Source organism: Martes martes (assembly GCF_963455335.1).
Source record: "Martes martes genome assembly, chromosome: 2".
NCBI classification, from domain to species: domain Eukaryota; kingdom Metazoa; phylum Chordata; class Mammalia; order Carnivora; family Mustelidae; genus Martes; species Martes martes.
This window is the reverse complement of record NC_137889.1, coordinates 162,765,291-162,909,469: the sequence shown is the minus strand read 5'-3', so window position 1 is coordinate 162,909,469 and position 144,179 is coordinate 162,765,291.

The following is a 144,179-nucleotide window of genomic DNA, read 5'->3' as shown; positions in this document are numbered from 1 at the left end:
AATGTTTTATCTAACTCTACACAAACCCTAATATAGCTACCTTAAAGCCTTTAATCCTGTACCCAATAAGGGACACTAAATGAACAAAGTTCACCAACTCTCTGTTGAAAATATGTATTATTTCAGTTTCTAAGTGTTTCTCTTTGTATGACATGAATCTTAAAGTAAGCGTTAAGGTCTAGTTGAGAGAAGTACTGAATTTCACCTCAAGAACCTCTTTCTTTAATTAATTCCTTGTTACTCAGTGCCTTTTATTGTTTCCAAAAACTATCAATACTACGAACTTTCTTTTATTTCTAACATTACTTGGTTGTGTGTGTGTGTGTGTGTGTATTCATGTATAAAATCCATTCATCACTAAATTGCAACTTGTTTAAAGGCAAGAGTCAAATATTTCTTTTTCAGTCACTTGACACTTATTTTAGTAGTATTGATTCCGTAATTTTTATAAAACAGTTTTGAAATAATGAAGTCATAAAATAAACAATGATTTTTTAAATTTAATTTCATATTGAAATTTTAATAAAAAGCCTAATCATTGAGATATTTATGATCTTCATGAAGGAACTCAATACCAACATATAATTGCCATCAATTGTAACTACAAACTATGTCCATAATCCTTCGATAATACTTACCTCAAAAGGAAATTGAGCTGTGCTGAACATGCACTATTTTATGTAATCACCAGAGCAACCTGATAAGGCAGGTATAATTAAACAATTATAACTATCATTTTAAAGGAAACTGAAGCTTTCAACATCAGAGATAGGAATCCAGGAGAGCACCAAGATATACTTGAATCAAGAGGCCAAATTCTTCACCCAAGGGCTGTACAGACTGTGTAAACATGCACACACACACACACACACACGCGCGCGCACACACACATTTTACACTAAAAGCATATAAGGAAAATTAAAATTAAAAGTTAAATGCAGGTAATGAAGATAAATATGCATTGATGAGGATATTTTTCACTTTTCTCACTTTTTTAAAAAGATTTTATTTATTTATTTGACAGACAGAGGTCACAAGTAGGCAGAGAGGCAGGCAGAGAGAGGAGGAAGCAGGCTCCCTGCTGAGCAGGAGCCTGATGCGGGCCTCGATACCAGGATCCTGAGACCATGACCTGAGCCGAAGGCAGAGGCTGAACCCACTGAGCCACACAGGCGCCCCACTTTTCTCATTTTTAAGCTAGATAAAAAAAGGGGAAATCTGGAAAGATTTTCTTGAAATCTAATTACAAATTGATAGGAAAATAAAGGAGAAATGAGAAGTGGTGAATGGAAATAAGCAAGCAAAGGCAGATATTTCAAGCAAATTTATCAGTTTAGGTCCTTGTGTCACCAACAACATTGGTATTCCACCACAACTTGGAGAAATAGACACTAACAGAGAGTTATATTTCAAATTGTGAATGTTGATAAATATTGTAGCCCTATTCTGCAGCTTCCTCCACCCCCAGGTAGGTATTTCCACAATCCTCAATGGCAATAATACCCATGGGAGGAAACAGATACCAAAGAAGGTACTGAAACTCACAGGAGTTGGGAACTGATTTATCTCTCTCCTTTCACCGGCCCCCGATATTGTCACTATCTTCATTTAACGTGCCAGAATTTGATTACCTGTTATGATGATTTTACCAATGTGTCAGTGATAACTTACAAGTTATCTCTATTAAAATAGAACAAATGTGAAATGAATTGGTAGTAAGATTTAAGTGCTAAACATGTTCCAGTTGCTGGCTCTAACAGTGATTGTGTAAGTCTCCTGCTTGGTAATTTTAAACGTATTATATATAACTTAGCAAACAAGGGAACACTGGCATTAGTATACTTGAATTTATTTTCTATTTTTATTTGAAATTTTTCAAACATTTCTATGCAAAGCAAGATCTTTTTTTTTTTTTTTTAAAGATGCAGAACAGGTTAAGCTCTGTTACAGCGAAAGTAAAAAAAAAAAAGAAAGAAAGAAAGAAAGAAAAGAAAAAGAAAAAGAAACGAAACTAGGCACCACTGTAAGGCTGTAAGATGTTGAATCTTCCATCGTTGGGCTCAGAGGCAAGTGTGATTACAAGTGACAAAGGGGATTATCAGTATGAGCTGAGTTTCTCAGAACTTTAATTAGCTCACAGATTGCTCAGTTGTTTCCTATTCTATTAGGTAGCAATAAGACACAATAGGAGATGTGCAGCATGCCTCTGGTGCAGTTGTAAAGCAGAAGTCAGAAAAGGTTACTGTTTCTTACCAGAATCACATTAATGATTCCAGAATCCACCATTTAGAGTGTCTCCTTGTTATCATTATACAAATAGCAAAAATAAACTGATGGATTTATTTGTAGTTCTAATGTAATATTTGGAATGACTGATAGCCAATTATAAAGTTTGAACTGTTTATCTTGAGTTCTAATCTCAGTTCCTACTTAGCAAAATTCCTTATTGTGTCCACTCTAGTTAAAAAGTACATGCTAGATAAAAAATATTCTCAGAGAGCAAGTCTTGTTATCACCATGGCCATCAAGAATAATTCTTCATCTCTCTGATCAATCTCATTTGACCAGATAAATCCCTGACTGAACAGAAGAAAATCAAGATGAAGTGAAGATTAACAGAGTCTTCTTAAGTTTGATAGCCACGTGAATAGAAAATTCAAAAGAAAATGGACAATTAGATGACCTATAAAACTATTCAAATAAAATTACTATGGAGACCTAAGGAGAAAGAATGTAATGATCTAATCCGGATCCTCTCCAGGAAACTGGGTTTAGCTTCACTAATCCCAATACAAATTGTCACTGTATTTTCAAAATCATGCAATTTGCCTCTTGTGAAGGGCAGATATCAACATTAACACACTTCTTTGATAGCCTAATAGTACAATTACTTTGCTTTCCTGACTTTGCTTAATGGTTCTGAATAACTTCATTTCAGTTAAAAAATGCAAAGCAAAATAACTCTTTCTTCTATAATAAAGTAACAATTTTATAGCATTTGGAGAGTCTTGGAGTGTGTCTTTACAAATTCTACAGTGAAGAGATAGACTGACTTCAGTTTACAGCATCACCATAATAAGAATTATTACTTTTCTGTAAAAAGAAGATAATTTTTAAAGAAGATCCTTCAATCTTCAATTTTTAGAGAAGACTTTTAAAAATTTTTATTAAGTTTAAAAATTTAGGAATAACATATTATAATCACGTTTTAAATTAAAGAATACAGACTCCCATATGTATTACTGTTAAAAGTAAAGCTTATTTCGTATCACGCTAACATTTAGTTATAATGATAATGTAAATATTTGTAGGTTATAAGACATTCTTTGGGATAATTAAGACATATTTTTTGGAAACAAACCATAAAAATAACAATTTGGAGTTATCCTAGGTTTAGTCAAAAAGATTGATGTTGCTGGAGCTGAGTAAAATTATCAAAATCCATGACCCATAGGGCTTATGTTCTTGGAACTCTGATTCTTGCTCCATTATCTTGTCTTTTCCCTTATCATCAAAAAGATGTTTGTAGTGTCCTTTCCTGGCCCCAATTCTATTCTGAATGTCCACATTTGTCAGAAAGTGTTTTGACGAAAGTATTCCTATTGGTGATTGTATCACTAATCTGTCTCAAGAGTCTATAAGGAACAATAAATAATATTGAGAGAAATGACTATGAGTTGCATTTAAAAATGGATCTGGTATTTTCGACACCTTGGAGATACAGGTGAGATCTGGGCAAAATTAATGGCATGGTGATTTTGGATAATGTTTCTGAGATCCATAATGACTCTCAATTAGAAAATAAAAAAAAAAAATTCAGATGAGGATTTTAATGACATTGTAAAGAAGGATTCCAGAATATGAGAAAATTTTCCTGTGGAATCCAAATTAATTCTATATTGGGTAGGGGGTAATTGTGCATTTCCTGGAGAAAGACATTGTATTACACAGCACCCGATCTTCAGGGAAGCCCAGGAACCAGACAACTTGCCTGGGACTATGGTCCCATATTGGTTCTCATGGAAGCCTGAAGCTCTCCCTGAATTTTACTACAGTTCTTTGGAGCTATATCTCTGAGACTTGGACAAGAAGGTTCTCTGTAATTTTGGGTGAAATAGGAAAAATCCTTGGCTACTAGAAGGCTTAATTTGTGACCACCTGAAGGAGGCAGATTCTGTAACAAGTTAAGCTAAAGTAAATGTAATTTCTCAGTGTCCAAAATTACCAATTTGGTTTTTTTTGTTTATTTAATGAACATAAAAATGACCATCATAAGGAAATTTCATAAGTACTTTATAAATATAAACTCACTTAATAAGGAACACAAGGAATAAAGATTTTAAGTAAAGTAGCAAAGGACACACCTGCAATGAATGGCAAAGCTGGGAAACCCAGATAATCCAACTTTGAAATGAGTCTTTAATTTTCTATGCTATGCTGTCTCTATTCTGAGCAGATAAAGAACTCCAATAAATATACACATATTTTAAATTTCATCATCTAATAAGTAAATCCAGAATAAAAAACAAAACTCTACCTATTTCTCTGACTCAAAATAATGCATTTAAAGCTCATCTTAAAGTACATGTAATTCCTCATAATAGCAATTAATTATAATGGTAAATATTTACTAATCTCTCATGGTATAGCAAGTACATTGAAAATCATTATATATCAATTATTTCATTTAATAAAACAAAGCCAGAAGGTTAAAAGAATCTATTTTCACCCATTTTACAAATGAAATTTTGTTCTAGTTATAATTATGGTTACAACACTCATATTTCTTCCAATATTAAACAGAAAGTACTCTATAAGAACGGAGAACACTCTTACAAGAACAGTGTTATATACATGTGTATCACCATTAGTTTTACAATGTTGTAATTAATTTTTTACTACTAATAATAAAATTTTTAAATTTATCTAGTGATTTGATATTAACAATATAAGTTAGAACAGAAATAGCTTTATTCCTCTAATAATCTCTAACTTTTTTATTTGCATTCTGATGTGCTTTTCTGAATGGAAGAAAAGTAATAGAGGAACAACTAGAATGCAAAAGTTGCATATATTTATATATCAGATCAGAGAAATATTTGCTGATGGACACACACACACACACACAAACCTGCATAAAATCATATAGACATCTTTCCTACTCCTTTACTTGAGATGTTAATACCTATGGAGGGCATTGTATAATTATTTACTCCAGCCGAGTTTCTCTGGTATTTATGCATGTATCACCTACCTGGGACTTTTATCAATTCTCAATAAACTTTAGTATACTTAATTAGGTTGAATGTCAAGTTGTAATAAAACAAAATCTATAATTAAATATCCAGAAACTTACCGTATATCAATATGATTTCATTTAAATATTTATAAATATATATTACATGTATAGATGATATAATTATAATTTAAATAATTATGATACATAATTATAATTTCTAAAAAAAATCTTAACGGTCTCATTTTTTAAAAGATTTATTTATTTATTTATTTGAGAGAAAGAGCACACAAGCAAGGGGAGTGAAAGCCAGAAGAAGAGGGAGAATCAGGCTCCATGAGTGGAGAGCCCAACATGGGGCTCAATGCCAGGACCCTGGAATCATGACCTGAGCAGAAGACAGACGCTTAACCAACTGAGCCACCAGGAGCCCCAATGGTCAACTTTTTTTAATGTGCTTTGATAGGCTCTGGGATTGTGCTCACATTACTCGTATTCTAATTGAGAAGATAGGTTTCTATTTCAAGACAGTGTGAAAAATAGAACAGAAAGAAATCAATAAACAGAGTTAACCCAACAATAAGAATGATTAGTTGGAGAGATCACAACAATGAGATTGGGGTGAATTTTCATGTGTAAACAGTAATTTCATGTGTAGATAGAAACTATAATAACAATAGTAAACAGATTTTATGATTTCTTATATTTTACAATGAAAGTAATATTACATCATGGTTTTTACTAACTTTTCCTGTAGGTCATTAAGTTTTTGGATAATCTTTAAAAAGCTAAGAAATACTCCCCGAGAAATTCCACAAATACCCATGAATTTGAAGTTATGCAATCATGTTATGGACAGGCTGATGCCCATGCAGGATACCCTCCCCTATGCTGGAGTTCTGGGCATATAAAGTGGGTGGTGGGAGGAGAGTAAATGAAATAGAAAACAGTAGGGTTTTCTTGATTTTCATACATCTTGATCCCTCGTTCTCCCCAAAGAACTTAATAAAATTTATTAAATAAAACTTCATACTCAGATTATTCTCTTTTCTACCACAGTTTAGCTGCCTCTAAAAGTTTATTTCCCAAAAATTTCAACTCAATTTATGTTGCTTCTCTGCATGAAGACCTGTACGAGCTCCATAATGACTCTGGAATTAAATCTAAACTTAAGAACATGGTGTAGGAACTATTTACAACCTGATTCTTACATCATTTTCTGCTCTTTCCAACTAGCCTGTGTTATGGTCACATTAATCTTTTTTTTGTTTTGTTTTTTTTTTTGTTTTTTTTTTGTTTTTTTTTTTCCAATTTTTTATTTATTTTCAGCGTAACAGTATTCATTGTTTTTTCACCACACCCAGTGCTCCATGCAATCTGTGCCCTCCCTAATACCCACCACCTGGTTCCCCCACCCTCCCACCCCGCCCCTTCAAAACCCTCAGGTTGTTTTTCAGAGTCCATAGTCTCTCATGGTTCACCTCCCCTTCCAATTTCCCTCAACTCCCTTCTCCTCTCCATCTACCCTTGTCCTCTATATTATTTGTTATGCTCCACCAATAAGTGAAACCATATGATACTTGACTTTCTCTGTTTGACTTATTTCACTCAGCATGCTCTTGGATGGGAAGAATAAACATCGTTAAAATGTCTATACTGCCCAGAGCAATCTATACTTTTAATGCCATTCCAATCAAAATTCCACCAGTATTTTTCAAAGAGCTGGAGCAAATAATACTAAAATTTGTATGGAATCAGAAGAGACCCCGAATTGCTAAGGAAATGTTGAAAAATAAAAATAAAACTGGTGGCATCACGTTACCTGATTTCAAGCTTTACTACAAAGCTGTGATCACCAAGACAGCATGGTACTGGCATAAAAACAGACACATGGACCAGTGGAACAGAGTAGAGAGCCCAGATATGGACCCTCAACTCTATGGTCAAATAATCTTTGACAAAACAGGAAAAAATATCCAGTGGAAAAAAGACAGTCTCTTCAATAAATGGTGCTGGGAAAACTGGACAGCTATATGTAGAAGAATGAAACTTGACCATTCTCTTACACCGTACACAAAGATAAACTCGAAATGGATAAAAGACCTCAACGTGAGACAGGAATCCATCAGAATCCTCGAGGAGAACATAGGGAGTAACCTCTTTGATATCAGCCACAGCAACTTCTTTCAAGATATGTCTCCAAAGGCGAAGGAAACAAAGGCAAAGATGAACTTCTGGGACTTCATCAAGATAAAAAGCTTCTGCACAGCAAAAGAAACAGTCATCAAAACAAAGAGGCAACCCACGGAATGGGAGAAGATATTTGCAAATGACAGTACAGATAAAAGGTTGATATCCAGGATCTATAAAGAACTCCTCAAACTCAACACACACAAAACAGATAATCATATTAAAAAATGGGCAGAAGATATGAACAGACACTTCTCCAAGGAAGACATACAAATGGCTACCAGACACATGAAAAAATGTTCATCATCACTAGCCATCAGGGAGATTCAAATCAAAACCACATTGAGATACCACCTTACACCAGTTAGAATGGCCAAAATTAGCAAGACAGGAAACAACGTGTGTTGGAGAGGATGTGGAGAAAGGGGAACCCTCTTACACTGTTGGTGGGAATGCAAACTGGTGCAGCCACTTTGGAGAACAGTGTGGAGATTCCTCAGGAAATTAAAAATAGATCTTCCCTATGACCCTGCAATTGCACTGCTGGGTATTTACCCCAAAGATACAGATGTAGTGAAAAGAAGGGCCATCTGTACCCCAATGTTTATAGCAGCAATGGCCACGGTCGCCAAACTGTGGAAAGAACCAAGATGCCCTTCAACGGATGAATGGATAAGGAAGATGTGGTCCATATACACTATGGAGTATTATGCCTCCATCAGAAAGGACGAATACCCAACTTTTGTAGCAACATGGACAGGACTGGAAGAGATTATGGTCACATTAATCTTGAAATTCCTCCACATATGTGCCTTATCTTCTAATGCTTAATCCTATGGTTAAATTCACGCTTTTTCAAATGATGGTGGTCACTATGCCTAGAATGTTCTTTCTTCCTTCCTTCCTTCCTTCCTTCATACCTGAAATGTTCTGATCACCTTCTTTTTTTTTTTTTTTTCATAACTTTAGTAATATATTTTAAGGACCAACTCAAAAGTTGCATTTAACACCTTTTCTATTGTCCCACGGTCCCTTTGTGTTCTTTTTTTTTTGTTCTTTCTTTGTTGTTCCTTTTAAAAATTTCTGTTTTGGAGCACCTGGGTGGCTCAGTTGGTTGAGTGAACCATTCTTGGTTTCAGCTCAGGTCATGATCTCAGGATCATGGGATTGAACCCCACGTCAGGCTCTGCCCTGAGTGTCAAGTCTCCTTGACCCTCTCTCCTTCAAGTCTCTCCTTCACCCTCTGCCCCAACCCCCTCAGATAAATAAATAAATCTTAAAACAAATAAATACAATAAAATTTGTTTTGGGTATTTCAATTGGCCTACCTTCAAGATCATCAATTCTTTCTCTGGTCTTACTTACAGTATCTACTGCTGCATCCATGAAGGCATTCTTCATGTTTCTTACAATGGTTTTGTCTTCTAGCATTTCCTTTTGACTCTCAGAATTTTTCTCTGCTTACCCATCTCTTACATCTTCCATTTGAGACCTTAACATAGTAACTGTAGTTATTTGACAACCCCTGTCTGATAATCTCAGTATCTGCATCATATGCGAGTCTGGCATGGATCACTACTTAGTCCCTTCTGACTGCATCATCCAGTACTCCTTACTTTCCATACACACAAATTCTTCCTTAATAGAATGTGTTGCTCTTCTTGTTTATTGATATAAGATGTGCCTTTTTACGTAATATGGTAACAGGCAATGACTACCCAAGTGAGAACAAGGAGCAGCTTCTTATTCTGAGCTTGCAGGGGAGTTAGTTCCCATTGCTTCCATTTGGCAGACTCAGAGGCAGGCAGGAGTGTGAAATCTTCATGACGAAAAAGAAAATGTTTCAACTGAGTTCTGGTTGGAGGTTGTTGGAATGGGGAAAATGGAGACGGATAATACCAGAGACATCCTATGTGATTAGTTTGAAGAACACACCTGAATCTCCCTGTTCGGTCCTGGACTGGAAGTAAGGGCAAAAATGAGGGAAGCTGGCAGTTGTTGGCCAAGTCCTGACCATCTGAGGTCAATTGTTACAGAAGTTTTAGTTTTGCTTCCTGAGCTGGTTGCTGCAAAGTTTATAGGTCAGAGTTCCATTTATACAAATGTTCTAGTCTCTGTCCATTTGTATATTTGGTCTTTCAATGAACATCACCCACTTCTTGAGAGCAAGGTTTTATTATTTCCTAGTGACTAGTTCATAATCAGAACAGGGTTTATACATATCCAATATGAATTAGTATGCATTTATTAATAAATTAATACTTAACTTTATTGTCACAATAACTTTGAAAGGTTGCCAAGATTAATACTAATATCTCAACTTGTTTTAGGTCAAAAAATAGGGATCCAGAAAATTATGTTTTGTATTAAATTATGTGGGTTATAAATGCTAAAACAGAACTATAAGCAAATTTTTTTGATTCATATTGAACACTGTTTTCTTTTTCATATGTTATCTTTAATTTTTATCCCTGGAACATTCACCTCACAGTTATTGCATAGCTACTAGCTGCCAGTCCCTGTGCTGTATTATTTATTTTCATTATTTAACTTAATGTCTTAAAATCTTTGTGATGTTTATATTTAAATATTTTATATATAAATCAAAGACCTTTTAATTTCACCAGATATTATATCAGTTTTAATTATAAAAAGTATTTGAGTATTCACATTTAAATATTTTAAGTATTAATACAAAGCACTATTATATATTATTCTTTTTTTTTTTTTTTTTTTTAGATTTTATTTATTTATTTGTCAGAGAGAGAGAGTGAGCGAGCACAGGAAGACACAGTGGCAGAGGGAGAAGCAGGCTCCCTGCGGAGCAAGGAGCCCAATGCGGAACTCGATCCCAGGACGCCGGGATCATGACCTGAGCCGAAAGCAGCCGCTTAACCAACTGAGCCACCCAGGCGTCCCTATTATATATTATTCTTGAACTCATTCTTTTCCAGTCTACTTTTTATTTAGACTTTTATTATGGGAAATGCTACATATTGCATAGTGAAATTCCATAAAGTAATCTACTTCTAATCTGAAACATATCTTTCTTTTTCATTTTTGTTTTTGGGTGTTTGTTTGTTTGTTTATTTTTTCTTTTTTTATTATATGTATATCATGCCTTCTCCTCCTCCATTTTCATTTCTTCCTGTCCTTATTTATCTTCCCAAATACATCTTTCCGGATTCCTCCACTGATGCAAAGATGTGATAGGTTAAGAAAACCTTTTAAGGGGCGCCTGGGTGGCTCAGTGGGTTAAAGCCTCTGCCTTCGGCTCAGGTCATGATCTCAGGGTCCTGGGATCGAGCCCCACGTCGGGCTCTCTGCTCAGCAGGGAACCTGCTTCCTCCTCTCTCTCTCCCTCTCTCTCTGCCTGCCTGCATATCTGTGATCTCTGTCTGTCAAATAAATAAATAAAATCTTTAAAAAAAAAAAAAAAAAAGAAAACCTTTTAAGCATGATAAACTTAAAAGGAACATTTACAACAATCACACACACAACACACACTAGTTAAGACCACATGGACTTTACTATTAGCTCCTTAGTCTCCACTGTTCACTCCATGCTTTATTAAAATGGGACTGATGTAAGGTTGTTGAGCATATTTATTTATCTGTAGTATAGCCATGACTTAAAACACTGCAAGGGCTTCTCTTTTATTAACTGAGTTTGTAGAAGATGTCCCAGGAGAGAAGAGATTGTAATACTAAGAGCAAATACAGACCAACAAATTCTCATATCGATTGATTTATTTTTCAGATCTGTAAAAATCACCCATTCTGTGGAGCCCGAGGGGCAAGCAAGTGATATAAAACTCAAACATTTTGAGCCAAAACAAATAAAAACCAGCCTTGCAGCTCCATTTCATTCAAAAAGCTTCCTTTATGAATTAGAGAAAGCTGATCTAGAAGAAAGCTTGTGTTCTACTCCCAGAGGTTAAATGACATTAAATTTCAACAAATAGAAGAAACGACAAGGCCTGAGGACTGTCCTTGATCAAATACCCAATATCCATTCCATTTATTGTAAATGGGTAAATTCTGGTTAATCCTAGATGGATTGAAAGCAGAAGAAATGTGAATATGCAGTTCATGATGAAAAAAACTGCTCCTGTAGGCACACTCAGGAAACACAAAAGGTATATTTTTTTTTTCAGTAGGCTCAATATTAGTTATGGGAAGGCAGACAAATATGCATGTGGATAAGCAACAGATAGAATATCTGAGAACACCTGTTTTCTTTTCAAAAGGTTGAAACTTTGAGGATAACAAATTCTCATATCAATTTGGGGGATTTTGAGGGAATATTTGTCCCTAGATAATCACAAAACCCAACAGTGATTGAGTCTACTACTCCTGGCAGAAGAATCTAATTGCTTTTCCTCAGTCTGCCCTCCTTTCAGATTGAAGATGAGGAAGGTGTGACGCTTGCGATTTTTTTTTTTTAAGATTTTATTTATTTGGCAGAGAGAGAGAGACCACGCATTGGCAGAGAGGCAGGCAGAGGGAGAGGGGGAAGCAGGTTCCCCACTGAGCAGAGACCCCAGTTTGGGGCCTGATACCAGGACGCTGAGATCATGACCTGAGCCAAAGGCAGAGGCTTAACCCACTGAGCCACCCAGGCACCTCAGTGACACTTGGAATCTTAATGGCATATCTTCTGGCTGCAAAAACAAACAAACAACAACCACAACAAAAACCCCAAAAGTTTAGTTCATAAAAATCAAAAAACAGATACAAAAAGTACAAGAGAGATTCAAAAGTTGAAATAACAAGACTGTAAAACTATATAATAATGGCAACAATATGAAGTCTTTAAAACTATTAATAGGTGCCAAACATTATTCTGGGCATTTTTTTTAAAGATTTTATTTATTTATTTGACAGAGATCACAAGTAGGCAGAGAGAGAGAGAGAGGAGAGAGCCGGCTCCCTGCTGAGCAGAAAGCACGATGCAGGGCTCGATGTAGAGCTCGATGCAGGGGTCGATCCCAGGACTCTGGGATCATGACCTGAGCCAAAGGCAGAGGCTTTAACCCACTGAGCCACCCATGCACCCTTATCCTGAGCATTTTAAATGAAGTATCATTATTCTTCCCATTTATAGATGAAGAAATTGAGGCTTCAAATTACTGAGGCTCATACATGTCATGCTATAATGATTAGAGACCAAGAATGAGCCATATTAAAGAGAGAGATGAGGTTCTAGAATAAGGCAATTTTTTAATAAAAGACAGAGGAAAGTGAGATAAAACTGCAGCCAATCTGGAAACAGATTGTATGAACTTAAAATGTTGTTAGCTACTAGATAGAAAATGAGAACAAAAAAATATATTGTTCAATACTTTTTTTTTTTTTTTTAACTGACATTGCTTTGCATACATCACTATTTGAAAATAAGATCAGGGTCATGGTTGAAGAAGTCCATTTCATTTGTATGAGTTTCTTAAAAATATAAAAACAATTACACGAGCACATGGGAGTCAGAACACCTGCCCTTTTTATTTTCATGGAAAATGACAATAAAATATCTTTGCTAATTTAGTCTAATAGTAGACTGGTCCCAAACTCAGCAGACATTATAAATTTCTTTTTATCCAGTGTGAAATGGTTCCAAGTACTTGTTATATATAGTACTTGTTATATATACTTGAAGCCAAGGAGACTAGATAAAGATGTCATGTAAATTTTCAAATAATCATTTCTAAGGAATATTTGAAAAGATAGTGCTTTATTATTTCTGTTCCAGATCTAGTTTAGACACTTATTTGCTCTTTGAATGTGAACAAGATATGTGATCTGTTGGAGACTTACTTTCTTTAGTAGTAAAATGAAGATGAGAATGCTTCCTATTATATGAGGATGGTGTTAGTATTTAGTGATATTAAGCAAGTTAAAACTCTTACATATTTTAAAGAATAGATGTACAGTAGTCATCATTATCATATTGAAAATCCTCAGTGGTTTTATGAACCAGCCTTCAATAGTTTCTGGAAGACTCTAAAAATCAATGTCATCATTTAAAGAAAGAAGATAGAAAAAAGGAAAACACATAAAAAAAGAAAAACCTGTTGTATATTCCTATTTAGCCAAAAATTCTATACATTAAGAAAACAAAAACAAAACAAACAAACAAAAAACAATAATCTGCTTTGTCAGAACTGAAAGACAGTTGGTCGCATGCAGGTTTTTCAAGATGATACAGTTGGGAAATCCTCGTAAAGTGTGCTGCACCATGAGTCAAAAATTATTTCTGGAGAACAAAACTGACAAAATAAAGTGGGTGGAAATTTATAAAGAGAAAGAGTGAAGTAAGAAATTGGTAAATATAAGGTAAATATTGACTCAATATTTACATAGAAGAAAGAGATGCAGAAAGTTCATCCAAAGTCTCCTTGTAATGATTATTGCTTTAATTCTGAAAAACACTTTATTGTATAAAAGTCTGTAACTGGGATGAATTTGAAATATTAGCCAGCTTGTTCTCTGGAGCTAAAATCCAATTTTTGCTCAAGGTCTAGTCTTCTATTCAGTCACTGGTGAATAAAGGAGCAGAACATTTCAGTTACAAAGAAGCAAGCATCCTTCTCCACCTCATAGATTTTTTAGTTAACATTTGATGCTCAATGATTATGCTTTGTAGAAGAGTTAGCTGGAAGTTGAAAAGTTATTGAAAAAGTTAAGTCCCCCCCCACCGCCCCGGCAACTGTAATCAGCCAGGAAAAAAATTAAAATGTTGATTTAGAATTAGAGCAAAAGTCGATGTTGATATTAAATTAGTGTTTTCAAGATGAGTGAATATTTTTTGGCTAAAACGTGAGCAATGAAATTATGTTGACCTTCATTGAGAAGAAATATTGAGTCCAAACTCTCTAAATGTTAACTTTTGAACCAAATTAGTGTTTGGAATGATTATAATAATTTGATGTTTCTGCTAATAGTTTTTGTATAACAGCAGCATATTTGACCTTTTTAAAATGTCAGAAATAATATTTAATATTAATATGCTGTTCAGCCACTTTAAACACTCAGGTAATATTTAATTTTAAAAATAATAATCTTGATATTTGTGCTCAAAATGTCATCATATATTGCTTGAAGGATGATTCAATATCTCTCTAAAATTGATGAATTCAAATATTTCTTCCACAAAATAGTTCAGGAATTGGAATGGATGAAAGTAATTTATTTTACAGAAATCAAGTAGACTTTATTCAACATAACATGAAGTCCAGTGAAACCTAGTTACATTAAGGCCATTTTCATTGTGGGACTAGCAGTTTAGAGAGTGAATTAGATTAGGAATAAAAGTCTATGTCTTCATGTTGGCATCAGAGCACCTAAGTAAAAATTGCAGGGAAACACTGTAACAATGAAACTTAGGAGAACACTATTAGGCTGAAGTGTCATCATTTTGTCTTTGTATAAACATTATATTTTCTGAGCTCAGATTTCTTAGGTTAGAGTCTCTTCTTTTACTAGTTATTACTGAAAACTGAAATTGTCCACTTATACCTGGAATGGATTAGAATATTTCCCACGGGTCCTCCTTGAATTTTTAAATTCATTCATTCATTCAATCATTTACTATGTGAATTCTTATAAGATTAAGGCAATATTCTTACAATATTAAGATAAGGTTTTCATGAGTCTTAAGAGCTAACACTTTTTTTTAAAGATTTTATTTATTTGAGAGAGAGAAAGGGTTGGCATGAGATGAGGGGAGGGTCAGAGGGAGAAGCAGACTCCCTGCTGAGCAGGGACCGAAATGTGGGATGCAATCCCTGGGTTCCAGGATCATGACCTGACCCGAAGGCTGATGCTCAACCAAGCTGCTCAGGCACCCCAAAAGTTAACAGTTTTCTTAGCAATTTTCTATATACATAAAGCAGTGTTAACTATACTCACTATGTTGTACATTTTATTCCTAATATTTATGCATCTTGTAACTGGAAGTGTGTACCTTTTATTTCACACAGTAACAATGCCTTCAAGTTCCATCCATGTTGTCACAGATGGTAGGATTTCCTCATTCTTTGTGACTAAATAATAGTCCATATATACAGATAGTTTGACTTATATTATTTTGACTTTGTGATGGAGTGAAAATAACATACATCCAATAGAAACCATACTTCAAATTTTGAACTGTGATCTTTTTTCTCTGGCTAGTGATGTAAGGTATAATTCTCTCAACAATCTTTCATAATGCTGAACAGTAGCAGTCAACCACCATGACTACAAAAGTAAACAACCAATACACTTAAAAGCCATTCTGTTCACTTTCATGAAGCAGTCTGCACATGAGGTATTCAAGACTTTATTATAAAATAAGCTTTTATTTTCAATGATTTGCCCAGCTGCAGGCTGATGTAAGTGTTTTGGGTACATTTAAGGTAGGTTAGGCTAAGCTATGATATCTGGTAGGTTAGACATATTAAATGAATTTTCTACTAATGGTATTTTTAACTTAGCATGTGTTTAGCAGGACATAACCCCATTGTAAGTTGAGGAAAATCTATATCTGCATATACCACTTTATGCATTTACCCATCAAAGGACATTCAGGTTGTTGCGATGTCCTATTTATAGTAAATAATGCTACTATGAACATGCAAGTGCAGATATCTTTTCCACTTACTATTTTCATTACCTATGGATATATTTCTAGAAGTGAAATTGCTGGATCGTATGGTAGTTCTTTTTTTAATTTTTTGAGGATCCTTCAGACTGTTTTCCATAGTGGCTACACCAAATTTCAACCCCACCAATAGTGCACAAAGTTTTTCTTTTCTCCACATCCACACCAGCGTTTGTTATCTCATCTTTTTGATGATGTCTATTCTAATAGGCATAAGATGATATCTCATTGAGATTTTAACTTGCATTTCCCTAATAACTAGTAATAGTGAACATCTTTGTAAGTACCTATTGGTCTTTAGTGTGTCTTCTTTGAAGAAATGCCTATTCAGGTTCTTTGCACCCTTTTTTAATTGTCTTCTTCTTCTTCTTCTTCTTCTTCTTCTTCTTCTTCTTCTCATTATTATTATTATTTGCTATTGACTTGTATGAGTTCTCTACATCTCTATATGTTTTGGATATCAACTCCTTATCAGATATATGATTTGTAACTTTTGCCCATTTTATAGATTGGCCTTTTACTTTACTGATGGTTTATTTTGCTATTCTTTCTGTAGCTATTTCTTTGCTATTTTATTTATATTCGCTATAAATAAAAAATCCCACTTTTTAAATACAATTTTGTTGCTTGTGCTTTAGATGTCATATCCAAAAAAAAAAAAAAATTACCAAGACCCATGTCAAGAAGCTTTATTTCTATGTTTTCTATGCATTTCATGGAACCAAGTGTTACATTTAAGTCTTTAGTTCATTTATTTATTTTTTGTGAATGATGTCAGATATAGGTTCAGTTTCATTCTTGTATAAGCATGTATACAATTATTGCAGCATCATTTATTAAAGGGTCTGTCTTTCCTCTACTGAGTATTCTTGGCTCCCTTGTCAAATATTAGTTGACGATATATGCTTGGGTTTATTTTGAAGATTCCCCTGCAATCCTTATGGTGCAAGATCAGAGTATGGGCTTCCTCGAAATGACCCACAATGCTGAGGGAGTTTGGTTGTCCCTCTTGGCTTATCTTTCCCAATTAGAGAAGCCAGAGGTTCAGGGGAGACCCTTCTGTGTGAAACTGCATTGGCCTCAGGGGAAGGGCAATGCAATCAACATGTAGCCACTTCTCTTCCCTCCTAATGCTATCTGTCTTGGTTTCTGAGGTGCTTGATGGGGATGAGAATGGTGCTTCAGCTTCATCTCCATGTTCAACGATTCTCTCAATAGTGTCTTGTCCCTGAATAGATGTTGGTTGTTCTTGTGGGAGAAAGCCAAGTCAGGAACCAACAATGTCACTATTTTGGTGATGTCATTTCCTGATCTTATTTGAAGATAACTTTAAGTGTCAAGCACTTTACATGACCAGACATAAACAGCATTTTTAAGCAAAAGCTACAGAAAAGCAGCATACCTATCTAAGATGTACAATTAAATGAAATAAGGTAATTTGTTAAGATGTGGGAAACAAATACTCGCTTCAGCAGCACATGTACTAAAATTGGATATGGGGAAGAAGAGGATGGGATCAAATGCAATGTCTGTATTTGAGACAGACATGGGAGAATGTTGAAACTGTCCATAGAGAAAAGTAAAACGGGAGATATTTGAAACATGATGGAGCAGTGAGGAGAAATATATTTATTTATATATGTATAATTTTAGTCATTTAAGGGGAAGAAATCAGTAGGCACTTGGATATGAAGTTTAAATCTAAAGAGAGACAACTATGTTAGAAATACATATCATTAGTTTAACCATGATAATTAAGACATAGCAAGTGTTGAGTCTACCAAGGAAATTATGTAGGATGAGATAAGAATCCAATAATAGATTATGAAAAACACCCTTATTTAAATAACAGCTAGAATAAAAAGACACAAAAAGGCTGAAGAGCAGACCTAGGGGTAGGGGGGGAAAAATAAGACTTTGTACCACAGAACAGAAGGAAGAGAGTATTACAGAAAAATACAAGGTCGTGCAAGAGAGTCAGATGTTCCTGTAGGTTAAACAATGTAAGATGAAACAGAATTTGGATTTAACCACACAGAAATCATGGATGTCCTGTATGAGAGCTCTTTGAATAGAATGATATTGGTAGTAGTCATATTGAATTTGGCTGAAGAATAAAAAGGAGATGACAAACTGGCAATGATTGGTGGTAGACAACCTTCTCTGAGTGTTAAAATAGGCCAGGGGTCATGTTAAGTAGAATGAGAAACAGAAGGGGAGTTAGAGGTTTGGTTGTATGTATGTATGTATGTATGTATGTATTTTTAAAGATTTTATTTATTTATTTGACAGAGAGAGAGCGAGAGAGCGAGCACATAAGTAGGGATAGCAGCAGGCAGAGGGAGCAGCAGACTCTCCACTGAGCAGGGAGCCCAGTGTGAGGTTTGATCACAGGACCTTGGGATCATGACCTGAGCCAAAGGCAGTTGATTAACCAACTGAGCCACCCAGGTGCCCCTGTTTGTATTTATTTTTATCTTGCATAAAAAGATAGTCTTAAACATATTTAAATGAAGAGATGAAGAGAAAAGTAGTGAGGCATGGAAGACAGAATAAATGGGTTTGACAATTTCTAGAAGAGAGGATTCAGAGCCCTGGTAAAATTATTTATCTTCAGTAGTATGGGGAGTATATATTTTCTCCAAATAGAAGAGGAGGAAAAAGATGTGCACACATGCTTTTCTATTTCTGGGTAAGGAGAGAGTAAGTTGAGAGATTATTTTTCAGATATTTTCTATTTTCTTTGTGAAGTAGAAGGCAAGGCCATTGGCTTAGATTGAGTGGACATGTTTGGATTGAAGTGAAATTGATTTAAAATAATGAATAGGAAATATAAAAGAATGTCCAGGCTGTGCTGAGGACTTAGGTAACAGGAGGACATGTATACACATTGGGCCAAGTCTGCATGAGTTGAGATTTTCTCTAGCAGTAGTCAGATTCCTGGGTATTAATGCAAAGAATGCAGATAGTCCAGTTGTGCTAGAGTTGTGGTTATATTGGACAGGACAGAAGGCCAGCAGGACAGGAGACTCAGTTATGTTGGAAATTGGTGGATCAAGGAGCCTAATGCTGTCAAGGAATAAAAGAGTGATGGGAAGTATAAACCTAGAGAGATTAAAGACCAAAGACTAAATATAGTACAATCTCATTACAGATGTAATTAGACCTATTGAGAGAGATATTTAAAAATATAAGAGATGCAGGTAGCTAGAGTAGGTTATTTTTGCTTGAGATTTTTAGAGATACATTTGTATGTAGATTCAATGGTAGAGATACCATGTGTGTAGATTCAGAATAGTTTATTCAGAATTTTATCTGCACAATGGAACTGAAGATTAGAAGTAGAAATTCAAGAAATGTTCAAAAGATGTTTGTGATTTGCCTGTAACGGAACTGGATTTGGAGTCAAGACTTGGATTTTAATCCAATATTTGTCACTTTCCACCTGTAAGTTTATGCATGTTAGAACTGTCATTAATAAGATACTTACAAAATCATGGCAAGGTGTTCACGAGAAGCAGCAAGTAAGGTTTACAAACATAAAGAAGCATAGGAAATAGAGTTTTGAAGGATGATTCTAAATTTATAAAGAAAGCAGTAGTAACTCAGGTGTTTTGGGAATTGTAAGCAATTAAAATAGATTGAGAAGCAATCAAAATAGTTTGAGAAGCAATCTACCTGTTTACTTTAAGCTCTATATATGTTTTTGTTAATCATTGTTTTTCTGAATTTCTTTGGTTTCACTTATGTTTTTCCTTCTGATTATGGGTGCTATTTTTCTTCGTTCCCTGGGGAAGACATCAGCTTCCATGCAGAGAAGGGATTGAAAGACTGGCATTTTATTTATTTATATTTTAAGACATTAAATACTTAGGGCAGTTTTAAAATCATAGCACAATTGAGTGTAATGAACAAGGATTTCCCGTATATCCCCTGACCCAAACATGTATAGTCCTCCTATTGTCACCATCCCCTACTGGAGTCTACATTTTCTGTGATTGATTAATCTACTTGTTACATCACAATAACCAAAAATCTATAGTTTACATTAGAATTCACTCTTTCCTTTGTACATTATATGAGTTTGAACAAATGTATAAAAGACATGTCTCTATCATATAGTGGCATTTTATTTTTCATTTTAAGTAATTTTGAGCTTTGAAAGTTTAAAAAAAATCACTCAGAGTGTTGCCTAGTTTTGAGGAATGCAGCTATTAACAATGACCACTTTCATTGGAACACATAAATCATACACCTCATCTATGACAAATAAAATGTTCAAGGTGAAGGAAATGAAGAATAGTTCAAACCTAAAGTGTCTTTGCAACATCCCTTTATCAATATTAGAATAGTCATATCTAATGTTCAATGTTCATGCTAGTATAGGAATAGTTAAAATTAAAAGAATCAAGCTTTTTTTCCTCCACTTACTGAAAATGCATTTTTATTACTCACAAAAATTTGAGAAATTAATATTTTTCATAGTGTTTTGCATTCTCTTGATGGTTATAAATAGATGTTTTCAGTCAGGGTTAACAATGTAATGAAAAAAAAATTACCCATAACTCCCCTGAAATATGTTGTATTATCTGTATAGCTAATTTGGTGCAAAAATAGCCCATCATGGATAGCATTCTAGGTTTCATTTGGGAAACCATTGGAAGTATCTTTTTTTTTTTTTTTATTTGACAGAGAGAGTTCACAAGTAGGCAGAGAAGCAGGCAGAGAGAGTGAGAGGGAAGCAGACTCCCCGCTGAGCAGAGAGCCCGATGCGGGACTCGATCCCAGGACCCTGAGATCATGACCTGAGCCAAAGGCAGTGGCTTAAACCACTGAGCTACCCAGGCGCCCCATTGGAAGTATCTTGTATCACCTTGCATCCTTTTGAAACATTTTAGTTAGCTGTGGGATATGTTTTAAACTTTATAAATGCAAAGTGATTATCAACAGTGCACAAACACAATCCCAGTATATTCTAAAAGTCATGCAACTTTTTTATTACATAAATACATAAAAATCATAGGTTTTCACTTATAATTATTGCCAATGAAAATGGATTTGTTCTGTCACATAACTAGAGATTTCACTCAATTTATTTTCATCAAAAAGATTTAAAAAGACAGATGACAGTGAACATTAGGGGGCAAATTGCATAAAATTATTAGATGTGAACTGTCAGAAAAGGTAGAGTGCAAATTCAGAGAGACCTATGTATTTAGCCTAACAAGCCTGGGGCAAGAAGACTTCTGTCCAAACTTGAAAAGGCACACTGGGAAGATAACACTCACAATGAAATTTACTGACAGCAAAGGTTGTATATAAACTTTATAATGCAAACAACTTCCCAAAAGCTAAATTTCATTAAATGGCTTGCTATTTGAAAAATTGGAAGACTGAACCCAAAGGATGGCCAGATATGAATTTGTTTTATTCTGTCAGTAAACACTTAGTAGCATGTTATAGAATGTATTATTATATTTACAGAATGTTGTCTACCCTTGAGACTATCAATTCCATCTGAGTAAAGATGTATCTTCTTCTGAGGTCTTATTTCATATCTTCTTTGCGTCATCGTACCTGAGTTCCCTGGGACTTGATCCAGTGCCAGGCGGCCTCCAACCAACTTCACTTGCATACAACTTGATGGTGATGCTCTTTGTCCATGTTATATTCCTCTCATGCACTTCGCCAGATCTTCCCTATTGCTACATTTCCAAAATGGTTGGTTGCCTGCAAATGTGGAATTATATGGGGTAGTATAATGAAGCGAAGTGGTGGTGGTGAAACGAGGGGAGGAAGTATAAGATGCAAAAGATAGAAGAGATCTTCCTCTGTAATGCAACAGGAAAGTACTGAGAAACAGCTGTTGGGATTGTTTTCAGATGCTTCATACAACATGGGAAGCATCTTCACATAGGTCCTCTTACTTCTCTAGAGGTCCTTACTTCTGTTTTCTGATATTACATTCTTTTTTTAAATTTATTTTTATTAACATATAATACATTATTTGCCCCAGGGGTATAGGTCTGTGTATCATCAGTCTTACACATTTCACAGCACTGTGAAATTACTTTTTTAAAAAGACTTGACATTTCTTCAGTTTCTGCCCTCTGGAAAATGAGGCTAAAATATTTAATGATGTCTAAAGCCTAGAAAACTGCAAGGAGTGTACTAGGCACTCAATAAACATTTGTTGAGTGACAGAATAAGATCCTGAATTGTACTACAGTGGGCATTGCTACTGTGACTTACTTAGCATCCATTTCAATATCTTCTGGTGCATTCCAGAGGCCCCAAGCAAAAATATTCCTTGCAGGCTATCAGGTAAAAAAAAAACAAAAACAAAAACAAACAAACTTTGAGGGAGCTGCCCTCATACACAGTTAGTGAAGAATGAATTAGTCCACACCAATTAATCAATATACATCTTGACATACAGAAATAGCTATTTTCTCTTAGCACTTATAATCCCTGGATATAATATATTATTGTTATATTTGTTATGAAGATCTGTGATCAGTTGATCATGACTTGGTGAAAGCTCAGAGGATGACTAGTATTTTTATAGTATGTTTTAATAAAGGCATGTATTTTTTTAAACACAATGTTATTGCACACTTAATGGACTACTGTATGGGATAAAAATGAACTGGGAAACCAGAAACAAAAAATCATTTGCCTTACTTTATTGCAGTATTTGCTTCCTTGTGGTGGTCTGGAAAGGATCTCACAATATCTCTGAGGTATGCCTGTATTTTTTTTTGCACTATCTTAATTGTTAGTTTTCTGTATCTGTCTAGCCATCTGTGTAATTTATCATATATTTAATATGTTTTGTACAAACACAATACAGAAGTATTTTCAGGATTTTGCAGATTATTTGCAAACAAAAATTAAAAAGAAGTAATACATTTAAATAGAAATTTAATGGGGTGTCTGGATATCTCAGTGTGTTGAGTGTCAGACTCAGCCTCTGCTCAGGTCATGATCTCATGGGTTGTGAGATCAAGTCCTGGGTCAGTCTTCCCACTCAGTGAAGAGTCTCTGCCTACTTGTGATTCTGTCTGTCAAATAAATAAATAAAAATGTTTTAATTTATTTTTTATTTTTTTAAATACATTCTTTTTTTAAAAAAAGATTTTATTTATTTATTTGACAGAGAGAGATCACAAGTAGGCAGAGAGGCAAGCAGAGAGAGAGAGAGGAGGAAGCAGGCTCCCTACCGAGCAGAAAGCCAGATGCAGGACTCGATCTCAGGACCCTGAGATCATGACCCGAGTTGAAGGCAGAGGCTTAACCCACTGAGCCACCCAGGCGCCCCTAAAATCTTTTTTTTTAAAAAAGGGAAATCTTTAAGTAAAATCTGAATCAGAAAATAGGACTTGTAAAGTATGATAAAATAAATTGTACTTTAAAATAAGTGAACATGGGCTTGGAATCAGGTGAAAGGGTTTGAAATGTATCTTTGCCAATTTGTAAGTCTGTGTGCTCTATGAGGTTACACCTACCTCAAAGAATAGTTAGTGCTATAATAAGTAAATGAATGTAAATTATTATCTTGTTAATCTGTTTTTGGTTTGTGGCCATTAAAACTGTGGTTACATTATTGAAATCACGCTTTGGTGCTGTTCTATACTGTTAAAGAATATCTCCATCTATAACCAATTTGATGTATATTTTTCCTATATTTTCTTATCTGTAGCTATGATAATTCAGCTATTCCAAAAATTATTTTAGAATTTTAAATCCATTCCCTCTTTCCTTTTACAGTTTATTGTAAGACTCAGGAATATTGCTCATGTTACATAGCATGATCTTGATAATACTAGTACTATTGAAACAACATGAAAGTTTCTTATCTAGTTTTATCAAGTTGTTTGCTTGCTCAGTAGCCAAAGAGGAAACTATCAATTGCCTCCATGAAATGTACTATATATGGGATACCAAAAAGATATTTTATCGTCCTCTACTTCTCTACTTGGTTTCTCAGTAAATAGGTAAACAATTACTTCTCATGCCATTTTTTTCTATGTATTTCTTTGAAGATCTCTGATTTGGAAATTATATTTTTTTTCAAGATTTTATTTATTTATTTGAAAGAGAGAGAGAGACACACAGAGTGAGAGAGCAGGTCAGAGGGAGAAGCAGACTTCCCATGGAGCTGGGAGCTTGATGTGGAACTTGATCCTAGGACTCCAGGATCACAACCTGAACAGAAGGCAGTCGCTTAACCAACTGAGCCACCCAGACACCCCTGGAAATTGTATTCGGTGCAGAAAACGTGGCTTGTGAATGATGTATAAGACAATAGCCATTTGTGAATTAATCAAGAGATACCAAAAATCAGTAGAAATGTATGTTAATATTCAGGAAATAGGCTTATAAAGACAGGCAATCAGTGGCTTCTCAATTTAGGGTGAAAAAATATGTTAGGTGCTAAAAATATTTGAATCTATAAATAAACAAACAAATAAATGGAAATAAATGTTTGAAAGATATAAATAATGTCCTCATACTTGTAGAAACATATTCTCCTCATTTGTTTTGAAAAGCTTTAGTTTAACTCTAATCTATGGAGGGTTTTTTATGCTGCTTAATATAAAAGTGGAATAAGAATCGTAGCTTTCCATGTTCTCTGCATTAAATTTAGGTAGATTTTTGCATTATTAACTACAGATAAAAAGATGTTTCATTGCAAGGAATGGCCCCATAAGCAAGCAGTTTTCACCCAAGAGTAGTTTATGGAAATGGAAGGACAACTTAGAGCCACCAATAAAATGACATTATTATTTTAAAACAAGGAAATATAAGAGGAGAAAGGAAAAAAATAAAAAACACAACAAAAGAAAAAGAAAGAGAGGGAAGGAGAGAGAGAGACACTAGGAATCTAACATGAAATTAGGAATCAAACAGACAAAATTAAATATTGAATATTAGAAGGTATTTTATGTTACTCTAGTAAAAATAAAGCATAATAATTATAATTTAATATAAATAATCTAAGCAGAATTATGATGGAAGACTATATCTTTCTGATTTATTCATTTTTTCAAAGATACCAGATTTTCTTAAGGAAAACACCCTTATCAAATACTAAAAAGATAAATTCCCAATTAATTATCAAAAAGAGACAAGCATTATATTTCAACTGAATATTTCCACTCATAAATTCAATTTTAAGGTGGAAAGTCACTTAACAGAACATAACGTAGTTCATTATGGAGAAATGCTATTTAATTATAGTGATTCAGTATCTAGAAAAAAGGAAGATTTTCCTTAGAGAAAAGGGATGTATAATGAGTTATCTGAACAATCATTTTGGGTCTATCAGGATGAGAGTTTCAGATGGTCCACAGGATTAATAAAACTTTGAACAAATTGAGTAATTTGGTGAAAATGAATACATTAGTCTATTTTCTGTACTGCCGAGGCATTTTTAATAACTTTATCATTAAATATAACACATTGCATTGTCGCTGTTCTATTCACAGCCTTATCTCCTATTAGATTTCAAGGGCAGAGACAATATCCTTTGGCCTATCCTAATTTTACACCAGATATGATTCTGAAATCTGAATATGTATGCCTCTTTGCTGGGGCCCCTGTCTAGTAAAAGCCACACCAGGCAGCTTTTTCTGCAGTGGTCAGTTGAAACCAGAAATCATTTCTTTTGTTACCCAAGATCTGGGAGTTATGCAGGAAGCATGGCCATGAGTCACCACATGAATTAAAACCTCTACTTACCCTTTTTCTGCCCAGACTCATTCAAATTAGTCTCTAATCCTCACCCTATTACCATCTAGCTTTTTATCACCCAAAAGAGGGTCCCGTTTCAAGAATCTTTGCCTGAAATTCTAGTCTCTTAGTAACTTTGAAATATACAAATGTTCTCACCACAAAATAAATAAATAAATAAATAAATAAAAATAAATAAAATAAAAAATAAAACCAAAAACCCATAGTGGAAATGTTAGCTGATACTACTGGGGTAATGATGTTGCAACATATAAATATACAAGCCACTTTAAACTTACACAGTATCACGATTTAACATGTTGTCAATTATGTCTCAAAGACAAATAGGCAAAAAAAAAAAAAAAAAAGTCTTTCCTTGATGCTGATGTTCTTTTCTGGTTTAGAACACTGTTACCACCACAACCTTCTCATCATATTTATATCTTGGGAAGCCCTATATGAATGCTGTTCTTTGAAATTTTATTTTAGTCTGCGAGCCTTTCCTTTTGGGGACAACTAACTAGTTGTTTCTCTGATTATCTCTCCAACATGTTCCTGACTTAGTTATTTTACTTCCGTAAATGCCTTGGCATGGTGTAAGTAATACCAGTATTTGTGAATAAATGAGTTAAAATAGTAAATGAATAGTCAACTTTACTAACATAAATCAAAGATTTACAGCTTATATCTACTCTTGATTTCTCAAAAAGGCATCCTCCAGGAAATCAATAGAGTTTATACCCTCAGTTCCTCTACTAGAATATAATATTAATTTCAACCATGTAAATGAAAATTAGTTATAGTAAAAACACACAAAGCATGCCAAATATGAGATTTTGCAAATTCTGCAGAGAAGTGAGAAAAAGTATAGAATTAAAAAGTTACAAAGATTTTATTTATTTATTTATTTATTTATTGGAGAGAGAGAGAAGGAAATAGCAACAGAGAGCACGAGTGAGCACAAGCTGGGAGGAGAGGGAGAAGCAAGCTCCCTGCTCAGTGGGAGAGTTCAGGCTCCCTGACAGTATGACTTTGTTCTTGATCCTAGGACCCTCACATCATGACCTGAGCTGAAGGCAGATGCTTCACTGACTGAGACACCCAGGCATCCCAAAAATTGTAAAATTTACTCAAAATATTTATAAGTGCAAAATACCCTTTCTGAAATCAGTGATTATGATGCAGTTGACAACAGTTTAAAAAAATAATATCTCCGCACAATGTTTTACATATTATCATGATAACAGGTTGTGATGAAGGACACCAAACTCTGGGTGGAGAGTATCCTGTCATCTGACCTTGATATAATGGCATATAATAAAAGTTCCTAATGGGTGCTTTTACCTACCTCCCCAGCTACCATTGCACCACCACAGATCCCAAATATCACTGGTTCCCCCCAATAGTTTGGTCACCTATTGAAGGGATGTCAGGTTTGAGTGACAAAGACCACTTTGAAACTCATGTAATTAGTGAGTAAAAATTAGTGGGTAAAAATGAAAGCATTGTATGAGATAATAGCTAATATAATGATCTAAGAATGGACATTGAAGGCAAAACCATAGCAGTCAATGTAGAGACTATGTGAGAGATATTAGAAGGCATATTTGATGTGATGTAGTGGCAAGCTGTGTGTAGAGAATAAGACAGAAATAACATCGGCTGTCTCCTTGATTCTGACCTGGTCAACTTGATGGCAGTGATACCATATACAGTATGATTACTATTATGAAAGATATTATATGCTTTCTAATTCATAAAAGCACAATCTTTTTTCTTTTTTTAATTTAAAGATTTATTTAGTTATTTTGGAGAGAGAGAGGTGGGGGGGGTGCAGAGGGACAGGAAGAGAGAGAGAAGCAGATCCCTCCTGCTGAGCGCAGAGCCCAACCCAGGATCAATCTCAGGACACTGAGATCGTGACCAGAGCTGAAATCAAGACAGGAGCTCAACCAACTGAGTCACCCAGGCTTCCCTATAAAAATACAATCTTTGGGGCGCCTGGATGGCTCAGTGGGTTAAAGCCTCTGCCCTCAGCTCAGGTCATGATCTCAGAGTCCTGGGATCGAGCCCCGCATCAGGCTCTCTGCTCAGCAGTGAGCCTGCTTCCTCCTCCTCTCTCTCTCTCTGCCTGCCTCTCTGCCTACTTGTGATCTCTATCTGTCAAATAAATAAATAAAATCTTTAAAAAAAATACGATCTTTCTGACCTTATTTTTTTTTTAATTTAAGATTTTATATATCCATTTGTTTGAGACGGGGGGGGGGGTATGGTGCAGGGAGAGGAGCAAGGGGAAGGGAGAAGGACAAGTTATTTGGTTCTAAGCACAAAGACTGACTGGGGGCTGGATCTCAGGACCCCGAGATAATGAGCCAACCCAAGAGTGGAGGCTCAATTGATTGAGTCACCCAAGTGCCCCATGACCTTGCTTCTTTTAAGAGTCCATTTTAGGATTAAAGATGATGGTGGATTACTGAGTTTATGGGTTCATATACTTATGTTAACTGAAAAAAATTAGTATTTAATTTAAATCAGCCAATTGCCTTATTTGAACAAAAGATTGCCTTATTTAGACCCTTGGCATAGGTGGCAATATACAGCATTTGTTTAGAAATGCTATTGTTCTCTAACTGTAGTTCTGTTTTTCAAGTCCTTATTCTGTTTCACTGATCTATTTATTTATCTTGAAGTCAGCACTACATTGTACTGATTCCTGTTGCTTTGAATGAGTCTTAAAATCAGGTAGTCTAAGTAGTCCTCAAACTGTGTTCTCTTTCTCAAAGGTGCTTAAGCTATTCTAGGTCCTTGGCCATTTCCATATACATTTTAGAATCAGTTCATAAATTTCTACAAAAAAAAAATCTATTGAAATTTTGATTAGGTCTATAGGTCAATTTGTAAAGAACTAATATCTCCGCAATATCTAGTCTTCTCTGAAATGGCTTGTAGATTTTATATTTTATAGGTATATAATATCAACGTAACATTATCTCTCTTGTTATCCTAGTTACCTGACTGGAGTTAATATTTGTCAAATTTATGCACGGTAGTTACTATTTTTCACTTTTTCAACCTATACTCTTTGGAAGTCCCTGTGCACAGCTCACACTTGAAGTGTAGGGACTTATTATCCCCTTTTTAATGGCTTAGTATCTACATAAAATATTTGTATTTTTTTCACACAGGAGATTTGTCTTTCCTGTCATATTTGTTTGTCTATTCAATTATTTATTTATATTACTACAGATCTATGGACATTTATGTTTTGAGTTATAATCCAACATTACTTGCTTTATTTATCTGTTCAGACTGTTCCAGCTTTGGCCATTGGGCATTATTTCAGTTGGCTTCTGTGTCCCTTTTGCATATATACATCATTGGGAGATCTTCTTTTAAATTTTTTAGGAACTTAAAAATTTTCGGAACACAAGAGGTTCCAGGCTTATCTTATATAGTCTTTGTCTCAACACAAGATTTAGCCATTCCTCTAAGTATTCCAGGTTTCTTTGATTGGTGAGTAGACTCAAAAGCAAGATCTGGGCACTGGAGAAATTCATTGCTCCTGGGATGTCATAGCTACTAGTCTCACTGAGCTGATAGAGCAAAGCAATACATGCGTATATACTAACCTATTAATATTTGCATGCCTATAAATATTTGTACATGTAATATATGTATATAAATGCATATTAAGTATGTATATTTAGTTACATATGTTTATACTAATGTTGCCACCTCTATTATCACTTGGTTCATTGTTGCTTTCTCCCTTGGCTTATCTCTTCCAGTTTGAATGCAAAAAGCCTGGCTCCCAGGTCTTTCCCGTCCACTTATCTAATTGTTCAGTTCTCATAATATCCTAATATGGTTTCAGAATTGTTAACTTGTGTCCACATGGGAAACAACTATCAACGATTATAGATGTTAGGCACAAATCCCTTTGCTCTTAATTTCAAATATCCCTTTCCTTTCCAAATTTTCTTAGGTCAGTACTTTTTCCTTCAGGGATGATTCCTCAGTCTTCTTTTTTCCCTCTTCAATTTGCTTATGTCATTTCCTTCTGTATGCTTTAAAATCTGAGGTTTTTTTTTTTTTTTTTTACTGTCTCTAGTTTTTTTCTTGTCAGAATATCCTATACATAGACTCATATACTTTGTAACTTATTAGAATAATATCTTAGTAACAGAGTAACATTCCATTACATGAAAGTAATACCACCTATTTAAGCATTCACTTTTTTTTTATTTTTTTAAAGGCTTTTTTTTTTTTAAGATTTTATTTATTTATTTGGCAGACAGAGAATACAAGTAGGCAGAGAGGCAGGCAGAGAGAGAGGAGGAAGCAGGCTCCCTGCTGAGAAGAGAGCCCGATGCGGGGCTCGATCCCAGGATGCTGAGATCATGACCTGAGCCGAAGGCAGAGGCTTTAACCCACTGAGCCACCCAGGCGCCCCTTAAGCATTCACTTTTTGAAAGATATTCTATTGCTTCTAATTTTTGGCAATGGTGAATCAGGTACTATAGTAAACTTATAATACTTATAATGCTTATACATATTCTTATATAGACATTAAATCCTATTGGATAAAGGCCCTCACCATTATCATCTCATTTGACCTTAATTAACTTTTTAAAGACTTTATACCCAAATCTATACATAAAGATCTATCCTTCCATCCAAGTAATAACCAGGCCCAGCCCTGCTTAGCTTCAGAGATTGGATGAGATCAAGTGTGTTCAGGGTGGTATGGCTGTAGACAAAGACCTATCCTAAGATATTGGGGGTTTGGCTTCAACATATGAACTTGGTGAGGGAGTCACATTAAAATTTATTATACTGTCTATAACAAGTATTATTTGAGCTGGTATTAGGATTCTTGAGGATATTTCGGAATTCACAAAGTTCTTTCCAATCCATTTTTTTAAAAGATTTTATTTGTTCATTTGACAGAGATAGGTCACAAGTAGGCAGGCAGAGAGAGAGGGGGAAGCAGGCACCCTGCTGAGCAAAGAGTCCAATGTGGGGCTCGATCCCAGGACCCTGGGATCATGACCTGAGCTGAAGGCAGAGGCTTTAACCCACTGAGCCACCCAGGTGCCCCTCCAATCCATTTTTTAAAATTTTTTCTTTGTGTTTCATCCTAGGCTATTAAAAAACTTTAGTGAGGGGAATAGCATTTACTATTAAAATAGCTCTTTTATTGTTAAGTGTTTTATTCTGAGATTTCTAATTATTTTTCAGATTATAAGAGTCATGAAACCTGACCTGAGGAAAAACCATAAAGAGAAACCCAGGAGATCAACTCTGCCTGGAATTGCCATTGTCTATCTTGATTTATCCTGTATGTCTGTAACACACACCAGATAACTAAGGCATTAGATTTTATTATTTCATTCCTCTTATCTTTCTGTACATTAGCCACCATGAGTTGCTCTGAGGTCATAGCAATATAGCTTTCCTGGTAGTCTAAAAACTTCTGCTTTTGCTTAAACCAAACAAACAAAAACAACCCCAATTAAAAAAAAAAAAAACTGAGAGTTATTAACAAACAATGAAAATCCTCTTTCACATGCTGTTGTTGAGCAATGGAATAGAATATTTGATAAATTGACTATATTTTGTTATTATACACAAAACCCGGATATTGGCTAAAAGGATATTTCTTAGAGGCAAGCATTCTTCCTTTAATACCACACCATAAAGGATTTTGAAGAGAATTATAGTATATTGCTAATCAACTATATGATCTAAAACTTTCCTATAATAACATCATCAGTGCTAATATCTTACCTAATACTTAGATATACTTATTTGTGGAATTTTTAAAATATCTTATTGCCAGGAGAAGAACAACCTTTGTGGGGGTTTTTGTCGCTGTTTACTTTTATTTTTTAAATTTCATAACCAGAATTAATTTCCTGGCGAAGAAGAGGGCTTATACTGTAGAACTGCTTTGTCCACCTTGGGTCCTGAGTAGGAAAAAGAATTGACCCATTGATATTTGATTTGTGTTAGTTTTTCTAGGGCATTCTGACAATCATTCACACCAACTGTCAGAGTGGGTTCTGATTTGGGGCTAGGAAAATGTACTTACTGTGGCTTCTTAAGACATAGCTTGAATATTTGAGACTTAAAAGGAAATCAAAGGATGGAAAAGCATTTTAAATTCACACCCACATGGTGAGCAAGGAGTCTAGGTCAAAAAGAGTAACACCCAGCATGTATAAAATGTATTAATATTATGAAGTCCCCTGATCAACAATAACAACAACATATATTTCAACAACAACAACAACAACAACAACATATATTTCAAAGAGAAGTGCAAAGTGGCGATCATAAATTAAAATGCAGTCTTTAAAGATTCAAACAAATCGGTAACACGAACCAGGTGAATCTGTTAATAGACATTATGGCTTCTTTTACATGTCTGTGGTTTGGCAGTAATACTATAGGCCAAATGAGGCAAATCCTAAGACGTAGAGAAACATTGTTTTATTTATTTTTACTCTTTTAAACATTTTATTTATTTACTTGGAGGGAAAGAGAGTGCCCACGAAAAAAAGCATGCAAGCCTGGGGGATGGGCAGTGGGAGAGGGAGAAACAGACCCTGGCTGAGCAGGGAGCCCAACATGGGACTCCATTCCAGGGCCCTGAGGTCATGACCCAAGCTAAAGGCAGAGGCGTAAATGACTGAGCCATACAGGTGCCCAACATTGTTTTAGCTCAAAATCCCTAAACTCGACTCTTCACGTTATGAGTATGGTGTCCAAAGAGAAGCGATACATGGAATTAAAACATCCACAAGAGTAACTCCTCCGGCAGGAAGAAGAAGCTGCAGATGGAGACGGGGGTGAGCAGGGCACGAGTACGCATGGGGATCCACTGACTGTCCATAGGGCGGCCCAAGAGCTCCTCCACACGCTGTGCCACATCCATTGTGTCATCCAGATCAAAGTATCCGCCGTTGTCAAGAACAGGGTCAGGGTTCTGGGGTTACATGTTATAATGAGCCTGGGGGCATACCACTGGGGAGGGGGCCTGGTCCATGCAGGTGGTGCTGGCCCGGGAAGAGTCTGCAGACGCACTCACAAACTCAGGGACCACTTACTTAATCTGTGGCTTCCCGTATCCACTCACCGCTTTAGCAGTGGCAGGCTTCCATGGAACTGGTGTGTAGTACCGAGAGTACACTTCACCTTTTGGCCAATCAGGAAACACGTTGGTGAGGTAATTCAGGTCCCCCAAGCCATCGGCCAGTGACCAGATGGGGAAGTTTCTGGTGGTAAAAGGCATTAGGTTCCAAAACTTCCTTTCCTGAGAATCAAACTTCAAAGCAATGGCGATGCCGCCAATTTCAGAGTCGCTGAATCTCAGCAGGAAGGTCACATCAGGCTTGTTAATGAGTAGGTCATAGTCCTGTTGCTTGTTCATGAAATCCAGAATAGCCTCATCATTCCAGTGAGGCTTGAGATGTTTTTTGTTTTGTGTTTTTTTGTTTGTTTGTTTGTTTGTTTTACATTTCCACCACACCATATCCACCAAAAAAGGGAAGGGAAAAAAAAAAAAAAAAGAAAGAAAGAGAGAGAGCTAGAGAGAAAGAGAAACTGTATTTGCATAATTTAGCAATATATTCAGATTTCTATAATAGTGGGAAGAGTAACTTAGTATTACATCATAAAATATTTGGTTACATATTTTGCTCACTCCAGATTCAGTGTTGAACTTGAAGGAGTGTGGGTAGAGAATTGGGGAAGGTTGGGGAAGGTAGACTTTGGCAGATAGGAAGCTGAAAGAAGAAATAATAAGGATTCTCAGAATTTCCCAGTTTATCATTGGATATGCCACTTTTTGGAGTTTCCCAACTTGAATCCTAATATTTTCTTGTAGAAAACCCTTCAGATGTCTCTTGAGCAAAGCAAATATTACAGTGATAGGGGTTTAGTTCAAATAGACTTTGATGTGATAACATCTATCTTTCATGAGGGAAGTAAAGATATTTTTCTAAAGAGAATGCTGTTCATACTGTTTGGAAGAGAAGTTTTATCAATGGGACCAGGAGAATGGGGAAAACAACAGATTACCGAATGATTTTTCATTCATAGATCTTCTGCTCCTGGTTTGGTTTTCACAGTGGTTCAATTACAGGGACATGGGGTGCAAATGTTTCAAAGGGAAGTGTGGCCGTCAGACCACACACTGTTCAAAGGACTTCCATGAGTGGCTCAGAGATGCTTTTAACAGTTTTTATCATAGGACTTGAGACTACAAGAAGATTTCAGAAATCCCAGTGAAGTTACACTGGTATTCACAAGTTAGGAGCAAGGTATGCCAGAGGGAGTCTTTGAATGTACAACAGATCTTCTCCAGCTCGATGAGCCTCTGATGAAATTCAACCATGACTGTGACAAATAAACATTGTCACAAATAGTCTCTTTCATATCTTCTTCCATTGTGATTGCAACCTGCAGAGTGTGGGCATTCCTATCTCTTCTTAAATTACTCAGATTACCTAATTTCTGCCCTCTTTGCTTGTAGACCCTTGACAATTCATTTTCTACAGGGTACCTTGAATGACTATTAAAAAAGAAAATTAGATCATGTAACTCTACAGTGAGAAATATTTTAATTCTTCCCATTGAGTTAAAAATAAATGCTTACTTCACAAAATGGCATAGGTAATAGGCGGAGAGCCCTTGATGGAAGGAAGTGCATGGACTCTACACCAGCCACAAGGTAGATTTCATGATCGATCTTTACTAGTCTCAGAATTTCTTTTTCTTGGCCACATGACTAAGTTCTGATCAGTACAATATACAAGAAGGTGTTTTGTCTTTGAAAAATTTTTTAAAATATTTTCTTTATTTCAGACAGTAAGCAGGAGGGAGAGGGAGAGAAAATTTGAAGCAGACCCCACACTGAACACAAACCCTGATGTAGGGCCCAGTCTTACTACTGTGAGCACATGACTTGAGCCAAATCCAAAAGTTGGGCATTCAACCAACTGAGCCACCCAGGTGCCCCAAGGAGGTGTTCTGAATGGAACTTTGTCTACACACACGTACATGCACACCCTTCTTTGAAAAAGGGAAAGTCCTTCACCTTTCTGCTCCTTACAAGTGACCAAAGTGCAGCAGCCATCTTCTTCACGATAGAGAGAAAGGCCAACTTGCCAAAAGATAGAACACAAAAATGGAAGAACATGGGTTATTAATGACACTGTTGAGCTGCTTAGCCAATGTTCAATATATTTTCTCTGAATACATTTAAAAATTGTTTATCTGACAATGGTACTCTTCATTGTATTTTCTGTGACGTCCAAGTTAACTTATTTCAAAATGCCATTTATCTACTGGTGTTATTATGGGGATAAAATAAGTTATTTCATTCACTGCTTTCCATGAGACATCAAGCTCAATCACACATTATTACTTAAAAATTTGTGGAATGGAAGTAAATGAATGATACAGATTTAATCACAGATGTTATACTACTTTATGGTTCTATCTTATTTTTAATTAGCCACTACTTCTTACAAATCAGACTATTCCAATTCTCCAGAGGTTATTCCACAAAGAATGTCAAAGACTTTAGGTCTTTCCATGGTTTCTTCATTTCTATCCCTGAAGAATATTATTGGTTCTTGCATGCAGTTATAACTTACTAATAAAAGAACTATTTTGAAGATAGGTCACCATCAGGGGGACACATTTTAGTATATCACATAATTATTAACTTCAGTATTTATATGAATACACAACAAGAAGCATCAACCATTTTTCAACTCATAGTTGATGATTAATTACATCATGTAAGTGCCATGTTTAGATGTATTGTGCCAAATGGTCCTAAGACTTAAATTAAGTAATATTGGAGGATACCATAGTCCAGTGAACATAATCATACATCAATTAATAATGATATATTATTCCCAATTGAAAACTTTCACAATTACTTCTGCAATCATGTTCTCATGCTTTCAGTTTCTGTCTTTTGCTTAGAGATTCTCTACATGCTCATCTGTGAATTTAGGAAAGCAAACTTATGTGCTTCCTTCTTTAGCTCCCTATTACTACAGTTTCCAGATTTTGTTTTGCCATCTGTATCAATATACTTACTAAGTGATGATGCATGCATTTTCTTTCCCTCACATACTTTTTCTGAAGAAAATGCATTACAAAACAGCCAGATTATCACATGTGAGCATTTTCCCTAATAAATTATTAAAAGATGGGATCATACAATGCTTATAGGAATTCTAAACATCTCCCTAAATCTATTTTTATTTTAAAAAAATTACACTACTTATACTTTGTGCATCCTCAGTGAAGGAGAATATTTTGTAATGACAAGAACAAAGTAAAATGACAGATATTAAGTTAACACTAAGCAGAAGTGGATATAAATGTCACCTGAAATAAAGTTCTTTCAGATTCAGTTTCAAATTTTGCCTTTTGATTCTGGATTATTTCTGCCTACTCCATTATCATCATTTTCTCCCTTGACATACTGTGACATTGTATTTGTATCATATTATCACCTTTCAGTTTCATTTGTACTTCCTTTGGTTTTTCAAATACCATGTTATGATTGATATAAATAACTAGGTCCTAATTTATCTGCTACTTTCATTATCTCATTCATCATTAGTTATAAATGTCCAGTAAAAACAGTTGCATTGGGGTGCCTGGGTGGCTCGTTGGTTAAGCAACTGCCTTTGGCTCAGGTCATGATCCCGGAGTCCCAGAATTGAGTCCTGCATTGGGCTCCCAGCTCCACAGGGAGTCTGCTTCTCCCTCTGTCCTTCTCTCCTTTCAAGTCCTCTCTCTCTCTCTTTCTCCCAAATAAATAATAAAATCTTTGCAATTTTTTAAAATTGCATTGAGTTATGCGTTTTGCAAATTAATAATGACTGTATTATTTTATTCTTCTTATATTTTCTACTATTTCCCCCTTCCAATGTTGTAAAGAATTTTCTGTTTAAAGCAGTTAGAAACAGTGACTTTTTCTGTTAGCTATTCAGACAGAGAGACATAAAATGCTTTTTCATGTCCTTGCTGGAATTTGAGATTGAGATTCATTTCAGAGATACTTTTTATTTCTCTGTATCACAGGTATGCTTTTAATTTGGGTGAGGTTCTATTTCTCTTAATGTAGAAAAAATAAAGATACCCTAAAAATTATAATTCTTTTAAAAATCTATGGATATAAGAAAGATATTTCAACAAAGTATTTTATTTGCTGGATCAAAAACTTGAAATTACTGAATACCTAAAGAAAAGAGATTGATTCAATGAATTACTTAAAATTTATATAAAATAGTCATTTAATATGATTTTTTGGAAAAACAATAGCTTAAAATTTGTATTCCATTAATTGGAATTAATTGTATTCCATTAATTATTAAGTAAAAAATAGTGACACAAAGAGAATGTCATGGACAGTCATATTTTTCCAGAAATATGTATGTAGATATGCATAAGAATAGAAGAAGAAGATGAGAATTATATGTAGTAAAATGTCAACATTGGTGAACTGACTGAGAGTTATTTGATGTTTTTCTATTCATTTTCCTCTTTCACTGAATTTTCTAAACTTTTTTGCAATAAACATAAATAGTTTTTATAATAGGACAACAGAAAAGAAAAACTTGATTGTCAAATATCTGAGAGGTCAAAATGAAACAATGCAGAAACAATTCCACTGAGATGCAATTGTTGACTACATATGCAGGTTGACCATTGACTCTGTTTCCTAAAAAGGCAGATTTATATTGTGTTTTAACTAATAACCCCTGTGTTTGTCTTCAGGCTTATGTTTTTGTAATATCCTATTAGGCAACATAATTTTGAACTATGCTTTTTGGGGAACACAGATTGAAGGAAGATAATTTTTTAGCACTGAGAAAATATTTGATAAATCCAAGGCTTTTCTGTTTTTACTGTGAATAGAAAATTTTGTTCAATGTACCAATGCTGAATTAAAATTCACCTCAGGCTGCTTCAGTCTATGGCTGCAATTTGATGCAGTTGTATGGGACTCTTCTTATTGATTTATCTTGCTTGAAGCTGCTAAAAACTATAGGTTGCCAAGTGTTTGGGGAGAAATCATATTGGAGAGGTGGAGTCTTAGTTCAGAGGGTAAAAAGCAGTTTTGACTAGTGATTTTTGTTTCTTTTTTTTTTTTTTTTTTTCTGAAAGCAAACATTGTAAAATCTGTTAATGGATGTCATCTGTTGATGGAAGTGATAGAAGTAGTCATTTTGTGTTTTTTTAGTAGGTTTCGGTAGTGATTTTTTTTTTAACTTCAATTTTCATCAGTTTCTTTTCAAAATCTCAGCTATCCGGGTTGATGTTAGCTGTTCATTTCTTCTTACCAGCAGTGGAGCAGAATAGGTCTAACAATGATTGGGCTGGTTTCCAACAATATTAGAAATATTTCTAGAAACAGAAATATGTGTGTATACATATACATATGTGTATATATATACATATTTCAATTAATTAGACAAAGTATTATAATTTGTCTAATTTGTCTATATTATTAACACACTGTACTATAACATATTATGACTGATATGTACTTTATATCTATATATAGTGGTTGTGTGAATTTTCCAGTAATGAGAAAATAATGTGCACTTTATTTCCAGAATGGATGGATATACAAGAATTTTCGATATAAAGGACATATCAGGGATAATCTATTTTATTACAGTATGTCAATAATATAGACAAAGTAGGCAAATTAAAATATAATGTCTGTAATTGAAATTTCATTTATTACACTTTGGCTATGGCAGGGTTACTGTGGTAAATGCACTTGTGTTAATCCTTATGGCAATTCTGTGGTTAATTTTCCATATTCACTTCTGTGTGACTATGGAAGCCATACAATAGTAATAACCACCATAGCACTGTGTTTCAGTAAATAAAATTCACTTCTATAATTATCTTTAGTTTAAAAATGGCATTAGTACAACATTGTGTGTATTTTATATTACTGTGATTCTTCTAATTTCTAAAAGATTTTATTTATTTGAGAGAGAAAGAAAGTGAATGAGATAGAGAGAAAGAGCACAAGCCTAGGGGAGAGGCAGAGGGAGTGGGAGCAGCAGATGCCCTGCTGACCAGGGAGTCTGATGTGGAGCTCCATCCCAGGACCCCAGGATCCTGACCTGATTCACCCAGGTTACCCTGAGATTCTTCTAATTAATTGTATAATTAAACATGCTTTTTTACATCAGCAGTTGTTTTAAAGTGACAACTTGTGAAGCGACTTTTGTCAAGGATTCTGTAATGGTCATATTCTAAGTAAAATCCAAATAATTCAACAATTCCAATGCAGACGCTGAATAAAAATATCCAGATTTTCTTTCCCAGTCTGTCCTTTTCTCCTACGTCTTCGGCCTTCATCAAATTACAAAATAGTTTGCATACACAAAATATTCCGTGTACACTAAATTATGCACTATTCTTAAATGTGGAGTGGAGAGTGAATTGAGAAAATACACTGAGTATAAAATGTAACATTTTATTGTTTACTCTTCACCTCTGATATAATGGAAAGAGGAGTCAAAGATGATAAAAGTCCACTTTGCTCCTCATAAAACATGATGGATGCATTTATCACTAATATTTCAAGACTGGATGAGATACGATCTTGCTCAAAGGTTTAGTGACAGCAGAAATGTTGACATGGCTGCCATGCCATGAGACAGATTTATATTAATTTGGTGTACTATACATGAGTGTTTACTGAGGGGTAAGTCAGACTGGGTAATTAAAACTTTATTCTGTGTAAAAGTTTAAAAAAAAATGAGAATCACTCCTCTACTTTTATGTTATTTCCTGACAGTGTGCAGATAACTTCAGACACCAGCTCGAAGTGCCGGAAGAATATATATATATTTTTTTTTCAGTGCAACCCAAGAGAAAGATAAAAATTTGCTTTGAATGTGACATTTATATGCCAGTCCTTGATTTGGATATGCAGAGGTAGCAAGACATGTTAGCTGAAAGTAGCAATCCAGCATATTTCTAAACATGATGTCCCATTTATGTTCAAAATGATGTGGATGGAATCAATTAGGAGAAACAAGTGAGTTCCAAGACATACTTTTAAAAAGCTGCAGAGTTGCTTAGTAACCTGATGTTATACTTCATTTCCCAACAGAGCTGTAAGGCTGTCAGAGTTGGTAATGGAGCACTCAGAAATGAATCAAGTCTCGTGTGCTCTGACAAGAACATACCCATATTAAATATGTTAGACCCTCACTGTCAGAAGTTGAACATACGTGGTCAGTAAAACATGTAGCATGACAGGTATCAGGGAATATGACTTCAAGCTGTGCTTTGACATAAAAACCTTGTTTATTTTCTTTACATGCACTGTGTTGCCATAAATGAACGTGCCGTGTTATCTACCATTACTTTGGAGAAACGTTCATTCAAGTGTATCATCTCGCCGTGCCAGTTGTCCTTCAATGGATCTTCTCTGGCAGAACTTACTGCCATCTCTACCTTGTATGTTTTGCATTTTAGGATTTCACACATGAAGTCACAAGCTATGTTCCTTTTCCTCCACCTTGTCCAGGCAGCCAGTCAGCCGCTCATATAAATTATATTCTTACAGAGAAATTGTACTTAAGGAACACTTCAAATAATTTTAATATCTTCTGCAGACAAAACCAGACCAATGAACATAAATCAAACTGTAAATTTAATATTACTTTTAAAAAATTATTTATGGTTATTAAAATGGTGAACTTAGGGCCTAGAACAGCCTGTATGTTTTTGCTTTAATTTTATAAACTCTTAATCTTTTATTACAATTTGCTAAGATAGAAAAAATGTTGACAAAAATGCCAGAGCAACTTTCCTGATTGCTGTTGGGATTTGCATGTTCAGAGGCAATGAAGAAAAAGGAAGGTAGAGATGCATTAACTGACGACCTTTATTAGTAAGAACTCAAATGACAGGTCTTGATTTTCAAGTTAAAGATCTAAGGAGAAGAAAATCCCCTATTATATCCTCCTCAGAGTTATTTGACACATAATCATTAAATTATTAATTCTTGTATCATCTTTGTGAGATATATTGGGAGCAATCATTATTCTCATTTTTATAAGTAGGAGATTTTACAAATTTCTGGTTAATTGGCAGGCATGTGGATGTGAATCTTAGGAAAATCATAAAGAATTACATATAATATTTTCTTGGAATATTTTATAAATAGAGCCTATCATCAATTATCTGGTAATAACCATGAATACATTTAGTAAAAAAATAATAATACAACTTTATTCATTCATGTTCAACACCCTACACTGTGCTTGGGCCCATTTCCAACAGTTCTCAAACTTAGATTTTAAGATTAGAAATGTATCAGTGATCTAGCTTAGTAGCACCTGGATGGATCAGTCAGTAAAGGATCCGCCTTCAGCTCAGGGCATGATCCCAGGGCCCTGGATGGAGCCCCTCATCGGGCTTCCCGCTTAGCAAGGGGTCTGCTTCTCCTTCTCCCTCTGCCTGCTGTTCCCTCTACTTGTGGTCTCTCTCTCTATCTCTCAAATAAATAAATAAAATCTTTAAAAAAAAATCTAGCTTAAATCGGGACACTTGGAATGAGCATTTAAGGACATTCCTCCTACAGGTATCCTTTTAAAAAAGGAAGATAGAAAAAAATCTAGAAATCAAGAGAAAATCACTAATCCCAGTTTTCTCTAGAAAACTGATTTGATTCACATTATGATCATCTATGAAAACAAAGAAAAAGCACTCTTAAAATCAACAGATGTAAAATAACGCTTGACAATGTTGGCGATCAAAAAATACAAAGCTATTGAAGCATTAATTGCCACACCAAAGAGTTAAGGTCATTGCAGCCCAACAGTCTAGAAATTATCAATTCTGACATCATTACAGTCTCATTCTTTTTTTTTTTTTTTAAGATTTATTCATTTATTTGACAGAGAGAGAGAATAAGCAAGAAGAGAGGCAGGCAGAGAGAGAGGGAGAAGCAGATACAACATTGAGCAGGGAGCCCAACGAGGGGCTTAATCCCAAAACCCCTGGATAGTGACCTGAGCTGAAGACAGATGCTTACCTGATTGGGCCACCCAGGTGCCCCCATTATGGTCTCATTCTAACTATGATGGCCGGAATGAGCAGAAACCCCTCCATTGGTTGGTCTTACAAGGAAACACAAAAAAGAAAATACCCTTTATCTATCTTCAAATATATAATAAGTGCTCTGTCATGAAATATGTATACATGATTTTTTGAGTCATGAGGTAAAGTATTGAACTACTTCCTTATAGCTAGACTTTAAAAATGAATATTTTTAGAATTAATTGTTAAGTTTGAGGATCAGTCAGCTGTTACACAACTGCTGAAAGAAAACAAACTGATAATCTGTTGTCCTCTCCAGTTTACAGATTGACTTGGTCTCAGCCCAATAAAATAAGAGGCACATACAGACACTATTTTATTTATTTCCTCAAGAAATCCAGTCATATTAGCCTTTTTATGATTTTTTTTTTTCTGATAGATGTTAGATTATTTAATCCCACAATCATAGCACATGAATTTCCCTTTCTGGCAGATAATTTTTTTTTCTCCAATTTTTCCATGCATTTCCTCCCCTGATTATTCCGCCATGAGCTGAAAGATCTATAAGGGATTCCAGTAGAGTTGGAATGTGTTCTGGCCTGCATTGGCATGTAGATATCATGAGACATTTTCATAAAAGTAGTATCTGTTGCATTTGTAGTGTATCGTATATTATAACCATTATATCAATTATTTTCAACTTCATATATGGTATACAGAGTGGGGGTTTTTAAATTCCACTTTACAAAAGCAAGGTCCAATCGCTTCATGAATTTAGCTAACATTCCCCCTCCTTTTTTTTTAAATTGAAACTTTTTAAAATTAACATACAATGTATTATTTGTTTCAAGGGTACAAGACTGTGAATCATAAGTCTTACACAATTCACAGCATTCGCCATAGCACAAACCCTCCCCAATGTCCATCACCCAGCTACCCCATCCCTCCCACAACATTTCTAAGGCCTCAGAGCTAGTAACCATGGAGGCAGAATTGTTGTTCTTACCTGTCTGACAGTAAATGTGCATGTTTGTTTCCTTGTTATCAGGTTCCCCTCTGGGGGAAAAAATAGAAGGAAAAGGGCATTGCTAGTAAATGGGAAGGTGTTTCCTCAGTCTGAGTCATTCTAATGAAAGAATAAAGTTAGGGTATTTTCATCATAGCTGTTCATGTTACTTTACATTTAACATTCATGCTCAAAACTGAGCTCTGCTACATAAATGATCTGAACTTGATTTTAATAAGAAATTATTTCCTCCTCTGGAAATGATAATGGCTTCTAAATCACAGACCTGTGATGAGAATTTGAAGAAATAACAAGTATAAATAATTAGGACAGTGCCTGGCAAAAAGTAAATGAACATAGAAATTTTTAAAGATTTTATTCATGTATTTGACAGAGAGAGAGAGAGATCACAAGTAGACAGAGAGGCAGGGAGAGGAAGAAGGGGAAGCAAGCTCCCTGCTGAGCAGAGAGGCTGATGCGGATCTTGATCCCAGGACCCTGAGATCATGACTTGAACCAAAGACAAAGGTTTAACCCACTGAGCCATCCCGGCACCCCATGATTATATAATTTTAAACAGTGTTATAGCTATGTTTATCTCTAGAGTCAGTCACAGTGATTTTGAAAAGCTCAATGTGGATCCAGATGACAAGATCTTTATCAGCTACTAGTAGTCACCTCTGTTTTGCCCCACTTGTTTTAATGTGTCTCAGCATAGCCTATGAAGTAATTTGAGACTCAAAGAATAAAATGACCTTTGCAAGAACACAGATGTAGAGGATTAGACTTTTCTCAACCCCAGATCTCTTGACTCACATCAGGTCACACATAAAATACCTTACCATCTGTATATTAATTAACTAGTTATCCTAAATTCTAGGATAGAATATCCTTGTAAAAGAAAAACCTTGGATGGAATCGCTAAATGAAAAAGAAAAGGATATTTATCAGTTCAGAATTATTTGTCAAATACCTATTTTCTTGAGAATTAAAATAGAAAGAGAAAAAAGATACAATATAGAGAATTACTTTATATATCTTTGCTCAAAACTTTTTTTTTTTAAAGATTTATTTATTTACTTCAGAGATAGAGAGCATGCACGGGATGGAGGAGGAGCAGAGAGAAAGAGAGAAGAAGATTCTGCACTCAGCTGAGCTGAAATCAAGTCTCACACTTAACCAGTCCACTGGGCAACCCAGGTGCCCCTCAAATCCTTATTTTTTTTTTTAAGATTTTATTTATTTGACAGAGACAGAGAGGTCACAAGTAGGCAGAGAGGCAGGTAGAGAGAGAGGGGAAGCAGGGTTCCTGCTGAGCAGAGAGCCCGATGCGGGGCTCGATCCCAGGACCTGAGATGATGACCTGAGCCGAAAGCAGAAGCCTACCCCACTGAGCCACCCAGGCGCCCCTCAAATCCTTATTTTTAAGAACCAGTGCCAGTCTATGGAAAAGTAAATAGGTAAGAAAACAAAATGAAAGAAAATGCATCCTATAAAATTCAGAATTTGTGTGGATATGAGATTATAAAATGTAGATATATTTATTCAATAAAGCCTAAGATAGAAATATAGTGTGAGTAATTATTTTCACATAAATGTCTTTATATATAGCATAAAAAGGAAAACGTGCCTAGATAATTAAATGACAATATATTAGGGAAAAGTAGCTGCTCAGCTGATAAACAATTTGTTGAATTATTAATATGAGGGAAGACTAGAAGTTAAGGTGAGGTAAAGTACAACAATTCTACACACCCCTATATTTTAGCAAATGTTTTGTAGATACATTAATACCATTTTGAGTTTGGGATCATTCTAGTGGAGGTCATTGGAAAACTAAGTTGAATATAGTCTTGCAATAATATTTTGTACAATACCATGTGTACATATAAAAAGCAAAATATGATAGATATTTTTCTGTTAAAAGTTTAACGTTTTGATTGCAGAGTCATTAATTATACTAAGCAAATGACAGGCACACTTGAAGTAATTAGCAAGGCTTTTATTTCTAATACGCAGCCTCCATGGTGTCATTCATCTTAAAAGTAATCAAATATAGGTATTAGGAAGTGAAATGCAGGTTCTGCTAAATACGGTATTAATAGGACTAATTATATAATTTTTTATATTAACTTTGTTTTAAATAAAAGTATGTGAATTTATAGTCTTTTTAAAATTTTACATTGGTCGTTCATGCCAAAATGATAGTAACACCACTGGTTTCAAGCTTGTTTTAACACTTAGGTACATGCCATTTTTACTTTTTTGTATGATTTGTATGATTTTGATTTTGATTATAAATTCAAGGCTGTATCTAATCTTGATCATCCAGAAAGAAATCCAGTTTTCTTTATCCTTCTCCCCATTGTTGTATTAAGAATCCTGGGGAAAAAAAAAAAAAAAAAAGAATCCTGAAAATGTTAATTGCTGTGAATGTATTACTTCCAAGTGTGGGTGGGTGTGTATGTGTGTGTGTATGAGATAGGGAGAGAAAGAGAGAGAGAGTTGATTGTGTTTCTTGTTATCTGTTCTCTTTCTCTTCATAATTACAAATGCTTATGTGTAAGGACTCCATATGTCTTCTTATTTTATTATTTTTTTATTTTTTAAAAGATTTTATTAATTTATTTGACAGAGAGAGATCACAAGTAGGCAGAGAGGCAGGCAGAGAGAGAGGAGGAAGCAGGCTCCCTACTGAGCAAAGAGTCCAATGCGGGGCTCGATCCCAGGACCTGGGATCATGACCTGAGCCGAAGGCAGAGGCTTTAACCCACTGAGCCACCCAGGCACCGCCATATGTCTTCTTATTTTAAAATAGGATTTTAACCACTACAAAAATTATTTATTCTTTTAACTATTAAGAATAAATACAAACCTAAATGAATAGTATAATTAAAAATATATTAGGCTATGCAAAGGACTAAATGCAATGGATGATACAGATGCTGCCATTAGGACACCTAAACAGCTTTAAATTTGAAGTTACCAGTTAGGAAGGAAAAGAAAATATCTAAAGGCCAAATTTGGAGAGAACCACCGAGTAGATCTTGGCCTATACAATATTATTTAATGTAGTTGTATATTTGCGCTTCTCAAAACCAGCTCTGCATATTTATGATTTTTGCAAAACACAAAGCCATGACATTTTCACTTTTGTCAATTCTAATCATTAGTGAATGTTATGATTAAAAGATTATAAGCAAAACCTTAAATTTAAAGTCAGTCATAGATAAGATTATGTCTCTATGATGCTAATTACATGAGTTATAAAAAAAAAAAAAACCTATCTGGTTGTTATACTGTTTAATTCATCTACACCATGCCATAGTCAGTAGACTTTTTCATTTTTTATATTAGTGGCTTTTCTTAATGATTTTGCTTGATCTTATTAGACTTTTTGGTATTTCTATAACAATTCTCTTGGAATGTTTTAAGGGTAAATTAACAAAGTTGTAAAGTATTTATTATATCTTCTTATATTAAAGAGTTATAGTTTAAGCTATGTATATGTACATGGGTATGATTGCAAGGGTTGTTTTTTTGTTTTGTTTTTTTTTTTTTTCCTTCTTAAGTAGGTCACTTAGTATTAGGATTATTTTTCCTAATGTTTGAAATTACATACCCAGTAAGGAAGAATTTATGCTCAGGACTTTCAACATTGGCTTTCCATTGAGCACTGCTATGGTCTATTTACTGTAGCTACTCCTAGCTTATAACCTATGTTTGTTTATTTAATGTCCTCTGTTATATACTGTCCTCTTTTATATACTGTGATTTTATATAGCTATAAAACTTAAAATACTATTAAAACATGTTTTCTGTTTCTCTACTCCCACACTAACCATCAAATTCACACAATACTATTGACATCAGATTACCTGCTTTTTCTCCCACACCAAGCAATTCTTCAAAATCAGCTGGATGACCTACAACTTAAGTCAATTCTGACACTATTTGTCTGAAGATAGCATTAGATTCCAGAGGTAGAAGGCTTAGTCCCACCAGAACACCTGCTCTCCCTCACATCCTTCAGATGTCAATCGCACCTGCTGGTTATGCTTCTGACCAAGGGCCATAAATCAGAGGTTTCCATGACCCACTCCTTGGATTCAATTAATTTGCTAGAGCAGTTCACAGAACTTAGGAAAAACAGTTTACTTATTGTTTCCAAGTTTATTATAAAAGGACATTGGGGAGGGTATGTGCTATGGTATGTGCTATTCTGTGAATTGTGTAACACTGTTGATTTCCATTCCTGTACCCCTGAAACAAATAATACATTACATGTTAATTAAAAAAGGATATGATTAAGGATACAGATGAATATCCAGATGGAACAGATGTATAGGGCAAGATATATGGTAAGGGGCACAGAGCTTCCCTCCCTAGGCATGACATCTCCCAGCACCACCACATATTTGCCAACCTGGAAACTCTGAACTATATACTTTTGAAATTTTCTTGGAGGACTTACCAAGTATGCACAATCTATCATTAACTCCATTTCCAGCCCTTCTCCCCTCTCTAAGGTTGGGCATGGGCTGGAACTTCCAAGCTCCTAATCCTGGCTTAGTTTTTCTGTGACCAGCCCTCAACCAGGAACCCCTGCCTCCTGCCCCCAGAGTCACCTAATATCAGAATCACACTAATATCATCTTGAAAACCCTAAGAGATTTAGGAATTCTGTGTCAGGAACCAGGGTGAAAGACCGAATATTAGAACTAAAAAAATGCTCTTAGTGCTGTTGTCACTTAGAAATATAAGGAATATTAGGAATATTACTTAGGAATATAAAAAAGGGTTTCCAGCACCCTGTGTCAATAACTGGAAGCAGAGACCAGACACCAAGACATATATTTCTTATTATTTCACAACAAGGTATCTATAACACAGTATTTCCTATAGGAAGTGAGTATATTGTAAAGTTGTTTACTGTTCTTTTTCATAATATGTAGTGTGTGTGTGCCTGTGAAGCTTATAGAATATATGTGGTTCTAATAAGAATTTTTCAAAAAAGTTAATACATTAATTATTAAACTGTTGGTCCAAATCTCTTGGATGAGTTTCCCAGTAGTAAAGCAGAACATGAATCCAATCAAGGACTTCTAGTGGCCAGAAAATTAAACTTCATTGTCATCATTCAAGGGTGTTAAAAAATCAAAAAGGGATGATTTAATATTCCATTAGCATTATGAAACTTACCTCTGAAATACCATTGACATCCAAAATTGGAATGCAATTGAAGGTACTTGTCATGCAATGTCAAACATGGAAAGGCACACCCAAGTATTTCAAGCTGATTTTCTTATCTTTATTTTTGTTACAGCACTTCCTCCAACATGTGATTTCTTCCTCTCCCTCTCTCTCTCTTTCCTCCTCCCCTTTTCTTCCATGTGTATGTGAGTGTGTGTGTGCAACAACCACATATGTTTCATCTCTCTTACTAACTAGGAGACAAATAAATATCTGCCGAATAAGTACAGACTGTGTAATTATTGTGAAATATTTTACCAACAAGGATGTTATTATATGACAGATATTTTTGCTGTTCCACAACTGGTGGTTCTGAGTAAACTATTTACTTCTAGAATTATGTTGCCACAAAAAAAAAAACATGTGTTAGATCATTATTAGAGGTTCTTTATTAACAAATATATTTGTATGTGAGGAAAGCCAGCACTAAGAGGAAATCTCAATATAAATATTTATAAATGTTTAACAAAAATTAATAAATAAAAACAAATAAAATTAGAGTCATTTCTTAATTTTTTCATTAAAGCTGAGGAGAAAGAAGATGGTTTCTAATAATAGTCTAACAAATATTTTAACAAAATACAAGGTGAGAATAAGTTTTAAGAACAATATGCTTAGGGCGCCTGGGTGGCTCAGTAGGTTAAGCCGCTGTCTTCGGCTCGGGTCATGATCTCAGGGTCCTGGGATCGAGTCCCGCATCGGGCTCTCTGCCTAGCGGGAAGCCTGCTTCCCTCTCTCTCTCTGCCTGCCTCTCTGTCTACTGTGATCTCTCTCTGTCAAATAAATAAATAAAATTTAAAAAAAAGAACAATATGCTTACACTAATATTCTCTTAATCATTATATAATTTGATTTATTATTTTTTTAAAGATTTTATTTATTTATTTGACAGACAGAGATCACAAGTAGGCAGAAAGGCAGGCAGAGAGAGAAGACGAAGCAGGCTCCCTGCTGAGCAGAGACCCCCCCCCCATGCATGAGGGCTCGATACCAGGACCCTGAGACCATGACCTGAGCCGAAGGCAGAGGCTTAACCCATTGAGCCACTCAGGTGCCCCTGATTTATTATTATTTAGACTAGCCACTGCTTCAGTGTTTTCTACTTTTCATAAATGCTGATAATATTTTTCCACCTTAACATCCAGAAAAAGTGACAGCCTCAAAGCCAACCAATAGATGGTGCTAAGCATGTCATCTTCTAAAACACTGACAAGTCAGTTAAAAGCTTGAGCTGTGTTGAAATGGATTTAGTCAGCTTTTAGTGAGTGTCGTAATAACCTCAGTGTAGTGCATATCTTAAATGAGCAGTCGTAGAATGTGTTCTAAAACTCATCAAGTTTTATTGGGAACCTGATAGGTTTTATTTTTGGCTGTATAGGTACAGTGAATCATAGGGAACAGAGTAGAAAAAAAGTTCAATGAGGATTCAACCTTGAATCTTTCTGCTCATTGGAAGTCCCAATTAGAAAAAAGACACATATATTAGATTTATATTGTGCCTTTTCTCCATAGGACCTAACATGATATATACAGTACTTATTAAAACAAACAACATCCTTTGAAAGATTAACCATAACTCTGTACAAAAGAGTAAGATAAAAAAAAAAAACAACAAAAAAAAAACTGACTGGCTTCAATCTCTCCAGGGGAAAAGATCAGTTCATACTATGGAATATTACTGTAGGGGAAAGAAATAAACTAATGTGGTTTAATGAAGATTTGGGAAAGAATTTGGAGTTGTAGATCAACATAAACTTGGAAGGGATTTCTAGATGCCACTGTTCTAAGCATGATTCACTGACAGCTTATAATATCTATGTGACTCAAATAGATTTCAAATATCTTTCCAAGAAATACTTATTTAAAATTTGTGTGATTTTGCACAAAATTTACCATTTTTGTTATGGAACGTGTACTACAAAAGTTGAGGCATCAATTTCGGAGACCATTGGCTTAATTTTGAATAAAAGGATTGGATCAATTTAGAATGAACTAGTCCAACTCATTAAAACTGAGAGTTTATCATTTAAATATCTTAACTGCCTTATCTCTGAGCATATTGTGATATTTATAATCCAGTAGGAAACATACATACATACATTTCTCTTGCATACATTATCTTTTGTTTCCAATCCAGGAATCAAGACAAAAGGGAAATTATGAAAAAATAACCCTTAAATATTATTTTCCTCAGAAAGCTTCATTCCACTCTAACATCATCAACCATATTAGGATTTTCGATTTTACCGATTCCTCTTTGTTTTTCAAAGGGATATTTAGATAGCATGTTAGTGTTTCTTTCCTTTAATTTTTTTTTTTTTAGATTTTATTTATTTATTTATTTGACAGACATAGATCACAAGTAGGCAGAGAGGCAGGCAGAGAGAGAGGAGGAAGCGGGCTCCCTACGGGGCAGAGAGCCTGATGTGGGGCTCGATCCCAGGACCTTGGGATCATGACCTGAGCCGAAGGCAGAGGCTTTACCCACTGAGCCACCCTGGCGCCCCAGTGTTTCTTTCCTTTAAAGTGTAAGTTGAGGAGCACCTGTGTGGCTCAGTTGGTTGTCTGCCTTCAGTTCAGATCATGATCCCTGAGTTACTGGATTGATCCCCACGTTGGATTCCCTTCTCAGTGAGGAGTCTGCTCCTCCCTCTCCCTTTGCGCCTCCCCCTGTTCCTTCTCTCTTCCTCTCTCTCTTTCTCTCAAAATAGAGTCTTTAAAAAAATAAATAAAGAGTGAGTTGAGAAGTTATTTTTTAAAGATTTTTTTAAGTGATCTCTACACCCAGCATGGGGCGCAAACTCACAACCCCAAATGAGATCAAGAGTCACATGCTCTACTGCCTGGGCCAGTCAGGTGGTCCTGAGAATTGAAGAATTTGATGTAATATAAGATATATAAAGTTTTAAGGTAGCCCCAGCTTTCTCAGTTCTGATAATGATAGTCAGCTATAAAGGTAGAAGTAGTGATGGTTGAGAAGGAAATGATAAGGACTATTCTTCCTTTCATCAATGCAAAGTAGTAAAACAAGGCATCATTATCCTTTATGTGCCTCACCAAGAAAAAAAGCACTTTATCTCCTTAATACAGTTCCCCCTGACATATGTAAGTTTGCAGCAGAGGGAATTGGGACACAGAAAAGGAAAAGAGGAACTTTACCCTATTTCTTAAGAGTGTGTTCTCTAAGCTACATTGACTATGGCAGCAATCCTGCTTCTGCCAATGACTACCCCGGCAAATTGCCTAGACTCTCTGTGCTTTAATTTTCTGTTTTATTACATAGAAATAACTATCTATTTCTTAGGCTTGTAAAATTTCTGATATGTAATCACTGGTATCTGTAATTTTAGATCTGAGCTAATTTCTCAAGTCAATATTCTTGAATTTCTTTTTCCTAGAAAAATCTTTTTTTTTTTTTTTAAGATTTTATTTATTTATTTGACAGAGATCACAAGCAAGCAGAGAGGCAGGCAGAAAGAGGAGGAAGCAGGCTCCCTGCTGAGCAGAGAGCCCGATGTGGGGCATGATTCGAGAACCCTGGGATAATGACCCAAGCCAAAGGCAGAAGATTTAACCCACTGAGCCACCCAGGTGCCCCTCCTAGCAAAATCTTAAAGCACAGAGTTCACATGATTTTGTGCTCCTGATGACAGGGGCCTGTACTGTTTTTGTAAGGGGTACTGTAAATAACATAATTTCCAGCACCTTGTTAGAGCTTGCAAAGTGTGGAAAGGATAGCATTCTCTGAATCTAGGGTAATACTTTGTTTCAATGTGTTGAAACTCATGTCATTTTTGCATTTATTTTCTTAGTCAACTGACTGAAGCCTTTCCTACATGCTAATTTCAGGGTGTATGGCTGGTAGGGGCTTGAAAGCTAAACCACTTTCAGTCACGTCCCTCCATTTGGCTAGGCAGAAATGGCCTGGGAGTAAAGTACTCACACATTTGAATTAAATATATTCAGCTTGACTACCAGGTGCCACAGCATAGTTTATTCTTCTATATCTGTAATTAGTACTTGGATTAACTAATTACACCACTTGGTCGAGTGTTTACAAAATTAGTTGGTTTTACTCACCTAGATTTTACCTGGTGTTCATTATAATAGCATTATCTCTTAAATGTACCATTTCATTATCGTCATGAGACAACCCTGTAAACAAAACATGACCAAACCTCACTCGGTGGTTAACTTATTTAATTCTCAGATGAGGTTTGCACTGGTTCTTAAAGTTTGTTTATGATGGGATTTGTCTCTTCCTAATGTCATTGAGCACCCTACCAGGGGCTTAAGGGCAAATTAAGGACGTCTCAACCTGAGGTGAATACTTCTGCCACTGAAGGGGTAAATTACCAATAACCATAGAGGAGATAATGTTGGTCTATTAAATATTAATAAGCAATTATTGTATTTGCACATAAATATGCAAGAAGTAGGGAAAGATATCAAAATATGTGCACATGGTCAGGGATTAGGAGTGGTACCAGAAGGTGGTATTAACATTTCATTTAATGTATGAGTTCAGAAATAAATAGTGTTTGCTACAAAAGTTAATACTGTTTAGATCAAAGCGTGTGACAAAGAGTTAAAGGCAAAAATCACAGAGAGAGCACTTAAGATAGACCACTTTATTGAGGTCAAAGGATGCTCTGAAGAGATGAAAGAGTAAGCACCATGGAGAAAATTTTATTTCCCAAGGTTAAGGGCTAAGATCATTGTCCTAAAGCATGACGTTTCTTAGAGTAATCCTTTCATATAGGGTTTAAAAAAAAAAAAAAAGAAAAAGAAAGAAAGAAAAGAAAAGAAAAAGAAAAAAAAATGATTCTTCCAGCAAAAAAGAGATTAGGAACTAAAAAATTTGGAAGGTTTTTTTTTCTTTTTTTCTTTCTTTTTTTTTTTAATGAAATTTAATGGAAACTCATTCTTTTTTTTTTTTTTTAAGATTTATTTATTTATTTATTTGACAGACAGAGACTACAAGTAGGCAGAGAGGCAGGCAGAGAGAGAGGGGGAAGCAGGCTCCCGGCTGAGCATAGAGCCCGAAGCAGGGCTCGATCTCAGGACCCTGGGATCATGACCTGAGCCAAAGGCAGAGGCTTAACCCACTGAGCCACCCAGGTGCCCCTTTTCTTCTTTTTTTTAATAGTGAGTGCCATCTAGGTTGAATTGTGAGGATGGAAAAGAGTTAAACAGGTTGAAGAAGCAGTGTGCATCCCTTCGGGCAGAGAGAATCACAAGGTTGTGGAAAATAGCATGGCATATTTAGGAGATGGCAATCCATGTAGTTTAAATTGTTCCCGAATGATACTCTTTCATCTAAATTTTTAATTTAAGAACACCAACTGACCAGATAGTGTTTGTAATGGTAGGAAAAGCAACCCGGTGGACCACAAAATTTTTGCTTAGGTAGGAGGACCCATCTATACGTCAGATATTTTAACCACATTCATACTTAAAATAGAAGAAGATGTGACACTATGTTACTGAATTGTTATTGAAATCAGAATTATTACTTACATAATCAAGATTTGTTACTTGATTTATAAGATATTTTATGTTTAGGGTTGAGCAGAGTTTGGTACATGATAGTTGGAATAAAATTATAAATGAAAAGATGTATGTAAGCAAATATTCAGTTGGTGCTAATGTCTATTTTTTTTTTGTATACCATTTTATATGATGTAGAGGGAACACTAGGAAAAAGTGATAGAGCAAATATATCTATTGTAGATTTATATTAAAGAGAAAATAAATGGTCATGAAATGGGGGGAAAAATCATGTGGGCCTAAGGTCGTCAGGCATCTGGTTCACAAACAAGGAAATGTTATTCGGTTTTGAAAAGTACCGATGGACAGACCTGAAAAAAAAAAAATTATCTGAGGCACGTCAACTGGAAATCTAACCTGTAAAACAGTAATGTCAAATAAGTGCCACTGTGCTTCACTGTAAACATACCTCTTCGCGGGTGTCTACAGGTATTTCCTTTTTTTAAATTTGCCTACAGATAAGTTACTACAGTCATCGCAAATCAGAACATGTCTTTCCCGTGACACAAATTAAACTGCACATGAGCAGAGGCAAGGTAAGGACAAGAACACTTAGGGGGCAGGGAGAAAGATTTTTCTAAATCCCATATTAACACTGAGATATGGTCTAAAGTGTTATATTGTCTTTGAAACTAAATTTGATTTATTAAAAAAGAATGTATTGATGATTTGCCTTTAAATGAATATGTCTGTAAGGTAATTGGGATATGGAAAAGTATGAACGACTTGGCTGAGATATTATTGCAATTAGTAGTTTGTAGAACTTGTTTGTAATTGATTTAAAGTGATCATTTGTTTCAAGTGCATAGGGCCAGTCCCAGGTCATGGCTGATGTTCTGACTTAATATGTAATTAATAAATAATAATTTCCTCTAAAATCTTCCTGTTGTTTGTTCTAATGTATAAGTGCAATATATGCAATTATGTATATATGCAATGTATGAGTGTATAAAGGTGTGTGTGTGTATTTAATTCTCATTCATACCATTATTATCTGCCTGACTGCATCAACAGTTTATTCTAACTTCCTCACTATTTTATCTTTCCTCTCCAATTTTTTTAAAAGAATAGTTCAAACTTACAGAGAAGGGTTAAAGACAATGAATAAATAACCAGGTGATAATCAATGACCTTTCTGCCTCCCTGAGAACTTGCATCTCCTTTGTTTCTCTATTACTACAGTTTCTTGAAAGTGTATTCCATAATCTACATTCTATCTAATTTTCTAGAGCAGATGGGCAGCAAATACCATATAAGAGTTTCTTTCTTGGCTACAAACCATATTTCTCCTTTTAGTTCTTGCTCTCTTACCATCTCCTGTTCTTCAATTTTCAATAAATTTTGATCAGTGGCTCACAGATCCCTGACAGCTTGTAAATTGCTTGAAAATACCCTGGGCTATATATGAACACCAAATATGAATACTAAGCAATGCTGCTTCTAGAGTGCCTTTAAAACTCTAATAGTCAGCATCCAGGTGTGTTAATAATCATGTGAGGTACTTATTGATTTATAGAAACTTAAATAAATATGGAGCACTATCTGAATTAAAAAAGGGTCCCTGGGAATACTTGACTTTCTCATGCGGTATTTAATAATGGTTGAAGAGGTAAGCTGAATAGTAAGTTCTCTTGGTTCTTAAGCAGACCTATGAAAATATGACTAGCATACAGACAGAAATCACCTTGCAAAATATTATAGTCAAACTCACAATCCATATATGATTCTATATTCTCACACATTTTGATATAATCCTAGGCTGTTTACTTGTCTCAACAAACAGAAAGACAAATGTCATAACAAGAAAGATTCTAGGTCACTACAGTTTCACAGAAGGCTGGAGAAATAGTTTAGTGGCAATATTAATAAGAAAGGACAAACTATCGATGTTAAATCTAGGGGTAATGGAAATTTTGCTAGGGAGAAAGAAATTGCTTGGGCAATTTCTTGTAATGAGGCCATTACTTATGTGCAAATAACCTAATGATGGAAAGGTCAAAACGGCATAATATTACAATTTTGAAAAACTTCTATATCTATTGTCTAGTAATTGCCTAGGTTTTGTAGTGGGTTTCAAAAATTAGAAATGTGAAAAATATCTGTGATATTACATGTCCTCCTATCCTTCAGTGATGTTCCCCTGGGCCTGCCCTTGTGTCCACTTTGAATTTAATCTTAAACCTCCTATCCATAGAGGTACTCTAGATTTATACTCCTCACTGATAGTAGGAGAAGGGCATCATAAAGCAAACAAACCCAGCAATAAGACTGACATCTGTACAGACAGAGAGTCTGTACAGGTAAAGGGGGAGGTAGTAATGTTCTAGGCATTGTGGATTATAATAGACTCTGTCATAAACTACTCAACACTGCTCCACTCAATTCTAACCCTTGTTTGAGGTTAGGGTTAAGGTTAGCTCTGAATCAATTCTGAATTCTCATGTGGATTTATATAATATGTAAATTAATGAGTATGGCTATGTTCCAAGAACACTTTATTTATAAAAAACAGGCAATCAGTTTGGCCCGAGGGCTATTGTTTGCCAGCCCCTCCTATAAAACATTCTGCCATATGGAGTACATTTTATGCTATGCTGAGAAAATCATTAAACTAAGTCATCAGGGAATTCACACTCTTAAACATACTAATAGTTAATTTACTTAAAATTATGTCATAGTTATTTTAAGAGTTCATTTAAATTAAAACTCTCTTATATGATGACATATTTCAAAGTGCTAGAATAGTAAAATTAATGTGTCATATAAACCAGACTTACAATTCCTAAACTGTTGTATACGTTGACAAGATTATGTTTGTACTCCAAGTCTGTGAACTTTTATTACAACTAGTTCAATACTTATTTAAAAATTCCTTTAGAATTAAACATTTAAGGAATAATAAAACCTACTTTTATTTCTTTAGCTCTGTGTAAAGGGAATTGAAGATTATTCATTAAGGATTTTTAAGTGTGAAATCAAAACCTTATTGCATTGTAGGGTAGCAAAACATAAAAATCAAGAGCATATGTAATTAATTTGTATTGTTGCTGCTATAATTATCTCCATTATGTCTGACAAGATCAAACTGAGCTACAAAGAAATATGTGAGCTACTAAAAACAATTGCATATTTAAACACATCTTTTTGTCATAACAAATCCTAGCTGCACAGAGTATTTTAAAAATTGCAAATCAGACCAAGAGAAAAATAGAACTTGAAGACCACAAATAAATCAAATTATGTATAAGAAGAAAAAAAGAATACACCCTGGATGTTTGACTCCAAAGCACTTTGCAAGTTGGTTTCTAAGTGAAGAATTTAAAACGCATGTGTCTAAAAATGTCTTGTTACAGTACATTCGGAGAAAGCAACCAAGGCTTGTCTTGTCAAAATGTAAAAATGATAAAGTAACAGCTGATCCCATTACATTAATATTTAATATGTACCAATGTGGCCTATTAAAGCAGTTATCTTTTTCATTGCTTTTCTTTTTATCTGAAACAAGAATCATGAGCCTGGTGCTCTGACAGATGAGAGTGGGCATGGTAAACTGTTACCTGCCTTTTACCTAGAAAGTGACACATGTCTTGCCCTCATATTCTCTGGTCAGATCAGTCTGTGGGGTTACACCGAACTTCAAAGGATATACTTGCCATCTTTCCACATGCCTGAAAACTGAGGATCAAAACTCCTGAAAACTGAGGGTCAAAACTCCTTTGTAATAAGGCTAATAACCTATCACCATGGCAACTTTCTTCATGGAACGGTCTACTCTGTGCAAGGTCGGGTAGTCAGAACTGTAAATATTGTTTAAGTAATTAATGTAGCACAAGCTCTTCCAACAAAGAAACTTTAGAAGTGTAATAAAGTACACTTCTAAAGTACATAAAGTCATGTTGGAAGCTAAGATGTGTGCAACTGGAATTTATTGACAATGCTGTGTGCCCTTGGAGAAGTATAAGTTAGCCATCTCAAAATCTCTGGGAAGGCTATGTAAAAGATTTGTCTTAGGACATAATATTAAAATGCTCTGTAGGGAATTGACATGGAATATTTGAAAGGGGAGAAGCCTTTTTAAAATCTGGCCTGGAAAAAGGAGGTAGCAAATAGTTGATTTTAGCTGAAACATATGGTGAACTGGTTAATGGACCTGAGCCTTGGGCCGCATACCATACATAAATGGTAATATTCATTCTGCATGCATCTCTCTCTCTTATATCATCAAGTAACTGATGCTACATCATAAAGGCATTCAGGAAAGCCATTCACAAAAATAGTCTTCTTCTTCTTCTTCTTCTTCTTCTTCTTCTTTTTTTTTTAAGTAATGGCTTCCAGATCTTTCAGATACACATCAGTGTCCAGTATTAGTATAAATACTTTAACGTATGACATTAAGCTGATTATGCAACTGTTCTGAGCTTTATGTTTCTTTTTTTTTTTTTTTAAGATTTTATTTATTTATTTGAGAAAGAGAGAGAGTAAGAGAGAATGTGAGAGGGGAGAAGATTAGAGGGAGAAGTAGACTCCCCATGGAGCTGGGAGCCCGATGCAGGACTCGATCTCCGGGACTCCGGGATCATGACCCCAGCTGAAGGCAGTTGCTTAACCAACTGAGCCACCCAGGTGTCCGAGCTTTATGTTCGTACTCAAGGGATAGAAATATTAAAATGCCCTGCTCATGAGGGTTTGAGGGAGGATTGTATGAAAATATATCACACTTTCTATTGTGCCTACCATGTAATAAACATTCCACGAATGGTAGCTCTAATCATTGCTGCAAGGAGAAACATATACTTTGCACCATTTATAGCAATGTATACTTTTTAATTTAAATACTATCTAAATGATGAAATTTCCGTGGTCCATTACAAAAAAGTTTGTCTTATATTGAAGTATTATAATACTTTTATATATTTTTTTATTTTTTATTATTATTTTCAATAAGCAAACATGTAGTACATCATTAGTTTTTGTTGTAGTGGTCAATGATTCTTTAGTTGCATACACCACCTAGTGCTCATCACAACACTGTCTAAAAACATGTTTCCTTCATTATCCCATTCTCCCTCTCCCTCTCTTTCTTTGAGTAAATGGGTGGAAGACAGGATTTATACATAATGGTTTCATAATGCTCAATTAAAATATGAGACTTCCATTGCACTAATTAGATTTCATTTTATTTAAAAATGAAATCACCCAGTAAAACATAATAAATTAGATCTATGCATACACATACAGAGTTAACTTTTTGGGTAAATTAGGGTCTTTCCTTTCACATTGCATTTTGCTTGGTTATACTGGACCATTTATACTCCCAATTCTGTATTATGGCAGGAACACATCAGGTGATGGTACCTGCTGTTTTCAACAGGCTTGTGAAGACTGTAGAGACAATGTGCAGAGAGGGCCCCTCATCCCATGCCACCCTGAAGAGCTGTTCTTCCTGGAGCTTAACTTAAGAGTCAGAGAGCACTGGGTGTGGTGCAAAAACAATGAATACTGTCACACTGAAAAGAAATTAAAAACAGATAAATAAATGAATAAATTAAAAAAAAATAAAAAGAGTCAGAGAGCAAAATAAATCAGAGTAAACTGAGATTTACTGATTCCACTCTATGCACTTCCTGCTTGAATTGTACTAAAGAAAAAAAAAAAAAAAAAACCAATGAAGCTTTACTAATCCCAACATATATAGTTTGTGGATCCTGGGCATTAAGTAACTTTCCCTATTTCAGTAGCCAGCAAAGAAAAACTCAGCTTCCAAAATCCATCCTCATTCCTCTTTAACAAACCTCCTCATTTTTCCTGCCACCAAAATATCTCTCCCTCAAACTCTTACCTGAACATGATAGTGCTTTTTTTTTCAAGACTTGCATTTTATTAAAATGAAAAATAAAACAGAAGTATTGTAAGGCACCAGGAAGTTTTTGCTCTTTCAAACCTGAGTGAAATAGTAGACCTGATTTATCTGCTTACGTCCTAGGGAGCAAAAAAGTGTTGCTATGCAAGAAAGCTTGGTGCGTATCTTGGGTTGGCAGAGATACAACCTGTTTATCATGAGTATGTACTTTAAGGCTTCTCTTAAGCTGCTGTAGTTTTGATTTTGATAACACTGAATGTCCATAAACTTATGTTTTTCCAGTCCCATCTACTTGGGCAACATCCATTTGTTGGTCAATTAAGTACGAGCCCAGGGAAATTAAAAATACTGTTTCAAACAGCTCCAGTCCCTGCTCTGATTCCCCGTTTCAGGGAATGCTGACTCCTTTACCTCAAGCTAGATTTAAGATATTAATTCTTAATACGTATATTCACTCTCTAAAGTTTTCTCACTTCTGGTCATTTCTGGTTGCTGTCCTGCTCCCATCCCTGGGCACCTAAATTGAAAAACTGTGCCAGCGAGAACAAAACGAGGCAAGGATTCCATCTGTGTTTATACAATGCTTTCACAGCCCAGAAATCTCCATCAATAGTTAAGAAAGCCCAAGACACACAAAGAAATAATGTGATGGAAGGTTTCCCCTTCCAACTATCCTCTCTAGATGGTATATTACTTGCTTTCCCCTTAAAACAAACAAACAGGGGTGTCTGGGTGGCTCAGTCAGTTAAGTGTCTGCCTTCCGCTCAGGTCATGATCCCAGGATCCTGTGATTGAGCCTCACAATGGTCTCCCTCCTGGGCAGGAAACCTGTTTCTACCTCTCCTACTCCCCCTGCTTGTGTTCCCTCTCTTACTTGTGTCTCTCTCTGCCAAATAAGTACAAAAAATCTTTAAGAAACAAACAAACAAAATCAATGAAGAAATCAAACGGAATGTGTTTGGAAAACAGCAGATTGTCAGGTAAAGATGTTACCAATATGCAAAAATCAGACCTAAAATGAATGCTATGAATACTCTTTGACTAATCGCTGGTTTCTCCCTGGAGCCCAGCTCCTCCTTGTTGATACTTAGTGATATCTGTATCACCACTCAAGTATTATTATTATTATTATTATTATTATTATTATTATTTTATTTTTTTAAAGATTTTACTTATTTATTTGCCAGAGAGAGAAAGCACAAGAAACGGGAGCAACAGAAGAAGCGACAGGCTCCCCACTCCCAGGACCCTGGGATCATGATCTGAGCTGAAGTAGACACTTAACTGCCTGAGCCACCCAGGCATCCCTTAGGTATCTAATTTTAAAAGAATGACCAAAAGTTTTACAAAAACTTTAATGCAACATTCATGATAAGTGTTTCATTTATAGACTATATGATGTCAACACAGTGGTTGTTACAATGCTGGGTAACTTCAAATTGTTCACTTGATTTTGTTCTAGTTTCACTCTCTTCTGATCCAAACCTAAACATTTTAAATGATTGACTTTGGAGCACTTTTTCTTTTTTGTTTTTCTCTACTCTACTTCTACTTTCAAAGGTGGAGGGGCGGGGGGTTGTATAGATACAGATGTATAATCTTCATACAGCAAGGGAAAACTGAAATAAAATGACACTTACAGCACATGAATCCTTTCGTAAAATCTATAGACAAAGTTGAAAAGATAGGTAAACCTCAACCTTATTTATAAATACCATTTTTAATTTTTTCCTGTATTGGCTCCTTATTCAGCTAAATATGTGAATAGGGTTGTAAATGTCTATGGCATTTAAAGCACTGAAGAAGAATTTAGTTGAAATTCCAAAAGGATATGCTGAGTTCAGTTTCAAACTTTAGGAAACTGCCATTGTAAATTTTCTATTGGAGAAAGTTTGCACACTAAGACATTATTAAATGGTATGAAAATTTAGAAATAAAATTTTCCAAAAGAAATCTTTTTTTGGCATTCTTCTGAGCAAATGTTGCCATAAAATACACTGGGAGAAATGCTGCTTTAAGAGTTCTCAGTATATAAAGAGTAACAGTCTATGGAGTTTGCAATGACTTCATTGATGTCAGATGTCACCAAAATAAATTAAGAGATTGTATTACGGAAGACTAAGTCCATTCATGGAGTTATAACAAAATAGCCTATGCTGGATGGCTTATAAGCAACAGAAATTTATTTCTTACAGTTCTGCAGGTTGTGAAGTTCAAGATCCAGGTGCTGGTATAATCAGTGTCAGGGAGTTTCTAATTCTTGGTTTATATACTACTATATTTTTCCTGTTCCTTCTTAGTCAGACAGAGTGAAAAAGCTCTCTGGAATCTCTTTTATATGGACACCAATTCCATTCATGAAGACTCCACCCTTATGACCCAATTACCTTCCCAAAGCCCCACTGCTATATACCATTACATTGAGAATTAGGTTTTAATGTATGAATTCTGGGGGTAGAGGAGGGAACACAAATATTCAATCTCTAGCAAAGACCTCCTGGAAAATGCTTTGGTAGATAGAAAGAACTTTCATAGGGAGGTTTCTTCTAGTGCTTCAGCATTTTATATTGCAAATAGCGTGTGGTCCTCCTCTCAGAATGAGATCCTAGTTCTTCACATGCAACTCACTACCTTTGAAGTCTTGAGTCCCCTTAACCTCTTTGATTCTTGGTATTCTCATTGGCCATTTTTGGTATGTGTGAAGAGGGAAGTTTGGCTTATTGACATTTTTTTGTCCTTTCTCTGAAATCTGTTCATTAGGATACACAATATTTTCTTGGTGGAGACAAATGTGAAGCATGGCATGTGAAACCACCCTCAATTCTCTCATGTCTTTTGAGAGATGGGATAAAAATAGAAAACATGTGCTCCATTCTGTTTTCTGCTTGAAGGAAATGACCCTAGAAAGGCAAAATCTGACTCATTCTCAGGTTAGTTTTATAAAACTTAACTGTGAAGGGATATGAGTTTTATTCTTAATATTATGTTTTACAGTAATAAAGCTGGAGTTCCAGTCTTCATCTGCTAATCTTCTGTGTCTCTCAATTAATATAAAACTTGGAAAAAGAAGAGGATGCTGTTTTACCAAAATAACTGAAACATCCCAAACTGGCTATTAACTTAATAGTAGTTTCTCTTGGGGCGCCTGGGTGGCTCAGTGGGTTAAGCTGCTGCCTTCGGCTCAGGTCATGATCTCAGGGTCCTGGGATCGAGCCCCACATCGGGCTCTCTGCTCAGCAGGGAGCCTGCTTCCTCCTCTCTCTCTGCCTGCCTCTCTGTCTACTTGTGATCTCTCTGTCAAATAAATAAATAAAATCTTTAAAAAAAAAAAAAAAAAATAGTAGTTTCTCTTAGAGATATATTTAAGTATTTTATGAAAGAACAAACTAATGAACATTAACAACATGTGCATAATATAGAGTGTTAAAAATACCCAGAAGTTATCAGAATTACAATAAATTTCAGGGTAGTAGTGTGAGATTCCTTCTCATGGAAGATTAGACATGGCCAAACATTATATATTCTTCTTTCACTGAGAAATGAGGTATGTTTCTCTCCTCTCTTTGAATTTAGACTCATCTATGAGCGCTCAATCAACAAAGGGATGATGGAAATAATGTGGCAATTTCGAGTCAAACTTTACAAGGACTGGTAGCTTCCAATTTGGGCTCAGGGATTCCTATCCAACGTGTTAGAAATATAAATATCTTGCTGAAAGATGATGCCGAGATCCCCTGAAACTACATGGGTGGTGGGGAGAGCTAAGGCCAGGCTTCCAGCCATCTCCAACATCACATCAGGCATGCATGTGAACAAACTGCCTTGGATCCTCAGTCTAACCCAGGTGCCCTCTGAAATTCACCAAGTAACTCCACTTGACAACTAGAATAGCCCAGTAAAAATGTCACCTGAGTTCTAGACCAACAAAATCATATAATGAAATAGTTATTTTTTTAAGCCACTAAGTTTTAAGGTAGTAGTATACCCTCATGAATGATCAGGCCATCTCTACAACGAACCAACAAATAGACAAAATGGAAGAGCTATATAGACAATTGACATGTGACTGACTGACAAAGTTTTAACAATTTAGAGTGCTATCTTCAGATAGTAAGATGACTTTATAATGTTTCAGATATATATTAGAAAAATATAATGATATGAAATTGTAAAATTAGAAAATTTATGAAATATAGAAATTAGAACAATAAAGAAGCGAAACTAGCATAATCTAGTTCTATAAAGGAAAGAGTTCACCGTTTATTGTTTCAGGAGTTTTTTTTCTACATAGTCAATCCTCAGAATTGGGGTTTTCATCACATTCTGCTTGGTAAAGTTTTTGTTTTAATTTTTCTTTTATAATATAGACAAATATTTTGTTAGTGTTAATGTTATCAAAAGACATTTGTGCAGTTAAATTTCAGGCAATATCTAATGGCTGTTTAATTTTCCACTATGTGGACATATTAAAAACATTAGACATTTTATTTGTTTATTTGTCAGAGAGAGAGAGTGAAGAGAGAGAGCACAAGCGGGACAAGGGGTGGCAAGCAGAGTGTGAAACGGGTTCCCTGCTAAGCAACGAACCTGACACAGGACTCAATTCCAGGACCCCGGAATCATGACCTGAGCCAAAGGCAGACATTTAACCAACTGAGCCACCCAGGCATCCCAACATATGAAAATTCTAAGAAAGTAATGACAATCCCATAATTAATTCTCCCTATAGCTTTGTCTATACATTGGAACTGTAATGATAGAACTGATATTCTATAACATTTGTTAAGAATTTATAATGTATAGCTTTGTCTATACATTGGGACTGTAATGATAGAAATGATATTCTATAACATTTGTTAAGAATTTATAATGTGTAAACAGTGTAATGAGTAATAAGCCACAGGAATAAAATGAATAGTATAGAGAATACAGTCAGATATTGTAATAGTGTTGTATGGTAACAGATGGTAGCAAAGCTTGTGGTGAACATAGCATCATATAAATAGATACCTAGAATCACTATATCGTACACCGAAACTAATGTAACATAGTGTGTCAACCACACTCAAATTTTTAAATACATACATACATACATAAGTCCACTCTTCAGTTAATCCTCATTCACACACACACACACACACACACACACCAAAAATGAAGTGTATAATATTATTTCTTTATTTTATAGACAAGAAAAATAAGGACCAGAGAGATTACTCATGCAGCAAGGATTTTAACGAAGGATATAAGTATAATTTATGAAGGTGGGAACCCAACTGACCTGATATTTAAAGGATTCCACCGTTTGGCTGAATATTATTTTTTTTTAAATTTCATTTATTTATTTGACAGACAGAGATCACAAGTAGGCAGAGAAGCAGGCAGAGAGAAAGGAGGAAGCAGACTCCCCGCTGAGCAGAGAGCCTGATGTGGGGCTCGATCCCAGGACGCTGGGATCATGACCTGAGCCGAAAGCAGAGGCTTTAACCCACTGAGCCACCCAGGCGCCCCTGAATATTAAATTTTTAGCCTGATTTTCCACCTTCATAAAACCTCTATAATTCACTCACACTTTTTTTCCTTGTTATCTCCCAAACATATTTTGATCTTCTTTGATGTTTGCTCTTGGGGTACTTTAAGCACAGTTCTGTTCTTTGATATAAAATATTGTTTGTTTTAAGTTACATTAGATATGCATGTTTTCACCTACCTACCTTTTTTGGATGAGCATTTATTGAATAGGGCTCTTACAGCATAAACCCATTTAAACTCCGAATGATAATTATAAATAATACTCTAAAAAGTATTGTCTTCATTCATGAACTTTCCAATGCTTTAGACACCATATCAACTCTGATTATCAATATCCAATCCATATTTTTTTGATTAGTGGTATATTTACCATCACTTGAAAAACCTTTCTTAATCATAATAATCAGATGTATACCTTCTCTAAAATCCTATGGTGTTTACTGTTCTCTCTATTCTCATAGAACTTAACAATTCATAACCCTTTTCTCATATTTATTTGCATCCATAGTCTCTAATTTAACACAGTTGTAAATTTATTGAATGCGGAAAATATACTCTATCGTTTTGTAATGTTTATTTCTACCATCTGTTTATTAGTTCATTAACTTAATCAACAAATATTTAATCAATTTTCAGATCTTGGCTTGGTGTTTGGTACATGGTGGTGAACAACTGTGGAGTATTTTGTCTGGCAGGAGTCACACATTTAAGAAAACAAATGCATAAACACAAAAATATGTATTTAATTACAACTGTGATAAGTGCTGGAAAAAAAAATCTTTTTCTTTCCCTCTGCTTCTCTTTCTTTCTCCATAACTCTTTATTTGTCCATCTGAATTAATGAACAGAATAATGCAGGGAAGATGAATGAATTAACAAATGAAAAGTATAATAATGGATTTAATATGTTGCATAAAAGGTCAGATTAGTTATCTGGGTTCTCTATTACTGCCACAACAAATTACTACAAACTTAAAATAACACAAACTTACTACCACATGTTTCTATATGTCAGAAATTCAGTGGCCTCTGCTGGGTTATCAACACTGGGTATCAGAAGACCAAAACCAATGCGTTGTTTTTTGGAAGCTCTGGGAAAGAATGTTTCCTTGCTTATCCAGGTTGTTGGCTAAATTCAATGCCATACTGTTGTAGAACTAAGTTTAGGGTTCCTTGTAGGCTGTCAGTTGGTAGTCATTCTCAAATCCAAGGGACACCCTAGATTCCCTGACTTGATTGGTCTTTCCTTTCATTTGCAATGCTAGGGTCAATAGTTCTCAGACTTCAAGTCTCTCTTAACTTCTCTTCTGCCCCATCTGTCTTGTAGCTTCCCTCTTCTGCCACAATCTCTTAGACTCACTCCTTTGCATTTCCCTTCTACATTTAATGGTTCCTGGGATTACATTGGACCCATCTGGATAATCTAGGATAATATCCTTATTTTAAAGTTAACTATTTAGCAATCTTAATTCTGTCTGCAAATCTCTTCACAACCCTACCTGTAAAAATAGTGTTTGAATAACCTTAGAAAGGGCATTTGGGTGGCTCAGTCATTAAGTGGTTGCCTTCGGCTCAGATCATGATCCCAGGGTCCTAGGATCAAGGTCACATGGGGCTCCCTGCTTGGGAGGAAGCCTGCTTCTCCCTCTCCTGCTCCCCCTGTTTGTGTTCCCTCTCTCTCTGTGTCTCTCTCTGTCAAATAAATAAATAAAATCCTAAAAGAAATAATAACCTTAAAGAAAAAATAACCTTAAAAAAATAATAACCTTAGAAAAGGAACATCTTTAGAATTTTGTTGACCACACTGGGCAATTTTATTTTCACCAGAACCAGAGATTAATGTGTGCCATTGAATAGAATATTACATTGCAAACCCAAATCATAAATTCAAAAAGGTAAATCAGACAGTTGAATTTTTTAATGGAATTCACATAGTATTGGTGCATTTTAAAAATGTCCTAAAATTATTATATTTTGAGACAATACAAACATAATGTGACCGTTTGATTACAACTTGCTGGAGACCAAGTTCTCTATTGGTGCTAGAAAATTTTAATCATTGTAATAAATACGTTATTACTTTTCTGCAACAGGAACTAGGTCAGATATTACAGAAGCCTCAGGCTTTCCTTCAATTTTAAGTATTATGGTGTATTAATTAGCTCAAAATTTTACACTGGAAAAGGACAGCAGTTACAAATGAACATATGTATATTCCCAGCTTCCTACTGTCCCTTCCCCCTACAATTTCAGTAATGTGCTGTCATACAGGTGAGTTTTTCTTGCCTGGTTTCCATGGTGCATGTTCAGACTCAGGAATGCAGTTCAATTCCAAGTGTATGGTTTCCAAGGTAACTAGATGGCAAACAAAACCAAAAGTCTTCCCCACATCAACATGTTCAGTTTCTCTAAGAGATGAACATATTAGTTCTAGAATCTCTCAAGGAAAAAGCATAAATGAAGATAGAACTTCTACCAGTATACTTTAAGCTGTTTAAGAGATAAATGCTTAATTTAAAAGTTCATTGTTGAATATTTCCAAATATCCACAAGGCTAATGAAATAAAAGCATTCATGTTAACTTTGTTATTTGACTCTTTTTATTTGATATAATGGAATTTTGAAAGACATGAAGAAAAACCAATACATATTCAGGATTCCATTTATAAAATGATACCTTTAAATCATCATTTAAAGGGAAAAATTTTGTATGTAATTTAAATAAATCTCAAATACTTTGAAATGTATCAAATATATTTCACATGTAACTATATAATTCTAAAGCTATCTAGTCTTCGAGATTGGTTAATATATCTCTAATGTTTTCAAAAAAGTTTTAAAAAAACTACTACTGCATCAGGAAGACACCACCATATTTGTATTTGTTTTCTTGAATTTCACAAATAACCTATGCATATGCAATGAGCCTAGTAAATTACATTTTTAATATCTTATGGTGATGATTACTTCAAGAAAATAAGAAATTTTGAAGTAAATTTTGTTCAATAGAAAATATAATAATAAAATAATAAAAGAAAAAATATGTCCCCTCCTTCATCTCTACCCTTGTAGAGTAGCTTTATTGAAAATGGCAGAGTCTATTCCTCCATTCTTTGAATATGGATTGTTCATGTGACTTGCTCTGGTCAGTGAGACATTAACAAATCTGACAAAAGCAGACACATGGAATACCTTTCTCTCCGGGGCTTGCCACATTCTGCTTACTGTAATCCCTCAGACCGTGTATAGGAGTCTGAGCTAAACCTAGTAGAGGATGAACAACTGCATGGAAGAGTTTCGATGATGTCAGTAGCTGACCACAAATTCATGAGTACACTGTAATTAGTTAAGCCTTATCTATACCAGATAGACCACAAAGTTCAATCCAGCCCAGATTTATGACCCACAGAATGATCTAAATCATTGTTGTATTAAATCATTGAGGTTTGGGATGTGTTGTTACATAGCAAAAGCTAACTGGAACATTATATTTTCTACACTTCAAAATATACATACTACCAAAGACTTAATTTAACATTATGCACTCCACCAAAGGAAAAAAAAAAAAAATCTCTGTCTTTCAATATTTTTGGAAGGGGAAGATCTCTTAGCTCTGAATTTAGAAACTGGCATGAAAAGATTTTAGTGTAAGAATACATTTTTAAATACATGCTTCTCAAATTCTAATTAAAAACTATTTTAGGTCATCATGACTTGCAAAATTATCAACTACTCATAAGTTTCATGATGCAAACTTGTCACTATTATAGGAATTACTAAAAATTGTTAAAATTAAAAAGAAATCGATAAAATATTTTACCAGGCTGAAATAAATTTTTGGAAGTACTATAACTTACTATGTAAAATTAAAACTTTCCTATGAGGCTAAATTTTATCTGGGGATAAGAATTGCAAATTTAGCAATAAAATCTATTAACTGTCATCACTGAGTAGACATTTAATTTTATGAGTTACTCTCATTAGCCAATCCTAAAAAAGAAACTCCATATTACCCACATGCCAGTCTAATAAGAAAGATATCTCACAGAATCAAAAGGATGTACATTTTAAATAAGGTTATGTGTTTATTTTGGAGTGATTAAGTATCAGTATTCATAAACAATATTAAACATTAATTTTATTACTGCACAATAACACATCACTTATTGCATGCATGTGATTAATTTAACTGTACTCTGGCATTCCTCACAATTTTTCAACTCCTGGATGATAGTATTTAGTAACTTATAATACCTTTTTCACTTACAGAGATCTCTACGAAACAGCTGGTATCCCTGATATCTCTTCCCTTGAATTCCACTCTATTCTTTCTTTTCCCTTATTATATATGTCCTTGGTTTTATTTTATTTTTTATAAGCCTATCTCCTATCTTTCAATGAGTTTTTAGCTATGCAGAAACTGCATTATTTCTACATCATCTATTTTTCCCTTTGTTCATTTAACAAAATAAAACAAAAACAACAACAACAAAAAACAAACTTTTAACAATACACATGGTCCCTCACCTAGAGATTATATTTTTATTCATTGTATGAGCAAGGTACAGTGATATATCTAAGTCCTTATCGAAAGAATATGAATAGAGGTAACTTACAGATTTTACAGCTTTCCTTAAAGGACATTCCTTAAAGGACTTTCTGTCTTTTTGACCTGGAAAAGGAAGAATGCAGACATTTTTTGAGTCGTATTTTACCATGTTGACAAATTTGGTGAAGTAGAAGGAAAAGATGTCATGGATGAGTCTGTGAGTATAGATGCACATGTCTACACTAGACTATTACAAGAGATACACATGTCTACAAGAGACTATTATGAGAGAAAGTGAGCACAATTAGGGGGAGTGGCAGACAGAAGCCGAGAGCTGCTGGGCAAGGAGCCTGAAGCTGGACTCTATCCCAGGACCCTGGGATCATGACCTCTGCTGAAGGCGGACGCTTAACCGACTGAGCCACCCAGGCTTCCCAAAAGCTGGGGATTTCTGATGTCAGGCAAAAACACTTAAAATTGTTACTTGCTGTCTGTTAGAAAGTGGACCACTGACCTTATAGTTCTTAAGAGAATGGATGGAAAAATTAGAATGTTAGTTTTTGTTAGCTGTGTCTTACGTTATCAACATTGTTGCCAAGGGAGAAAATGGACTATATTAATGAAAATGCAAACCTGAAGGCATATTGTTCTCCAGTGGCACAATCTTATTCATGGAGGCCTCCAGTTTAAATTGCTTAAGACACCAGTGATTTGGAATCTCTCAGACTATGAAGAAATCCAGTTTTTGTATCACAAATCAAAGTAAATAAGGCTCCTACTCTTATCTACTCTTATCAGTCACCTCCCATTAAGAAGTCTTGATTTAGCAAGGAAAATTAGCACACGCCAAAAACACTATCTGATGTTCAGAACCAAGAACAGTTGAGTCTCCTTTCTATCTAATTGCACACAATAAATCAAAAGAGTCTGCCAATTCTACCTTCAAACTACTCATTATATGATCACGTTTCATCAATTTCAAGGGGATTTGGCAGCAGATTACATAAAGCCAGAAGTAGAGTTAATGAACAAAGACAAACAAGTCAATAAAAAATTTGTAAACAAATCACAGAAAAAAAATAATAATCTTCATATATCGTAGACATGTGGAAAGATCAGAAAAAGGAGAAAAAAATACCTTGAATTGCTAGCTGCTATGTTATACTGTCATCCTTCAATGATACAAATTATTATCTAGGACAAACAATAAAAAAATGTAAAACTAATGGGATGATAGAGGATAAAACAAAGAAAAAAACAAATATTATTAGCCCAAAAGTAGTCAAAAAAGGAGAGACTAAGGGATGTATGAGTTAAACTGAAAATTAAAAAAAAGAAAAAGATGATCATTAAAATAACAAGTTGACAGATTTAAAATATACATATTCAATTAAAATATATATTCAATATTCAATTCAATTAAAATACGTGCATTCAATTACATTCAATTATATATATTCAGATACATTGTAACAAAGAAGAAATGGCAGGATAAAAATAATCAATAATAATAATACATAAATAAGACAAGCCCTAGCCAAATACAAGCTGTTAGTATATTAACAAAGATAGAGTGCCTTTCTGATGAGAAACATCTGAGATTTTAAAAATAATATTTTATAACGATATGTGTATTCTAAATATATATGTACTTTTTAGTAGATATTTAAAGTAAAAAGCAAAATTATCCAGAGAACTCAGAGGAGAAATACACAACTCCTTACCAACTTTAACAAGTTTTTAGCACATCTCTCTAGATACCCGATAAAATGAATAATCTAATAACAAGAAAATACAAATGCTTTCTAAATGCACATGGAGTGATTACCAAAAATGCCCCAAGGCTGTTGTATAAAACAAGACAGTTATTAAAGAATGAACGTCACTTTGAGAGATTCAGTATCTGGAGAGAAAGTGAGCACTCACTGACAACAAAAGTAAATCAATGACAATAAAAGTAAAAACTACAAAAATGGTAACACCTTTCCACTTGGAAATTAGCAATATACTTCAAAAGAACCAGGGAACAAGAGTATATTACTTAGAAAATAACAAAATTACATTTAAAATATCAACAGGAAAATTTTGAACTGAATAGCTAAAGGTATAACATATCCAAATTTGTGGGATGCAGCTACAGCATGACAAAAAGAGAAAGTTTTAAATAAATAAGTCAGAAAAGCCGAAAATCAAAGATCCGGGTTTTTATCTGAAGAAACTAAAAAACAAAGAGAAAACAAAGTGAAAGGAAGAGAATAAGAAAAATAAAATCAATGGCTAGATATGAAAGATGCAGTAAATTAATTCAATTAATAAACATTGGAAAATAGAAAAAATGATCAAAACTAATTGTTAGTTCTCTAAAAAGATAAAGAAACATATAAAACCTTAACAAGAGTAATCAAGGAAAAAGTCAAATCATCAATATCAGTAATAAAAAAAAGAGAGAGCATCAAGGTTTTGGTTACATGAAGAAATATAAATAATATTCAGAAAATAAATAAATGATGTGCAGGGGTTTGTTATCAATATTTAGAATATTACAGAGGACTCAATGAAAAATTTGTGAGGGATTGGAGAAACAAGAGTCTAATCAATACAAGTGTACAGACAAGAGAAATTATTTATGATCAGAAAAGCTCCATTTAGTAAAAGAATGGATAATTACATCATAGTATATTGAGTGATTTCTGGAGAAGAAGAAAATGATGCTCAGTGGCTACAGAAAATGTTATCTAAGGCCAGCTTAATATTGTTTATACCATGAGACAAAGTTTCTCCCCTCTAAACTCTTGTCATATTAGTTTGAATATCTCGTGGTCCTACCAGTCATTCATTTATACATTTTATTTCTGAGCTCCATAGGAACATTCCTGGTTTCTCTCTTATTTCCTATTTCACTATCAGCATATAGAACAAAATAAAATATTAATAAATATTTGTTATTGAATGACTACATACTCTTGGAAAGCTTGATAATGATTAATCTTTATTCCAGTACTGAAACTAGTTTAATGATCAGCAAAATGACTATAGGCAAACCATATTTGTTAAGTGAATAAATGAATAAATTAATGATTCAGAATATTAATTTCTCTATATGGGAAATGAGTCACATTTCCAAAGAACGATTTAATTAAATAAAACTTTGTAAAAAACAAAGAATTGGATCTTTAAATATTGAAAAAAATACATGTTAATTTATTTGTTAGTCTTTTGACAGATTCACTCAGCTCATCTGAAGACTGCATTGAGGCATGGAGTGTATATTCCACTTTAATTTGAATTTTGAGCTCTGTAAACTTATAAATGTTTATATAATTGCTGATATTCCAGAATTTTGAATACAATTATTTATGAATAGTAAATATCAATCACTCATGTTTCCAAAATGGCAGGCACTAAAGATTCACAAATGATTTATAACATATTTTGAAAAAAAATTAAAACATATTTCAACTTTGAAAAATGAAGTTATGAGTGATGAAGATATCATTTCTTTTTTCAATTTCCCTTTTTTTGGTAAGCAAATATGTGTGTCTTTACAGTGGTGTGATATCCCCACATGCATGGTCTTTGACTAAAAATTATGCATATCTATTAAGAAAATACAGAATTGCAGAAGTGAAATATTAAATCTATCTCTGTTTTTGCTAAGTAGGAAAACTGAAATCTGGGTCAGATTTTGTTTTACATCATCCCATTCATTTTGTGTGTAAATGAGCATGCGCACATGCAAGAATACACATACACACATATTGTTTTTTTCTAAAATATTCTTCAAAAAATAGTATTGTTATTTTTCTCACTAAAAATAACCATTGTGGTCATCCTTATAATTATTTGTGTGCTTCTGCAGATGATTTTATTAAAATTAATTTCAGGAAACTGGAATTATGGGGTTTAAGAAATACAAGATATAGTTTGATATATTTCTTATGCGAAGTAAAATATTTGTACAGATCATGCTACTGTTAATAGCCATACCAGCTTCATGATGAAGGATAAAGAAAATTTTTAATATGCTGATCCTGGGTTTGTGCATTTTTGTTGCCTATTGATAAGACTGAGTTAGTCATTTTGTGTTACATATTTAACTCTCAGAAAGGAATGGGGCTATTGATATTCTCCTAATGGTGTTAGAAGAGAGAGCTCATTCTAGCCTGAATCCTCTAAGAAGCAGCTTCCAAAACAAAATTATATGGATTCAAGAATTAGTGAGGAGGTACTTTTGAGAGAGAAAAAGGAAAGGGACTCAGAAAAAATAAGAAAAGTTGTTAGGAAGAAATGCTGAACTAACTCCTGGGAAAGAGAGATCTAGGGTGGGGGAGGCTGGCCTTTAATTTTTTCCTTGTGATTAGGCATCATTGACTAGACTTAATTGTGCTGGATTGGAATTTAGAACTGGAGAATTGTGTTCTTGTCCCAGTTTAGTTATTATATTTTTTAGTGCCTTGAACAGTGACTATTTCTACAAGATTTATTTATCTCATCTTTCATACAAAAATAATGCACCTTGTCACCAATACCCATTTCTCAGAGATGGGTAAACTAATAAGCATTAAAGCATTTGGCAAATGATGACAGGGTACCTGTATAAACACAAAATATTATTTTACAGTGTTTAAAATGTTTAGTTGTAATAATCATTTGAAGAGAAATGTTGATTAAAAGAAAACCTAAGTCCTGCTAACTAAGTCCTCCCAAACATTCTGAAATTATAAGAATATCACACATTGAGAAACCTGAAATCAGAGATTTTTTTTTAACTACCGAAATTTTCAGGAATGAAAGAAAATAGAGCTATAATTGGGGCACCTGGGTGGCTCAGTTAGTTAAGGGTTTACCTTCAGCTCAGGTCATGATCCCAGGATCCTGGGATTTAGCCCAGCATCTGGCTCCCTGCCCAGTAGGGAGCTTGCTTCTCCCTTTGCCTCTGCCTGCTGTTTACCCTGCTTGTGCTCTCTCTCTCTCTGTCAAATAAATAAATAAAACCTTAAAACAACAACAACAACAACAACAAAAAGAAAAAAGGAATAGACTCATAATTGTTAAATCGTAGGCCAAAAGTAAGAAAAAGTAGAACTGGTTCATTTCAAACCCTATTTGGGTTGAAATGTTACCTCCAAGACTGAGTACAAAATTTCATAGAAGTATAGAATAAAGAGGCACATCATCCTTGTGTAATCAAATATCTGTATTAACACCCTGTCATGACTGAAACTGAAATTCTAGGAGCTCTGTTTTAAAAATACAACTTTATTATTTGTTGTTCAATATACAGGATTGTCTACTGCTTTGAGGAAGAAAGGAAAAAACATAGTACCATAGTTATGCTGATATTATTTCTCAGTCTTTTTAAACACAGTCTAATTAATGGCCAAAGAAAAAAAAAGAAGAAAAAGAAAACAGGCTAGTCTTGTTGATTACTCATAGATCGTAAATTTATCGTCTCTAATCATTTGAGTCTAAATTTTTACAGTAAAATTATTCCAATGATTGTCCTTTGAATTATAAATCAAGTTCATGTTGCTTTTAAGTGCAAGTCATTGTTTAATGAGATTTATAGGGTGATAGTAATGATGGCATTTAGTAGCATAAAAGATCACTTTTTACACTATTAAAAAAAAAAAGCCATTATTGGCTCTTCCAAATGGAGAAAGTCATTTGATTCTGCATTTCTTGGCATGAATTTATGTCTTTACTTTGACAGCATATTTAATTCATAGCTTTTGAATGACTCTTGAATAGTTAGCTATAATTGGACAAAATACCTGGGTGCTTCAAACTTAACCATTTCTTCTCCTTTTTGGTGCAGGTTTCTCCATTATTGAATGAATATCCCAATAAAAACACAGTTGCATTTGTTGTTGATTATGTAGAATCTCTTGCTATCTCTTTACCTGGTTCTCTCACTTACTGAAAAACTGCAGTAAGACATAAGTGAATAATATAATGCTTACATTTTGTGATTGGATCATTACTTGTGCTAACTTTGCAATAATCCAAAAATCATTTGTGAGTTTTCAAATTCATTTGTGTGAAAAGCTGGAAAGGAAGGATAATGGAAATAGTTAAGGGAGATATCCTGTTTTGTTTCTTTTCTTTTCTTTTCTTTTCTTTTTTTGCTTGTTTGTTTTGCTTTCTTTCTTTCTTTTTTTTTTTTTTTTTTTTGATCTCTGGTGGTCTGAGGTTAAGGTGGCATGTGATGAAATACCACATTCAGAGATTATATTATCAAACTTGAAACTTAGTAAAAAAATGCATCTGTTGAGAAAAGTGTTTTTGGTGTTGTCAAAAAATGAAGTGATTTAGAACCATTTCTAAAAATATTGATGATTTATTAATTTTCCAAGCTCTTTGCATTATAAGAAAGTAAAAATACAAACTGAACTAGCTTAATTATTAAAGAGGAATCTATTTGTTCATATTAATTAATCTCAAGATATTTGGTATCTCTGGTCTTACAAACCACTGGAATAAATAATTAGAATAGGATAAAATATCCTATGTAGGTTCTCCACTTTATTTGCCTTTGATTTACTTTTTAGTCATGACTAGAAATATGCCAACAAAGGTGGTTGCCAAATATGTTAGGCTTACTTCTTGACTCTTCCATGACCAGAAATTAAAATAAAAACAAAAACAAACCAGCTTCTCATTTCATTCTCATTTCACTCTCATTTCATTTACAGATTAGGTATTGCCAAGGAAGATCTTCATTTATTATAGGTCTGTGGTCCTATCATGTCTAAAGGACTGAGACGTTCTGATGGATGATGCTCAGGATGAATAACGTGAACAATCCTTTGACCGCCAGGACAGGGGAGCCTTTTATCATATAATCATGCGGAAGGAGACCATAGTCATGGCTATTAAACATGGTGTCCCCAGGAAGCTACCTAAATTGTGTCTACTTAAGATCTCACACCAAATAACTTCCTTCGATTTGCTATATGTTAAGACACACAAAAAAGAAAACAAAATACTCTTCTAAAAATCAAATAAATGCAGTACCTTCAATTGAAAAGTTACTCTATACACACACTAAAAATTTCAAACATACAAGAAAATTTTTCAAAAAAAGTATAATCTTTGCCCATGCAAAACTTGCAGTTGTCTCTCTCTCTCTCTTTTTTTTTTTTTTTAAGATTTTATTTATTTATTTGACAGATCACAAGTAGAGAGAGAGGCAGGCAGAGAGAGGGAAGCAGGTTCCCTCCCGAACATAGAGCCCGATGAAGGGCTTGATCCCAGGACCCTGAGATCATGACCTAAGCCGAACACAGAGGTTTTAACCCACTGAGCCACACAGGTGCCCCCTTCCAGGTGTCTCTTATAGGGTTTTGATTGTTCTTTTATAATCTTCCCAAAATTATTCATTTAATAATATGCCTTGGAGAAATTTACATATTAGCCCAAACATACTAACAGTATTATCATTGTCGTTATCATCACTATTGTTAATATTTACAACTGTAATTATTATAAAATTATGTATCATCATTTTTTATTTACATTATTAGTTCTCTGTGATGCCTATACTATAGTAGAGTACTGTTTAAAATCCATGGCTGATGCGAAGCATAATTAAAATTTGAATACAGAGGAAAGGTAATAAAACTCAGATTTATAGTTAAAATTAAAGATTAGACAATATAATCTTATGGCATGAAAAAATAAATAATTTGGAAAAAATTGTGTTTTCAAGACAGTATAAAATAGTGTCTAAGATTATGGCTATTAGAATCAGCCATACTTGTATTTATGTTACATTATCTTCTGAGATATATATACTCCGACATGTTATGTAAACAATTTGAAACTCTATTTACACATTAGTACAATAATGACAATAATATTTATGTGGCTGTGTGAGACTGAAAAAACATAATATTTGGAAAATGCCCAATATCATCTTGCATTAGTGAATGATCAGCTGACAGTTACTGGTGTTTCAGTGTTATTAATAACTTCGTTTAAATTTTTGTGAATTCATAGAGCAGGATCATACCAATGTTTACATTAAACATAAAATTTTCAATGCCATAACTTTTGAACTTTAAATATGATTTTTGACCATTACTAAGACTCCCATAAGAGCCAGAATTGCTCCTTCAAAACAAATTGCTGTTCATTATACTGTCCAGTTTAATCAGCAGACAGCATTTTTTTGGTTGTTCATAAAATAATAAGATAATTTAGGGTGGGTGGCATCTTAGATTCAATGAAGTACAACTAGTGCTAGTTTGGCATTGCAGATGTCACAGCAAAGATTTAGTTTCATTGGAAGGACAAAATGTGTTTCATATAATCCAAATTTGTAGCCTGAAAAATGAAATGGGATTTGGGTCATTTTGATGGTCCCTGATGATCTAGATATCCACTTGGAGGCTGAAGTGATTCAAATAGATTATATCACTAGAATAGTTGGACCTGATCTCACAGGCCTCAGAGGTCATTAAGAAGACATATTTGCCAAACATCTAAAACACTGCAGATGAGAGAACTAGGGTGGTTTCTAGATGGTAAGACCTTTTTAATTTTTATTTTTTTTCTCAAATTGGAAAACTATATATGTTTCAATTGGATAAAATACCATGTGAACAATGACTGGATATCATATGCTCCTCTTGAAAAAATTAAGTAAAGTCACCATAGCCTTTACTAAAAGAGGAGAAACCTCACTAGCTAAAATTACAGTTTATATAGGGCAAACTATGGTTACATCTGTGCACATGACATCTTCTATTCAGTCACATCAAAACTCCTTTGGAATTCTAATGACCATTTGACATTTTCCCTCTTTGTAGGCTAAAATAACATTTATTTTCCAAACAAATTGGTTATCTCATTCATAGTCTCCAATTTCAATAGAGTACATGAGCAATCAGCTACAGATTGTTTTTGAAAAGTTCTTTCGACTCTTCTCACTTCTTTCTCATGTTGAATTTGGGGTTTTGGGTTCTTTTTAATAAATATCTGCAATCATCCCCCATTATCAACTACCCTGAGTTTTTTCGCATCAAACTGGCACAACCATCCTTTAACTCCTCTCTAATTCTGAATTTACATATTATAGCTTTCATGTCACTTTTTGTATCTGTTTATGTAACCAACATATGAAGTGCTAAAACCTTAAATACATACCTCAAAAAATCTTTACAAAAAGAAAACATCAGTGTAATTATCACCCATATTAAGAAACAGAACTTGAACTGCTCTGTAGAAAAGCCCTGGTACTCCATCCCAGTTGCTACTAAAAAAAAAAAAAAAAAAAAAAAAAAAAAAAAGTGATAAATTAAATAATTAACTAAAGGTAAGTTTATATTTAGTTTAAAATGAGATAAAATAACTTGCATAGAAGGTGGCAAGTAATGTACTATACCATGGAATCATATTCTTTAATGATTTATTTGAGACAAAGAGAGAGAGAGAGAGCACAAGTGGGAGGGGCAGAAGGAGAGAGAGACAATCTCAAGCAGACTCCATTCTGAACTTGCAGCCCAACCTGGAGTTCCATCTTACCACTGTGAAATCCTGACCTGAACCAAAACCAAGAGTCCAATGTTCAACAGACTGCACTATCCAGGTGCCTCTGAAAGTATATTCTTAAAACTATGATAATTCTTTGTTTTGGTAGCAAGATGTATTAAAAATAAATTCATTTAATATGTGAATTTTTTGGAGCTTGACTAGAAAAGTTGTTATTTCAAATATCATAAAGGCTTGCTTTTGTCTGGAGTGGATTTTTTGTTGTTGTTTTTTGTTTTTTTTTCATCCTTACATTGGATCCCCATATCTTTGGGAAATTTAGAAAGCATGTAAAATCAATTTAATTTCAATTCATTACACATTTCATAAGCCCTTACTTTATGTCAGATTCTAAACTCTGTTTTGCAAATGTACAGTATGAAGTGTCCCTATCCTAAGAAGAATAGTTAATTTAAAAGTCTTACTTTATCTACCACCAAAAAGTAACATTTTGTAATCTGTTGAAAGTTAATGATCTAATTAGATGTTCTTTTGTATTTTCTGATACCTACAGAAAACCGTACTCCTTTCAGGCTTAATTCCAAGAGCATATCTTCTCTTATAATCTCTATTCAATTGCCTTATTGATCTACTTATTCATTTTTTAAAGATGTTATTTATTAATTTGAGAGAGAAAGAGAGCACAAGCAGGAGGGGAGGAGGGAAAGGGAGAGAGAGAATCTCAAGCTGACTGACACTAAGCACAGAGCCTGACATGGGGCTCGATCTCACAACCTTGAGATCAAGACCTGAACCAAAACCAAGGGTCTGTCACAATTGGCTGTGCTGCCCAGGCATCCCTACTTAATTTTTTCTATAGTGTATTCTTCTTTATGTTTTAGATGTACGTCATAAAGAAGATCTTTTCAGTTGGTTGAATGGCTTCAGAATCATTAACCAATCATTTTTATATAATATTAACTTACATTTTTACCCTGAGATTGAGTTCTGATACTATAGAATTGAGGGTAGAAGATGAACAATGAGAAAGGTGGGGTCCCTAACAAATTCGGTGTTAGGAGCTTTGTGAGGGACTTGCAGAGTAGAAATGTTCCCCAATTGAATCATCCCATCACACATACACCTACTACACAATTAAATCCTCCAGAACCATTTTCACTCAATTAAGATTGAGGCAGAGAATGAACCCATGTTAAATGATCTAGTTATAACAATTTCATGATTAAGATAAATGCGCCCATACAAACTCTGTTTTCTCTTGCATTCTGGTTCATTATAGACTAAACTGATGATTATAACAGAATGGAAATAGTCCCATTAAGGCAATAACACACAAGTACATTAAATGGGACACAATTGCATTTGCTCTTTCCAAACTGAAAATTAGTACAAAAAGTCAGAGCTTTTAAAAATAGGTCCTTCACTGTATTAGGAGAAATGATTATTTTCTGGCTCCTTAAAAACATACACAAGAAACAAATTATTAAAATGAACATAATCAAGAGAACACTTATTCATGGTAAAAGGTTATTGACTTTTTCCTATGCTTTGTTACTTCTCTTTCTCTCTCTCTCTCTCTTTTTTTTTTTTTTTTTTTTTTGCTAGTTTTTCACATTGCCTCATTAACTCAGACTCACTTATGCCTTGAATGTAGATTTAATAAAATCCTGTCTGGTCCCTGTGTTGACACATTTTGGGGAGGGGGAAAGATTCTATGTCAGAGAAATCAAGTCTTTATTGAATCCAACCAAAAAGAGTGTTTTCTTCCCCTTAATTGTGAAATGAAATAAGTTTAAGTTCTGAAATCTGGTAAATTGTTTCCAACAGAAACCTTGGAAAATTAACTAACACAACACACTTTCATATGAATAAGTACTATGTGAAAAAAAAAAATCTATTGACGGAGATATCCAAGTGCTTGTTATTTTATAGCCGAGATATTTTGTTCAGGAGAATTGACATCTGACAATTAGCAGTTTAAATTTAGAGGAAAACTTGATCATATAGCAGCAGTACAGTTTAAATAGAAGGATTTACAACCACCAAAAGGAAGCAAAATTAGGAGACAGTTCAATTTAATAAAACAAATAAGTATTAAGATTAGTGTAAAATTCTTGATGATAGATGATGAGAATCTAAATTATGGCAGTTTTGTAGTCCTGCAGAGGTGAGGGGTAGAAGAAAAACAGTTAATACACATTTAAGAAAAAAAATCAAAATGTTATGTAAGTTTCAGTCACAATTAAAAGGGTAAATGGAAAGGAAGAATAAAACTTACTATGGAGGGGTGCCTGGGTGGCTCAGTGGGTTAAAGCCTCTGACTTTGGCTCAGGTCATGATCTCAGGGTCCTGGGATCCAGCCCCACATCAGGCTCTCTGCTCAGCAGGAAGCCTGCTTCCTCCTCTCTCTCTCTCTGCCTGTCTCTCTGCCTAATTGTGATCTCTGTCTGTCAAACAAATAAATAAAATCTTCAAAAAAAAAAAAAAAAACTTACTATGGAAAAAACAAGTGGAATTTCAAATAAAATGTTAGAAAATCGTAAATATCAGAAGATGATTTTATGCAGAAATAAAAGTTTACAAAAAATAATTTATAATTAATCACTGGTATCAAAAGCAAAATACTATGGCTATCAGAAAATGTGCAGGTGAGATATAACTAAGGGCAAAATTGAGTAACACCAATATTTTCCCTTGGGAGAAGAGAGAAAATTTAAAGTGGTTCCTGAGAATAACTTTGCTATTATATAGAGGAAAAAAATAAACAAACAAACAGGAGAATATGGGGGCATGGAAACTGATGGAGACAAGATTCAACAAGAGTTGTTAAAAATGACAGATATCACCAAAAAGGTCAGGTGTAGTTAAAACTGAAAAGGGAACATAGATGGGGCAATCAACCAATTACTAATGACTTTCACAAGAACATGCACAATGAATAGCTTGAAAATCTTCGTTATGAATCAAAGTGAAGAAAGCACATGACACACCAGGGCAGATCACACATAAAAGAGTAGAGAGGCTTTATTTATTTATTTTATTATTTATTTATTTATTTATTTATTTTGAGAAAGTACAAAGATATTGACATCTGTGGAGTTAAAGTATGTCATTGGAACATGAGCGAGAGGAGATCTTAAGTTCTTACCATAAAGATTTCAGAACAAGTGGTTTCCTCAGAGAAGAGTTAAGTCCCTGATAAGAAAGTGGGAGAAGAAATCTGTCAGAGATCATTTATGCTGCATCTGAAACATTTATAAGACTCAATAAGTATACATGAATGAATGAATGGCATCCATAAAAATAGAATGCACTTGCCTGGCAAAGAAAGGAGAAATGCAGAAGAGACACAGACTTCAGATTCTTATCATCCTAAGTATTGGTGAGATATTCTTCTAATGTCATGAAGGTCCTTCCCCCCGTGGTATTGGAAGAGAGTCCTAAGGACATTGTCCTCAGTGAGGTGCAACCTGGGGGACACAGGAATAGATCATGCTCTAATCTTCCACTCCCTCTTTAACCAGGGGGCTTCATGCATTGACACTTTCTCTAAGGTTTTTGTTTTTTTTTTAAGAAAATAAATATGACTTAATAAAAATAAGTAACTTCATAAGCCACTTTAAAACCGGTCCTTTATCCTTATCATGACACCCCTTATAGTTTGAATTTTGACTGATGATTTTGGTTTCTAGTAGAAGTCTCTACTGGCCATGCTTCAGTGAAATTGTGACTGTTTTTGTTAAATATACAACTATGTGTGTATATATGTATATATATATATGTATATATATATATATAGCTTTATATATAATTTATGTCTATAATACAAATGAAATTATAACATGTATAAATTAACTAAACACATAAATAGATATGCATAGCACAAACTCCTGATTTAATCTAAACTAACAATTGCTAATATTTGCAATATCATTCTCAATTGGCAAAGAGATATTCAATTCAATTTCTCAGTTGTACCTTACAATAGCATATCAAAATATGTAATATCAATGACAATATCACTCACATTTAGCAGGTAAGGAAACTCAGACTTACACAAATCAATTAACTTACCTAAGTGAAGAGAGCTATTAACAGAATGAATTTGGGACCAAAATAGGCAAGACATGGAAAATCCCATGCGTTTCTGCCCGGTAGCATTCTGCCTTGGATAACTAGTATAGGTGGTAACACAAATGTATGTATTGAAAGGAATGTAACTTCAATTCTGATATCCCTTTTTTTTTTCTTTCTACCCCCTAGGATGTGTTATCCAGGATTTCTTTTAACCTTATTTTTTCTTTGTATTCTCATTTTTGCTCTAATTTACCATTTTATTTCCACTGCTAAGTCCTGACTCTTGCTCCTGAACAATTCAAACACAACCAATCCACAGTGTTCTCTGTTCTACATCTAAACCCCTTTCAATTCTGGCGGTTCTAACCATGTATTTCTTTAGTCAGGCTTTTGAGTGCTTTCCCAATGCTCCCTGGATCAAATAGTAGCATCTAACTATGGCCTTCAAAGCCGTTCACCTTCTGCTCCAGTCCTGTGCAGCCTCTCCACCTCCACTCAGACACAAACTGTATCTTCAAGCTTACCTTTTTGTGTTCTAAATCTTTTTGTTTGTTCCAAATCTTTCTTCTTCATATCTCTTACTCTTCATGTTTATGAAATGACTTTCCTACTTAACGTCAAAATAGATACCTTTTGTTCTTGGTATCATGAGGTGAGTAACAGCGGCTTCAAACATATTTCCCATATTATCCCTATAATTTCCAGATGTTTTCATTTTGATGCTAGTCCTTTTCTCTATTTTTTTATTCATTTTTGAATTAATTGCATACAGTGAATGCCTACTGCTTGTTATTCACGCTTTTTGCCACCCTTGTTTTAAGCTTCCCAACTGTAATGTGATGCATACTGGGAAAAAGTATATATATTGCAGATATTAAAGAATATTTGCCACCACCAGAGCATAGTCACAGACATAAAACACCTGGTACTAATAACAAAATAAGAAATAAAGAATAGAAGTATAAGAGCTTCAAATTATATTTTAAGAGCTGATAGGAAAACTTTCAACACATTGGGAATTACAGAGTAAGAGAAAAAATATTTTGAGTGTTTAAGTGTATAGAAATGAACTTTTGATTTCCTCTAGATAAGAATATGTGGGGTATTGTTATTATTATCAAAGTCATTTGGAAATTTATGTAATGACAATATATCACATTCTATCCTTTAGAATTCACAATACAGAAACACTCTGCTTGGTGTTTTATTTTATAGTACTTTATTGTATCGAAAGAGTACTTTGTTTTCTAGGTGTATGTTACTCGGATACCTACTCACATGGTTGAAAGTCCACGTAAAATATTTGCTGAATAATTCGAAGGGCAGAGAGTGGAAACAAAGGGAAAATTTTTCAGGTATGTGTTTACACATGTAACTGAGAACTAACAGTGGCATCCTAATGTTTAACCATATTTTTCTCTCAAGGACTTGTTAAATTCTTTAAATCCTAAACATATGTGAAGTATATATGAACATTTTAGTTATTCTATAGTTCCGTCACTCCCAGAGGTCTTGCAGACAAAATTAGCATGAAAACAGAAAAATCATTTACATGAGAAGATCAAAGAAAATATAAAAATTGTCAAGAAATGTCTTTATAAATTAAACATTTATCTCTGGATACACCTAACTTGTCTATTTATATTTTCACTTGCCACATATTATATCTTCATGTAGTATATCTTTAATACTTATTATAGAGGTAAAGTGAAATTCTTTGGTACCCTATACTCAAATGTTCTCACTTTAGTGAGCAGAAGACTTCCCAGAGGCAAACCTGTTCGTCTAAGTCAGAGTGGGGGTCAGGGTGCGGGGGGGAAATGGGGTTGCGGAAGTGTAGAGTGAAAATGCAATATAGAAGTTAAATTATTTTTCTTATAGTGAAAATTAAGGCCACAGAGATAAAACATTCACAGAATATATCTGAAAAGAGGAATGATCTTACTTAGTCTCTTCCCTTGTATTTGAAATCATAAATATATAATTAAGTATTTAAAGTCCATTTTATTAATTATAGGACCTGATGACTTTCATGAGGATACAGCTTGGGAAACTGTGCAAATATTTTGCAGTTTAAGAATTTTTCTCCTGAAATTATAAATTTGGTTGGATTTTTATTTTTTTTATTTTTTTTAAGATTTTATTTATTTATTTGACAGACAGATCACAAGTAGGCAGAGAGGCAGGCAGAGAGAGAAGGGAGGAAGCAGGCTCCCTGCTGAGCAGAGAGCCCGATGTGGGGCTCAATCCCAGGACCCTGGGATCATGACCTGAGGGTCATGCGGTTTTAACCCACTGAGCCACCCAGGCACCCCTTGGTTGGATTTTTAAAAGTCAGTACTCCTTCCTACCTGAATATAGGGAGATAGAGTTACCGAATCATTAAGTCACTGCTACTTGTTATTGGTTTGTTTATTTTTCAAATTCTGTGGTCATGGAGCACCTGGGTGACTCAGTCAGTTAACCCTCTGCCTTCAGTTTAGGTCAAAATCCTGTGGGTCCTGGGATCCTTGGGCTCCCTGCTCAGCGGGGAGTCTGCTTCTTCCTCTCCCTCTGCCCCTCCCCCCTGCTTGTGTTCTCTTACATGCGATTTCTTTCTCAAATAAACAAATAAAATATATTTCTTAAAGACATACATAAATAAATTATGTGGTCATTTCTAGACTTTAAAAAATAATTTTCTTTTAAACTATTAACTGATGATATACTCTTGTTTTTATTTTGAATGACAAAAAAGAAAAAAAAAAGGTTGGGAAGACAATCACTACATATCACATACCTAATTAGAGACAATAAGTGTCTTAATCACTCAACGTTTACATCCTTTTCTCTCCCCTTCCCTATTCCTCTCTCTCTCTCTCTCTCTCTCTCAGTCTCTCTCGTGCATGGTGTGCCGTCCGTCTATTCCATGTGTTGTATGTTGGAAGCATCTGAGAATATGTGGGAAAAAGAAGTAGACTTTTTATGAAATCTTAGAATTCAGTAATAACCTTGCCCTTTTAACTCAAAAAACTGTACACTATATGTTAATTAACTGAATTTTAATAAAATGAAAAAAAAAACTTGAAAAAGAAAAGTACTCCAACACCTTGTGAGGCAGTTATGCACTGGTATGTAGATAGGTAGAATGGCTGTGTGTGTGTTAAATGCTGTATTTTAACTTAGGAGAGGAAATAGAGCAGAAAGAATTGAAGTTTCTGGAAAAAGCTGTCTTTTGCTTTAAATATACACAAAAACAAGCCTGAACTAATCACGAGCAGTTACATCAGCCACTGCCATTATCATGATTAACTATCATTAAAGCTATCACTGAAATGAATGAGCTCCTAGTTAAAAGGAGCACTATTTTCTTTCTGTTAAATGACAAGAAAAAAAAATCAATTTGAAATGATATGTTTCCCTATTTCTAAGTGCAAACTAGCACATTTACAAAATATTTTATTGCTAAGCTAATTGTTACTACACTAAACAATGTTTCAAAACAGAATGTTTTCATTATTCCTTGCAATTCTCATTTCCCTTTCTATCTTTCTCTTCCCATACTTCATTTTTTGCTCATTTTGAATCTTCATTGTGTATCATTTATAAATATATCCACCCCATTGATTTCAAAATGCCTCTCTTTTCTCCATTTGTTTTTCAATTGGAATGAATAACTGAAGCATGTCTTTCATATAAGACACACACTTTTGGTGTTTTTGAAATCTTTATTAAATCTTCTTCTTTTCAAAAGGATCATATAGCCTAACTGTATTTTCTTTTAATTTTTATTTGTCACACTAATTTAGGGATGCATTAATATACTATCCTGCCAAGCATTTTTATCTTTTATATTTAGAATTCCTGTTAGTATTTTTCTCGCCTTCACTTTCCTAAAATCTTTTCAATAGTGAATGATTGTTATGGTAACAAATTTGCTAAATATTAGATGAATAAAGAACATGATATTAAACTATTTAGTGCTTTTTTTTTTTTTTTAATGGAACACCACCTCCCCTCTCATGTCACATACTCTCCATGCAAGCACATGCACACTGCTGAGCTAACTGTTCAATATACTCTATGCCAGAGCTGGTTTCCAGCCAGACATGTGTATTTCTAATTAGTTATTTTTTATATTTTTTGTATTTTTAGAGTTTGGATTACCAATCCTCTCTGTTTATATCAAGATATCCTCCATTCATTTTAGAGTCTAAAAAGACCTATGGATATATTCCATTATTTGACTTTTTGCTGTATATTATTATAGTTACATTCAAATCTCTTTAGATTATTTTATTATCTTAATTTTGAGATCACTTATCAGACTCCTAGGTTTGAATTTATTGGATATCCTTCTTAGGGTCAATTTTCTCCACTTGTTTTGGAATTTCTACATCTCTTTCTCTCTCCTGCTCTCTCCTCTCCTTTCTATCCTTCTCTCTCTGTGTCTCTGTTATTATTTCTATGTTCTTATAATTTCTAATAGTTTGGCATTTACTTTCACCTAGCACTTTTGGGCTATCTAGCATTAAGTCTTAAATGGTATTTCAAAATGTCTGCCCAATAGTTACATTAAGAAAATCAAAGATATGGGAACCAAATCTTGGTTCAGATCTTGTCTGCTGATTTTTAACTATGTTTTCTTGCTTCCTTTCTTATCTAAGGCTTAGCATCAATGTTCTATAACAGTTATTTTTTATTAACTTCCTTATAAAAGGAAGGAGGATTCCAAGTCAAAACCCTAATAAGTAAAAGATGGGGAATACCTTTCATCTCATTATCCATATGAGCCAAATTCCCAATTTCCTTTGCTGCTTCTGAGTCAATAGACATATTTTTTCAGCCAGGCTCACCACTTTTTTTCTTTTTTTTTTTCTTATTTTTCGTTTTGTTGGAAGTTATGACTTTTTAATGATTTTCTGTTATAATTTATCTCTCATTGTTATGTTTTATCTCTCATTGCTATTTGTTCACATCCAAGGCAAAGCTTCAAAGCATGAACTTTGGGGCATCTTTGTGGCTTATTCAAAGTATCTGACTTTGGCTCAGGTCATGATCTTGGAGTCCTAAGATGGAGCCTGGCATTGGGCTCCCTGCTCAGTGGAGGGGGGTGGAGAAGGGGGGAGTCAGACTCTCCCTCTGTCCCTCCCCCTGCTCACATCTCTCTCAAACAAATGAATACAAAATCTTTTAAAAAAACACCTGAACTTCAACACCATCTTGATTGCAAAAATTAATAGTATTTCTAAGGGTAAGCTATTAGGTTGGAAATTAAGCATTTTAATTAACAGAGACATCATACTTGGGTAGGTGAGGTAAATAATGTCTTCACTGTGACTCTATGCCTAATAAACTAGAGTTTAATTTCAAAATTAGTAGGTCAAATTCAGCTTGGAGGAAAAGGAAAATAACAGAATAGCTAATATTTCCCTAATCATCTCCTTTCATACTATATTCAATAAGTCACTCTCTTTTTCTATTTTAATACTTACCAACATTTTTGGAGCTAGGTAATGAGTTTGCCAATTGCTATTGTAGATTTGAAGATGTGATCATCAATGACCCAAGAGAGGGCCACTTCTTTGTCTTTTTTCATGGATTATTTTGAACATCCATCAGATCAAAGCATTTTGACTTTTCTTAAATTCATTTAGATTTGAATTGGTCAATAGGAAAGACTTCAGTTCTAATTATCAAACATCTTTGCCATTCTCTTCCTCAGAAACTCAGTTTTCTTACTTTATCTTCACTCCTGTCATTTTCCAATCACAGTTCTAGTATTGCATCACATTTAAAATTTTTACTTTTCAAGAATTCAGGGATTGACCCTGAGATCATGGCCTGAGCTGAAGGCAGAGGCTTAACCCACTGAGCCACCCAGGTGCCCTAAAAATCTTTCATTCTTAAAGACAATATATTTGTTAAAAAAAAAAAAGACAATATATTTGTGGCTTAATTAAAATATCTATCTATCCATCCACCTGGCATCTATCTATTTATTTGATTAAATATATCTATTTGATGAATCTATCAATTTATTATATATCAATTTATCAATTTATCTATCAAATTTTCAATTAAACATGTCTTTTGTTGTTAGACAAGGGAAATATAACATATAACAATATACTTCAAATCAGCAAACTTATAGGATAACTAACATTGCAGAAAATATTAGTTAAACTTAGTCATACTATTGACAGAATAACATAGATGGACATAATACTACAATGGATGAAAGTCAGACCCTAATCTTAATCTTAATCTCTAGACTTAAGCACTGAACATGCCTCTTCCATTTTCTAAAGAAATCTCAATATCTAGAAATAAGGTAAAATTTCTAATTTCTAATTTACTCTTTTACATTAAATAAACGTATGAAACTTGGATCTCACTGCTCTTTAGTAATTAACACCAATCTATAAGTAACCAACCTGGGATAGAGAATGAGCTTTTCTTAGGCTTTCGGAGTAGAGAGATATGACAATGACAAATAATGGTGGAAGGACTCTTCCAGATTTAAGAGTATCTGAATTCACCACATAACAGAGAGTAGTCAAAGAAACACAAGGGAATAATAATGAAGGAAGGAAAACTGAGTTTTCTTGGGAGTAGGATGACATTCCCATACACATTGCCCCTACTAGAACACAAACTAAGATAATCCAATATTTGTTAAAATCTCTAACTTTGGGACTATTACCCAATACAGCCCATTTCATGTCTATCATTCAGGCTACAATAAAAATTCTAGAAAAGAGAAAACTGCCATGTTTCTTTAATTGGTAAGTCTGCCATACCCAACTCCATACTTACCTAATAGGAAGTGGTAAGTATATATTTATTAAATGCTTGAATAAAGGACAAATCAAGCTATTTAATGACTTTCTTTTTTTTTTTTTTTAATTCTTAGTGTCAACTCACTTTTGTGCATTTCTGCTTTGGTAAAATAAGGTGATAGTATACATATCCATAAAATACTGTCTTGCCATCATAAGATTCCTTTTAGCAATGCATTATAATTTGTTTATTGAAGTTGCTTTCAAACCTTACGATAATGACCAAATATTTTCTTATTTTTTCAATGATCTCCTTGAAGTCAGAAGTATTCATTTGTGATTTGGTGTGCAGTATCTGATAAAGTTCTCAATAAATTTGATTTACATGAATTAATTAATGCAGAATATGAATAGTTAACAAAGCTTCAAAAATATTGTTTAAAAAGCAATTGTTACCTGTATTTCATATTATGTTGGTACTTTGCACAAGAGTTAAAATCAGGGGGCTTATTGTTTGCAAACTTGTAAATCTTAACACTATACTTCTTTGAATTTAGTTGCTGCTATGTAACCACATAAAAACAACCAAAAAACAATTACTAGTCTGATATATTTCCATATTAGGATCTCCTATTTTCTTTAGAGTTCTAGCAGTGTTACTGTGGTTTTAAGAATATTTCTGATTTTGTATGCTTGCTTCATAGAAATTTATCAAAACAAAAAAATAATAAATCAAATCAAGCTTTCTCATAATGACTTCTTCATGGAACTCAGGCCTTCTAAAGCATTCTACTAGACAAGACACCTGGAAGTGCTCAGTCGACTGAGCCACTGCCTGGGCCTATGGCTCAGTCATGGTTCTGGGATTGAGCCCCATGGGGCTCTCTGTTGAGTGGGGGAGTCTGCTTCTTCCTCTCCCTGTAACCCTCCCCTCTGCTCATACTTTAGTTCTCTGTCTCTAATGAATAAATAAAAAATCTTAAAAAAAAAAGGAATTCCACTAGGTTCTTCAAAATTTAAGATGGTGAAAACTAGAATTTCATTAGTAAATTCCTGAATATTTACAATAGTTATCATATCAGATTGTCAATACAATAGTTAGCATATCAGATTGTCATAACAGTGTATTTATAACTTTATAAAATCATGTACAGTACATTTCGGTCCCACTCTTAGAAACCTGAATTTAATTTTATCATTTTACAAAATTTTAGAGATTTAGAATCATGAGTTAGTTTTAATACTATTTTATGGTAAGTCTTGTAAAAACTTAAAAAAAGAAGTCTCCCATATGTAAATCTTTGATCTGGAGCTTTGCAATATTTGTGGAAAGCAGGTGTGAAAAGACAGACACTTTACAATGTAAAATAAGGCAGAAAAGTAAAATATTTGAATGAACTATTGTTGTCAAGTTCAAGTGATCCAACTCAAGTGACAAATAAAAGGGAATTTTTTGGCACCTTTGATAGAAACTGCTAAGTGGATCGCTAAGTGATGGCAACTATTTATATTGCCATTAGTCTATTATTAGGGGAGCTGGCTTACCTAGTAAACAGATTATGATCTGAACTGGCAGGCACAGGTAGTACACTTCAGAGATATTACTTTTCCAAGATATTTCCACACTTGAATATATTCTACTGAAGAACTGTTTTGTGTAAATAGAAACATTTAACATGAAAATATGCAAAGGGAAACTCATCTGGCATTCAATAAATGGAAAGCCCTATTTTGGTTGTTTGTAATGGCAATGTTAATCTGAGATAAAATAAGCTTAGTTTATTATCCTTGAATGTTAAATATGATTTATATGAAAACACTAATGATTTTATTCTTTTTTTGTTTGTTTTACACAAATAATACATAATTCCTCAGATTCTTCTTGTACTATTAATGGTCTTTTGATTGAAATTACATAACCAAAGTTTATTTTTGCAAGCATCCTCGTTGGACACCTGGTCTCGCTGATAGTTAGCCAGGACATTTCTGTGGGGCTCTGTCACTTTGATCCACTCTGATTGGTTGGTGTCTGTCAGTTGATCCTTCACTCTGATTGGCTGGTGCCTTGTTGCTATTATTTGGTATTTGAAATCACCCTTCCACTAGACAACATGAAGGAGAGGTAGAAATTTCCCATGTGCTCAATGAAAGTTTGAAAAACTATAGACATGTCAAGATCTAAGTTTAATGCTGAGTGCTTTTGGTCTGTGGAAGCATGTTATAACCACAGACAATTTTTTTCCTGCATTTTTATTTTGGTATATACCCCAGTCCCTCTCAATCAAAATAAAATATAATTTGACAAGTCTATCTAAGTAAATTGACTCTCTGAGGAATCCCTTTTTCAATCATTCAATCTTTTCTCTTGTTCTATGTCAGTGGATTGATTCCTTTTGTACATTATATCTTTATTACAGATCAAATATCATTTATTTCACAGATAATACTATAATGAATGTTTCTTGGGGGACCTGGGTGGTTCAGTTGGTTAAGTGTCTACCTTTGGCTCAGTCATGATCTCAGAATCCTGGAGTCCTGTGTCAGGCTCCCTGTTAAGCAAGGGATCTATTTCTCTCTCTTCCACTGTGGCTCCCCCTACTTGTGCTCTCTCTTCTCCCTCTCCCTCTCTCTCTTTCTCTCTCTCTCTGTCAAATAAATAAAATCTTTAATTAAAAAAAAGGAATGTTGGGGCACCTGGGTGGCTCAGTGGGTTAAGCCTCTGCCTTCGGCTCAGGTCATGATCTCAGGGTCCTTGGATCGAGTCCCACATTGGGCTCTCTGCTCAGCAGAGAGCATGCTTCCCCCCATCTCCCGCCTGCCTCTCTGCCTACTTGTGATCTCTGTCTGTCAAATAAATAAATAAAATCTTTAAAAAAATTAAAATTAAAAAAAGAATTTTTGTTGTTGTTGTTTGTTTTTATTAACATATAATGTATTATCAGCCCCAGGGGAACAGTCTGTGAATCACAAGGTTTACACACTTCACAGCACTCACCATAGCACATACCCTCCCCAATGTCCATAACACCACCACCCTCTCTCTTCCCCCCTCCCCCAGGCAACCCTCAGTTTCTTTTGTGAGATTAAGAGTCTCTTATGGTTTGTCTCTCTCCTGATCCCATCTTGTTTCATTTATTCTTTTCCTACCCCCAAACCCCCCATGTTGCATCTCCACTTCCTCATATCAGGGAGATCATATCATAGTTGTCTTTCTCCAATTGACTTATTTCACTAAGCATAATACCCTCTAGTTCCATCCACGTCTTCGCAAATGGTAAGATTTCATTTCTTTTGATGACTGCATAGTATTCCTGTGTGTGTGTGTGTGTGTGTGTGTGTGTGTGTGTGTGTAGAAGAGGTATATATATATATATATATATATATATATATATATATATATAATCTCTTCTTTATCCATTCTAGGTTCTTTCCATAGTTTGGCTATTGTGGACATTGCTGTTATAAACATTCAGGAGCACGTGCCCCTTCAGATCACTACGTTTGTATCTTTAGGGTAAATACCCAGTAGTGCAATTGCTGGGTCATAGGGTAGCTCTATTATCAACTTTTTGAGGAACCTCCATGCTGTTTTCCAAAGTAGTTGCACCAGCTTGCATTCCCACCAGCAGTGTAGGAGGGTTCCCCTCTCTCCGCATCCTCGCCAGCATATGTCATTTCTTGACTTGTTGATTTTAGCCATTCTGACTGGTGTGAGGTGGTATCTCATTGTGGTTTTGATTTGTATTTCCCTGATGCTGAGAGATGTGGAGCATTTTTTCATGTGTCTGTTGGCCATCTGGATGTCTTCTTTGCAGAAATGTCTGTTCATGTCCTCTGCCCATTTCTTGATTGGATTATAAAAAGGAATGTTTCTTAATCATAGTTTTCATTTATAGAATTAGCACTAAAGCCTGCCTCTTACAGTAGTCTGTTTAGGAAACAGAGTTTATTTTATTTATTTTTAACATTTCTATTGAAATATAACAACATACAAAAAAGACAGATCCTAAGTATACAGCTTAACTAATTTTTGCAAAGTATACATGCCACTCAGACTAACACAGAACAAGATTAAGATACAAAAGATTACTAACACTCCAGAAGCCCCTCCCCCCCCACTACCTTGTATCCTGTCCTAGTTATTATGTACACTGCAAATATACAAATCATTCTGATTTCTATGAACATTGGTTTGTTTTGCCTGTTTATGAACTTTCTATAAAGAATATATTCCACATTTTCTCATTATGTCTCACTTTACTCAACAATCTTTGGTATTCATCGCTATTATTGCAGGTAGTTTGTCCTATTTCATTATGGTAGAATTTTTCACTATAAATATACACAATATTTTATTTATTTATCTTAGAATTAATGAATATTTGGGTGTTCCCATATTTTTCACTTTGTAAAAAAAATGCTGCTTAAACTATTTTTTGTTTGTTTCTACGTTTTTTGGTGTTGTTTTGTTTTGTTTTAGCTCCTAAGTAGCTGCTTGCTTTCTTACTTGCTTTTCTTTCTTTCCTTTTTTTGCTTTGTTTTGTTTTGTTTTGGTGGCAACAGAACATGTGCATATTAGAAACATCAAATTACTAAAAAAGGACGCTAGGTGCAGAATATTGGGTGTGCTTTATTGAAATTCACTTTCATTTGAGATGTTTGCTCTAACGTGCTGTCCCTAGGCAGCCCTGTACACAATTTTGGTCTTCCTATTCCAGTGAAACTGTAACAAAGTTTAAACTATTTGCTTTTTGTTAAGTATTTTTTGCATTTTGTACTCTTGTTATTTCCCCATTACAAACATAAAGCCCATTGAAGAAAACTCCTGGGATAGCATATACCTTTGATATCTTTATTTTCATATTACACTTCATGGTGACTACTAAATTCTAATTGTGGGGTTTTCTTTTCTACAAGGAAAGTTCATTATATTTGAGTTGTTGCCACTATTTCCAACCATCGTGAGTGTCACGAAATTTTACTATTAAAATAATACCACTGCTTATTCCATATAAATCCAATGTTTCAATGTGAATCACTCTAATCCTCCAAAAGATGAGCTAATGTAATAGGAATACTATACCAGAAAGATATAAATCATAATATTTAAATCAACTCTTCAAATAGATATTGAAAATCTAATTACTAAAAGGAGATTATAATTAATTGTGTCTTATGAAGTTTCTATTCTCTTTATCACTGATTTCTATTTTATCTTTGAATTTGCCTTTTTCTGCTTCCTTTGTCATTTCTGTTATTTTCACAGTTTATTGAAATGGGAATTTAGTTCAAATATTTTTGTTGTTTTATTATTTTATTTTTATAGAAATGTTTATAAGTAAACGTATCTGTCACTCTTCTAAATAACTCAATTATACACTGAAGCATGTATACTTAATTATTATTGGTTTTGAAAGCTAGTTGTTTCAATTATCTTTCTTCTTTTATCCAAGAGTTTTTGACAATTTTTAAAATTTACTTTTCTTAATTTCAATCTTTTGATTATTTTCTTGTTTTGTTTTGTTTTATTTTGTTTTTGTTTTTTGTTTTGTTTTGTTTTGTTTTTTTACATTATTCTCTGTTAAGTTTTCATTCAAATCTGTCTTCCTTTGGCACTTTGTAATCAAGTTTTCATTTTTTGTATGACTTATCATCTTTTATATCTTTTATGAATTCAATCGATTCTAACTTTACTTCCACCTTTGGTCAATTTGTTACTAGGTTTCTTTTGTTGTTCCTTTTTTTTTTTTTTTTTTTTTTCCTAGTTTCTTATGTCTAATTGTATCTACAATACTTTTTTGAGTGTAACTTGGATGTGGACCATCCTCTCCTTTCAGTATAATAAATCAAATTTCTTTAGTAAATGTTTCTTTTGGGGGGTATAGAAGTAGTGGGGAGATATTATCTTTTGTATTTTTACATTCTTTTTCAATTTTTTTTTTGTTTGTTTTAGCAAGACCCATCATTTTTCTTTTCTCTGTCTCTGTGGGTATGTGTGTCTGTGTACCTTTCTCTTCACAGTGCAATTTATTTATGTTTTTGGCATCCTCTGCCTTCCAGTTATAGTGAAGATATGGGTCTAGTTTTATTTTCTCTTTATTTTTAAACTTTTTTTTTTAGATGACTTGAGAAATTTTGATTTAAACAGTAACCATTCTCCTCAGGCATCTTTGAAAACCCCGTTTATTTGATTTATTTTTATTTGTTTCTTTTTGTTCTCCTGAGTATATCAACTCCTAACAAAAATCTCACAACCCATGCAGGCACATTCTATCTTAAATCTGGAGGGGGAAAAAATGTGTGTGTGTGTATATATACACACACGCGCGTGTGTGTATATATATATATGCCTTCTCAGACCACTATGCTACTTGTCAGATTATACCATTACTTTCATACACTGGACATGAATGAATATATTCAAAATTAAACTAAGAAAGAGAATGGAGGGACAACGAGGATATTTGCAGAAAGTCAGTTGGTGTTTTATATTTTAAAGTAAAGAAATCATTGACATCATTGTTCTTCCAAATATTCTTTCTGAAATGATCAGGCAGGAGCATACACCTAACAATAGATTTGAAATTTTGAACTTTTCAAATATTTCAGAAATATATCTTTATTTATGCATATGCATCTACATTTTTATATTAAAAAAAAGAAACACTTTAAGCAGTTTGTACCCAGAGGAAACAGAAATTTGGGGTTTTAATAGTCACAAACAAATGATAGAAGGATGACTATTTATCAAAGATTAGTATGAAAGCTTAAAAGAAATTGAAACAAAATGAAAGTTAATGGTCCATAAAGACCTGAGACAGGGCAAATGATAACTTGACACATTTTTGAAGTAAAAACAAAAACATGGTAAGCTGACATTTTAAAGAAGATAGAAAATAGTGCTAGTCACATCCATTGATTTTTTTTTTCATATTTCTGTTACATCCATGTATTTCAACCAGTGTAATAGGCACTTGGACTATGTTTTCATTCTCACAGAGATCCTCATGAAGCCTATGAGAATTTGTTACACACTGTGAACGTTTGCTGTTAATTTGAATACATTGATAATTGGGTTAGAGATAAATATAGAATGTAGCACTTTGTGCTGAGTTCTCTAGGAGGATATATGGTTCCTGCTACTATACATACTTGCATTGGTTAGTTCTGGGCCCTTGACATTTTATTTCAGGAAAGTGTTTTTTGTTGTTGTGGTGGTGGTTGTTATCTATCTAGAGCAGATCTTTAAAAAAGAGTAAAATAGCATCTTTGTGATCAGTCTTGTTTTGTTTATAATGTCTTGTTTTGTATCATATGCATAAAAATTTTCTTCATAAATCTTTACATATGACTCTAATTCAGGTGTTAGCTCTGTACATAGTAAGATTTCAGCACAAAAATTAATAAAATATAAAAAGAGCGTAATTATATTTACCACAGCTAATTTCAAGATGGAATAGCAAAAATACAAGCTTTTATAAATTTATCATAGAGATACCATTATCACATTCTATAAAATTTTATGATTTATATTTCCATAGGTAATCTGAAATTTTAATAGAGTTTTTCAACTGAAGTAATTAATTTTGGTTTTGTTATAAAAATATCACCAAATATCTACAGAAGTTTGGATTTCTAAAGACTATTATGATTGAAATTCAGCTTGGTTTCTTTCAGCAGGATTTTTTTTTTCTTCTCTTTTGGATAATAGCTAAAGACTGAAAAAAGAACCACTCATCAGATTAACAAAGGAGTTAAACATTCAAGGGAAGAATTTGCATTTTTAGAAGAGCCATTTCTTGATATACCCTCTGCCATGTTACAAGAGAGAAATACCTAGGGGAAATTAAATATTCATGGATTATAATTTGCCACATAGTAGTTACCTGCTTTTGCAGGATAGTAAAACTAATTTGCCCCTTCTTTAGTAATTATGGTCTCTTGCTATTCATTGTAAAATGCTTTCCTGATCCAAATGTAAAATCAGCAACCATACATTTTCTTACTCAAATATCTTTTTTCTCCTTAACATCATGAACAATATATTAGGATATTAATTGTTTCCATATCAGTCTGAAGAAAATAACTGGAGAGTTTTTTTTTAAGAGAAAATAATCTGTCTGGGTGGTTGTAATAGATCTCTGGCCAGAGGTGGGACTTAGAAGAAATAATCTGTTAGGGTTTCTTTAACCTCTATGATCAGAACAGTTGCCTAAAGGCTGCTGATTTTTTTTTTCCATGCATTTTTATAATTGCATATGACTTTGATACAAAGTATAACTATGCTTAAAGGCCAAGCTTCATTTGAGGAAAATTATAGACTTGTACTGCTGAATTTAGAGAGACTGAGTTCATAAATGCACTTCAGCAAATTCTTTTTAAGTGGGGCATTTTTTGATGTGGTCCCTAAGGGTATTGGAATCTTCTACCAGGTAAAAATGTATGTCAAGAGGCTCTGAAATAAGCCTACTCTTGCAGTTGTTAAAATTTGAATGAGAGTTGAAATGAGGTGAACATAGTAATAGAGAAATAGAAAAGTTGAGAAAGAACGAGCTTCCCTGGAGACTCCATATTGACTTTCCATATGACTTAAAAATCTGATGGGTCTGCAATTATAAGAAAGGGCCCTTAGGGACAAAACTCCTGTCCTAGCAGGGTTTGTGTTTTGATGGATTTAACTGGGACAACTTCTAAATACTATGTGAAACTAGGTTGAAACTAATGGGTATTAGCCATAGTTATTTCAGTTTTTAATACACTTTCATGCTTCTTTTAGGGCTGGGAGGAGGAAGGGCTTGTTGAAATACTTCACAACATTGTTAGATTATCTCATATTTATAGTTTTATCAGTTATATTTCTGAATTCTCTCATTATGTCAAGATGTTAAGAAAATCAGTAATGAAAGAATATCAGCAAGGTTAAGCAGATTTCTGTAGATTTGATATAAGCAATTTAAAAGTGTCATTGCTTTTTTTAGAGAAATTTATGTTGAACATTTAATTCACAGAAGAATTACAATAAAATATAATTATTCTCTAAAATCATGATGGAATTAAAGAATATCTTTAAATTATAAAGTCAGAAATATAGATAACATTAAAGTAAGGTCCCTTTACTGGAGAATAGATAATTTATGGAAACTTAAGTTAGTTTCCACGTTGTTACATGCTTAAAATTGTAGATATACAATTGATCCATTCCATGATTGTCCTTTTAGCTCTTGGATAATCTGATCTAGAATTTTATCTCACTATGGATAGTTAGAGGATTGAGAGGCAGGAAGAGAGAGACATTCAGATGCATATTGGTATATATGCATGCACACATATACACACATACATCTCATTTTTTTTTCTTGGAAGTGTTATTTACTTGCAACTGGTTTTTCATATTTCATATCTTTTTTTTAATTTTTATTATATTTTTATATGTTCACAATCTGTTGTCATGTTTATATTTGAAACATGAATTTTTCACAGATGGAATTGTGTGGAAGCCCATTTGGACATACTTTTCTCCACCCACGAACAATATTCAACAAGAGAATATTTACAATTTGAAGTCTCCTTTTGGTTCCATTGCCATAGAGGCAGACCATTCCTGGAATTACAATTTTTCCGTGCCAATCTTCACTTGGGTCTCACTCTTTGGTGTTTAGAAACAAGAAACCCAGAGAGGTTCTGTAATTAAGGCATGCTCCCATTCCTGTTGCTCCAAATAAGATATTTGGGTTTTGAATCTCAGCCTCTGCTCCCTACCATAAAAAAGTATGGGTTTTAGGATATCTAAGAAGACAAGCTCTTACATCTTCTAGGCTTCATCTGACATATAGCTCTCCTGATTTCCAAAATTTACTGTTTTTCTTTAAAGATTTATTTATGTATTTACCTATTTGAGACAGACAGAGCAGGAGGAGAAATGAGAAGCAGAGAGGGAGAGGGAGAAGCAAACTCCCCACTGAGCAGGGAACCAATGCAGGGCTAGATCCCAAGACCCAGGGATCATGACCTGAGCAGAAGGCAGATCCTTAATCAACTGAGACACCATGGGACACCCAGTGTTTGTTGTTTTTAATTTTTTATTCTTTCTTTCCTCTTAAATATGGTATTTGGAATGTAAAGTCACTTCTACTTTCATAAAAAATAAGGTTTTTTTTTTTTAATTATTTTCTTATTGTCTTGTGGCTGTATGAATTGAAGGAAAAAAGCTGACGTTCCAGCTTAAACCAGAATGCTTGAACAAAAAAGTATAGTTTACATATTTTGAAGTACAAAGTTGAATTAAATTACTTTATTTAGGGACACCTGGGTGGCTCAGTGGGTTACACCTCGCTTTCCGCTCAGGTCATGATCTCAGGGTCCTGGGATCAAGCCCCACATCGGGCTCTCTGCTTAGCAGGGAGCCTGCTTCTGCCTCTCTGCCTGCCTCTCTGCTTACTTGTGATTTCTCTCTCTGTCAAATGAATAAATAAAATCTTTTTAAAATTTGCTTTATTTATGTTTTGTCATTATTTTTTTTTAAATCTATGTCAGAAAGTCTTATACAAAATGCCCATTGTAAAGGTCAAATTTCCTGATGATAATTTATCAAAGTTTAAAAGTGATGATAATTTATGGAGACATAGAAATAGTTGCAATAATTACCACAAAAAATATCTTTGTGGGGTGCCTGGGTGGCTCAGTGGGTTAAGCCTCTGCCTTTGACTCAGGTCATGGTCCTAGGGTCCTGGGATCTAGCCCCACATCTGGCTCTCTGCTCAGCGGGGAGCCTGATTCCCCCTCCCCCTCTGCTGTTTCTCTGCCTACTTGTGATCTCTCTCTCTCTATCTCTCTGTCAAATAAATACATAAATAAAATCATTAAAAAAAATCTTTGTAAATTAAAAAATGGATCAAAAGAAAAAAGATATATTTATTTGATTCTAGGTACACAACCTAGTGGAAAGGATATAGACACATATAAAATAGTAATGGAAAAATATAACCGAATTCAAGAAAACAGTTATAAATGAAATGTTTTTGGAACAGAAAAAAAAAGACTAATTTAGATGAAAAAGCCAAAAGAAGCATCCATCAAACTGTGCCATTTGAAATAGTTTAGCTTCAAGATCTGGATTTCTATGTTGAGAAAGCATGTAAGGGAATAAAATATGAAATTTTGTTTGATTTCTCTTTTTTAAAGTTTAAGCCATATGAAAAGTAAAACAATATCCTTATTTCTAAATATATTTGCTTGAAGTTATATTACTATGTTTTAAAATTATCTATCTATATTTTTACTGAACTGTATAAACTGTTTCTGACCATTGTATGCCATCTTGATACTGGGAAGCTTTTCAGACAATGGAGATGGGTCTCACCATCTTTACTATGTTGTTCTTTTTTTAAAGAACAGTTTTCTATTATCATCATAACAAATTACAAGAATCTTTGTGGTTGAAAACAACACAAACTTATTATCTCATAGTTTTGCAGATCAGAAGACTAGTTATAGCATGGCGCAACCTGATGTCCATGCAAACTTTCATGGGACAGAAATCAAGGTGTAGACAGAGCTCATAATATTCTTGAGGCTCCAGGGAAAATTTTGCTTTCAAACTCATGTTAGTTGTTGGCTGCATTCAGTTCTTTGTATTTCTGTTGGCCTCCATTCTCTGTTCGTAAAGGCTGCCTCAGTTCCTTGTAGTATCTTCCATTTGGCAAAGGTGGTTGGAATCTGAAATCTTTGAATATCTCTGACTTTCCCAGCTACTATATTTTTTCTGCATTCTCAGTGGAGAAAATTATTGGCTTTTAAGATCAGTAATAGATTGGGCCCAACTGGAAAATCTAGGATCGTTTCCTTATATTAAAGTATGTAACCTTAATTGTATCTTCAAAACACTTCCCACTTTATCATGTTCCATATTCATAGATGTCAGGGACATTTTCCCAGATAAAAGGGAAGGAGAATGAGGAAGAATTCTGCCTATAATATGATTTCTATGCATTCATCCAACTTTAGTGTTTACTCTCATATTTCATTAGCCAATATTTAATGCAACAATATTTACCCTCAAATACTAGCTCCATGGTTTCTATCAGATATATAATTAGTAAATTACAGCAATAACATAAAGATGAAATAAAATTAATTACATAGTTACATACTGAAAAACATTTTACAGAATTTTAAAATCAAACATCCAGATCAATATTTTGAACAAAATGTATTCCTTATTTCTTTCTCCCTGCCCCAATCTCCCACAGCCTCCCCCTTCACTGCCTCCCAAACATGAACGCACATACACATAAAACTGGGTTTTATGTAAAGTGCTAATGTATTTTAAGAAGCATTTCCTCAGAGGTTTCTCATCAGCATTGAACACTTCTTTCCAAACACACAATGTTTAAAAATTGAATTAACTGATTGGCTAGCTGGCTGTTAGCCAAGTTCTTGCTACTCAATTTAATGGCCAGTTTTACTTAATCTTATGAAATGTGTCTAATGTCATTAATCCATATAATTTATATAAGTAATTAATTTTAAATATTTTATGGGGAAAAATATCCCATCTGAGTGTGTGTGATCAGTCAGTTACAGTTTTGGGTTTTGTTTTGTTTTGTTTTGTTTTTGTTTTTTCCTTCCAGTTTCCAACACTCTTCTTCTGTTAAAAAATAGATAGCGGCTCATCGGGCCTACTTTCCCTTCTTTCCAAGCGTTCAGCTAGACTACCTTGCCTGGTTGTTTTTTGTTTGTTTGTTTGTTTGTTTGTTTTTAAAGATTTTATTTATTTATTTGACAGAGAGAGATCACAAGTAGGCAGAGAGAGAGAGAGAGGGAAGCAGGCTCCCTGCTGAGCAGAGAGCCCTATGCGGGACTGGATCCCAGGACCCTGAGATCATGACCTGAGCCGAAGGCAGTGGCCTAACCCACCGAGCCACCCAGGCACCCCCTGCCTGGTTGGTTTTGCAGTTAACTTTATAGTCCTTTGTGCCTGAGATCTAATGAAATGATGTAGGCTCACATCCAAATTTGATATTTTGCTCTTTTCTTTTCTGGGTCTTGAGGCAAACCAGCTTGACCAACATGGAAACCACATGCTAAAGATCAGGGAACCATTAGAAAGAAGTTCCCTGCTGCTTTTAATCACTATTTAGAGGAAAGCCACTGCTCATTGATTGTACCCCAGCTGTTTTACACTTTATAAGAGCAAGATGCTGTATTAAGTGACTGAGTTAGTGGTTTATTTGTTGTCACAAGTATCATTGTCATAACTAGTACAGATAATGTGATTTAAAAAAAAAGCTCAATGTTGTCCAATTAATAAACTGATATCTCTAAACAGTATCCTGAATGTTAAAATTTGGGTCCAAATATATTAGATCTGGTGCTTATTATTTTCAGCTTGAACCAAATCACCTGTAGGCCAGTGGTAGCTTCTTCTATGGCTCAGTCTGGACAGGTAGAATTACCTGTTCATTCTGTGGCAAATTTATCATTTTCACACAGAGATCACAACCATGCAAATAATTTCAGTTGATTTACTGGGGGCCTGAAATCCTCCTTTTAGTTCTCTTAAAAGATATTTCTTAGGGAAAGAAACACACCCTTCCATAATTCAATGAACTGCGGGAGATCCATCAGATGAAGCTAGTATGATGTAAACCATTCTACTTCGAGTACTGACTATTCCATGAGAGGATTCAAAATTGGGGGTGGGAGGGTGCAGAGAATGTCTGAAAACCATGCACAGATTGCCCTTCATACAGAAAAGCAATTTTGGTAATAAATACTTCTCAGGAATTAATAATAAACCAATAAACAAAAATGTTTTGATACCCTGTGATTCAATAATTCTGAAGGAATTTATAATCTTAATACAAAAAAGTTTACAAGTAGTTTTAATTCCAAATTATTCCAGTTCAGGGGGCAGATGTACAATGTAATTAAAAACAGTGCAGGAGAGAGCAATTATGGAAAATTCAGCATAAGTGAGAAGGAAAAGAAAATGTAGACAGAAGACTGAAAGGGGTATTATGAGATGTAACCTTGATAAAGAAAAGAGAAAATGATGGACAAACAAACCCAAAGGGTGGACCATGAAAGTGTGGGATTGAGAACTGAGTTAGAAAATGACAAAATCTAGACAAGACAAACTCATTGTACTTGGAGATAAAATACGCTTCAGGAAAATATTTCTGATCATACCTGAGTTATATTTGGACTAAAAATGTCAAAGTAATTGATCATGAATTACCATTGACTTGTAAAGAACCACAATGAAACTAATTCTTGTCCATCAGTCTTCAGCTACATTTTCTTTTTAAGTATTTATTTATTTATTTATTTATTTTTAAAGAGGGGGAGGGACTAAGGGGGAGGGAGAGGGACAGGCAGATTCCCCACTGAGTGTAGAGCCTGACCTGGGCCTCAATTCCATGATAATGAGACCATGACCTGAGCCAAAATCAAAAGCAGATGCTTACCCAACTGAGCCACCTAGGTGCCCTTTCAACTACCTTTGTTAATTCAAAAAAAAAAAAAAAAAAAAATCTACAAAATCTGAGTAAGACAGACTAAGCTACATTAGGATAGAAATTATACTTGAATTTTGCTCATGGTCAGAGTCATATTTCTTTAGCATTCTCCTGTATGCATAGTGCCATTATACTTATTTCAGACTGCTTAGTTTAAAATCAGTTAGATATTACATGACATGGAGGTGTGAGAGAAATTGCAAAATCTCTTTTATACATTTCTCTTAAAAATCAAGAAATTAAAGAAGTTCATATTTTATGAAATTATAATTTCAGTGCTTTATATGATATTGTGTAAAAAGTTATTAAATAGTAATTATAATTCTCTTGAGCTATTTCTGAGGGATTTATTTTTAAATAACATATACATAATGTCCTATCTCTGTGTATTTCACAATCTGTTTTTAGAAGAAACTTTAAGCAGAAAGTCATTAGAGAATATTTAAAATATCCTACATTCCACTGCATTTCAAAACCAAATTTCAAAATAAAGAGAGCACACTAAAGACTGAGCCTCATTTGAGCCCTGTGGAGAACTGAGGCCATGCTTCCTCTGGAGATTATTCGTCAAGAACATAATAGAAGGAAGAAAAGACTTCCGTGTAAGATGTTCTGTTCTTAAAGACACTAATACGAAATAAAAATAAGAAAAGACTAAAACAATAATTGCCCTGACAGATGCAAAAATAGCATTGTGTGAAGTATTTATGTATTTTAATTAGAAATGTATGTAAATTAGTGTATGTATGTAAATTAGTGTTTTGTTTTCTGCTTCTTTAAACAAAGGAGGTAAATATTTTCTGAACTACAAGTATGTGGGGAAAAAATAATGCTTGGCTAATGCAAAAAGTTCAGAGAAAAAAAAAAAAAAGAGGGGAGGAGAGGCAGAGGAGAGAGAAAATCTTAAGCAGACTCTATGCCTAATGTGATGCCTGATGTGGGGCTCTATCCCACAACCCTGAGATCATGACCTGAACTGAAATCAAGAGTCAGATATTTAACAAACTGAGCCATCCAGACACCCCAAAAAAGCCCAGAAAAATTTTCAAAGTCTTGATACTTTAAAAGTAGCTACTTAAAAAAAAAAAAATCTCTATAAGTTTTGTTCTGATTGAAAGAAATTTAGCAAATGACATCAGCTCTATATTCAAGGGTTTTAGTTATAAACTTTTATTCCTTTAAATTCTATTCCCTGATAGAAAAAAAGAAGTTATCAATATGCATTTTCATAAATTTTATATCTCTGTATCTATATACCATATATATCTACTTTTTAAATTTTTAATTTATTTTTTCAGTATATATCATATATATCTATATACTTTATATATATAGAAGATAAATTCAAAATATAAATACATTTAAATTAAAAATATATAAAATAAATGTTATTATTCATAAAATTTATATATATTTATATATACAAATAAAAAATGTAGAAATTCATGCTTCTCACTCTTAAATTTTTGTTTGATTTTCTGATTATGTAACAGTTCAGTCTGTCCTTGAGCATCCAACATCTGTTACCCAAAAGGTATACTGGTCACAAAGTCAACTGTCTACTTTGAGAGAAGATTTTAATAATTTTTAAAAAATAAATATTTACTGTGCCTTATGAAGTAAATTGTACTTGAAAGGCACAGAAAAACAAAAGTCACTTCTAACAATAGGAACTGCAGGAATTACCTGAAACCACTACCAATTCCCTCAGGCACTAGAAGTGCTAATCCCAGTGATTCCTGTGAGGATGCCTGATGCCCATTCAAAGTATCACATGTGACTTTTGCTAAAATTTCTGAATGCCTTTACGACTAAGGAGCAAGTCTCTTCAGATCTGTTGAATTTGCCTGTGTGTCTTCTATTAAAATAACCAAAAATGGCCCAAGCTTTTGATACATTCAGCTCCTGGGATATAGCAGAGAATGTGGAAGAAATTGAAGATAGTACTAAGGTCTATTAACAGGCAATGTTCTTGTACGTAGTGTTTCCTAAAGTTAAACACTGTTAAAGCCTGCTTTTCACCATTAGCAATGCAACATTGTAAAAAGCTTTTACACATAATTTAGAGTTAATTAATTTGTCATTTCCTTTGTGGGTACCATTTTAAATAATTTCTGACTCCAGTCCTGGAGTTAAGCTCTCCTGTTTTCTGTTCCTCATTTAGTTCTTGTAGGCAACTATTGTAGCTGGAGCCTTTAGATAACCCTAGAATTTGTAGGGGGCTAAATTCATCTTTATGTCAAGAGACTTGTCCAGTGTAGTATGCCCACCAGTATTTGGTGAATAAATAATGAGTACAATTAAATATAGTACTTACTAAAATGTACTATGAAATAGAAGGGGAGTAATTATGATGCCAGAAAAGATTAATGAAAACTTCACCAACCAAAAATTTGAGCCAAACATTGAGGAATGAGGGGAGATTCTGATAGGTAGGTCTGAGAAAGACTGGGCTTCCCGACAGTAATACCAGAGGCATTATCAGGTGTGAATATTGTGCAATTAATTGAAATTGGGGGGAAGACTGTTGTCTTTAATTATCTTGGAAAATTTGAAATTTAAACTCAGTTTGAAATTTGGATGTAAAGACAATTTCCCAAAGCAAATATGTGTGCCTCCAAGAAGAATTATAGAGAAAAAAAATCATCATCTTTAGACTCTCAACATACGCTCTGTGTCTGGCACCATGTACTACTCGGTAGAACTAGTATTTTGAATTATTTTGATTTATTTAATTATTGCTTTTTATTTATAACACATTTTATTCTAAAGATAATTTTTGGTGGCATTCCTGGTTTTCTGAATTTTATTTTATGTAATTGACACAAAATTATCAGCCTTATATTTGCTCTTTGTATTTAAAGTGAATTTCATATCACTGTAGACCTATTAAACTTAGAAAGATAAAATGTATTCACCTGTGTAGCCTATAACTTATAAAGCTTAAATTACTACATAAATGAATAAAGGAATGCATTTAATTTATATTTCACTTTTCCATAATACACATTTTTAAGAATTCCAGTTATTAAGAATATTTAAAATTACTTAATAACATTTTATCTATAACTGTGCCTTATTGACATTCAACAGTTTCATTTTTAAGGTAAATCTTAGCAAAGAAAAAGTCATTTTTAAGGTTTTCCAGCTCACAAAAAAGCAGAGTGAAAGTGTGCTTAAGAAATATTAAAGCAGAGATCATGGGTTTCTTTCTGTTAAATTAATTGTCAGTGAGTGAATTTCTGATAGCTAGAAGAGGTCAAGTGAATCAGAGGGAAATTAAAAAACATTAAAAGCTGAAATAAAAGCTGTTGATTTCCTCCCCTTGGAAAATTTCAGTTGCATACTCACAATTTTTTTGGGGGGGGGAGGGCAGAAATTAGCAACATTAACATTAGTTGAACAGTACACTATTAATTTGACATTGTTAAGACTTTTTATGAACAATGAAAATATTCATTTGGGTCTCTCTGTCTCTTTCCCTTGTTGTGCCTTCAACCTTCCTTTCTTTGTCCCAACTCACTTTATTGAGTAAAGATTTAAGGTATATGAATATTTCCATGGTAACAGAGTTTTTCAAGTAAACCTGCTTCTAAGGTATTTTGACCTTCTAAGGAATATAGGATAGTTTCTATTAAGTACTAAAGTTATCCAAGACTTTTACTTTGTCTCTCTTCTCATGCTACATTTTTTCCCAAGTAATTTTTTTTTTCCCTTTCTAGGATTTCAATTAGTTCCTACATAGGGCTCTGTCATATATTTCAGCCATAAATCTTAGTGCCAATCTCTAAAACTCAACACCCAACTATTCACAAGACATATGCATTTCAATGTTTCAAAGAAATTTCAAACTTAGGATGCAGGTATTTAAATAATTATCTTTATCTTCTCATCAAAAAAAAAAAAAAAGACCCTTTATCTATTGTTCCCTATTTCAATATTATGGTGCCATTTAGTTTTGTTGTGTAACAAACCATTCTAAAACTTAGTGTCTTAAAACACTCATGATTCTACTGACCAAATAGGCACTTTTTCCTACGCCCTCATCTCCTAAATTCAAATTTTTAATAATTGCTGGGCATTCAGATTAATCTTCCATCCACAGTTTTCATCATTTTTGACCAATGAGCATTAGTTTTCAAGTGGATCAAAGCAATTAACTTCTACATAATCTCTGAGTCCACCTTTTGTCCATTTCCAATTATTCTCTACTGCTGGAGATATCTCGAAAAATATAATACTGTTTATGACATTACATTACTTAAAATCTTTAAAGTTCTCCTAGGACTGCTCAGATAAACTTTAAGATGCATTAAGTTTGAGTCTTTATTATCCGACATGATTTGGAATATTTCTTGCTATCCATATACTTACTTTATTGATTCTAATAACTATAAAATCACATAAAATGTCTTCTCTGACAGTGGTGTCTTATCTTATCTTTGATTTAATTTTTATCCTTCAGTCATGCAACCTAATTTTTAGCTTTATCTTAACCATAATTTTCTCAAAGAAAATTTATTTTCAAATATTATTTTCATATACTCAGACCAGCCATAAGCCAGTTAAATTTTTCTGAGGATTACTGTACTTCTAAAATGTCCTGTATTTCTATTTCAATGTACTACTTTCAACTGCAGTTTTGAATTTCATTCTTATATTGTCTTTTAGTCCACTGATGCTCATAAAACCTTCTGTGATGATGACAATATTCTTTAATCTGATTTCTCCAAAACAGCAGTCACAAGCCAATTATGACTGTGAAGTCTTTGTTACAGTTACATAGAATGACCAATGAACTGAATCATTAGTCCTATTTTATTGCAATTCATTTAATTTTAAATAAACACATTAGCAATGGCTAATGTACATCATAGTTCTAGACAATTAGCTTTTGAGGGTGGAATTCAAATATTTTTTTAATGTCTTATCCCCTCACTGTCTATCATAGTACCTACTGAATATTTACTGAACATAAAGCTGTATAGCTTTTCTTGAGGACCTCATAATATCAGAAAGGACATGTAGGTACAGTCCATCATCAAAAAGAATACAGTCTTCAGTGCATCTTCTCAAGAATACACATACAATTCTTTCAAATGACCTTTCTTAACATGTAGAGTCAGTATCAATTATCTCTACTTTCCTTTTCTCTTTTGCTTATTTTATAATCCTCAAGTCTTCTCTTCACCCCACTGCACTCCACCTTAAAACCTTGAACTATACTGTTCATGACCTAGATTGTCAAGGCTGGTAAGGTCTTTTTCTTGACTCTATCTTGAAGAGTTCTTTTGAATCTTTACAGATAATGGCTTTTTGTGTGTTCTCTGGGAGTACAGGATTGGTTTTTCTCTAAGAAAAGCAAAGCACATTGTTGGCACTATTGATAGAGTCTGAAGTATACTTTTGAAGGATTTCATGCTAAAAACAGGCTGTTTCACAATAGGTCAGTATGAGAGGAAAGTAAGGGAATGTAGTAGGTGTTATGTGGAAATCAAAGACAAAAAAAGATAAATGTTCACATTGACCTTTTCCACACTGTATGTCATAACATCATGGAACATTATAATTTAAAGTGGTATAAAATTGGATATTTTATTTTTAATATTAAAACATTTTTCAAAGTAAATGCATATTTAGTTCCTAAACATATAATGATTGTAAACAGAGCTAGTCCAATAAGGGTCAGAGGGATGGCTAGTAAAATGATCACTCCCAACACTACCCAAATAAAACAATATCATGAAACTTCAAAACCTAGAGTTTGTGGCAGATAGTTTGAAAACACTAACCCAGACCACCTATCTCATTTGACAAGATAAGAAACAGGTAAGAGGACAAATGATTTGCTTGAATTAGTATATCAGTGCCAGATCTAAGGCTAGCTAGAATCCAGATATTCCTTTTTTTTTTTTTTTTTTTTTTTTTTTTAAGATTTTACTTATTTGACAGAGAGAGAGATCACAAGTAGGCAAAGAGAGAGAAGGAGAAGCAGGCTCCCTGCTGAGCAGAGAACCTGATGCGGGTCTCAATCTCAGGACCCTGAGATCATGACCTGAGCTGAAGGCAGAGGCTTAACCCACTGAGCCAGCCAGGAGCCCCTTCCTTTTTTTTTTTTTTTTTTTCCTTTAAGATTTTATTCATTTATTTATTTGACTTTATTTGACAGAGATAGAGAGAGAGTGAGAGAGAACACAGCAAGGGGAGTGGCAGGCAGAGAAAGCAGACTCCTGGTGGAACAAGGACCCTGATGTGGGACTCTATTCCAGGACCCTGGGATTATGACCTGACCCAAAGGCAGATGCTTAACCAAATGAGCCACCCAGGCGCCCCACAGAATCCAAATCTTCTGACTCCTATGGAAATCTTTTTTTTTTTTTTTCATTTCTTTCTTATACTACTTTCTCTATTAAAAATAGTCTGCCTATTCCCATTTTTGTATAAAATACGTAGAAAGATAAAATGAAGATACATCCGATTTGATGATGACATATTAGAAATCCTTAAATAAAAAGGAAACCTCTCTCAATTTTCTGTTGGTCATTCTATCCCCGGTTACTTTCTTTCCTGGTTACTTTTGACTATTCTTTCTAAAAAATTGTATGTATTATATTTTTTTGGCCACTGGGTTTTCATCTGTTTCTCTTCCTCAATCCCAAATGTGTACTTTACAAAAATAAGCCCTCTTTGTCTTGATACTTGTACCTTCCTGCCATCTAACAGAATCTCTGGTTCATAGTTAATGATCAATAAATAAGAGCTAAGTGAGATTGAGTAGAAAAATGGAGGTAAGAAAGTAAAAGTTCAAAGTAAACTTATACATGAAAACATGAGATGGATAGTTAAAATGACTTCCAATTTGCAAAAGAAAGGAGAGGTAGACATTTCATTTTCTTCTTGAGTATCCAAAAATTTGCCAGAAAGGTAGATTTTATTTTTTCAAGATAATAAATAAATTAGTAGAGCTGAAAGGATGTTCATTCTCTTGACTAATGAATCTTCTGTAAGAGCATTATGAGCAGTAAAAAAAGAAAACTGTATTTTTTGACCCGGAAAGAGAAGGAAATAATCATTTTCTATTGAAGAAGGGAGACAGGACTCCTACACTGAATCACATAGTGAAGATTTGTAGTAGGGAAATTTTACTTGTTCTGTGTCTCTTGAAGCCTTGAGTGTGATGGTAAAGTACAAAATGATAAGAAAGACCAAAATTCCAAATGTTACTTAAATGAACTGGATGCAAAACAGAGAGAAACAAAGTAAATTGTTAGTGATTATGGCATATATTTGCTATTTATGAAATTAATATGAGTGAGTGGGGCGCCTGGGTGGCTCAGTGGGTTAAAGCCTCTTCCTTCGGCTCGGGTCGTGATCCCAGGGTCCTGGGATCAAGCCCCGCATCAGGCTCTGCTCAGCAGGAGCCTGCCTCCCCCTCTCTCTCTGCCTACTTGTGATCTCTGTCTGTCAAATAAATAAATAAAATCTTAAAAAAGAAAAGAAAAGAAAAGAATATGAGTGAGTAATCATAGCAGCATACCTTTCATAACTAGTAGGGGAGTGTATTAGTCTGTTGCAGCTGCTACAACAAAATACCAGAGACTAGGTGGATTAAGTAACAAGCAATTATTTCTCACTGTTTTGGAGGTTGTAAAGTCCAAGACAAAGGTGCTGGTGGACTTGGTGTCTGGCAAAAGCCTTTTTTTTTTTTTTTTTTTCCCCTGCATCTTACACAGGCACTAATCCCATCATGGGACCTCCACCCTCCTGAATTTACCTAAACCTAATTACTCTCTAAAGGCTAGACTTTCAAATATCATCAGATTCAAATATCATCAGAGTGGGAATTGTGGCTTCCATATACAGATTATGTGGGGACACAAATTTTTATTTTCTGTGATGATCATGTGTCTCCATGGATCCCTTTCCAGTACACAGAAAGTCTCATTTTATATTAGCTAAAGGCAGGAAAAAGTTACTAGAAAATCTAGTAATGGTTTTCTTCTCCTCTCATTTCAAAGTAGACCTTCTCATCTTGTTTCAGAAAGACTTGTATCAGATGAAATACTTTAAGTACTCTGGTCAAATAATTTCCCGAGACTTGGAAAAGTAAAATACTGCATCAAAATTTGCAATGTTTAAAGACCATTTTGGTCCACATCAGAGCCCTAATGTACATTCTAGGAAATATGGAAACTTCTGGGAAGCATATATGAATTGAACGGAATAAGATTTCCATTTATGGATAGAACTGTCATGTAGTGAGGTCATGCAGACAAGCTTCTACCCACTCTCTTACCAATTCCGTTTTTTGGTGTAATTAAATTTAAATATATTTAGTGACTTCCCTCTAGGATGAGTTTGAATTTTTAATATTTAGTATTCAAAATCAATAGAAAAGAAAACTGATTACTTTAAAATGGAATAAATGTTCTATTTAAATGGCTATTTTAAAAAAATATTCTATTTTCAAATATGTTATTGTGAACACTTACGGCTCACAAGTCCTAGTAACATTGTATTTATTGACTTCACAATTTTGAAAGGTGTAACACTTTTATCATTTTAGCAATATATTCGGATGACCCAATCTTAATTTGCATATAGAGTTAGGCAAGTGGCATATAGTTCTAAATAGCTTATATTCTCACTGTCATCTCTTATTACAAAATTTTGCAGACTTTTTTTTTTTTTTCTAATAAGAAGGGAATGATCAACCTAATTAGTATTGTAAACACATTTTGGCACACAATCTTACTATTTCCCAAATATTCACTAGAAAATTAAAAAATAGGGGTGCCTATGTATCAGTTGGTTAAACAACCAACTCTTGTTTTTGACTCAGATCATGATTTCAGGGTTGGAGATTGAGCCCCATGTTGCACTCTGTGTGGAATCTGCTTCAGACTCTCCCTCACCCTCTGGCTCTCCACACTGCATGCTCTCTTTCTCTTATCTCTCTCTTTTTCTCAAACAAATAAATAAATCTTTAAAACATTAAAAATAAAACCATAATCACGATGTGACAAAACCATCTAATTTTAACCTAGCTTTTCCCTTATATCTGCAGTGCTTACAACTATGAATTTTCTTTCTTTCCTGCTTCTCTTCTTGTACCTTATGAAATGGCCAGGTCTGAAAATGAAATATGGGTCCTGGAAGTCACATGTCCATTAGATTATGACCAGAGCTGGTCAAAAGAATCGAGTGAGATGGTGAGGAGATTAGTTGCTGGAATGCAATATTCATAGAGTGAGGTGATTAGCCACAGGTCATAGTTTGGGTAAACAACCCCAGAAAGATTGAGAAGGCACAAACTTCAGCTTAGTGCTATAATGAAGGGATAGATATGGAATAAGATATTTAGGAGAAGACACTATAGGTATATCCAAGAATGCTTCACTTGTCATCTGGAACATCTATCATAAGTTACAGACCAAAAATACACTGTTTCCACAATTGTTTAAAATCACTAACCAGGAAAATCAGTCAAATAGTAATTTGGGTTTGGAAAAAATAACAAGTTTTTAACATGGACCTAATCAGCAAGCATTCATTGTCCACCTACTTAAAGCCAAGCAAATACAATCCTATGAATCAAGTCCTATTATCATACAATTAACGTATTCATTTACCTGAGACAATATGTATTAGAAAAGGTAGTTATTTGTTGTATGGATAATTTTAGGCTAGATTATCTTACTCTAAACCATGTTCACCTAACCTTTTTTGCCTTAATAACTAGATTTTTGCTTTTAGACTTACTCCTTAACTTTGAGTTCAGCATATGAATGGAGATCCTCTATGATGAGGGCAAAGTATGAATTGCCATATTAACCATACTGACCCCACACCTCTTGAGACTGAGACATCAGATATAGCTTATCTGAGCATATTAATTTGTGGCCACGTCTGACTGCTGAGTAGTGAGGGAAGAGAAATACCTAGTACTGAAACATGCAAAAGGGTGTTAACGTGGCAAAGCTGCCATTACCTGGCAGTGGTCTTCAGCTTGGGATCACCTATTCATGTAGCAATGACAGGATCCATTTGTGACCTAGGAGAAGTATGCCTGCAAATCTGAATAATCATGTATCCAAAGGAAATTATCCTAGTTATGACACTCTTGGTTGTCTGCATAATTGCTATTGATTTTTTTTTTTTTTTAAGATTTATTTATTAGGGGCACCTGGGTGGCTCAGTGGGTTAAAGCCTCTGCCTTCGGCTCAGGTCATGGTCCCAGTGTTGTGGGATCGAGCCCCGCATCGGGTTCTCTGCTCAGCAGGGAGCCTCTTCCTCCTCTCTCTCTCTGCCTGCCTCTCTGCCTACTTGTGATCTCCGTCTATCAAATAAATAAATAAAATCTTAAAAAAAAATATTTGTTAGTTTAGAGAGAAAGAGAGGATGTGCAGAGGGTCAGGGAGCAGAGGGAGAGGGAGAAAGAAACTCAAGCACACCAGAAAGGTCACTTTCTGGGCAGAATTTAGTGTCCTGTGGTTGTTGAACTAAAGTTTTTGCTTTCTTACTGACAGGTGGCTGGGCATCTTTCTCAAGAAGATCCTAAAGAGGGGCGCCTGGGTGGCTCAGTGGTTTAAAGCCTCTGCCTTTGGCTCAGGTCATGATCCCAGAGTCCTGGGATTGAGCACCGCATCGGGCTACCTGCTCTGCGGGGAGCCTGCTTCCTCCTCTCTCTCTGCCTGCTTGTGATCTCTGTCTGTCACATAAGTAAATAAAATCTTTAAAAAAAAAAAAAAAATCCTAAAAACCAAAGCAGAGTAAAAAGCCCATTAATAGCTGTGGCAAAGAACTCCTAATCCCATTCTTGGTTAAAACAAAAGAAAGCAACAGCAGCAACAAAATAAAACCTACTTCTGTGATAGGAATAATTCTGAATTCTTGTATGATGGATCTTTGTTAGAAATAGCCACAACACCCATGCATAGTGAAATATAAAAAGGTTCTGGGGTACCTGGGTGGCTCAGTAGGTTAAAGCCTCTACCTTCAGCTCGGGTCATGATCCCGGAGTCCTGGGATCAAGACCCGCATCGAGCTCTCTGCTTAGTGGGGAGCCTGCTTCCCCCTCTCTCTCTCTGCCTGCCTCTCTGCCTTCTTGTGATCTCTGTCTGTCAAATAAATAAATAAAATCTTAAATAAATAAATAAATAAAAATAAAAGGTTCTAACATTATCATTAAGACAAGTATGATGGGTATACATGTTTATTTATTTAATGCTTTTTCTGGAAAACATTAATCAATACTATCAAAAATATATATAGATAAAGGAGCTAAAAAAACATTTCTCCAAATATGTACAAATGGTCAACATGAATATCAAAATGTGCTCAACATAACTAATCATCAGAAAAATATATAAACAATTTCCCCAGTCAGAATATGAAAATATGAAATATTTTTATCATCTCAGAAAGTTCACTTATGTTTCTATCTAGACAAATTCCCTTTAGCCTTGGGAGAAACACTTTTGATAACTATCTCCACATTTGGTTTTACCTATTCAGAAGTAATAAAAATGAAATCACATGAAATGTGCTCTTTTGTGTCTTGCTTCTCTTCCTCAGTACAACGTTGTTGTACTCCTCTATGTTGTTGCATAATTTATTCATGCTTTCCTGTTTATTGCTGAGTAGTAGTCCATTTTCAAATATACTAAACTGTGTTTACTTTTTAGGGATGGACATTTGAATTGTTTCTAGTTTGGGCCTGTTTTAAATGAAGCTGCTATAAACATTTGCACATAAATCTTTGGGTGGATATATGTTCTATCTTGGATAAATACTTAAAATTGCAACTGCTGGGAATAGAGTATTTTTAACTTCATAAGGAATCTCATATCCTCTTCCAAGGTTGCTAAATGTAATTTAATACTCCCACCAGCCACATGTCATTCCAGGTATTCTCTATCCTCACTGGCATTTTGGAGGCTTATTGCTTTTAATTTTAGATACCTTAGTTTGTTTAGGAGTTGGCACATTGTGGGTTTTTTTTTAAGATTTTATTTATTTATTTGACACAGAGAGAGAGATCACAAGTAGGGAGAGAAGCAGGAAGAGAGAGAGGGGGAAGCAGGCTCCCCGCTGAGCAGAGAGCCTGACATGGGGCTTGATCCCAGGACCCTGAGACCACGACCTGAGCTGAAGGCAGAAGCCCAATCCTCTGAGCCACCCAGGCTCTCCTGTTTTTTTTTTGTTGTTGTTGTTGTTTTGTTTTTTTAATTTTGTTTATTTATTTTGAGAGAGAGAGATAGAGAGAGAGAGAGAGAGAGTGATCGGAGGACAGGGCAGAGGGAGAGGGAGGGAGAATCTCCAGACTCCCTGCTGAGCAGGCAGCCAGCCAGGGAGCTCAATCTCATGACCCTGAGATCAGGACCTGAGCCGAAATCAAAAGTTGGACACTCAACTGACTGAACCACCCAGGTACCCCTACACATTGTGGTTTTAACTTGTATTCTTAATACGGTCAAAGGTGATGAGTATCCTTTGATATAATTTTTGGCCATTTTTGGATCTTCAATTATGAGCATTCTTTTGAAGACTTTTGCTCCTTTTTCTTAAGCTAGTTTTTTGGAAAACATTAATTTTTAAGACTTCTTTATATTCTGAATATAACTTGTTTAAATGTACTGTATTTTTTTTTCAAAATATGTAATTTGGGTTTTCATTTTCTTTTTTTTCCCCAATTTTATTGAAGTATAATTAACAAATACTATTGTGATATATTTAAAATGTAAAACTTCATGATTTGACATGTGTATACATTGTGCAAGGATTGTCACCACCAAGTTAATTACACATTCATCACCTCACACAGTTACCTTTTTTTAATTAATGAAAGTCTTTGAAGAAGGCTTACAATCTGCTTAATTTTAGCAAATTTCAATTATATAACATAGTATTATCATTTTCTTAATGATAACTTCTGAAGTCAAAGTTTCTAATTTTGATGAAGTTTGAATGTATCAATTTTATTTTTTGTGGTTAATATTTTGTCCAGTCTGGGATATTTTAACTAATCCAAAGGCATGAACACTTACTTCTATTTTTTTCCCATATAAATATCATAGTTTTAGCCCCAATGGTTAAGCCTCTGATCCATCTTCATTTAACTTTAGCAAATGGTGTAACATAGAGTTAAAGTTTATCTTTTGTTGTTTTTCCACGTATATCCAGCTGTTCCTTTATCAATTGTTAATGGACTTCACTCTCCTCATTGAAGTTCCTTGGTTCCTTCCTCAAAAAGCAATTAGCCATCAAAAAAAGAGGATTGATTATACTGTGAGTTATCCTAGAACACAAAATTCAAATTAACAAATAAATGGCAAACATAATTAGACAAGAATCATATTAAATTGTTTTACTTGTATTTTAATAACCTGTAATATGACACTGTAACATGGAAACTTGAGATGGTCTTGGTACTAAACTTTGTTTATTGTTGATAGTAATTTAAGTTCATGAAGTATGCCTGATACTCCTCTTCTCGATTATAAATAACATAATGGTCTTCTTTTGAATTCTAATACCTCTAATAATTTCCCTTGATCATTGCCCAAAGACTAAATATGGAGAATTACAATTTATTTTAAACATATACAGGTGGAATAAAATTGGGGAATTATACCAATATTGAGGTCTCAAGTTGAAAAGAAAATTCTTTTAGGAAGTTACAGATAATTTAAAAGAAAATAACACAAAATATCAATAAAAAACAAATAACAGAAAAGTATTTTTTTCTCCAATTCAGCTGGAGAGTTCTGTTTCAGTTCTGCTCTTCTCTTTTTTCACAATAAAACCAAAATCCTATGCGTATGATGTGTTGGTGTAGCACATTCAGAATCGTGTAACATTTGGAAAGTTCTATTCATACTTAAGAAAGACCATCAAACATTTTGCATGTAGGATTTGGCCTGGTGCCATGTAAGAAAAACTTAAGAAACTTTTAATTGCTGCATTTAAATTTCGGATGCCACATTAACGTCAGTGTAATGGGAAGTAGGCTTGATGATCCTCTTATCTAAACAAGGGCATGAGATTCATCCAGGGGATGTGACAGATCAGTGGTTAGCAAGTGTTCTACCAGCTAGGATATTTTAGCACATGACACTGTATTGTCTGACTAATTATGGGATAGCTTAAAGTAGAGGTTTGTGCTGATAATCAGGAACAGAGTCAGTGGAAAGCTAATTGCAGGGTCAGAATTGAACATTTGGAGGTGGTAGCTGTGTCCTGATTTATTAACTCAGACAAGACCATGGTAAGAAAGGATCAATCATGTTATTTAGCAAACAAATTACATCCTTGATTTTGCAAAAGGAAGAAAGAGCAGTCTTTGTGTATGTTATAAACAGACAAACTTCCCCTTTATTTTTAATCACAAATGGAATAGTTACTTCAATTTTGTATTTTAAAGAAACAGAAGATATAGTACAGAATGAAAGTATATTCTTTTCAAAAATAGTATATTCTTTTTAAAAATGCACATATTGAGTTATCAAAAAAAAAAGTTGTAAACCTTAATGAAAAAGTGGCAACTTTTTGATGAAAGTGTTGGAAAGAATATGCTAATTTTATTACCATGAATTCAAATTAGATTAGAATATATTCTTCAAATACATTATTAGCCTAGTCATAGAGCTGGGCTGTGATCTTGGTTCATAGATGGGAAGACCTATTCATGTTATTATATGTAAAAAGTATAGAAGTAGCCCATGATTTTTTGAATGATATTATAGACAAGATTAACCAAAAGTGTAGTACAGCCCAGAGATAGTATATCAACTGCAATTATAACACCCAGACTGAGATCTGTATTGACATAAGTGCAGAAAAGAGAAAGCAAGTTCAAAATGACTGTCCTTTGAAACTTTAGTTAGAAACTGAGAGAACTAAGAATGTTTTTAAAGAAAAACGTAAAGATGGGGCACCTGGGTGGCTTATTCGGTTAAGTGTCTGTGCCTTTGGCTCAGATCATGATCCCAGGATCCTGGGATCAAGTCCCTCGTTGGGCTTCTTGACTAATGGGGAGCCTGCTTCTCCCTCTGCCTGATGCTTCCCCTGCTTGTGTGTTTTCTCTGTGTGTAAAATAAATAAATAAATAAATAAATAAATAAAATCTTTAAAAAAATGAAGAGCTAGGAAAGTGGGTTTCCAAGCGTGAGAATGGTGAGTTTTTTCACTTTTTTTTTTTTAAGTTACAAAGCATCATTATTAGGCTAATTCTACATTGCTTGAAGGATGTAGCACGTATGACTAGAAAAAAAATTGCATGGATACAGGTCAGAACTCTCTCCAATGCATTTTTCTAACAAATCTAATATTAAGAGGCTATACTTCTGTGAATGGTAATGAGTATGCTCTCTGAAAAAATTCTGCTGGGTTTGTGTATAAACACAGTTACGACATATTGAGATCAGTATCAGATACTATGTGTGAAATTAATTATGCCTAGTGGTTTTCACATTCTACAGGAACAGGAGATAGGTTTGAGTCCCTGGGTCTCTGAAGCTGACACAGGGAATGAAGTTGGAGGGAAGTTGGCAGATCTTTCCATTCCCGTACCCATTCAAAAGTCATTTCTGTCCTCTTCAGATAGTTTTTGCCAACTGGTTTTGATTTTGTACATTGGATTCTACACACTCGCCTTTCAGCTGTAAGGTTGATCTACACCTAAAAACTGTACTAAACAACAGGCCAATTTCTACAGCATTGTCCTAGTCAAGCAATGCACCGTGTTAATACAACTAATTGACTCACAGATTTTTCACATGTATGTAGAGAGTGAGTCATGAGAGAGAAGAATGGCTGGGGACTGGGCTTGCTCAGGCAAATCTTTCCCATATGAACCACATTGACTCCTATGTGTTTAGCCTTCTTTTTTCCCCACACTTTTCCAAGGTATATAACAGCCCCAAACAAAACTCACTGTGGAAATTTGATTTTCAAGTCTGTGAATAGTTAAGTAGAAATTTTAGAGGGCAAATAGGTGCATACTTAGTTCCATGTTTACATACAAAATCCAAGTTATTTAGCTTTATATTTATCCCTTACTTTTTTTCTTTTAGTTGCCATACAATGTTGCATTAGTTCCAGGTGTACACATAGTCATGCAACAACTGTATATATTATGCAATGCTCACAAGTGTTGCTACCATTTCTCCTGATACATCACTATTACAATATTATTGAAAATGTTTGTACTTTACTTTAAAAATCTGTACAAAGATCATACCAATATTCAAACATTTTTTTTTTATTTTTTTATTTTTTTTTTTTTTTAAAGATTTTATTTATTTATTTGACAGACAGAGATCACAAGTAGGCAGAGAGGCAGGCAGAGAGAGAGGAGGAAGCAGGCTCCCTGCGGAGCAGAGAGCCCCATGTGGGGCTCGATCCCAGGACCCCGGGATCATGACCTGAGCTGAAGACAGAGGCTTTAACCCACTGGGCCACCCAGGCGCCCCAATTCAAACATTTTTAATAGATAAACTTGGAAGCTTCTGTGGAATGGGTTGGAAATGCTCACTCACTTAATATGCTTAGAAAATAACAAGGAAATCTGGAACCCTGTTATTATATTTGACAGATCTAATGATGAATTAGTAAAAATAAATTTGAACTGAAAAATTCCTGAAAATATTCTTTATTCTAAATATATTATACTCATCATAATCTATTGCATTATGAGAGGAATTGTGTCCTCCCAAAATTGATATGTTGAATCCCTATACCCCAATGTGACCTATTTGGGGATAGGACATTTTAAGAGGTAATCAAGGTTAACGGAGGTCATGAGGACAGGACCCTAACCCAACTGAACTGGTGTCCTTATAAGAAAAGGAGGAGACACCAAGGATAACATAGACAGAGGAAAGGTCACGTAAGAACAAGGTGAGAAGGTAGCAGCCCACAAGTCCAGGAGAAAAGCCTCAGAAGAAACCAAATCGACCAAGATATTGATCTTAGACATCCAACCTCCAGAACTGTGAGAAAATAAATTATTTTTTTGAGCCACCCAGTCTGTGATGTTTTGTTATGGCAGCTTTAGCAACCTAATGCAGTTACATAAAGAAAATAATTGCTTATTCAGACATGCAATGTTGTCTGTTCGAAATATTTATATTGGCTTGAGGGACTTTGGAAAATGCACGAGGCACTGGAATAAATCCTAGATTCCATTTTTAGTAATGGCTATAGACAACTTGATTCTAAAGCATGTGCATTGGATTTGCTTTAAGTCAAGAACGTGCAGAACAGGTTTAAAATATTGAACTGTCATATCTGTTTCAGTTGCTGAAGTTGTGAATATTAATTATTTGGACTATGCCAATTCAAAGCTGACTCTGTTAACACTTAGCTTACTATAATTAACGCAGAACTGGCTAACAGAAATTTGACCATATACATTTAGAAATGATTTAAATTTAATTAGGTCTAAAGAGCAATTAAAGTATATATGTAGGAAAACTGTTGAAATGATATACCTATGCATATTATATTGGACCTCTATCTGTTATAAGTTAACTTCATCTTCTTGTTGCTGAATCATCAAAAGTATTTACCAAATGAAGTATAAAATCCAGTGTGTACCTAAATACTCTAATAAATTGTCCAATAATGTTGTATTTGTATCTAAAGAAAAATAAGACTATTTGTCAGGTTAATGATATCTTATTTTCCTTTCTATTTATGTTACTTTATTGATTACTCCTGAAATATAATTCAGCTTGTTTTGCATAGTTTTGGTATATGTATGCTTATAAATATATATTCAATAAATACTTTATATAGTCTTATGTGAATATAAAAGCTTTAATTGGTCATAAACTGATGCCAACATAATGAATAAAAGGATATGCTTTCTGTTATTAGCTGAGTGGCTTATCACCAAAAATATATTCCATAAAACACATTGCAAATATTTGTCAGCAGTTGTAAATAATGAGAATTCAAAATAAAGTCTCTATCTTTTAATTCAGTAAACATCCATCCCAAGATAGTACATATCACAGTAAGGAATTTGCCTCTCTGGACATGGAAAAACACTAGCAATATCAGAGTACAAACTACCCTTCCCTCATCCTGCTTTTCTCAGCATCCTGGTCTCTCACAGATCTAGATACTCCTGGAGAATTCAAAGCAGCAGAGACTCTCGAGATTCCCAGGTAGCCCATCACTACCAGCAGATCTCTACATATTCACACATCTCTAAGGCAATGATGACCCTAGGATTCCATCTGGCTGGGGATTTAGTCTGATAGTCAAGCAACTCCTGGCAGATGGCAGAATGCACTGTAGACATTTTGCCAAATACATTTCTAGCCAGTGGCACCCTAGGGCTTCTCTGGTATCTTTTTATGAGAGATTAAAATCCTCCAGAGTCCCTAAAACACGTTTTGAGGGAAGAACAGAAGCCATAGGGCATGTGAGTTGGCCTGATCACCTATTTTATTCCATATGAAAATTTTGGTTATATTTTTCTGGGGAACTCAGAGGTCCTAGATTCTCAAAAGTCCTTGGGGAATCTCTCACTGAATTACGCTTTTACAACCAGATGAAACAAAACACTAACTCCTTCCCTGAAACTCATTGCATTATGCAACCCCATTTGAAATCTCTATTTTATTCAACACCTGAACCAGCTCATCCCCATATAAGCTGCATTGATTCTTCCAAAAATCTCACCTCTAACCCACAATCAGGGATTCCCTGAGATCCTGCTCTTACTTAAGGAAAAAAAAATAACTTAAAAATTAAAGAAAATGAAAGACTTTTTTCAAAACTTACTACCTAAATTATACTCTGTAACTATTCAGAATGCAGTAACTGAGAACGCAAATTTTTAAAATATCTTAATCATTAGATAAATTTAGTTCCATTTTTCCTGAAATCTCTGCTAGGCTATATGCTGATACATTATAGTATTTTAATAATAAAATGAAAAACTATTTTATTTACTGAGTACCATTTCATATTTGAATTTATAGAGGAAAAAGAAAACAAGAGAAGAAAAAAGGCTAAACCTTAACAGATTAAGGAAAACTACATTTATATTGATAGCAAAGGGAGAAAGGTGGATTCCTAAAATGTTTTTTTTTTTTTTTTTTAAAGATAACATTGAAGGGGCTCCTGGGTAGCTTAGCTGGTTAAGTGTCTGACTCGATTTTGACTTAGGTCATTATCTCAGGGTCCTTAGGATCCAGCCTTCATCAGGCCCCTCAATCTACAGGGAGTCTGATGGAAGTTCTCTTTCTGCCTCTCCCTCTGTCCCTCTCCCCTCTCTAAAATAAGTAAATAAATATAAAAAAAAATAACATTGAATATGTTTTTTAAAATGTATTTAGAAAAAAACTGATCATGCAGCACCATAAATATATATACCAGTCAACCACAAAACAAAATCTACCAGAAAAATTTGTGAGCCTACACTGAGATATCAATGCAAAATGTATTAATGAAAAGAAACCAGAAGATATTTATACCTTTTTAACTAAAAATCTATGAGTCCCAAACTGCTTTTCTGTGAATACCAAACTGTGGTGAGAGGAGAATACCATGAATCAGACATGGCTTGTATCTACAAGCCAAGGAACACGGGGATTGCTCACAACCTCCTGAATCTAGGAAAGAACCATGGAACAGCTTCTCTCTTACAGTCATCAGAAAGAACCAACGCTACCGACACCTTGATTTCAGTCTTTGGGCATTTAGAACTGTGAGAGAAATTATTTCTGTTGTTTTAAGCCACCCGGTTAGAGGTGCTTTGTTATATCAGCCCTTGGAAACCAATATGGACTTAGACTTGGTTGTTTTTGTTTTGTTTTGATTTGTTTTGTTTTAAGCTCTACCAGAGAGGGGTTGGTGTTTAGGAAGATTTTATGTAATATTACACTTAATCTGAAACTAGTAGTCTAAGTGGGAATCAAATTTAAAAACAATTTTACCTTCTTCCATTCAGATAAAAAAATCATAAAATGAGATCACACAAATAACATTAAAACTGTCTAGATTTGTTAAGAGGAATCCATCCCCTCTTCTTGAATATGAACAGGGGTTATATTTACACTGATGTGGAGTTAGATCTCTTACTCAGATCCTAGTTTCTACTTACATCGTGAAACTGAACTCCCTTGAGGAGGTCACTGATACATTTAAGAAGGCTGCAATTTAGGGAGATAGGGTCAGATGAAGGCGCATAGACAAACAAATGGTAAAAACACAGCTTCTCAGGGTACCTGGGTGGCTCTGTCAGTTAAGCATCTGACTCTTGATTTTGGTTCAGGTCATGTTCTCAGGGTCATGGGATTGAGTCCCATGGAGGGCTCCCCACTTAGCAAATTCTGCTTCTCTCCCTCTCTCTCTCTCTGCCCTTCCCCATGTGCTCTCTCTTTCTTTGTCTCTCTCAAATAAATAAATCATAAAAAAACAAAGAAAAAATACAACAAAAACAAACAAACATGGCCTCTCAACAAGGCAAGGTAAGACAGGTCCTCTGGAGTCCTGTTAGACAATTCGGAAAAGGAAGACTAGGTACAGAGGAGGCTTTCACTTTCCATCTTTCTACCTTACTATTGAATTTCAATGCCATTGGGGTTTTTCACATGCTTAATGTCAGTAGGGGTTCTCTGAATAAATGATGAAATTAGGTGCCATTTTTGTTACTTCCACATTTGTTATGTTAAACTGAACGATACTTTGATTTCTTGAAAGAAATAAAGAAAATGAACTAACACCATGGAAAGAGGAACAGATTCATTGTTTTCTTCTTATCCCCATCAACTGCCCATCCCAGGTACTATTTATAAATGAGTGAATAGTTTGCCTGTTCACTTCTCTTTCAGACATAAAAGGAAAGCACACATACCTAACCTTAGTGACAAGATTTGTGTGGGCTGGGCTGGAGGTCCCAAACCTAGCTGTGTATGGGATTACTATCTTAGTATTGCCTTTGAGGACATAGGAGTTAATGTTCCTAAAAACTTTCCCTGTAATTTGGATTAGCAGCCCACTTAGGCAACCACTGACCAAAGATTCCCAGAGTTCCCTGTTCACATTGTTTATTCTGATGCAAGAACTATTCAAGCAAATTCATAATCATAGTATTAAATGTTGAATAAATAAACCTTAAAAAGAATAAAGGCCTATAAATAACTGTTAATTAACTAAAATATTAATGTATGGGTACACCACTTAGTTTTAAATAACAGTATAATTTATTAAAACTTAACATACTATCTAAAGAAAATAAAAACAAAATAAAATAAAACAACATAATAACTGATACAAGTACCCACACATTGTGTTACAGGTGTCACTGATACATATGTAAACTTATTTAATACTCAGAACAATTCTTTTTTTTTTTTTCTTTAAGTTTTATTTATTGCAGTAATCTTTATACCAATGTAGGGCTTGAACTCACAACCCTGAGATAGAGTTGCAAGCACCTCTGACTGAGCCAGCCAGGTGTCCCAGTACCCAGGAAAATTTGGTTAGGTATTACCATGTCAGTTTAATTTGTTGTTATACTATGTAGTTAATGCAGAGAAGAACTTGGATTTGGCTCTAAATTCAGAATTTTTTTCTATTTGTTATATATTTCATTAAGAATCATACAATTAATAATCAGCAAAGCTGGAGTTGGGATCAAATTCTTTCACTTAAAATTTACCATCCTACTAAATTTGTCTCCAAATTTGACTGCTTTACCCATATTATGCCTTGATAGCAATAACAACAACAAGAAAAGACCTTCCAATAGAAAATAAAAATAAATTTCACCTCTGAACAAAGCAGAACATCTCATTTGCATGGATACTTATGTAATAATGACATAACCTCTGTTCCCTACTTGCTTTGTTAATGATACAGTGAGTCATTATGAATTCCTTTTCAAACCCATAGTTACACACAGCTAGTTTAATGACAGAAATCAGTCTGGAACCTCGTGGAAGCTGTAATTGTACTCTAACTTTCTGTTTTTATAACCAAAAGGAATTGTACTCATTCCAAAAATATACCCAATTTCCCAATTTGACCTAGGACCTCTGCTCTCCTTCACAAAAGATGTAAGACCTAAAAAATATTCTGATTTCACTGTAAAATGTAAAAAAAATAAATCTTCAATAAATACACATTAATGAATACAATACAAATGTCTATAAAGTTTCCCTATGGTATTATCTTATTTACCTCATTGTACATTTAATGTTGTTTAGAGGAAATCAAAGGACAGGTAAATAAGATATTGTCACAGAATTACACAAAAGAACTACTAGCAAGAAGTGTGTTGATGTAAGAACCTCAACCAAGTCCGATTTATACTTTCAATTGTCTACAGTCTTGCACAGTGTTAAATTTCAGAATAACTCTTGTACCACTTCAAGTCCTCCAATCTGTTTTGATTTCAAAGATTAATAATACCGGAATAACATATAAAAGTATTCTCTGCTAAAGTATTGAAGTCTTAATGACATTTTTACCATAAATTTAGGAAATGTCACATTACTTAAAAATATATTAATTACTCATACAGATAATTGTAAACCATACATTTTACATTTTCCCAACCAGATTAATAAACAGAATTTTACTTCTTGAAATGTATATTCCATAAAAATAAAATGAGGAAATTCTTTGCCAGGAGAAAACATTCATAAACAGAATCCTTGATTGCAAAATTAATTTGAAGAGAATCATTAATAATGCAAGCCCAGCAGTAAGTGTCACCTGAAATCTAGCAACAATACATTTGCTTTCACAATACTAGCTTTCTGTATGCTCCTATGATTTTGACCTTGGCATGCAATTATGCCACTATCCAAGGTTTTCTGAAGGGTGGAGCAAATAGATCAAAGATTATGAATGGGAAGGAAGAGAAAAATAGTGCCAAAAAAACCCAAAAACAGAAAACAAAGAGTCTCATAGACAACATAAAATGGGACAAAGAAAATAAGTTGTTCAACATAACAATAACAATAGCAATGAAATCTTACCAGCATGGTAGTCACTTTGCTTTTCGCCTTTTTGCACTCATAGTGACAGGTGTCTTTATTTCTAAAAGAGTTTATTATCTTTATAATGTAATGCTTTATGCTAGGAGGAAAAAAAAAAGAATCCATGTCTCATTACTTTCAATCTCATTTGTTTCTCCACCTTACATTTAAGAAAATGAAAATACATTAAAATGCTCACATATCAGCTTCACCAGTGAGGGAATTTTTAGTTGGATTACGCCTAAGGTAGTGCAACCTATTAAATCAACTGGGACAAAGAAATTTCTTTTACAAATGCAATGAAAAATATTCAGCATGTCTTCTGCATTTATTTCTTATGTTACTCCATAATGAATACAGATGCTTCTTGGAATTATTTTTTAATAAACAAGGTAAGTAATGCAAAAAAAGTAATGATGTACATTACTAACAAAACTATCTTTCTAATTTAGTAATCACAAAATTTCAAACACTCATACGGTTTTGTAATGTTTCGAATTACCAGAACACAAAATTCGCTTTGTAAATTCATCGTGGTGGGTCTTTTTCTCTTCTTTCTTATGCATGTCTGAACTGCATCGTGACATTGTATTTGGATAATAAATTTTAGAGTTCAAGAAACCTAATAAATTACATGCTTGTCTTCACCCAAGTTCAGAATTTCTTGTAATAAATGAATGATGAATGAAACAGATAGATGCTCAATATCAGTTTAAATATATGTAAGGTTAATTTGGAGAATGTTGTGTCATCCTTGGCTACTTTGGGTCCCCCAGTATATCTCTCCTGATTTTAGCTTGCTCAAAAACTGGGTATTTCTTTCTCCAGGGATAGAAGAAGATAGAAGTGCCTGCAAACCTTATCTACAGAGAGAGGAATACATAAGAATCATCTATCCACCTAATAATGGCTTCAGTTCAAAACCTCTCCAGGTTTTGAATATCAAATGTGGTATTAAGTACCTCCTCAGTTTCTCATACTGTAGCCATAAGTGTTACAGTAGTGAAAAAGTCAGGTACTACACATGTTTCAATATAGCTTTCATCCAGGGAAAAAGAGGAAAACAAACAGACAAAGAATTTGCATTTACATAGGAATAGGTCCAGAGCAGAAGATGTAAATGTAATTACCTGGGGAGGGGGATACAGTGGATATATTGAACCCACCCCACCAACTGGGACTATGCCCCCTGAGCCCAACTGAACCCTAGCTAACCTTATGATGTAGAAATGAAACATACATGTTAATTTTTGCATGCCACTGGTTTCATAGTGGTTTGTTACCCATAATTACTGTGGTAATACCTGAGGATTACATATCATATTTAGATCAACATACAAGACACTGTCATGCCCTACAAAACATTATCTATTGTTAGCTATCTTTCCAACATCATCAAATAGGACTACTTTTTGCTCACTATGCTCCAGTCACAATGGTATGTTTGCTGACCCTTGGATATGTGTCCGTTGTACTTTTCTGAACAGAAAGCCTTGATTAATTCTGTGTAAGATGCTTTTTCTCCATGTAGCTTTCTGGCTCTGCCTCATTTCATTCATACAGGAGAATACATCTCACTGCATCAGAGGGAAATTCCCTTACCAAACCATCTAAAAGAGGACACTTCTTATTCTCTCTCTCTCTTTTTTTTTTAAGATTTTATTTATTTACTTGACAGACAGAGATCACAAGTAGGCAGAGAGGCAGGCAGAGAGAGAAGAGGAAGCAGGCTCCCCGCCGAGCAGATAGTCCGATGTGGGGCTCTATCCCAGGAGCCTGGGATCATGACCCGAGCCGAAGGCAGAGGCTTTAACCCACTGAGCCACCCAGGCACCCCACTCTCTATTTTTTTAATGTTAATCTTCATAGTTCTTTTCAAAAACTATCTGATGTTATATTATATTTTTTGTTGTTTGTTTATTCATTATCTCTTCCACTAAAATTTTAACACCATAAGGACAAAGGCTATATTTATTTTTTTTTCTCTACTTCTGCACCACAAAATATTGCCTAGAAATATGGTGGTTTGATACCATTTGTTGAATGAATAGATTAAAAAATTGCATTCTGATGCAATAACCAGTGAATTCTACTGGTGATTTGGGTACTGTTGTTGCTGTCATCCTCATATGGATATATACATATACATATATATATATATATATACATATATATATACACACACACACACACACACACGTACATGTATATGTACATATAGTTCATACATTAAATTTCTATATAAGTTTCCCTTATTTTCTTCAAAATGGTTAAGTACTTAACCATTTTGTTAAGTATTATGTATGATGAACTTATTTTCACTGTCCTGGATTTGAAGGCAACAATTTATGGCTATGCTAGAAATTGAAGGAAAGCAGAAAACAGTCCATGTAAATTATATTTAGACATGTTTGGCGGGAGGACACCTAGAATCTCTGAAATTGTGCAAGGTAAGTTTATTTGTTGTTAAAGACTGACTTTGAAATACTAGTAAGCAAAAACATATATGTACATATAAAAGTCACCTGCTGTGAAAATGTAAGAAATAATTTTGTTAGGGAAAATAGCATATGGTCTGAAAGAGGGTGGTCTTTTTGAATTATTCCAATCTCCATTCTGATATACCACAAAGGTATAACATGTTTATGAACCTGACAGATGTTTTAAGAAGAGAGATCCAGGAGAACACCCAAAGAAACAATGAACAAAAATTATTTTAAAAGAAATATAGCACTGGATGTTAAATGCAACTACTGAATCATTGAACATTATATAAAAAACTAATGATATGCTATATGTTGGCTAATTGAATTAAAAAAAGAGAAAATGATTTACTGATCAAAGTTTGCTAAGTCTCTCTTATTTCAATGTGTATTTTGTTTTGCACACAGTTGTTAACTAAATGCAATTATTCAAGATCTTAAACATTTCAACTTTGTAAAAAATATTTTACTTATCTGTCTATATTTTACCAAATAAAACATCTTACCATGTGAAGAAAAAAAAAAAAAGAATTATAGAGATTTAGAAAATAGTCTAGAAAGAGTAACTGTTATGTCTTTTAAAAACCCTAAATGTTACAGGAAAGACTTTTTAAAGTAAATAACATAATTAAATTTAATGTGTGATTTTTACAGATCCCCAATCATGCTTTATTTACCAATGGAGATATATCACAGCATTTTAGGGCACTATAATTAGATTTTTTTCCAATTTGGACCTGCCTGCTATTTTTAGGTAGTATAGTGTTTTACTCGTAGATCATTAGCTTTTAATTTATATTAAGTTCTAAGGTAAATATTTACAAGTTTTGGAAGAAAGGGTATGGATAGTATAAAATGATGGTTAATAATTAGTTAAGATGAAAAATAAATAAAAGCTCTTTCAAGACCTACTCAACTTTAGACTCTCATAAATGTTGCAGCACTAGGGCTTCATTCCTAGAGCAGTTTGTGATTGGCTGTCTCAATGACTGACCTTCAGTGCATTGGTCTGGAGGCTATTGGGATTCTAAATTAAACAAATGAGGCCAGTGAAATGTATTGACCTCACTGCTATTTCTTCATCCATTTACTTCAGACATATAACCCTAGTTCATGCCTGTATGACCCAAACACTGGATTGTAGTAGGGTCGATTCACTGTTTTCACTCATCGTAATGACTGATTTGCAGTGTCACAAAGTCAATCTAATTGATTATATAAAAGTTGGCCAACAAAACTCAAAGTTGCCTTTCACGTTGGAAATCACTCTGTTCATTCAAACGCAGATTTGCAAAGCAGGTATTTCTCCCCTGATCTACCTCCACCTCTTTCTTTGAGTCACCACTTTCACCACAGTGGTTTAGGGCACTGAATGCCCACAGCTACTGTAAGCCCTCTTATATGACCTTAAGCCCAGGACTCATAAAACTGGCCAGTCTCACCAAGAAATGCTATCCAGACCTTTGCCAACTTTTGGCTGCCTACTTTTCATGTTCCCACAGAATGGTATGACTATGTTTGCAGATAACATTAATTTGATAGTTTGCTATTATTATTTATTCTCTCCACTAATCACAGTCGTCACATTCTAATTCAGGACTCAAGAATAGCTATACTAAATAAAAGAAGAAAAAATAATTCTTAATTATATAAAAGAGATATTAACCACCAGAGCCATTATAGGCAATGATTAACAGTGACTTAGGAAAGGATTTTAAAGAAAATATTTTCAAATTTCAAGATAGAAGTTCCCTAGTTCATATCTGACCAGGTCACTTTTGTTGGGAATTCATAGATCCTTAAGGCATAAAGCCAAAGAGTTCTATTTTCTTTTTCATTTTATTTTTTATGGAAGTGTAAGTATAAAGAATTATATTTTTATCAGACCTCCTAGCTCCCTTCCGATTAAAATGTGAGGCAGATTAAAACAGATCTATACGAAAAGAAAGGATTATGCATTCTTATGTTAATGATACAGCTTCAAGAAATTTATGTGATTTTCATAAGGCAAAGATGAATAACGGGGACTTCTGGGAACCGATATATGCTTTTATTAAAAAAGAGTAATTGTTAAAATTTCATGTTTGGAATTTTTTTTTTACTTTTTTTCAGAACAACTTTATATTTAGAATAAATCTGAAAAAGAGGTACAAAGACTTCTCATATATACCTACCCTTGCACATGCACACATGCATAGACTTCTCCACTATCAACATTATTCACTCTTTTTTTTTTAACCAAGGATGAATCTACACTGACACATTATAATCACCCAAAGTTTATTATTTACTTTAGGATTCACTCTGGTTGTTATAGTCCTTTGGTTTGGGCACTACATAATGATAGATATTCCTCATTATACTATCGTACAGAGTATTTTCACTGCACTAAAAATCATCCGTGCTTTGTCTACTCACGTCCTCCACTCCCCAGAAAAGTGGTTACTTTACATTTCATTATCCCCAGAGTTTTGTTTTTTTTCCAGAATGTCGTATAATTAGAATCATTCAGTTTGTGGGCTTTCTAGATTGGCTTCTTTCATTTAGTAATGTGCATTTAAAATTTCTCAATGTCTTTTCATGCCTTGATAGGTCATTTATTTTTAGCATTAAATAATATTCCATTCTCTAGATACACTATTATTTATCTCTTTACTTTCTGAAGGACATCTTGGATGCTATCAAGTTTTGGCAATTATGAATAAAGCTGCTATAAACATACATATACAGATTTTCATATGGACATAAGATTTCAACTTCTTTGATTAAATAACAAGAAGTACAAATACTGAATCATATGGTACGAGCATGTTTAGTTTGGTAAGAAAGTACCAAACTGTCTTCTAGAGTGACTGTACTGTTTGTATTACTGCTAACAATATATGAGCACTCACACTGTCCCACATCCTAGTCAGAGTTTAATGCTGTCAGTTTCTGATTTTAGCCACCATAATAGGTGTGTAGTGGTATCTTATTTTTTTTAATTTGCATTTCTTTTGTGGCATATGATGCAGCGTATATTTTCATATACTTATTTTCCACTTGTATATTTTTGGTAAGGTGCCTATTACTATATTTGCACCATTTTTTAATTGGGTTGTTTATCTATTGTTGATTTTTAAGAGTTCTCTGTATATTTTGGATAATAAGCTTTTATCCAATGCATATTTCAGAAATAGTTTCTCACGGTCTGTGGCTTATCTTCTCATTCTTCTGACATTATCTTTCATAGAGAATACATTTTTTTTTAAATTTTATTGAAATCTAGCTTTTCAGGTCTTCTTTTAATGAATCATCGCTTTGGTCTTGTATTTAAAAAGGCATTGACATCTAGGTTTTCTCCTATGTTGTCTTCTAAGAGTTTTATATTTCTGACTTTTACATCTAGATCTATATTCCATTTTTAGTTAGGTCTTGTGACAGGTGGTAGGTCTCTCCCCCGATTTGTTTGTTTGTTTTTGCATGTGGATATCCAGTTGTTCAAGTACCATTTCTTCAAAAGACTACCTTTGCTTCAGTGAATACCTTATTCCTTTGTCAAAAATCAGTGGATTATATTCATGGGGGTCAGTTTCTGAGCTCTCAGTTCTGTTCCATTGGTCTATTAGTAAACTCTTTCACCAATATTATACTATCTTGATTATATATATTATCTAGCTTTATAATAAATCTTAAAGTCAGGTAGCATCAATCTTCCAACTTTATTCTTCTCTTTCAATATTATGTTAACTGTTCTGGGTCTTTTTCTCTCTATATAAAATTTGTAGTCACTTTGTTAATATTAATTAAAAACAAACAACCAAAAGCAAACAAAAATTCCACACTTAAACTAGGATGTAATTTATAATGCCTTGAATCCACAGTTCAAGTTAAGAGCTGACATTTGACAATATTGAGTCTTATTATCCATGAACATGGATTATTTCTTCATTTTCTTAGCTCTTCTTCAATTTTGTCCTTAATGAGTTTTGTATTTTTCCTTATATAGATCTTGGACCCTTATTAGAAGTTTTACAGCAAGTATTTCATTTTGTTTTGGGGGTACTATTGTACATCCTGTTTTGTGTTTGTTTAATTTCAAATTCCATGTATTCATTGTTAGAGTACAGGAAAACAATTGGCTTTTATACATGAGCCCTGTATCCTGTTTTGTCATTGTTGTTGTTGTTGTATCATTTATTAGTTTGCTATATTCATTGCTATAATCATTTATTAGTTTCAGAAGTGTTTAGTCATTTTCTTCAGATTTTCTCCATAGATGTCAGTTCATCTTTTAACAAAAACAAGTTTTATATCTTCCTTCCCAGTGTGTGCATTTTTTGCTTCCTTTTCTTGTTTTCTTGTTTTAGCAAGGACTTCCAGTACAATGTTGAAAAAGTGTGCTGAGAGGAGACATCATGGGTTTATGCCTGATCCTAATGGGAATGCTTTAACTTTGTCACCATTAAGTATTAATTCAACTGTATTGTTTTCTTTTTTCTTTTTCTTTTTTAGATAGTCTTTGTCAAGATGAGAAAGTTTCCATTTATTCTTAATTTACGGGGAGTTTTTAAATCACATATGGGTGCTGGGTTTTGTCAAATGCTCTTTCTGTGTCATGTAATTTTGATTACACGATATGATCGCGTAATTTTTCCTTTTTAGTCTGTTAACATAATGGATTAACCTTAATTCTTTTTGAATGTTAAAACCTTGCTTGCCTGGAGTAGGATAAATCCCACTTGGTTGTGGTGTTTAATTATAGATAGAAACATAGATGATAGATAGACAGATGATAGATAGATAGAGGTGGATATTAAATATATTCAGAGAAGTTTCACTGATGTTGAGTGGAGGCTACTTTGTAGCAAACTGAAGAGAAAATTTGAGCTAAAGCTGAGAAGGCACACTGAGAAAATTAGAAGCCTGGCTGCAACTTGAAGGGAAATACTAGTTTAAAAGGGGCATTTTTGGGGATACAGATGCTTTCGTTTGTTTGTTCATGTGTTTGTTTTGTTTTGTTACATTTTGAGTGAAAAAAAATTTGTAAATTCTAATGGTAAGAAACATGTGTAATGGGAAGGTGCAAATATAACAGAGTGCATGAAGGAGATTCCAGAGGAAGCTGTAGTTCATGCTACAACCCAAGACATTTGCGAAAGGGTAGCCCAAAGCAGAATTGACAGTTAGACAGACATTTCATCTGGGAATACATATGGAATGACTGTGACAAGAAAATCAGTTTTTCCAAGATATTTACAGACATCTTAAGCAATTATACTTTTGGCCAAAGTCATCAGTGTCCTCGTTTATTTCTAGTGTTAGGATTGCAAATAGAAACTATTTTGTCTATAAATAATTTATTGATTTTGATCTAAAATTTGACTGAAGAATAAATATAGCAATATTCCAGCATAAATCTTTCTATTAATTGAATATATATCTAGAAATATTGGCTATGCTGTTTACTTCTCAGCTTACCTCTTCTCTAGGCTCTGAATTAAAATCCAGCTGATTCAGGTACCTTAATTCCATAATAAGCGGATAAAATATATTGAGAACTATTGTTCTATTAGTGATTTGGGTCCTTTCAATTTCTGTTGAATTTCAGTATCATAATTTACAAATATTTGCAAAGAAAAATATGTTAGTTTTCCTCTTGTCTTAGCTGTCACATATTAGCTCTATGGGTTTCTAGTATAGACAGTTGAGGTTAGAAAACAATTATGTTTTCTGTTTTGTTTTTATTTTTTCAAACTTGGCATATATATTCACATAATTTCACTTTTTACTTAAAATATTAGCTTGGAATTTGTTTAAACTCTGTAACTGCATTTGTGGTAGGTCAAAAAATGCTATTAGTTAAAATAGAAAGTTCAGTTATTGTATATCATTCTGAAATGATTCTAAGTTTCTCAGATTCTTCATGTCCATAGATGTCTGGATTGACCTTGTTAAAAAAAATTCAACCAACTAAATTTGAAGATCTAATTGGCTTTGCTAAATGATTCACGAATTGGACAGCACCATGTCTAGCAAAGAGAGGGAAGCTCCCAGGAGTTGAACAAAATGGAAGGTTTTCATAAGAAGGAGGATAGAGTAGAAAGTTATTGGCAAAAGAAAATATTTGTTCCAGTCAAGGTCACTTTAATTTAGGTGGAAAACTAGGGAGTTTCACCATGCAAATGACCTCACCTTTCTTTGGGGAATAGAGAGGAATAACATGGCACTGATCAGAAAATTCCTGGCTTGACAGGTTAAGACATCTCTGGGGGAGAGTGCATCTGCAATTACATTAGGTATTAAGCCCTGTTTTTGTTTGTTTGCTTGTTTTGTTTTGTTTTTTAAAGATTTTATTTATTTATTTGACAGACAGAGATCACAAGCAGGCAGAGAGGCAGGCAGGGAGGGAGGGCGGGAAGCAGGCTCCCCACTGAGCAGAGAGCCCAATGCAAGGCTAGATCCCAGGACTCTGAGACCATGACCCCAGCCTAAGGCAGAGGCTTAAACTCCTGAGCCACCCAGGCACCCCTAAGCCCTGGTTTTGTGACATGGCCTAAGTGATATTATTTTGGCCCTGCATTTTTCTTTTTAACAACCTGTAAAAATCTGACTTCTGTTTTTACTATAAACAAAACCTGGTGAAATTATAACAGTGGTGTGGTGTTACTGGTTCATTGAAAATATATATAGATAACATAAATTGTAAATTAAATTTTGACAATAATTTTTAAATTTCTTCATTAATGTCTGTTTAAGGATTCACTTTCCAAAAGGACTAAAAGGTCAATTAAAATAAAATAGACATTTTTGAGTGGTGGTTATTCACCTTTTGTGCTGAGATGAAACAAGAATAAGTTATTTGCTTTCTATCATTGAGCAGTAAAAAAAAATCTTCTGGGTCATGATATACAGTAGCTACTAAAAAGATGAGTGATACTTGAAAGAAATGGACAGTTGGTAGGAGATAGGGAGCTACTTAAGTGTCCTATATATTTATATTGAGTATGATTAGATAATTTGTTTTGACTTGTAGGTATATTGCTTCTGTAAATAAATTGTAGAGTCATTGAGGGCAGTTATATATTTAAGGTTTAATAGCCTACATGATTCTTCTAACATAGTATGATCAAAACAAGTATTTGTTGGCAGTCAGTTAAATATTGAGATATATTTCAAGATGCAATTGTTTTCTTCTAGCCAAGTTTTTCTTCCCCTTTTTCCTTTTAGTGAGATAAGCACCTTTTTGTTTTCCTCTTTTGTAAAGACTTAGACCCATTCACATTTCCTGGAACATTAAATTTTGTACACCCATGTCTATGTTTGAGTTGGGGTTATCGACTAAAAAATAATATTTTTAATTTATATAGAATATTTCTTTCAAGCAAACTAAAATAAAATATATATGTAGATACACAATATACAAACATCAAAATAATTATGAAAGCATAGCCAGGCCATATAAATTATTTAAAACAATGTTTCAAATGTAAGAAATAAGTAATACTTGTTATATATTTAGTGATTTTTCCCACTCTTTCAAGAGAAAACTTGTTTTAAAGATTTTGTTTATTTATTTGAGAGAGAGAAGGAGAGAAAGAGGACAAGCATGGGGGGTTTGGAGAGCAGAGGAAGAGGGAGAAGCAGACTCCTCACTGATCAGGGAGCCAACATAGGGCTGGATCCCAGGATGCTGGGATCATGACCTGAGTCAAAGGCAGGCACGCACTTAACCAACTGAGCCATCCAGGTGCTCCTCAAAAGAAAATTTTTAAAGAGATTAAATAAGTTAGGGTTTAACCAATATTCTCAAATCAATAAGATAAAAATGAATATTTATCTCAAAGATCAGATTAAAATAATTGAAATGAGTGCAACATTTACTTTTGTGTAATAAGTCTGTTATTAGTTATCAGTGTTTATTTCTACTTACTATACAAGAAAAAAGAAGGACTAAAGATGCATAGAATTGGAATGGCTGGTGCCTGAGTGGCTCAGTATGTTAAGCCATTGGCTCAGGTCATGATACCAGGGTCCTGGGATGGAGTCCTGCATTGGGCTTCCTGCTCAGGAGGGAGTCTGCATCTCCCTCTGTCCCCACTCCCTCTTTCTTTCTTGCAAAAATAAATAAATAAAATATTTTTAAAAAAAAATGGAGTGGCTATTGGATGCCATCTTTGTTAAAGGATGAAAATAAAGCAGTCATACTCAAATCTTTTTTTGACAGATGCAGAGTTGTAGGCAAATAGGTGTGTTCTGTCATCTCAGGCAGAGGATACAGAAATACTCAGATATGAGGGAGGGAAAGAGGGCATAAACCAATGTAGAGATATCTAGATACTGAGTAAAACAGAAGAAAACCTTCATTGAATGATCCCTAAGTTTCTGGTCCCCAAAATCCTCCCTCACTGATTATTTTAAATAAACCAAAATGCAACCTAGCCTAAGAAAGTAAAAGCACCCTTGATTAAAATTGCCTAAAACATTTTTTAATAAAATCAACACCATATATGCATAAAGAGCATTCCATGATAAAAAGAACACATAAAGATTGTTAATAAGTCAGCAGCATATTGAAAATTGTACTGTAGAGGGTTTTGTGGAGTACCAAAAAAAATAATAAGGTACTTATCATGCAATAATGAGAGTAGACTATGGATGCAAATATGTACCTAAGGAAATATAAAATAAACAAAAAGGATAAGCACATCTCTAGGGGGGGGGAAAAAAAGACAAGAGACTAGCAACCACCTCCTCATCTCTACTTTACTATTTTATTACTAAGGTAGTGGTACTTAAAATTTTTGAGCATGCACTTTCAACATTAGGAAATGTTCTAGGTGTTTCCTTGAATTAATTCATATAAACCACGCAACAAATATATGCAGCTAAGAGACTATGCAATATGATTACACCCAGTTTAAGGTAAAAAAACTGAAGTCTAGAAAGGTTGAGTAATTTACCCAAGGTTTTAGTTTGTAAATCTTACTTCTTGTAAAGAAAACTCCATTAATGTGATTTAAAGAATTAAATAGAATAATTCTAGCTTGTTGACTAGTTTTGTCAAAAGGGATATGGTGAAAAAAATTGACATTTTTAGGATTAATGGGAGAGGCTCTCAAATCAGAACTTTGTCCCTATTTTTCTAAAACCCACACCTATCCTCAACAGTTTTAGCCTCTATACCCCTATCAACTTTGAGTACAATAGGACTGTTTCCAAAGCCCCTTTTAACTTTCCTTTGTCAGTCAAGGTAAGAAGCCCTAGCCTCTCAGGTCAACCATGGTCTTTTGAACAATTAATCACCTCATGTTAAGTATATCTCATTTTGCCCTACACTGTTAGGGGATGCCTCCCACCCCTTCCTATATAGTAGCTGTTCAATTATTTCTTGAATAAGTTAGTGAATAACAGAATGAATAAATGAATGAGAAAGATGTATATCTGTAAATTATGAATAAATTCAGGAACGTTTAGTGTATGAAAATACAAAAAAATGATCTGATCCACATTCATATTAAAAACTACATCAGAGGCACCTGGGTGGTTCAGTTGGCTAAGTATCTGACTTTTGATTTCGGCTCAGGTCATGATCTCAGGGTGTGAGATAGAGCCCCTTATCATGCTCTGTACTCAGCACAGATCCTGGGGGAGATGTTCTCTCCCTCTGCCCCTCCCCTCTCTCTCTCTCCCTCTCTCAAATAAATAAATAAATAAAATCTTTAAAAAAACCCCTAAGAATATAGTAAATATGTTGAAGAAGAAGAAGAAGAAGAAGAAGAAGAAGAAGAAGAAGAAGAAGAAAGAAAATGCTGTTTCCATCCTCTAGATAATTAAGTTAGAGAGACAAAGAGACAGAGGGCCAGGCCAAATAAAGTATTCTGAGACAGAGAGTCTGAAGCAAGATTTCAGGTAAAAATACTTGAAAAGCTAACATTTTCTAATTAATTCATTTATTTAGTTGAAAATTAATTCAAATAACAATTTTTAAAAATTTTATTGCTACTATTATTATTATTCACCATATGTAGTATTTTGACAGTGTTTTTAGAAAATGTAATGTAAAAATAACTCAAGGTGAAATTAATGTTGTATTATAACCCCTCTTTAATCACATTTCATGCCTAAACTTCTTTAATGAAAAACTGGGATGAAGAATAGAGTAAAAATTCACTGTAAATTATTGAAATACTTCACAAACACTGGCAGTATGAATAGTATCAATCATGTAATAATAACAGAAGAACAGACGTCAGAGTCAAGGGCTCTGATTTCAAATTCTAGTTTTACTATGGAAAAAATTACAACTTGACAAGGTTTTGTGATTATTAAATTAGATGATACATATGTGAACTTGCCAAATAAAGAATATTCTTCTAATGATGTTTCACTAACTTTACCACAGAAAAGATTTCTTCCCTTCAGATCACCTGGTTTTACTCTGCATATCATCCTCTATGATGGCAATTTATCTCCCTGATGAGGCTGGTGATAATGATGGAAATCTGTGATTATACCCTTGTAGCGATCATGACAAATGTTGATAATGAAGTTTGGATTTGTTCTATCAACAATGGATTTTATTCTTCAGAGATTTTAAATAACCATTTTATTTTTTAATAATGGGTGGGTGAGAAATGAAAAACAAAATGGAACCATCATACATATAATTATCTTGAAAAATAACAGGGATGATGCTAAAATTAGTAAAGGCATTGTGGTATGTTAATATTTTTTTATGTTCTGCTGCATTAATTTGTACTTAACTTTTATTCAGTGAGCCATTATACATGTAATTACATATTAAAATTAATTTGCATTATTTGCACTCTATTATATAGTTGTGGTTTTATGATCAAAGATAAAGTATTAAAATACAATCTGGTTATACAACAAAAAACATTATGGTAGACTATATAATACTGATCTTTTACATTAAAAACTAGAATGTTTTTCTGTGAAAGATACATTAACTTTGCAAGAAATAAGTTAGTTGAAAAGCAAAAGGAAAGAGATTGTTGACAAAGATTTTCTTAAAGAAAGGGAAATTACATTCATTATACTTCTATATTTGGATCAGTGATTTTGTTTTGATGTAACATTATCCTATTCACTCCTTTTTCCTCAAATGAGGCTGCACATAATTTTAACTTTACTGGTAGTTTGTCTATTTCTTTATAGCTATGACTTTTAAAATTATATATTTCTAATAGGGAGGTGGAGCAAGGAGTTTCCAATGTAACCAAGAGTTGCATTTGTAGATTTGATACACAGTTCTCTAAATATAGCTAATTGTATGTGAGCTTAGTTAAGTTTTCTCTAATAAAAAAAATTATGCATTACTGCTATATACAAATGAAACATTGACACCCAAGAAATTATGATTGAGTTTATATATTTATCTTCTTCTTTGATAATAACCCTTAATAAATTGTCAAGGAACCAAAAAATAAGTAGTTAATAAGAGTTTATAAGTTATTCCCTTGCATACACCATTATATTTATATATTTTAACTTTACATAAAATATCCTTTTAAAAATGCAGAGATGGCTGAATAACAAACATTAAATTAAATTAAAAACTCTCCACTCATTCATGAATACCATTGTACCCATTTATTAAATTATTTTCTTAATTCTGTGAAACAGGAAATTGGGTTGGTAAAACACACACACACACACACAAGTCAGAATTTTCCCTTCTAGTCAAGATGAAATGTTATTTTCTTAATTCTGTGAAACAGGAAATTGGGTTGGTAAAACACACACACACACACACACACACACACACGTCAGAATTTTCCCTTCTAGTCAAGATGAAATGTTAGAGACCAGATTCACGTTACTCCTTGAAAAAAAATAAAAAGAAAGGAAAAAAAAAACAATAAAAAACATATTTTAAAAAGCTCTCAAAATGTCTAAGATCTTTGGACCATAGACAACAAAAAACAACAATCCCTAAAAGATGGAAAGCAAACCTTGTGAACCCTACTGTGTTGATTCATTTTATGAGTCAGCTTGGCTGGGCCATGGTTCCCAGACAGTGGGTAAAACATTATTCTAAACGTGTCCACTTTTTATGTATTCTAGATATGTTATTTTGGATGAGATTGACATTTAAGTTTCAGACTGAGCAAAGCAGATTATCTTCCATAATACAGGGGATCTTACACAATCATTTAAAGGCCTTAGTAGAATACACTCTGATTCCCTGGGGGAGAAGAAATTCTTCCATCAGATTGTCTTTAGATATAAGTTGAGGTCTTCCCTAAGTCTCCAGCCTGCCTTACTACCGTGAAGATTTTGGATTTACCAACCCTTCACAGTGCATAAGCCAATTCCTAAATCTCTCTCTCTCTCTCCATACAAGATGGAGTAATAATAATAAAAGATTTGTCCTCATGCCTAAAATGATCAACTAATGGATGGAAGAACTGTGACAATTTTTTTAAACACTGACACCACAAAACAAAACGTAATAATTACTAGAAATAAGAAAAAGTTGAACCTTTGAATGTCCAAGTTTAGTGCCTTGTGACAATTTATGAGACACAATTTGGAAAGGGCAAGCTGAGGGGGTACCCATTGGACTCCCTTGATGATTTGTTTTTCAGGGGTGAAAGAGGCTGGGTTTGAGGAATAATTTTACTAGTGAGGAGTGAGTAACCTTGAGAGAACCTCATAGATTTGCTACAGATATTGGATATTCATATGAGAATTTACAAGTGCATGCATATCAGAAAATACTTCATTCAAGGAGATATGCACCCTGAACAGATGAGATGGAATAGTATTCTGTCTTCTCACATGAAGTACAGTGCTTATTCTCACCAAACAAAATAGAAAACATCATGATCTACAGGACTTTAGATAAATCTAGTCAAGAAAATATTGCTTAAGTAGTGAGAATTAATTAGCCATAGACTTAGCATTGTCAATGTCGTCAATAAAATATGTATATAATATCTATATATATAAAATTTATTTTTTTCAAATTAAAAAAAAATATATTTGTTTTGAGAAAGAGAGGGCATGCAGAGGGGAGGGGTGCAGAGGGAGAGGAAAATAGAGAGAAACAGACTTCCCACTGAGCCCAGAGCCCAACACAGGGATCAATTTCACAACCCTGAGATCATGACCTGAACTGAAAACAAGAGTAAGGCACACAATTGACTGAGCCACCCAGGTGCCCCTACATATAAAATTTATGTGTATATAAAGGATCAAATTGTTTTCGGGTAACTTCACTGGTTCATGAAAAAAGCTTAAGAATTTTTTATTGGAATACAAAAGTACCTAACACTGAGCAAACAAAATCTATAATGTCTGGCATCAAATTCAAATTACCAGTCACTCAAAGAAGCAAGAAAATAAAATCAGCCATGAGTATATAAGTAAATTAAACTAACTCAAAAATGACTCATGATATGGAGCACCTGGGTGGTTCAGTCATTAAGAGTCTGCCTTTGGCTCAGGTCATGATCTCGGGGTCCTGGGATCGAGTCCTACATTGGGCTCCCTGTTCAGTGGGAAGCCTGCTTCTCCCTCTCCCGCTCCCCCTACTTGTGTTCCCTCTCTTATTGTCTCTATCTCTGTCAAATAAATAAATAAAATCTTTTAAAAAAAGATGATAGAACTAGGAGATACTTACATCCAAACAGTTGGAAACTAAAGAGGCTTCCTATACTTGATGAAGGATATCTATGAAGAAGTATATAACTAATATCCTATGTAATGGTTAATGACTGAAGACTTCCTCTCCTAGATTAGGAAAAAGACATGTATACCTTCTATCACCACTTCTATTAAATATGATCCTGAAAGAGGTAGGCAGCACAATAATTATGGCAAGAATAAAAAAAAAAGATATTTAAATAATAAAGGAATAGTTAGACAGCCTTAATTGCAGACAGCATGGTTGTCTAGGTGAAATATACAATAACATCTATTAAAATATTAGAACTGATAAGTGAATTTCACAAGGCTACAGGGTACAAGATTGATATACAAAAGCCAAATGTATTTGGCTATATTAAAAACAATGATAAAAATTAAAAAATTAAATGCATCATAAATATAAGCACTTAGAGTTATTTATTATTTTAAGATTTTTATTTATTTATTTGAGAGAGAGTGAGAGTGAGAGAGATCACAGAGGGAGAGGGAGAACCAGACCCACTGCTGAGCATGTAGGA